The sequence below is a fragment of the Labrus mixtus genome, chromosome 21, assembly GCF_963584025.1.
Source record: "Labrus mixtus chromosome 21, fLabMix1.1, whole genome shotgun sequence".
Taxonomy (NCBI): Eukaryota; Metazoa; Chordata; class Actinopteri; order Labriformes; family Labridae; genus Labrus; species Labrus mixtus.
In genome coordinates, this window is record NC_083632.1 from 21,021,723 (window position 1) to 21,165,901 (window position 144,179).

A 144,179-nucleotide genomic window follows, 5' to 3' on the forward strand; every position below is an offset into this window, starting at 1 on the left:
CATTAACTGGTTAGACAAAGACAGCAAAAACAAATTAAAAGTCATTATGTCAAAGTTTAACCTTAAGCAAGTAATTAAGGGGCCTACAAGAATCATGAGCACCACTAGAACTCTGACTGATATGGTATTTACCAACAAAACTGATCGGATAACAAAAACTTATAATTTAATAACTGGTCTGTCTGACCATAACATGACTCTCACAGTCAGGAAATTGACAAAAAGGCGTCTTCAATATTTTGGTAACAGTAATCCTGACCTGGTAAAGGCGGTCATTCCTAAATCCAAAACTGCACAATTTGAAAATGACCTTAGGAATATTAGTTGGGATCAAATATCATAAATGGATAATCTGGATGCATGCTGTGACTCCATGACTACAGCTCTAATGACACTATATTCAAAATACTCCAAAAAAATAAAATGTAAAGAAAAGAAGGCATCTCCACCATGGTTAAATAATGACATGCGTAAACTCATGAAAAAACGAGATCTTGCTTTAAAAACATCACTATCTTCTAAACTTACCACCGACCATCTTCTTTACAAGAGTCTAAGGAACAAAGTAGTCCTGGAGTTACGCAAAGCAAAATCTTCATATTACACACAACTTATAGGAAATGCCAAAGGCAATAGCAAATCCCTTTGGAAGCACTTAAACAACTTAACCAATAAATCACATGGCCAAAAAGGAATCAAAGAACTAAAAACTAATGGAAAAGTCATCACTGACAAGTCCACAATGGCCCATGAATTTAATAAGTATTTTATTAAATCAGTTGAGGAATTAACACAAAATTTTGACTGTTCAACAATCACAAACAACACAGAGTCTATAACATCATCTGATTCCTTTTGTATTAAAGAGATAACTGAAATAAAATGTGCAGAAGTAATCAAGAAACTATCAAATTCTAAGGCTAATGACATTTATAATTTGGATGCTCAATTCATTAAAAAATATAGCTCTATACTGATTACACCTCTGACTCATCTTATTAATTTATCAATTAGAACTTGTAAATTTCCGAATAACTGGAAAAAGGCCATCATTAGACCAATCTTTAAAACAGGTGACTGCGATTTGGTGAGCAACTACCGCCCTATCTCTATTCTCCCTGTAATGTCTAAGGTACTTGAAAAGGTTGTGGCGGCACAGGTTTTTGACCATCTGGAGACAAATCAACTCTTACATCCTCAACAATTTGGTTTCAGACCAAAATATTCAACAGAAACTGCAAATTGTTTTTTCATTGAGAATGTAAAGCATTCACTTGATGGTGCTTATGTTGTTGGAGCTGTGTTTCTTGACTTAAAGAAGGCATTTGACACTGTCAACCATGACATTCTCCTGTCTAAGTTATCATCTTTCAATTTCTCGAAAAAATCAATTGACTGGTTTGAGTCTTACCTTCAGAATAGAGAGCAGTGTGTGAAAGTTGACCAAGAAAAATCCTCTCCTTTAATCAATAAAATGGGTATTCCCCAAGGGTCAATTCTTGGCCCTTTGCTTTTCAGTCTGTTTGACTGACTTTAAATGATTTGCCTAAATCCTGTCCAGTAGCCGGCTTCCAGCTTTATGCAGATGATGCAGTTATATATGCTCCTTCTAAGTCACCAAGCAAGGCGGCTGAGATCCTAACTGAGTACCTTTGCAATGTCCATCAGTGGCTGGAATGCAACCATCTTGTTTTGAATCAGAGTAAAACAGTTTCAATGTGTTTCTCCATTAGGAAAAAGTGCTCCCCTGGAAGTTTTAACGTTAAGATACAGAAAAGAGAAATAGAGGAAGTTAGTGAGTTTAAGTTCTTAGGAATCATTTTAGATCCACAACTCAAGTTTGACAAACACGTAAATAAAATCACAAAAACAATCAAGAACAACCTGAACTGCTTTAAATTAATAATACACTACATACCAACTCAAGCAGCACAGGTGTTCATGCATTCAATGATTTTCTCTCATTTGTCATACTGTATGACAGTTTGGTCACAAGCTTCACCCTCTACAATCAGAAACCTCTCATCACTATACAACCAGGCCCTGAAAATAATGGACAAAAAACCTGTCCGGTGGCATCACTGTCACATACTGAAAAAACACAATCTACTCAGTTTTGAGAGCTTCATGCACTTATGTTTCCTCAAACTTGTTTTTAAATGTATCAACAATCTGGCCCCTGAACCTCTCTCCAGATATGTTTGAAAACAGGACGGAAACAGGGTAACGAGAAGCACTGTGAATGGAGACTGTAGCGTACAACATCGTAGATCTACGTTTGGTCAATCAGCCTTCTCCATCAAAGGCTACAAACTCTGGAACACCTTACCACCTGAAATAAAATTAATGTCCGACTTAAAATCTTTTACAAAACAGGTGAAATGCTGGCTCAAAGCAAGCCAGAGCTGTACCCACTTTTAATTAATATCTTCAAACTTTATTTTAAACTGGTTTATAGCATTTGTATTGTTGTACATGTATTTTAATGTATCCTCATATCGTGTTATGGGGTTTTATGTAACTGAATGTTGTACATTTTAATCTGTTGTTTACACAAAGACCCAACTGGGGACACGAGTTGGAAATTAGCAATAGCTATATACTCTTTATGCAGCACATCAGTTTCATGCTTTGTATTGAAATTATGTTAAATTGCATTGTCCCTATTAAATAAATAAATTCAAATTCAAAGGAAATCATTTAATACTGAAACATAAACAATCAAATTAATATAATTTAAAAAATTATATTAATAATAGTAATGCAAAATAATCAGTCCATCTACTCCACAATCATCTTGAAATGTCTCTTCTGCTAAATCCAGATAAAAACATCAAAACATGTTCAAATGCATCAGAATGTAAATGACAGCTACTCTGTTAAAAGATTTTAAGGGGGAGGACTCCCAGACCCCCCTTAGATTGTTCCACACTTATTTTCATGCTTCTGACGCCCATGGGCTGTAGGAATTTACTTTTGGCTAAATGATGCTAGCACAACAACATTCTCCAAAATGACAATGCTAACATGCTTATGTTGAAGGTCAAGTTTGCACTTGTGATTTTTGGGTTAATTGGATTCAGTCCCATTTTTTAAACTATGTTTAAAATGTTGAACATCTTTATTAATTATTTTTAGCATGCTAACTACTATTAAGCACATATAGCTAGCTAAATCTGAGGGAGGGGATAAATGCTTGCCCCACATGTTCTTATCTCCTTTTATATCTTTTACATTACTAAAAAAAAAAAAAAAATCAATGTACCAGAAAAATATTAAAAATGTCTCTTGGTGGCTTTGGGAATATACTCATACATGAAAGAAATCCATCTTCATAATGACGGCATTTAATTGACAGTCATTAGCATTTCATCATCAACTCAGCCGTACCTTCCACATTACAACACACTCCCTTTTTGTCAGTCTATTGTTAAGTATACTTCCCACAAAGAAGCAGCTGGATCACAGCCAGAAGTAACCGTAGCCTAGTGTATTAGTTGGCAAGGCAGTGGTTGTGACAGATAGTTTTTATTTCCTAGTGGAAACAAGGGAGAATCGTCTCTTATGCAACCACAAAAGAAATAAATCATACTCACTGACACATGTGATGTGATGTTGAGCTAAAGATAACTGGCTTTCTTTAAAGGAACAAGGATAAGCTATAATTCTTGTGATATAATAGTGCAGGTTTTGGCTGCTTTACCTGCTGTCTCATCACTGTGGATTTAACCTTTTAAAGCTCGCAACTGACACACTTTCCTTTAGTGACTCTTCTCACAAATGTAAGTAGGCATAAGCTGTAGTTACATCGTTTGAACATTTCTGAATATGGATCACCACAGAGATATTATAAATAATTGTATTTAAATGGTCAGTCTTCTCGCCCATGGTCCTGTTTGGTTTTACAGGTTATAGAGAGGCACCAGCTTTAAATAAAGACTTTATTTATGGGTTTAAAACTCCTCGTGGTTTAGGTCTAACATCAAATGTATGTAACTATTTACATGATACTCAGTCATTTCTGCATCTTAACGTCTGATCAAGCATTCAAAGGTTAAGTCATGTTAAGTGATGTAAAGGTAGTCGAACAAGTCTGGTCTGGGAGTCTTGGCTGATGTGCTGTAAACAACAACATCATGACTCCACCTCTGCTGCCACTTATCAAAGCACTGTTACTGGAAACTCCACATTCCCGGGGAGACAGATTATAATTTAACCCACACATAGGCTACCTGTCTTTTTCATGTGGCCCCAAATGAAGCCCCAGGCATTACGCATGTCTTTTTCACACAAGAAGTTGCACGTCAGGTGTAGCTACATTTCAAATGTAAGCGAACCTGAAGTGCAGGTAGGTACAGTATGTTTTTTCAGTTGTTTTTTAAAATGTATTTCAATTCAATCAGGAGAGACAAGTAAACAAATAAAAGATAAAAATGTATTTGACATATGTGATATTGAATGATTGTCAGAGAATCTTTTTGTGCTTGAACTATATGTGACACACAGAAATGTGTGATCACATTATGTGATTTATTTTTGTGTATTGTGTATATTTCAATATGTAAATGTATAATTGGGAGCATTAGTTCTGTTACTTTGTGTAAAATCTAATTTAGAGTGTGGTTCCAATTTGTGCAACAAGGAGGCGTAACCTCCAGGTGAGACAGCTCAGTGTGCTCGGTAGCCCTCGTCTTCAGACTGGCAGAAGCGAGGAAAGGAAACACACTACGTTGCTTTGTCTCATTATTTCCCTGTTATTTACCGGTGAGTATATGTCACAAATCACATACATATGGTCTATATATTCTTCTATGACATGTAGAAGCTAACACCATCCTTAAGTGTGTGTCAGGATGTGTTTTAAATGTGTTTTGAAGGTTTTAAGGTACTTTAGCTATGATGCTCATGAGCACTAGCTTAGCTCATCGCCACGTTCATATATGGGCGCCACTGTATGTCGGTCATGGCTTGTCCCTAGCTCCCATGTTGTTTTGCTAGTTTTGTAAAGCTCCTGCATATCTCTTAAAGTAACTGTGAGTTCATGAAGACTGCGTTTTCATATTTTGTACTTATTGTCTTGTAAAATGTGTAACGCTAACTCCGCTAGCTTCGCAGTTTCTCTATGGGATTTCCCACGTTATTTGTTAGCATAATGCTAAGCTATTGCATTAATAAGAAGCTCTTAAGTAGCAGAACCAAATTATTTTATATTTGTTTAAAGAATAATAACACACAGAAACGTTTATTTTGTAGTTTTGAGAACTTTTGCATGTAATATAAGATGAAGTATAAGTCTATGTATATGTATATTTCTGTGCATATTTTGTTGAATTGTGGATGAAATGTTCTTTCTGAAGAAAGAAATTAAAACCAAAATACAGTTTAAGTAAAACTGAAATACATAAACATATGTATAAAAATAAAGACTGGCAGAAGCGAGGAAAGGAAACACACTACGTTGCTTTGTCTCATTATTTCCCTGTTATTTACAGGACAAATCTAATCTGGCAGATATGGAGGACCATACGGGGCCTGTTACAGATTCTTGGTGGCCCGTACGGGGATTGGCTCTTCATGTTTATCAGGAGCTGATCCCAAAAATCAACGATACCTGCAAAGAGAGCTGTTGGTGTGATGCCTGCTGTTGGCGTGATCCATTGGAGCTGTGACCCACTGAGAGCAGACGAGTAGCTGAGAGGGACCAACGGTGAATGACTGGGGAAGACATTGCAGACAGCGAAAGGAAGAGCCTGGTGTGGAACATCAGGAAGATCCTGTTTTCGTTGTCACCTGATAATCTTTTCCAGGTCGCTGTTAACGTTGGCCCAGTTGCAGACAAAGACCTGTCAGAGCTTTCAAGTGGAGACGCCGAGGGATGTTTTGAGTACATCCACGCCTTCATGTACAGTAAGGACCTTGTAGAAGCCGAGGACATGGGTATGGGTGAATTATTGGCCTTGAAAGATGTTGTTGATGATGTTGTCCTGTCTCAAAGTGGTGTTACCATAAATGTTGAGCAAAGTGAAAACACAAAGACAGCCCACACTTACTACTGCTCCACCTGTTGAAGTAGTTAATCCAGCCACAGTTAATGTACCACTTGCTGATGCAGCCAGTGTAGCCACTGCTGCCCTAGCTAACCCACAGCTATTCACAAAAACAACTGATGATGCTGCATTGAGTCATGTTAATGTTTTACCAGATAATGTCCAGAGAATGATTTCTGATTACGAAGATTTGGGTAAAACACTTTGTGGTCTTGTACACATTCCTACTTCACAAGACACCACACAACCTACTCCAACACAACATAGCATGCAACCAGACACTACCAAACACCCTACACCAGAACAAGTAATGTCTCTGAAGAATCTCCCCTACATTCATCGGCATGAATTTAAGGTTCATGGGGGCCAAATTGGGGATCACTCATCTGACATTAGTTATAACAGTGTGTGTAGACAGATTGAGGAGGGAGTTAAGGACAGTTTTACTGACTCTGAGATAGTGAGAGCTGTGCTGAGGATTATCAAACCCGGAAATTTCAAAGACATGCTAGTAAATAAGGAAGACATGACTGTAGCTGAGCTGAAGGGGTTCCTCCAATCACATTTGGGTGAGAGAAATAGCACAGAACTATTTCAAGAGCTTATGTGTGCGAAACAAAATTAAAATTAAAACCCAGCAACAGTTCCTCTATCGTGTTATTGGCCTGAAACAACAAATCCTTTTCGGTTCAAAACATTCAGGTAACGGAATCCAGTACAGTCCAGACACAGTACAAGATGTATTTTTACATACAATCAGGGGATAGGACACAAACACAATGACATTCGCAGAGAGATGAAATCCCTACTTTCAGACCACACAGTTGCGGATGAGAGAATTCTTAAGCACGTCATGAGAATAACTAGCGATGAGAGTGAACGACAACGTCGGCTAGGGTCAACACAACGCACAAAACATACTGCTGCACATAGCGTACAAGTTGAAGTAGAAAATGTGAAGCAGCCAAATACAAACAAAGAGACTGTTGAACTTAAAACTAAAACAGACACAGTACAACAGCTTACAGAGAATATAGATGTACTCACGAAGTTAGTTGACTCACTAGCAGAGACAGTACAGAAAGGACAAGCTTGTCGCTGTTCATCTGACAAACCTCATGTAACCAGAAGAGAGAAACCCTACGGATGTCCAAGGTACGCAAAAGAAGGCTTACAGGATTGTAAGCACTGTTTTGCATGCGGTGAACAAGGTCACAGAGCTTTAGGTTGCCTAAAACACCCAAAGCATCAGGGAAACGCGAACTGGTTGCTGCAGGGGGACAAGCAATAACCGAAGCCCTTTCCAAGTCTCATCAAGAAGATGCTGCAGCTGTGTTAGACATCCACCTTAAAGACGAAAACAATACAGTCTCTGAAACACCTGATGGCAACAAACGTCGCAAATGCAAGAAAACTTGCTGAACCACTTCATGATGTTTCACCATCCCACCAGGGGCTTGTCGCTAAACTAATTGGCAAGAAAGCTTGTGTGCATTTCTCAATGGCCTGGCTGTAAATGTTCTTGTGGACTCTGGGGCTCAAGTCAACCTAATAGGCAGGCCTTGGAAAGACAAATCTACCTGATCTTGACATTCGCCCATTGTCTGAACTTGCTGAGCTCCTGGAGGACGAAGAAATGTTGAACGTGTATGCAGTGAATGGAAACTCATCTCATCTGCCAGGAAATGAAGACCCAAGCTTTTCAATTAGCGTTCCCTTTCTCGTAAGTTCTCTACCTCTTGAGGTGCCACTGATAGGGTTTAATATGGTAGAAGTGGTGATTCAGGGAAAACCAGATCGACTAATTTCCACTTTAACCCGGCTGCTAAGCGGAGCCATGTCCATCTCCAATGAAACAGCTCAAAACATTGTTCACTTTGTACAGACCAAAAAGACTGTTACTACTCAGGGACGTTTGAGAATTGGTCAGAAAGGCAAAGTCATTCCTGCAGGTAGCGTTACCTGGGTAAAGTGCAAGGTACCACCTCAGCTAAACCCATCTGAGTCTTTGGTGTTGTTTGAGCCTGAGGAAGGTAGTGTACAGCTACAGCAGCTTGATGTTGGGGAAGGCTTATGGGAAATTCAAACAGGCAGGACCCCCTACGTAGCTGTTCCCCTAGGTAACCACACAAAACATGACATTGTCTTGCCTCGAAAATCCCCCATAGGTAGCATTCAGCCAATCAAAAAGATTGTTCAGACCGACTTACTTACTGACAAAGACATCAAAGTTCAGAGTGTCACACTAGCCTAGTGTATTAGTTGGCAAGGCAGTAGTTGTGACAGATAGTTTTTATTTCCCAGTGGAAACAAGGGAGAATCGTCTGTTGTGCAACCGCAAAAGAAATGAATCGTACTCATTGACACGTGATGTAATGGTGACCTAAAGATAACTGGCTTTCTTTAAAGGAACACGGATAAGCTATAATTCTTGTGATATAATAGTGCAGGTTTTGGCTGCTTTACCTGCTGTCTCATCACTGTGGATTTAACCTTTTAAACCTCGTAACTGACACACTTTCCTTTAGTGACTCTTCTCACAAATGTAAGTAGGCATAAGCTGTAGTTACATCGTTTGAACATTTCAGAACATGGACCACCACAGAAATATTAAAAATAATTCACTAGCAAGGACCACGCCACAACAGAATTAGTTTGAACATTTAATGTGGATTGTAAGATATATTGACAGATGTATGTATATGAGAGGGGTGTAGGTGCGAGATGGCCGTCTTCTTTCAGGCTGGTCTGGGAGGTTGATCGGGCGAGCGAGAGACTCAGAGTGGGGGTTCTGTCTCAGGTGTGAATCCACCCGAACTTATTACGGCCCCAGACTGTACCTGAAATGAGAGAGACGAGGGGACGGCGTGTGCCGAGTTGGATGGGAAGAAATAAGGAAGGAGGGAAGGGATGAGGAAGGACGGTGAATGGATGAGAAGGAGGGAAGGGAGGGTGGGTAGAAGGATCTGAGACAAACGGGTTGTGGTGAGGGGACCAGGTGTTAAGTAGGCTGTCAGGTAATTGGAGGTGTGGTTTTTGGCGTGGTCCTGCTCCCGAACCTAAGTTAATACATTAACTCCATTTGTATTTAAATGGTCAGTCTTCTCGTCCATGGTCCTGTTTGATTTTACAGGTTATAGAGAGGCACCTGTTTTAAATAAAGACGTTTAGGTCTATAACATCAATGTAACTATTTACATGATACTCAGTCATTTCTGCATTTTAACCGTCTGATCAAGCATTCAAAGGTTAAGTCATGTTAAGTGATGTAAAGGTAGTCGAACAAGTCTGGTCTGGGAGTCTTGGCTGATGTGCTGTAAACAACAACATCATGACTCCACCTCTGCTGCCACTTATCAAAGCACTGTTACTGGAAACTCCACATTCCCGGGGAGACAGATTATAATTTAACCCACACATAGGCTACCTGTCTTTTTCATGTGGCCCCAAATGAAGCCCCAGGCATTACGCATGTCTTTTTCACACAAGAAGTCGCACGTCAGGTGTAGCTACTTTTCAAATGTAAGCGAACCTGAAGTGCAGGTAGGTACAGTATGTTTTTTCAGTTGTTTTTTTAAATGTATTTAAATTCAATCAGGAGAGACAAGTAAACAAATAAACATTTATTTGACATGTGATACTGAATGATTGTCAGAGAATATTTTGCACTTGAACTATACAGGGAGACAGAGTGATAAAAGATGTTTGCCCTGAGCGGCAGCAAGCTCTTTCCCCCCCATGGAGTCCAGACACTAGGGTTGGAGGCGTTAGCTGACGATGTCGTCTGGCCGTATGCGATTAGGAAGCTGACTGAAATGTAAAGACTTGGGTTGATGAGAAGATGGTTGATGATGGTCGTCTGAGGCTGAAGGGATGAAGAGGCTAACCAAACTGTGAAGACTGGGGTTGATGGGACGATGTCTGATACCATGATCAGAGGCTGATGGGGTGAAAAATGTGATGAAACTGCGAATGCTTTGTGGTTATGGGGAGGTGGAGGGTCGCTCGTATACCAATATGTATTCCTTTAATTTATAAGGGTGGCTGCAGCTCAGTTGGTAGAGTCGGTCGTCTCTAAACAGGAAGATTGGGGATTTGATCCCCATCTCCTGCTGCAACATGTCGATGTGTCCTTGGGCAAGACACTTAACCCCGAATTGCTCCCACTGCTTTGTCAGCAGTGTATGAATGTGTATGAATGGGATTAGTTACCTACCTGTCTCACTACACAGCAGCCTCTACCATCAGTGTGTGAATGAGTAGCTGTGACATGCTGTGTAAAGGTGCTTTGAGTAGTCAGAAGACTAGAAAAGCGTTATACGAGCTCAAGTCCATTTACCAATATAGCTAAAGCTGCTTCGCTACTGCCTCTGGGGTGGGCGGTCCTAAGGGTAGCCTACTCACTCTGAGACCTCTCCATTAGTGCATAGCCACAGGATCCTGTTTGTGCAGGTGTGTGTATTTCAGCCTGTGTGTGTACTGTCGCATGTTCAACAACAGAGTGTACAATTGAATGTCCCCTCCCGGGATTAATAAAGTACATCTTCTTCTTTTTATAAACTTTAATATTTAATTTATTGAATATGTTCAAACCTAGCACGTGTTTGCTTCTTGTGCATGCGCCGCATTCACAGTTATCTTTCTCGTTGTATCTGTCACAGTTAAGACTGTATGACATGTTTAAAGACACCAAGTCACACTGCCTCATGTTGCTTCCTATTGGAAGTGTTCAGCAGCATCAAGACTTTTCTTTTGAGCACACTCAGTCTTTATGAAGATTTTATTTTATTTTTGACAAATTATAAATGCTCAGATGTGTGAGTAAAAACCTCCATAATTGATGGGAGATGTATGAAAACAAGGAAGCATTATGTGGTCTATTCACAACACAAGAAAGACAAGTGTTTGGTGTTTTGATATGATTTTTTAAAATCCACAGTTCATCCTTTACAGTCACACCATCAAACAAATCCAGGCTCAAACAAACATACTTCTCGTCACTTATAATAGAACTCTTGACAGAATTGAGATTGATGGCACCGTCACATGGGGGAAGGGAACATGATGAGGGAGTGTTTTAATAGGCAATTTAACAAAAATATTTCATTTCATTAAGATAGATTTTTTTTTTTTATTATCATATACTATGAGGATAGAATAAAATTTTGTCTCTGAAAACGGAAGGTCGGACATACGGAGAGTGCTATGTTGAAAGTGTTGCATAGTCGAGGAGACATAAACATAGGGGTGCTGGGGAGCTTAATTTAAAACGACACACGAAGGAGTAAAAAGCTTGTTGTGTAACGCAGAGGGTAAAAATACTCTTTTTTTTACGTGATTGTTTTGGCTCTTGTAACCCCCCCTCCCGCTCCCCACCCACACACACACACACACACACACACACACACACACACACACAAAAACCTTTAAAAAGTAGCTTGACCTGCCATCTCGATGCTTGTGTACTAGCACTAGTATTGTATAGTCCATCTTTGTGCAAATGTAACTCAATAGAACATCCACGGCAATCACAAGTGATATAATCTCCCGAGCATGTTTTATGAACACAAGGGAACAGCTCTTTTTGTGTCGCTCGAGTCGCAGCCTTTATAACTGCCCCTTTGCTGTGATCATTCTGGTTAAAGTAAAATATCCTCATGGCATGAAACGGAGGAACCAGCTAAGCTTTAGAAAAATACTGTCGCTGTAGCTTATGGGCTGATTAAAGCTCCATGCAGTCAAACTTGTCGCCGTCTTTTCTTCCACACAGACTCCTTCTTTAGTGTTTCATGAGAGCAGACTCCTCACAGGAATCCTTGTCAAACAGCAGCCTCTCTTGTTCATTTTGCTCACTGCACATCAGCTGAATAATAAAAGCTGGAAAATTGGAGGGAAAAAAAAAAACTCGGCTCATAAAATGTCTCAAAAATGCTGTGCAAAGCATATTGTTTTTCAAACCAGATATTAAAACATAGAGAAATGGGGTACACTAAGAGAGCCACACCCAGTCTCTGCTGCAGGTTCTAGCTTTACACGCTGCATCCACGGAGCAGGAGCTGAACTCCATTTCTTTCTTCTCTTCGCTCATCCTTTCCATACATTCATTAGTAGTCCTGTATCCCGTCCACAAGTCAACCAGCTGTCCATCCACTTATTGGGAGCATGTAGGAGTTTGTACGTCTCCAATAGCAAAAAAAAAAAAAAAAAAAGTCTCATCCCCTAGTCGTTCTCCTTTTTTCCTCCTCAGTAGCATCTGCAGACCTTGGCTTCACATAAAGTCTCTGTCCATCATTTTCAAAAAAAGATCCACGATGCTGGCTGATGTCACCGGAACTCATAGATGGCTGCACTGTGCTCAGGGACGTGGGTGAGGTTTAGAGACTGGTACCTGCAGAGAATAAACAAAGTGTTGTTTTTTTTTAAACAATAGGTGGATGTACTAGCAGTGTAATTAGTCAGAAATGAAGAAAAACAAGAGTATAGAGTGCAACCTCTTGATTCAATCATCATATAAACTCTCAAGATATAGGGAAATATTAACAGGAATAGGCATGCACAAGATGTGTAATCTGCTTATGACATTATTGCCCTGTGAAAAGAATGCATTTCTTAAACATGAACTTTTCACAAAGAAGCCAAACTTTTTTCCACTTTGTGACATTCTTCAGATAGACATGAGGGGTGTTTCAGGTTGTTGTTTTTTGTGTTTGTAGACACAGTGCTTCAAAGTTTTATGTTGAACTATTTTTATTTTTTTTTTGTGCATTTTTCTTAAACACTTTGCTCTATCTTTGCACGAGGCAGGTTCCTCCATAGTCACACTAGATACAAACTCAGAGTCTGCTAAGTATGGCTTCACCATGGTGTAGTCGCGGCTAAGACTGCCGCCTCCCAGCCTGGGTTGGGAGTTCTGAAGAATAAACAATTGGGGTTGGAGCGCTCTCTGCTGGACAAACTATGGAATAACACTTTCTATCCACAACATCAGGAGCATTGTTTTTGGTCCTGTTGGAAAAGATTCTAAACAATGAATGGGGTGTTTAAGAATTGGGGTCATCAGAGGCGCCGGTCACCTAGTGGTTAGGGTGCGGGCCCTGTGTTCGAATCCCACCTGTGGCTCTTTCCCCACCTCTCTCTTTCTCTATCCAATTTCCGCCTCTATCCACTGTCCTGTCTCTACAGAAAAGGTTAAAAAAACCCAAAAGCAAATAAATTGTTGTCGTCACATGGTTTACATGAATACTCTCAGCACTTTCTGCAGCACATAAAACAAGTAACCACAGCTTTGCAGGTGGTGGTCCACATGGGAATCAGTTGACTGTATAATGTATAATAATGTTAAATACTTGTATACTTCTGCATAGTCATAAAATGCACGAATCAGAGCATAATCGACAGAAGAAAAGATGAATTTTACTTTCAAATCAAGAAGTCAGAACACCAGTTTACACATCAGTAAGTGGGGACTTTTTTCTCTTGTAAATGTGTTAGTGTAAAAGTCTCACAAAGTCCATATCTTTCAGGCTCTGAATCAAACAGCTTTCAGATAAATGACACTGGGATCCGTTTAAATGTATGCTGAGTAAGCACAGTGAGCTGTTAGATACAGAACTGCAGGTGTACATCTCTCAACTTCACAGCAAAGTAACAAACAGTGTCTGCGTCCTGCTGTTGTGTGGAAAGATTCTAAGAAAAAAAAAGGAAAAGCCCAGCATCCAATCAAATCTCTGTCACACACACAGCATGATAAAGGCAGACATGTTTATTTAAACTGCTGGAGCTCATTCGGCTGCAGAATTACTGTAATACTTAATTTACATGTGCTGTCGCAGAATTCCACAAGTATCTAACAAATCAACCAGGACTGAAATCTAAAGGATTAAACTTAACTTAATTAAACCCAAACTGGGATCCTTAAGCCTTTAATTTATTGAAAAAACCTCTTACAGAAAAGAGGAGATACACGGGGCTTTGACAGAACTACAGTGATTAATGCTTTGGACCACTGCAACAAACTGCTCTTGGCGACATCATTTTCCTGTAATTCTACTAGAGAGTTCACATTCAGTCATGTTACTATGAATCATGTTTGGGAGATATTTAAAAGTCTGAATCTGTAATAAAGCAATGTGAAGACAACGCCAGGCATCCGTCTGTTGTTTGGAAATGAACCCATCTGATGAGCCTGACTAACATTTGTTCAACTCAACCTCAAAATGTAAACGTTTTCTACAACGAAAAATGGAACTTGGGGGCGCAGATGGCCTGGCGTTTAGATCAAGCCCCATGTACGGAGGCTATAGTCCTCAAAGCGGGCGGCCCAGGTTCGAGTCCGGCCTGTGGCTCCTTACCCACTCTCTCTCTCTTGTTTCCTACCCTGTCCAATAAAGGCAAAAAAGCTAAAAGGATTTTGATATCTGAACATCGGTCACTACTTGATGGAAAAAGAAATGGAGGGCAAACCTCATGGTCATGTTCTGCTTTCTCTTCATGTGTTGTTATACAAGCTACTTAGAAGGAAATAACATCAAGAGTTAAAGTAAACATGGCTCCTGTCTTCACAGTAATGCTAAAAGCCTGCATCATTTTGAGTATGACAAAAGTGCATCAATCATTTTAAACGTCCCTAAAAAGCATAAAGTTATCGTGTTTATTTACGGTAATCTGAGAGGGAAAAATTAAAACTTCCAACAAGTATTTAGTCAGAGCAGAAAAGAAATCAATGGTATGAAATCAAAAGTAATTTGTATCAATAATTTAACCATTATGTGCCAAGGGATTTAAAATACATGCCTTTTTTTCTTGAGAAAGCTAAGGATGTTGGCAAATCTCTTCCGAAAATTATTTATTCATCTTTTATTGAGTCCATTTTGACTTTTGTGATGATCTGCTTGTTTGGTGACCTCAGCATCATTAACAAAAACAGGCTGGGAAATATTGTTAAACTTCGCCGAAAGATAGTTGGAGTTGACTTGAATGATCTCGGCCATGTTTTTCAAGTAAGAGCCACTCGAAAGGCAAAGGCCATCTTGGAAGACCCTCAGCACCCCCCTGCATGCAGAGTTTAGACTTCTGCCGACAGGGCGGAGGTTCACTTATGTGAGGAGGTCGAAATCAAACAGATACCTGAGGTCATTTGTTCCATCAGCTGTTGGGTTTTTAAATAAGCTGTTTACACTTTTACTATGCACTGTTGTTCTTTTGTCCCTTATCTCACTCACATCCATCATGGTGATATCCATGGTAGTTTTATATGTATGTATTTATGTCATTGTGCTGTTTTTTATGGATGTATTGACTGTATGGGCCTCTGTTGCAAACCAAATTGCCCCTCAGGGACAATAAAGATTTTCCAAATCCAAATGAAATATAAACACTTGAGATGGAGTACAGGCAGGCCTATGTATGCTTATAACCAGACACTCAGAAGGCAAAGGCCATGCTGAAAGACCCTCTCCACCCTCTTTATGCAGAGTTTAGAAAAATCATACACATCAGCTCATCATCTGAGCATCTCTAATGAATACATTGCCGCTCCCACCCTCTGGAACTCACTCCCAAATAACATCCTAGACTCCTCCACACTCACCTCCTTCAAGAAATCCCTCAAAACTCACCTCTTCATCACTGCCTACAACCACTACCCCCCCCCCATTACTTCTTTGTTGTACTGTCCTCATCGTTTTTTGTTTTGTTTTATGTTTTTGTCAAAGTGTCTTTGAGTTTTCAGAAAAGCACTATATAAAACCAATGTATTATTATTATTATTATTATTATTATTAATAATAAGAATTAAAAGCACCTTCAGCTGAAGATTTGGTATGCAATAGATGTTTTCCTCCTAGATTCAGTCTAGATAAGTCTGCTGGTTCTTAAACTGACTTAACTTGAGCTTCCAGTAACTTAGTTTGGTGCTACGTTACCATTCAGAGCTCCTGTGGTAGTAGTAGCCCTCGATGGTTGCTGTGGATTTCTGGAAGCAGATGTAGTAGAATCCAGCAAAGGAAGCTCCGCTGATGTCTTTGATTGTGTGGTCAGGGACCAGAAACTGCTCCTGAGAGGAACAGAGAGTGTGAGACACAGCATACCCTGAAGTTATGACAAAAACAAAAAATGCTAAAGCTCAATTTGAGGGAAGCACCTTACCTTCCACCTCATGAATATATAGTCAGAGTTCTTCAGATGCTCGTAGTCAAAATCATCCGAGTTGAATGACTTGGCATACTGGTAGAAGGCCTGGAACTTGCCCTTGACATTAAAAGTAAAAGGATTATGTCAAAGTAAAGCAGCCTGCAGCGGGAGCCCTCTGAGTGAGAGCACGACTTAACAAGCTTTCAACCTACCCAGTGTTTACGATCAACATCCTCATCTGCGTCCCACTTTCGGGTGAGAAATGGCCGCTTTCTGCTGATGATCTCTCCAGCAAAGAACGTGGTGAGTGTTGGGTATTCCTATGATAGTGAACGCATTAGAGAAACAGTGACATTTTTCTGTGCCCTTTTGCATTCTGTCCGTCATTAATAAAAGGTATGGCCTGTCTGGTCAGAGCTTACATTCCCGACAATCTAGAAGGAAAAAGTGACTTCTGAGGTGCAAAATTATTCATATTAAATCGCTGTTGTCTTACTGTGTTATAACGCTGCAAGTTATGATATACAGTAGAAATAAAACAAAAAAATCTATCTGTTTTACCAAGTACATTTTGGTTACACTTTGACAGCTACTCCAATGTGTTCAGCAGCAAATCTTACTAACTGTTACTCAGCCATACTGTCAAATATGTGCTACATTTACCACTACAAGACTCTGATTCAGAAAAAGTTTCTGGCATGAATGCAGACAGAAAATGCACCTTAATACCCTGAAATACTAAACATTCATAACGCCTGGAGCTAGATTATTTAACAGTCTTCACACAGACACAAACACACTGATAAGAAGCCTGGCCTATCTTCAATTATGTTTGTTAGTGTACCAAAGAAATCACTTCCCTCACCTCAGTCAGTCCCTTTATCTTCAGGTAGCCACACAGGTAGGAGTCCTCCATGGTGACATGCTAAAATAAGGATAAGGATAAGGATAATACTTTATTGATCCCCAGAGGGGAAATTCGGGCGTTGCAGCAGCACAGACAAGAAAGCTCAAAATACACATTAAACAGAATAGATAAGATAAATAAAAATAAAAATAGGGGGTATATACAAGTACAAAATGAATGATGAAGTTAACTATGCAGGGAATTGAGACAGTATTTACAGAGAATGACAAGATAAAGTGACAAGTGATGATTAAAGTGACTTGGTATGATAAATAGCAGCAAGTAATGTAAACAGCAGAGAAGAGAGGCAGTGTTGTACCACAGTAATGCAGAATGCAGTTATATAATATAATATAATATAATATAGTGCAATATGAACAATATAGTGTAATATAATGAAATGGTATATAATATAGACTAATATAATAAAAATATAGAACATATTGAAAAGAAAAGACAAATTTGTCATGCTACAAGTATTATAGTAGCTTCTTCTAAAAGTGAAGTGACTGTGAATCATAATGCTGCAAGAATAATCCAATTTTTTATAGTATTTTATACCCTGTTATTCAAAACTGCGATAAACTTGCTGGTTTACATAGGCCTTAATAAATAGTTTAAGCTCTTTATACATATTTATATATAGTATAAGCATTTTTGCCAACAACAAATACAATGTCGCTTCATTTTGAAATTGGTTACTAATAAACAGTCGAAAACACCGCTACATCCACAGCTAGTAGCAAGGCAAGTCACTAAACCACAGGCCAGCGCTCATTGATTGTCCAGCTGTCAATCATCGCACCGCCTGTATGACAGCTCACCAAATGCCCCTGACAGCTGGCCTTAACAATTACATTTTAGTGTTACAGTCCCACCTGCAAAACAACCTCCACGTCGTATGAGTTCCCTTTGCTCTTCTGGTGGCCCCTGAACTTGGAGCCGCTGTACAGAAGCGACGTGACAACTCCCGGCTGTTGGGTGTTTATCGGCGGCGGTGGGATAAGCGAGGCCGAGGATGAAAAGGCCGCGGCGGGGGTGTCGCTGAGGTATCCAGCGGGGACAGGCATGGCTCCCGCTACGCTGGAAAGCACCGTCCACGGGCGATGGCCGTCCGAGCGACGGACTCTGTCAGCGTTTACGGAGAGGTTGAGCGACACCGAAGACGTCCACCAACATTCAAATCCCCCCCGATTCTTCCACAGTTTAGTTTACCGGGGCGGGCAGCAGCAAGCTCCCAGAAAAGTAAGTGGACTTCGACGCGGCACTGTAGCCAGCAGAATCCGTCTTTCTCATTGGCCAGCTGAATTCACCTCGCTAACATCCTCGTCGTTCATTGGTCCAACCTGCGGAAGGCTTTGCAGGAATGTTTGGGTGTAGTTTTTTCCTGTTGTGTAATAGTGAGAAGAGGTACTTGTAAAAACTACATTTCCCATTTGCTTAAAGAATTAGCGACGCTGTCAAACGTAGAAGGTCACACGCGTGCTTTTGAACACAGAAAATGCTATGTGAAGCTGAGGGAGACATGTATGGCAGTAAATAGAGCAAAAGCTAACTTAAGAAACAAGCAAGTACACTAGAAAGGAGAGCTGTTAAGAAAACCTTAACTCGTAAAAAATGCTTCTTTAATTTAACTAACGCACAGTGGTCACACACAGGTCGCCTAGCAGGAAAGACAACTAGCTTATCAGTTAGCTTTCTTCCAAACATTACATTTTCACCTCACAGCCGCTATGTTTAGGAACCTTTTTAGACTTCAGACTCAGGTTGGAAGTTGCCTGTCGCTCAGTAAAATATGCCCAAGAAGTCAGCACGTTTTAAAATACTCCACAGCCACGACAGGTAAGATACATGGATGTAACATCTGCCCTAACAGTTCATTCGTGTTGCTAATTATCCTCGTTGAGCGAGTGACGACTCATGCAATTGTTTCTGCTGTTTCCAGAAAGAAAAAGATTCTATCAAGATGTCAGTATATCCCAAGGTGAAGGTAAGATGTCACAAATATGACAGAGCTGTGATTGAGGACAATAATGCAATTGGAGGAAGAGAGTAGGCTACTCTCCTTGTGCTCACTTAGTAATAAGAGCTCACTTAACTTTGTTATTATAGAGATAATGACTGGAATAATTATTCCTTTCTATATGTGTGTCATTCTTCTTCTTAATGAATGTTCTAAAATGTCATGCAGGTGGTTTATTTGAGATAAACCTAGACCGAAGGAAACTGAAAACTCCTGGAGGGAAGCTGTTCACAGTGCCAAATGAAGCCTTGGCTATCGCCGTAGCAACTGAGTGGGATGCTCAAAGGGACACACTCAAGTTCTACACCATGCACTTGGTACGGCTTTTGAATGGGATTTGGAGTGTGAAAGTTTTCTTTTCTATATTAACTCTAACCCTATTTCTCTAAAGTTCAAATGATACACCAACAAAAAAAAAAGTAGAAATAGAAATTGTGATATCACTCTTCCTGCAGACAACACTGTGCAACACCGCTCTAGACAATCCCACCCAACGTGACAAAACCCAAATGATCAATGCTGCCCTGAAGTTCCTGGAAACTGACACTGTCTGGTAAACTATTTATTTATTATAAAAATGTATTAAAGCATACCTTATTGTATTACATATATAGTATATCACCCGAGTTAATTTCTTGCTCTGCCCACTGTAAAAGGGATCACAATGTTAATTTAAACATTTTTTCATGACTATGTTTACAATTACAGCAAAAGAGGTAGTTCAATAGATTGACAATGAGAATATTAATGTCCATAATGTGATGCAACTGACTGATAATAAGTAACTTTATACTGGCTGCATTTAGACAAAGTTGTTGACTGTAAATGTTGTTGGTTATGTACAGAGATATTGTGATGATTTTTATTTTGTATTACTAGTAGCTCATTTGTAGATGTGGTTTTACATGTCAATGGTGTTTTATGGTTTGTGTAGTTACAGAGTAGATGAGCCCCATGGATTGGTTGAGCTACAGAAGAATGAGTGGGACCCTGTGCTTCACTGGATTGAAAACAGGTAACAGCTGTGTTAGGTTTTGGAAAAAGTCCAGAAAGTCATTAAAGCCCCCAAAATGCCTTAAGAGCCTTTGTTATTTAGTCTACTGTTATTTAAAAATGTTAACTTCAACTTTTTTCCACAATGTAATTGCAGATATAATGTCACCATTGGCTCATCATCCAGTATATTGGGTCCTGAAATCCCAGAGGCAACCAAAGACACATTCCGGCAACACCTGAACTCGTACAACTTCTGGTCCCTGACAGGTTGGTTATCTCTGAACCGATCCTACAGCAGCACTTCAGACATTGTGCACTTCTTCTTTGATACTGAAATCCATTTAGAAATAATAAACATGCACCGACAGTGCTGAATCTTACCATGCTTAAATATTGATCTGGAATACAGTATTGCAATAAGGTGTAAACGTATTAGAACAGAATTTAACAGTGAAACGTTTTGTTTTTTTTGTCCTCTGCAGGGCTTGAGTATGTGATCACTCAGTTGAAGTCTGTTGTGCTGTCAATGGGGATTATTGACAGACATCTGAGTGTGGAACAGGCTGTGCTGCTCTCCAGGCTGGAGGAGGAGTACCAGGTAGGAGACTAGCAATGGTGTTCCCAACAGCTCTTTTGTTATAATTAAGCATATTTTTAATATTTCTGGCGTCTATCTTGTGACAATCAAAGGAAGAGCTAGTATATCCTATCAATAACTTTTAAGAAATATTGGCAGTACTTTCTCTTTCTGTTTTCACAAGGAATTCTGCAATTATACAATTTTTGCTCAAAGTGAGAATTTTTCTGTCTCTGTTTCATAGGTTGTCATTAGTTGTAACAGCTGAGAAACACAACGGTTAACTTGCTGGTCTTCCTGCAGACAGCCATATTTACATGTTTTTCTTTCCTCCTACACAGATTCAGCACTGGGGAAACGTGGAGTGGGCCCACGACTACGACATGTATGAACTGAGGGCGCGAGCTGCTGCTGGAACTCTTTTTGTTCATCTCTCATCTGAGAGCACCACTGTCAAACGCAAACTTATGCAGGACTGAGAAAAAAACAAGCTCGAACGTTCATCTTTTTGAGAGAACCAAGAAAATCTGCCCTCAAACTTCCCAAACCTCTCAGTTCGTCCATGTTTCTGCATCCCCGCTGACAAACATAACACAGTCATAGTTCAGTTAGCAGTGGCAGCTGCTGCTTCTGTGATCTGTTATACAGTGACGTTATCTCACTACATAAAAACACATTAGCACGCTGGTTGTGTTGTTGTAGTGTTTATATGTGTTGGCTGCCAAGTATGATGCCCTTCACCGAGTTTCCAGTCAGTTCTCAGTCAGCCGTGACATTTTGGACTCTGCACATGGTTTGAAGAGAATGGTGACTAATGTTGTCTGTGTGGTTGAGGAATGTAAATTCAATGCCAGCTTTCTCTGTATGCTACATTTGAACTCCCAAATGCAAACACGATCCTCTTACAGTGCACTATCCGTACTAACTATGCTGTGTAGTGTTTGGTAACAGTAAACTGCATGCAAAAACATGAACCTGCTATACATGCCACTGACTATATACAGTCATTTAGATGGTCCTTCTATATGATGTATGCACATTTATATTTATATTATGGTAATAAGGGGGAGATTGAGTGCTGTACTCAGAAAGACTATTCATTTGTATGATAAACATTGAGCTATGTTTCTATAAAATATTGACTAAGTCTAAAAGTGACTTTAATCCTCTTCTGTTTGTCATTTTTTTGTACAAAGCTGAAGGTTTTGTTTTTAACAGTTGAATGATTAAAAGTTATTACAATAATTTCGTTATCTGTATCGACTTTGTGTATTTTCCAACTTTAAAAAAATATGTCAGCAAAGATTATTATGATTTACTCACAATCCGCATCATTTCATATCACCATGGGTGTCACAGTCATAAAAAGCCATTTGAACTTTTATTGATGCGACCTTTGATGCGTTTTATTTACAACCGCCCGACTCTCTTGATGAGCGTCCCAGCTGTCCAATCAGGCTTCAGGTCAGACTCTCCAGGCCAGTGACGTCGATCTGTGGGCGGGTCTTAGAGAACGTTTCCTCATGTATCATCATCATCCCATGGACTGACTTGTTTGTTGTCGAGCAAGATGGAGTTCCTTTTGGGAAACCCTTTCAGTACCCCAGTGGGGCATTGCATTGGTGAGTAACCATATGTTTCTGATGCTACACTGCGTGAAGACAGATGTATAATTGTCCAGGAAATGTATTTAGTTTGTGCGATATCCGTTCACGGGCTCGCTACTGTTAGCATGCTAATGTTACAGCTGGAACCCGTTAGCCGCCTAGCTAACCTGTAGTAATGTTTATATCTGCTGCCAGTGTGACAAACATATCCCTAACTAATTAAAGGTGTGTTTTTGTCATAGGTCAGCGCTTAACTCATTAATGAATTCAATTATATAAACCTTAAATGACGACTAAAAGCTTAGTCAGCTAACAGTCAGTAAGCCACCTTTCATCGTCATTTAATGAGTTGATCTTCTGTTAGTTACTGGGGCGCCTTCATGGGTCATTTCCCCCTAACACATCATATATGTTATCCAGAGAGAGCAACGGATGGCTCCCTGCAAAGTGAAGACTGGACCCTGAACATGGAAATATGTGACATCATCAATGAAACAGAGGATGGGTGAGTAACTGGAGAAAATCAATACACACACTTATTGATCTTTGCTCTTATGTGCACCTGTCTTCCTTGTGCCGGTGCTGATTTGCTGTTTACATAATGAGATACACCATCAAAGCTAGTCCGTTTCCTGTTGCATCTGTGTCAGACTAAAAGAAGTAGCCTGGCTCTGGCTGTGCAAAGTGGATTTATGCAAGGCCTCGTTGCTTATCTCATCCCTCCATTAACCTTGTACTGTATGTTTAAGCTGGTGTGTGTGAAGTCCAGGTCTTGTTTGATTAGCAGGTTGTAAACTGGCTTAGGTGGGTCTAGACCTGTGCTCTGTGCTTTATAACAGTAGTATAAAAGTCTGACTCTACTTTTCTCTTCTACAAGCGGTGGCATACACCCACTGCTGTGTAGCTGCTTTGACCTGTTGTAGCTGGCAGAGACTTAAGAAGTGAATTATTACCACCTTATGTCAAAACAATCACATATGGGGGGATTGTCAAAGAATCATTGACATACACCTGCACCTTGTATTAAGCTTCCCAGTCTTTGTACTTGACTGAATCATCGCCTTCCCTCAGCTTTAAAGTCTCTCTTGATAATTGTGTTTTTCCCTAGGAAAACCAGTCTCTTTAAAAGCTGCAGGCACTGAACTATCCATAATGTGTGCTTCTGCTTGTGTGTTTATTTGTCCGTGTGCAGGCCAAAGGATGCCATTAGAGCAGTGAAGAAGAGGCTGAATGGAAACAGGAACTATAAAGAAGTGATGTTGGCTTTAACGGTGAGTTCAGTGTGGACAGACGAAGGTCATCACCACTGTGTTTACAGTATATACAGCAAGAACTCCCTGTATGACGGAAATAACATTTTTCCCTCAAGCAGTGTAAAAGTATGTTGGGCAAATAACTTGGGGCCCATATTATTGACATTCACACAAAATTTGCATCCAAAATATTATTTCCAAAGTTTCTTTTCTGCACCCATCAGGTTCTGGAGACGTGTGTGAAGAACTGCGGCCATCGTTTTCATGCCTTGGTCACTAGCAGGGACTTTGTGGATGGCGTACTTGTAAAAATCATCTCACCTAAAAACAACCCGCCTACAATCGTTCAAGATAAAGTCCTCGCCCTGATACAGGTAAAATAACAGATAAATAACCTAATGTCATAGATAAAACGTGTGTCTCTAACTGAGTTGGTGAGAGTTTGAATGGGGTTTAGGCGTGTATTACAGTATGTGTGGTTGTGCAGCAGGCCTCCTGTCCATCACAGGCAAAGCCTCAGGTAAAGTACAGTGTCTCCGGGGCTGCAGCTCTAGTTACCTGTCATAGCTCAGGTAACCCTGCTGGGCTCTTATTTCCTCCAGGGAAACCATGTGACCACAGCTAACAGCATGAACCCAGGAGGAGAGGAGTGTAGGGGAGGGGAGGGGGGGTACTGTACAACAACCGTCAAATTGTTCCTTGTTTGTCTGGACATTAGAAAGGCAAGGTTTTTTTTAAAGAGGAGGGTGAGATTGGAAAACTGTGGGAAAATGAATTGACGAGCACTCCCTTCATACAACAGAAAGAGTATTGTTGACATGCCTTTTTTGCACAATGTGTAATACAGTGTTGGCCAACATGACTGCGGTTGTGTTATGCTGCTCCCTTACAACCTTTCTCCTCCCTTAGGTGCCGATGTGTGTACTCTGCAGTTGTTAGAAAAAGTGCTTGTTTACACAGTAAATAGTGCTAGCCAAAATCTTTCCAGTTGGAGTTGACTTTTATTGCTTTTATGTAGTTTTTCATCCAAAGCTGGAAACAAAAGTATGCAATTTAAACGTGAGCTCATCTAAGCTTGTGGATGAAGTGACTCAGTGTAACACTTTGGGGATAAAGACCTCCTTCAAAGTCCTTGTGCTATTTTTCTTTAAAGTGTGTCATGTGTTTAAGCTCTTGTAATGGCCCAATTTAGCTTCATCCGGTCCAATCATGAGAGAGAGAAGCAAACAGCTTTGTGTGGTTTTCTGACTGAACTTATTCAAGCCAGACAAACAGAAATGATCAGAGAACAGGCCTCTTTTAGTAGTCTGACATCCCCCGGCTTTGTTTGCCGTGTTTGTCTCTCCCTTTAACCATTGCATTTCTTTTTGTCTCTTCCTTCTCCAGGCATGGGCTGATGCATTCAGGAGCAGTCCGGACCTCACAGGCGTTGTCCAAATCTACGAGGAGCTGAAGAGGAAAGGCATCGAGTTCCCCATGTCAGACCTGGAGACCCTGTCACCTATACACACACCTCAAGGGGTAGGAAGCAACTCATTAAGCAGCTTAAATGTGGACAAAGGTTTCTGTGTAAAGACCAAACTTATTGTGAGATAATTTCTCATAACTCCTCTTATTTCTCTGTTGTATCTAGGTGGCAACTGCTCCAGAGGGCGACACCACCCTTCATAAGTACAGCACCGCTACACAGCCTGCACCACAAGTTGTCCCACCAGCCTACACAGCCCCTCAGGTCCCCAACATCCTGGCATCTGGAGCCATAAATCCTACACCTGAACAGGTAGAATGTTCTTATCACAAGCACACTAAATCCAAACAGTCGTTTCAGAATATGTAAGCGTGCTGTAGCAGCCTGCCCGTCCCTCACAGCAGGACAGACTCCTACATTTTTGTGATTTTTATTTGGCTCCACACAGGTCACAATGATGGGTCACAACGCAAAACAAATAAAAACAATGTACTACTGCTTAGTTTAACTGTTTCAAGTAAATAGTTGCCAATCCCATTCTTATTTTGTCACATGATCCCTTGAAAGCCCTGACAAATGATTTAAAGCACCTATGTATCCACTACAGTTATCATTTCTTACCAGCTGGATTTTACTAAACATGAATTATTATGTCGACATTTTTGCCATAATTGAACAACCCTATGTGTAATTTGTATTTTTTTGTTTTGTTTTTGGCCTTTTTGCCTTTATAGTTGTGTTATGTTAATAACTCCTCACTGGAGCTTAAAGTTCTTTTCCAAAAGTGTGCTCAAAACTTTAGAAAGTCTGTGAATGTTTTTTTTTTCATACCTTGAGCTAACTAGCGCTTACGCTTTGTATGTTACTTTTACATAGAAGTTTCAACTGTTAATTCATAACCTTGAGCTCACCTCTCAACCTTTTTATTTGTTACTTAAGATAACTGTTTGAAGTGTGTATCTGTTTCATCATAGTGTATTTTTCTTCTCAATTTATTTGTTACTTTTAGTGAAATATCTCATCTTTGTTTTCATACTTGTTGCTAACTACGTCAGCTGTAACTATTTCACCCTATGTGCTCACTTGTGTAATTACACATGCGTTGTTATGTTTCCTTTTATAACTGACTGAGGTTAACAGGTAGCTTAAGTGTTTTTGTAATGAGTGTTAGCCTCATTCAGCTTTGAAACATTTTCTTGCGGTTTATATTTTAAGAATTAAGAAACTATGTACACAAAAAGTTTTTTGTTCACTCTGACATCCAGATCTGCCGGCTGCGCAGCGAGCTGGACATTGTTCGCGGAAACACAAAGGTGATGTCAGAGATGTTGACTGAGATGGTGCCAGGACAGGAAGATGCTTCAGACTATGAACTACTACAGGCAAGAAGTGTGTGTGTGTGTGTGTGTGTGTGTGTGTGTGTGTGTGTGTGTGTGTGTGTGTGTGTGTGTGTGTGTGTGTGTGTGTGTGTGTGTGTGTGTGTGTGTGTGTGTGTGTGTGTGTGTGTGTGTGTGTGTGTGTGTGTGTGTGTGTGTGTGTGTGTGTGTGTGTGTGTGTGTGTGTGTGTGTGTGTGTGTGTGTGTGTGTGTGTGTGTGTGTGTGTGTGTGTGTGTGTGTGTGTGTGTGTGTGTGTGTGTGTGTGTGTGTGTGTGTGTGTGTGTGTGTGTGTGTGTGTGTGTGTGTGTGTGTGTGTGTGTGTGTGTGTGTGTGTGTGTGCACTAATGCTCATAATATATGGACTCAGAATATAGAGAGGAAGACTACGACTTACTGGTTAAGACTGGGTTCATGTTTTTAAAATAAGGCCCTAACAGTGTTTTGAGTCTTAAGAAAATGCTTACACACGTGTTCACCTGCATGCTTGTTCACAGTTTGAGTTGTGATGCACGGATTGCAGTCATATGACTATGGACTGGGCAAGCTGCGTCATAAGATTTGTATTTTTGAGTTCATTAGACACCTTCAGCGATCACACCGCAGCAGCGATGATAGGTGTGTCTACCCGAGAGTGGCCCGGTGCGCATTTATGCACAATGCACAGTGCTGAAACTGAAAAATCTGATGACCTGCAACAGAATCCCTAAGAATCAGATGTAACACCTTTTCTACACATCCAAAAGCTCCCACTCAGACAGTCGTGGTTCATACAGTGAAATAGTTTGGAGTGACACAGCCATCCTCCTTACAATCCAGAGCTTCATCAGAGCTGTTTTCAACCTTTTTATTGTAGATGCTTAAAGTTGATCAGTCCTCTCTGATGGATTCCCTCTGTCCTGTCGCATTACAACAGTTTACAACAGTTTTTGGTCCGGCTGCTCTAATGTCTCTTATTTGCTGCAGTGACATCACTGCACACATTGGAACCTCTACAGCTGCTTTAAACAGCTTCTCTGAACATTTAAAGTAAAGAGTTGAAGAATATATCAATAAACACAACACAATAAAACATCACCTGAAAGCTTGCACGGTTCAAGATAATTTATAATAATTTAACGATACATTTGGATCTGTGTTTGAACAGTTTCACAGCCTGTAAGACAAACATGAAGACTCACAGATAACTGAGAGTGAAAGCTCAAATTAGAAGCATCAAATAAATATATTACTGTGCTAAAGTGAAAATCTCAAGCCCATCTTGGAACTCGCCTCATAATCTAACCTTGAGGACTCGGGTGATGGAGACTCGACTCTGATTATTTATTTTTACTCTGACTCAACTCTGACATGAGCACTAGGGACTCATGACCCAACTGGAGGTTTGATGACTCGACTGCAACGCTGGCTGAATATTGTGTGGATGAACAAATCTAAAAGTCAAATATTTTAACTTAAGAATGAAGCAGCAGGAGAAAACAGTTATCTCAGACCAATATGCATCTGTGTGTTCTTACGTTTATACACTTTGTGCTCGTGCATGTTCTAGGAGCTGAACAGGACCTGCAGAGCCATGCAGCAGAGGATAATGGAGCTCATCTCTTGTGTTTCCAACGAGGCAGTGACTGAGGAGCTGCTGCACGTCAACGATGACCTTAATAACATCTTCCTACGCTACGAAAGGTTAGAATAAACGGAGAAAAAAACACATACAAACAACACCTTGGTCTGTTTGCACACGTTTGGTTAAGTCAAGTTAAGAAGTCCTTCTCATTTCTTTCATGGTCTTTTTTTTTGCCTCAGGTATGAGAGGTTCAGGTCCGGGAGGTCTGCAGCTCAGAGTGTGAACAATGGGGTGAGTCAGTCAGTCTCTCAGGTGGGGAAACATTGCATCACCTGTTTGTTTTTTAGTGACTGATGTTTCTGTGTCAGTAGTGTGGACTGCATGTTGCATTACAAGTCATATCAGGCATTAATGCTGTTATCCATCAATTACCCAGGCAGTTCCCATAACTGAGTCATAAAGAGCGAGTCATGCAGTGTCACTGGATCAGAGCAGCAGGCCAGACTAGCATGAGTTAGCAGGTTTTTAAGTTAGTCTCCACGGAGTTTAGAAAATGAAATGCCTGTAAGTATGAACGCATGTGAAATTTTTAATGGTATTAAGTAAATTACCTAATTTGAAATGACAATTCTGTTCAAGGCATTTTCCACCATGTGTTAGCATCAAGCTAATGCATTCATTTATGTGCATTCAGTCCATCCTGGGGAAGTCTGACCCCCCCACCCCAGTACAGTCAGAGCAGGCCTGGTGTGTTTACCACTAGTGTCCAGTATGGGCAAATATCGCCTGTGACGATGCAGTAATCAATGCTAAGCAGAGTCTCTGAATTTTGGCAAGTACTGGAAGAAAGCCACTTTTTATTTGGAGAAGAACTTCTTGTTCTCTGTGCCAGGGCGAAGTACAACCAACAGTCTGGTCTATGGAGTGCGGTTCTCCTAAAGGGTGATTTCTGAACTATCAGCCAAAAACTTTTGTCAACAGTGTTGAAAGCCTTGTTTCAATTAGCATCACCTAAAATACTTTTTTTTCCCTTTCATTTCTTGTTTCCTGTTTTACTTTGTTTTACAGCCTTTCAGCCTTACTGTTTCCTGATTTTCAAGCTTTGTCAAAGCCTCCATGAAATAAGCAAGTCATTCCTTTACTTTCTAAACAGGTCCATGTGCTGTACATACCATGCCTGGGGCGGCTAGCAGTAGAGACCATTCTTGCTTCATCTCTTTATACAATAAGGGGAAAATGTACTTCTGTGTAATGTATCCTTGTAATCCTTTTGCTAATGGTCTAAATCTAAAGGAACACATAAAAACATTAAATAAACCCCGAACTGGGCTGCGGAGCTTTTAGTGTCTTCCTGCTCAGGGGCTGTTTGTGCAAATTCCAAGCAGGAAGTTTGACTACATTTGGGTAGTCATACAAGCCCTGACAGCCACACACAGTTAGAGTGAATTTATAACTGTTTCAGAGAGTTGGTGGTAACTGCGCTGCAGTGTTTAATGGTAATTCTGCCTACCCATATCCCTGCGACATGATTGGCTGTTTGTTGTATTTTTATTCTTGTCTTTAATGTCGGGTGTGAACTAGCTTTTTAGGTGCATAAGCGCCCCCCATTCCCAGTGTCTGGGTGGTGTAATTACAGGTTCAAATCTATCAAACTTTTATTGAACATTTTTATATTTATATTGAGAAAAAATACATTGCGATAATTATTGTTATGGTTTTAATGCCCAGGCCTAGCAGTAGCCCCTCCCCCAGGTGGGTGACACTCCCACAGCTAGGTGTTTGCTCTGCCCTCTGAGTCTGCCTTCTCACCGTAAACAATAGGGCACGGAGGGAGAAAAAGCCAGAGACACCCAAGCCCTTCCAGAGAGGGGGCGTGGTCAAACAGCTCATTTGCATTTAAAGCTGTAGACACAGAAACAGCCTGTTCTGAGCAGGGTTGAAATAGAGGGGTTTATAGACATGATCGAATACATGATCAGAGTGGATTTAGATCAAGAAACTTCACACACATGTTTTGGGTAGCTTTGAGACTTATTTAAACTGGTTGAAGAGGAGGAAAATATGTGACCTTTTAACAGTGATGTCCCACTCTAAATCTTTCCTGCAATCACAACAATTTAAACTTTTTGTGACTGTAAATACAGTGTGTATAAAATATTTTATTGTACCATTCATTTAAGGCAGTAATATTTCCCAGAAATATTATCTCTCATGGAGAATGTTTCAGACGTTTCGCTGTATTAGAAACATAGAAGTATTTTATTTTGTAAACCTACATGTGCAGAAGAAAGTTGTCTTGTAAAGTTGCTTTACAAATACTGAAAGTAGGGTTCCATCATCCATGCAGTATCCTGTGCAATCTCAACAGGACCTTGAGATTGCAACATTTTCTCAGTTAAACACAACAATCGAAATACCCACAGCAAGTTTATCCTATGAACACACGCATTAAAACTCCTTTGGAACATACAAAACTCCTCATTGGGTTTCCAGTTGTATTTAGACACGTTGTATCATTCACAGTTGTCATGTCATTACATTGTGTCCCTGCACAGGCATGTTACTGGTATTCACTGTCTCTTCCTTTCTGTTCTTTTCTGTTCTTCTGTTTTTCTGTGGCTAGCTGAGACAGGCAAGTATGAAAATATTGTCGACCTCCCTGAACGATCAGAGCTGCTCACCCCACAGTGACTGTAAAAAAACATGGCTGAATAATATGGGCCCTGCCTCCTCCACTAGTATCTATCACCCCCATATGGCATGTTTTGACTTAGTTTTTTATGATATGATGAACCTGGAGATAGACTACAGTGACACAAGCTAATGCTTAAAACAGTAACGGCTTAAACCTCCAGGACCAAATATTCAATCTCCCCTCTCCCTCCCTGCTGTATTTCGACCTTCTTAAGGGGACTGTTTTGACCTTCAAGATAACTCACTTTTCTAACAATGAAAACAACAGTAGATTAAGAATTAATTAGGATTTGCACAATTCATCCTTCCCCCTTAAGAAACCGTTTTTCCAGAAGGTACTCAATTTCCTCAGTTTGACATTTTCATGCTCTCCTGAAGCTAACCACCACCTTTTTTTGTCTACTTTTTCTCATAATGCATCATGCCTTTTATTTTTAACCACCATTTTTGTTCTGAAATATATATTTTTTAAGACAGTCAAATGACTATATTCTGTTTCCTACCTCTCCTTAGCCTCCCACCAAAGGATTTGTTTTGCTGCTCATGATCCAGAATCCCCGAGTCCTTCTCTTAGAATACAAAATAAAAGGAGTGTTACTGTGTGTTTTCTTTTGCCTTAGGTTCTGAGTGAGGCTACAGAAGATAACCTCATAGACCTCGGCCCTGGCTCCCCTGCGGTGGTCAGCAACATGCCCAGCGCTGCAGCCCCGACCAGCTTGCCCCCCGCCATCACAGCCCCGGCAGGGAGGCCCTCCTCCCCGGCCACCCTGGCCTCTCGCCTGGCCGGTCTTGGTACGTTGTACACACTCAGACATTTGCTTACTGTAGGGCTCATTCTGACATCACATAATGTACTACGTTAACATACATGACTGCTGTATAGGAACTTTTTTTAAATCCTTTTTGCAAAGAGCTCACAAACATTTCTTAAAACAGTTTCTACATTTGTAAATTCAACGTATTTATTACTGTGTTTTTGTTATGTAAGAGATAATATACTGTCAAATCTGGTGAATAAGATGCTCTATTTCTACCTATTTTTTCATCTAAAAAGTTGGCTGCATCCTATTTACCAACATACAGCTAAAATGGTGACACGCACCATCATAACCACAAGAGCAGCCACCACCATCACCCATTGCAAGCAACCTGATTTATTTACCATGGGACCATTTATTGCTTATTGCCGGCTGTCCTTGGATGAATTGCGACAATATAGTGATAATTGTGTGACTGCTTTGTGACTGATAATGGTGTTTTTGTCCCCCTCCAGACGTGGGTGCAGACAGTGTGAGCAGCACCTTGAGCACTCTGTCCAGCTGTAAGCCTCCTCCTGCTCAGGATGACTTTGATGTGTTTGCTCAAACCAGGACTGGAACTCTGCCTGAGCCGAACAAGACGTAAGGAAGGACACGTCAGAAATGTCTTCTTGAAACTACATTTCATCATTTTCTATGACGTCAAAGTATATCGAATGATTCAGTGTTTCATGCAGAGGTGATAGAAGTTGAATCTCATAGGATGTCATGGTCATTTTGAGGCCTATAATGAATCATTTTGTGACCAACAGCACATAGAAATGGTATAAAAAAATATAGAAATGTCACACAGACTTATTCAACTGTGTTGTTTTGATTAGGGTTCAGCCCTGAAGGGGTAGAACCCTTGTTGTGTTTGTGTGAATGTATCGTTATTATTATTATTATTTGTCTTGTGCTGCGGCTCAAATGATAATTAGTGTGTTGGCTTTAAACAGTCTATCCCTTCCTCTTGTTTCAGATCTACAGCCGAAGACAGCAAAGTCCCAGACAGCCTTCCTCCCACTCTGGAAGTCGTACAGCCGACTGCAGGAGCGGTGAGTCTCTGTGGCGTTTGTGTGTCTGCTGTGGACTTTTAATTTTCAGTGTCTTCGTAAGAAAACATCTGGAGGGTGTTGATTGTATGCACCATGATTAAACAGACAGCTTGGCTTAGTCCTGGGCGATAAAACAATAATTATCGCGATATAACTTTTCTTGGCATTTTCCAGCACCGCACTGATTTTATGATGGTGAAATGTTCCTCTGTTTAGGTATAGCTTGTCATGTTCTGACAATAAGGAATAATGAAACCACAATTAACCATCTGGTTTCTTCAACTTTCACTCAGGAGCAAAAATCTGCCTTTAAATTATGAAAGAAATAATGATTAAACATTTATCATGCTAATTATCGATGATAATGTGAAATTTGTTATCGCCATAATATTTTTAGTCATATCGCCCAGCCCTACCGTTGCTCTTGCTTGTGCTGCTTGATGATGATAATCGCTTAATTAAAATTGAAAAAAACACATTTTTAGCTTAACTTTGAGAATATTTTTTCTTACTCACCTTCAGTCTTAACCCCATATGGTTTAAATACTCTGGCTACAATTCCTGCTGGCTGGTTATAAATCTGTGTGACCCCTTGGCTGTTGTGTTTCACGCTTTACTAAAAGTGAGAACTAGTGTGTGGTGTGCACATCCAGGCAAAATGCAAATAAGGTGCAGGGTTAAACATTGACTAACTGCAGATTAAAAGAGAAAGATCAGCACACTGTTTTTTACCATTTTATTTTTTTACAGGGCAACATTTCAATCTGCAAAATCTTCCTGAGGAAAATATGCTTACTCCCTTGCGTATCTCATTGTGGAATATTTAGATACTTCTATAAACCTCTGCCAGCTCAAACATTTGTTTGAAATCTATTTTTGTGCTACATTGTAAAATGCAAAGAGGTTTTTCTTCTTCCTGAAGTATATGTCGACCCTCTGCTATGTTTGTTGTCCCTTTCTTGACTTGATCAACAGGTGATAGTGATTCTTGACACACACTAGAAAAGACTGTTTGTCTCCTGCCACATTTGTCTGAGGGACATTTTGTAGATCGAAATGTTGCCCCGATCAAATACATAGCCATTGGGAGCTGAACAGTGTGCAGACCTTTCTCTCGTTTTCATGCTTTACTAACAATTACTTACACAGATTTTGTCTTGTCCAATAAAGTATGTGTGTGTGTGGCTTTGTGTTTACCCTGTTTTGACACTTTACACTACTGAATTGTGGGGTCATAGGGTTGATCATGTGCTGCTGCATGCGCTCAGTCATCTCCTGCTGTGACTGCCATCATCATCATGTCCGTCCACACATATTGAATTCTTTTTGTTGACCACACAAAATACTTCCTGAGTTTGTATTTGAGTTCCTTTAAATCATATATTTTTTTGTTGTGTTTCGGGCGGGTTTTTTTTTGTTTGTTTTGTTTCTGTTGTGGCATTGCTGCCCCCTCCACCTGGTCTTGATGCTGCCCACCCCCCCCACTGTAGGGTGTCCGAGGCCAGACCTCTGTTATGGATGACATAGAGCAGTGGCTGTGTACTGATGTGGTGAGCCCATCATGATTTTTATTTCTGCCTGGAGTTCTGTCTCACCTTTTCTCTTTTCCTTTTTTCATCCTGTTTCAATCTTTCATAATTTGAAAGTGTTTTTACATTAACACATTTCTCACACATTTCCTCACTGTTTGATCAGTCATGGATTCATATCCTACTTCACCTAAACCTTCCTAACAACAAAGTGACAAAGTGGTCAAATCAGTATGGAGTTTTGCTTGCAAAGAGTAATGATATAAAACAAACTTTGAAGAGGTCTGAGGCTCTCAGAGGGGGAGTGAAGGTCCAATATGTCAGATATTTAATTCATTAAATCATACAATGACCTTACTATATGATCCGACATTAAGGAAACATGCTGTGTTGATGTACTGGCTTCTCTGTCAACAATGCAGCAGCCACTATGTCCTCCTTCAACATTTAGATTCCCGTATGGAATGGTTTGAGTTTTGGTTGCTAAAGCACTGCAAAACTTCATGCTCATTTTTCAACAAGTCCAGGATGCGTTGTTGAGTGGTGTTCCAGCTGTTTGGTTGGGAAACAACTGGTGGATTTTCATTCCTTATCACATTCATGAGCAGAATGTATTCTGGTTTTGGTGGTAATATCGGGTGAGTGGCTCAGTGTTGTGTGTTGAAGTTTTGAGTGTGCGTGTGAAATATCTCCACGGTGATGTTGATTGGTGTTTGGCACATGAGAAAGATAATGAATGTCCTGTTTTGCGAGGATTAATTGAAGCAGAATAAACTCTGAGGTGTGACATTTTTTTAAATTTTCTTTAACAGAAAGGAGATGAAGGTGAAGAAGGCGTGACAAGTGAAGGTAGGCAAACTTTAATCTCCTCTTAAATAAAGAGTTGTTCCCATACTGATTGGGTCTATAACATGGTATCTGTATGGTGAGTATACCAGTCTATACACGGATCAGATACTTTTAATAATTGTGCTCTAAGAAATAAACATTTTTCAACAGAATTCAGTTTGTGTTCACCACAGAGCAAGTTTAACCGTACTGCCACATTGGATTTATCATGGCTGGCTGCAAAAACAACAACAACAAATAACTGATGCACTAAAACTTCATTTTGCTGTCATAAAGTATGATGTCAACAAAGTAAACGTCTGGAATAGGCTCAAATTGACTTTATTTGCACATACTGAAACTAAAAAAGTTAAATGAATCTGATTGTAAAAACATATTTACTGTATTGTCCAAAGCTACAGATATTAAAGCTGTTTGTGTTGTCAAAAATCTAAGGCCCACTTTAAGCCTAGTTATAGTTATACTATATAAAACCCTCTGAGGTCGCCGTTGTCATAGCAACCAGCTAAACAGATGTGCTCTTTAGAGCATCCTGTACTTTCATGTTTCATACTTTGTTTGTAAAAGAATGAAATAAACAATAAAATACATTTTTAGAGTCAGTGTGTTCTAAAACCAACACAAATAATACACACATGATTACACAACAACAAGTATCAGAAGGTACTGTAATGAATTATGTATTTCTGTCATCTGTGTATTATTGAATCGATATCAAATTGAATTTTGAGGTCCTTGACAACACACAGCCCTCAGATAGGCTTTGGTTTAGATGGATTATTATCATTAATGTGAATCAGGGCCAGATGAACATGTAATCTAAAAAGACACAAGAGTACCAGAAAGAGAAAAAGGCAATAATGCAGAAAGGATATAGTGCAAAACAAATCTGTAAAATTAAGGAAATAAAGTTTTTAGGTTCAAATTTTCCCCCACATCCTCACTTCTGATTGGTTACCTGTGCGCGGTGACGGTAGTTAAATGTAACCCGATAAAACTAACTATTCACTGGCATTGCAGATGCAAATGCACCTGAGGGTGCAGCTGTTGTTACACGTACACATTAACTCTAGGTTATATATTTGTGACCATTTTGATATTCATCCTGCTCTGTGCTCTGTTTGTTTTCCTGCCCGTTTGTCCTTCGCAAGTCAAATTCATGAACCGTATTCAAAGTTTGCAAAATGTGATCATGTAGTAATATTTATTTAAAGGAAGAATGTGCGACTTTTTGATCCAGTAGATGTCGCCCTCGAGCATCAGCATGAAACCAAAACAAACTGCTGTTTGGAGACAACGCCGCTATTCTAAAGCCTCCGCTCTCCTCCAGCGGCACACCTCCAACCCCCCTCCTATAAAGCCATGTAAACATGATGTAAACACGGCCCGACAACAGCACAGCCAGCGTGACTCGCGCTACTCACTTATTGTAGACAGTCATGACTCAGAGAGACATTTAGATAGAATGATTTATGTGTAACATGTCGCACATTCTTCCTTTACTACTGGAATCTTCTGTTAACAAAGATGTGAACAGAAGATTATAGTTACTTGGTTTTGTCTGGTAAAGAAAAGTTAAGCTCTAGAAATCAGCATTCAGAAGAATAAATCTCTACATTTTGATTAAAAGCTACTTACTGTTTCACATCTCAAATTTACATTCTCTTCCTTCCTTTAAAAAAAAATATATTTCCAGAGTTCGATAAGTTCCTAGAGGAGAGAGCCAAAGCAGCAGAGATGGCCCCGAGCCTACCGTCGCCCCCCAGTGGCGAACCAGGAGCGGGGCAGGGGACCCCAAGCCGCAAAAAGCCAGAGCGGCCAGAGGACTCTTTGCTGGCCATGTAGACCCTCCATCCTCTCAAGCTGCATCACCCACGAGGAGAGACTGACCTGACACTGAAAACACACCCATCTCACAACACTGATCAGTTACACTACAAAGATTTGTACACGCTCTCCTAACCAAAAAAAAAAAAAAAAAGGGAATCATTTGTGTTTGGGTTAATGTATCATCAGAAAGGGAAGAAAACACACAGAAAAGCTTATTTTGATACGCCAGCAGAAGAAGAATCTCCCACACATGGTGACGTGTGTCATAGACTTTGAGGTGGCCCTGCTGTCACCTTCCTCTTTAGGTGTGAGGAATCTCCCTCTGCCTGTTTGGACTGCAGAGCTTCTTGTTGCAGCTAATCCATAAAAAAAAAAAAAAAAGTTTTATAAAAGAAGTGACCCGCTGTCCTCGTTAACCGTAGAGAATCACTTTCTTACCTAAGCCCTTAAAGCATGCATCAACACCACGCAACTCTCCCAATCATTTACGTTCTCATGATTAAAGACAGAAATATTATGTTGTTAATGTAGGCCGGATGCGGACCTAAGACGATATTGTTTTTGGTGTTTGTATCAAGTCCCTTCGCAAGTCAGTCAGTCAGTCTTGAGTTGAACTGTAAATCTGTAAATGACAAATGTGGAGTTTATTAGTCGTGTGTATATTTAAGCTACATAATGTATGAAAGAGATGTTGATTTAATGCAGAGTAAAACAAAAAAGAAAAGGGGGAGGGGGGGGGTTTATCATCCAGCTGCTCTGACGAAAGGGGATGTACCTGAGTGGGCTCACGAGAAAAGGGAACGTCATTAACTAAAAAATGAACCGAACGAGAAGAAGAGAATGTAGTTTTTTTTGCGATTGGCATCATTGCGCATTGCAAACCAACAAATGTGTTGTCGATTTCTCTCTGATTGAACGTGCTGATTTGTTCAGTGCGAAGAGATTACGTTGCTGAGATTTTCTTAGCCTGAAGCTGCTGTCTGACTCATTTTTGAAGGTAGTTTGTGTGTAACTCCATCTGCAGAGAAATACTCTAGTTACTCTTGTTTCAAGCTGAACGTTTTATCTCTTTCTTTTTCTTTTTTTTGCATAGGTTGCGCTGTATTATTTGTGTTCTGCGTTCACAGGACCAAATCTGTGCTCTCACCTGGATGTTTGGAGGACATCTCTTGATAATCCGGTTTCTTACGTGCAGCGATGTAATTAAAATCACACTACAGAAGCTGTTTGCACGTTTAGTGCCGTGCATTTCTCCCGTTTTATTTCGTCTCTGCTGACCTTTCAACGTGACATTTTGTTTGCAGAAATGAGCTGGCTGCAGACACGGCAGCAGCACTACAAATGAGCGCTCCCTTGACAACATTTAATGCAACATGTTCTACAACAAACAACAAGCTGGAAAAAAAACAAGCACGCACTTTGACGTCAGCGTTACCTTTGGACGTGTGAAGTAGATCACTTAACACTAATGTAATTAATGAGGGAAATATTGAAGCAGAAGTGTAGAAATTATTTATTTGGAGCTATTTTTCTCTTCAGATCAGTATTTTTAATCATTTTATTGTAATAAGGAAAACATGAAATGTGCTGTTCTAAGGGACAGACGCTGTTTGTTTTGAGTGTTTCTGGATTTTCTTTCGATGTGTACATTGCTGCTGGCTAATGTATCCTCTTTGTCATGGTTCTGTTTGTTAGATATTCTTGTTGTGTCCACGCAGAGTTTATAAAGCTGATTCTTGCTGTAAGAGACTCCCATTTATCTCATGAAGGATACTGGTTATTAGTCTTTATTGCTCTTACTTTAATGGACTGTAAGCACATGAAAAAACAGACGTCATTAACTTCCTTTCAACACTTTTGACAAGCATTAACATTGCACATTTTAAAAAGGGAAGCCTCCTTCTGTTCCCTCGTTTCAGTGTCCAACACGTGTGTGTGTGTGTGTGTGTGTGTGTGTGTGTCAGCTGTTCTGTAGCTTTATATCGGCTCATTGAGAAAAAAAGCAACACGCCTCTAAATGTGTTTTCTAAAGAATACATGTTGTCACTCTCCTGTTTGATCATCCTGGTTTATATCAGTGACGTGAAACTGAATCTGAGCGTTCCTGAAACTCCCATCAGTTGTCTTTTTTTTTTGCAGGAGAACGATGTGTTTCCTCGTGCGTCTCTGAATGATATGAAAAGATGCTGAGAATGGAGGCTGTGCTGTGCGACTGCTACTTTTCCTGAGTTGCCTCATCTCTCTTTTTTTTTTCTGTGTTTTTTGACTTCTGCATGAACTCTAATAAAACACTAGCAGTGTGTCCGCAAGCTTGTTCTGTTGTCATTTTTTTTTGTTGAATAAAATATCTCTCCAGTCTTCTCCTCGGTGTGCCATCCCTCTCCCTCTTCAGATGGTTAGAATGACCGGTAGTAAACCCTTTCCATTTACCTTACACCCATCCACCCCCCCTCCTCCTGTCTCTCTCTAGAGGCCGGTGGGCCCCTCACCAGGGGCTTCCCCATTGGTTGTCAGGAATCGCCTCATCCTAGACGTGGCCCCTCTAGCCTGGGCTCAGTCACTGGAGCGTTTTTTCCCGGTCAAACAGAAAAGAGGGGTGTGCCTGTCAGACAGAGGACTGGACTACAGTAGTGAAGAGGGATCCTCTCTGACTCAACATGTGCTGTTTCTTTTATCACATGAATCTTTATGAACTCATATCACTCGAATAGAGCTGCTGGATCTCTCTCTCTCTCTTGAAGGTAAATGGATCCTTTTATGTTCTCTCTGAAGGAGAATTTCACCCCAAAAAAAACCAAAGGTAATAATTTAAAAAATGTCTTTCATTTTCTGCCATGTATTTTAAATTTCCTAAAGAAAAAAAAAATTAAATCATGTGGACATTTAGTAAAACAAACCATGTGCCTCTTGTTGGTGTAATGCTGACTGTGTAATGATAATCATGAGCCAATGTTTCTAAATTTAGCACCCCATAACTGTGCTTGTTCTCCAGTAGTGATAAAAAAAAAAAGAGATGTTGATTCTATTTCCCGTGCTTCTCATTTTCCTGAACGTAGTAATGTGTGTTGCAGAGTCAGTGTGTGGATCTGCTGGATTCTCAAGAACTTCTTCACTGAAGAGAAGAACAAGGAGCCACTTTTCCCCCCAAGACAACACATGCTCCCTGTTAGCACACCCTGCTGGTTGGACTACAGAGCCTGACCACACACACACACACACACACACACACACACACACACACACACCCTACTTGTGTCAGAGGTCAGATCGGTTAGAAGAAGACCATGTAGATGAAATAATCCACTGAGTGGTATAGTGGAATAGACAGCTGTTGCACCTGTTTAGCAGCGTAGACGGAGAGATGATCTGCCCTCCTGGATGTGTTCAATACGAGGGGGAATGTAGGCCAGAGCTGTGGTGCATTGTAGTTGCATTGCATGTCACGCTCACAGTGCAATGGATCTGCTCTGCAACACAGAACTTGGTCATAGAACAACTCCGACCTCACAGATTCTTACTGTACACCTTCTTCTGCATCTCATTCACTCAACGTTACCCCTGTTTTCCTACTTCTTCCCTGTATTTATTCATGGAATAGTTTGTACTAAAATTGATGTCACAATTATTTGGGGTGTGCGGGGCATGTAATACATTTTTAATATTTACTAGTTATCTACAATGGGAATTTGGGGAATTGAGATGGGATTTACAATGTAAAGATTTGATAAATATAGGTCATTTGACCCAGTTTAAACTGGATCTTTGATTTTAAATTGGTAAGATACGGGGCGCCGGTAGCTTAGTGGTTAGTGTGTGCGTCCTATGTACAGCGGCTATAGTCCTCCAAGCGAACGGCCCGGGCTTGAATCCGACTCGTTGCTCCTTCCCCGCATGTCATTCTCCACTCTCTCTCCCTCTCTCTCTCTCTCTGATGTCTGACTCTATCCACTCTCCTGTCTCCAAAATAAAGGCATACAAAGCCCAAAAATAAACCTTTACAAAAAAAGTTGACCAGCTATAAATGTCATATACTTCTAGAAGTATCAATATCTATTTAGATCTTATTTTATCTCCTGTCAGTGACTTGTTTTCAGTATTTAACAATGTTCTGTTATTAATCAGCCCAGATGTGATACATTACTGTACTTCAATGAGCTCACCTTCTCTACGTTATATTGAGTTCAGTTACATTCATTTGACAGCTCCGGTTACCTGCTGATTTGAATCAATTAAAAACAGAACTTTAACTTGAATAAAGATAAACGAGAACACATCCTGTTATTTTATATTCATGTGCAGGTGAGTCTTTGTAAACTCAAGTCTATACACTACAGGCATCCACTTCAACAAGCTGCAACATTTACACAAATGAACAAGTATTATTATCAGATCATTTAAATCATTTTACTTTGAAAGGACCAGTCTGCATTAAGTAACACTCAGTAACACATTTCACTTCTTATCAGCATTTACGTCTATCAAATATGTCGAATGCAGGACTCAGAGTATTTTCTCTGTTGTACTACCATTTTTTCCTCAGTGAAGTTGAATTAACATTCACATTTTTGTTTTAAACCATTAAATTGGGACTTAGGGGGTGGTACATTTAACAAGAAATCACTTAAGTCTGTTTTATCAAAGGACTTAAAATTAACTATTTGTTTTTCTCCTGTTGTTTGAAGCTGGTTTTTAGCTGCAGCTGATGTCAGACTGGGGGTCAAAGACACAAACTGTTACCTTCTAGTGTAAGAAATACTTTGCTATAAGTCAAATCAGAATTGACACATTCAAACACATGTCTGGCAGACTTGTGACTTACATTTTCATTTGAATGTCAGGTCCTTTTTATTAAATTGCCTAGTTTCCATTTTTCTATCTGGGCAAAAAAAAAAGAAAAGCCTCCAGTCAGCTGCTTGAATTGTGTTCCTGGCAGGGACAGTCCAAGTGTAAACACGTCTCCTGACTGCCATTGATTGACATGCTGTGCTGATTTTCTCATTACTGACACACACACACTTGAAGCCATTTAAAAATAAAAAAAGCATATTCCAGCGTTAAAGTGGTGTGCCTGCTGTATGGGCTTTCAAATGTCAAAGGGTAGAGACGTGTGAATGTCAAAGTCCTCGGGGTGTTACATGCTCTTCATTAGTAGGATATCAATGTTGGACAACAGTTAAAGGATAACTTAAAGCTCCTGTGAGGAGACGAAACATTCACAACAATTCCTCTTTATGACCCACAAAGGCAAACAAGACCATCAGCAACACGATTGATCATTTAGATATATTTATTTTGAATTATTAAAAAGCTGCTTGGGTCGTCAAATGAGGTGTGCTGAAGTATACGCTGCCGAAAAAGCTTTTGTTCACATTTTTCTCCTGCTAAGATTCCCAGTTAGGGACACACTAGACTGTTAAAAGACAAGAAAGGACAAGAACAGCAAAGAGCTAAGAGGTACTGCTTTGTCCACAGGGGGCGCCAAAATCAATGCAAACTAGAAATTCCTCACAGGAGATTTAAGAGGAGGGAAATAACTCGGACTGTCGATGTTCACGCCTTTCACGCAAAAGGCCTTAACATGTTCATAATCTTTTAAAGCAAACTCAAATCAATTGACTTAATGTTCATTTTTCTTTAAAAATAAAACATTTAGATGATAACAAACCTTGAAGTGAAAGGGAGACCTCAGTCATGTCACCAAACAGCAGAAAGCAACAGTGCGGGTCATTATGGACAGAAGTGATGATGTAATATCAAACTGTGTTCGTGCATTAAGCCTGATATTCCAATATAGCTCAGTGGATTATCAGTGAACAATAGGAACAGATGTATTTTAAAACTGAAGTCAAATAAGCTGTGCACTGCAGACTCTGGTCTCTTTTTACTGTCAAAAAACAGACAATAGATCTGTAGTCATTTACACAAAGATCCCAGGTATGAAACACCTGTCTCTGGCGGGTCTAGAGAGGTGGCTATTTACCCTGTCAGAGTAAGAATTTGTTTTAAAACCAACTATTAGCTTTTTTTGTGCAAAGACTGCTTAGAGTTTTCTTTACATATCAATGTAACATATTTTCTTTTATTTATTCTTTCAATGCTAAATAAAAACGTTGCTATCTATTTAATAAGACAGGTTAATAGGAAAGTAATGCACTCTGTCTAACTAGCAATGAACTAACTGGCAATGTGTGGGGACCAAAACATTACAAGTTAGTGTGCAGGAGTTTGCATGCAAGTACTTTTAATTGTAACTTTGAACATAAATGTTCTTTTTGTGTCATTAAATATTTGAGCTAATGTTGCTTTTGCTATTATCTTGTGTTATAGTAGATATTATTGGTGAAGTTGGAAAGTGTGAATGATAGATTCACACTTAAGGCCACCCCTGCATAAGTCAGTGCCCCTGTGCATTATCATGAACTCACAGGTCACATCTCCTGATCGAGTCATTCACAGCATGTTCTGTTGCACTAGGCAGCATTTTACTGTCTTTCATTTTCAGGGAGTCATGGTCGGCTAAATATACGCGCTTATGTGCTCAAGTTGGGCTGTGTGGAAAGCCAGCCTCAAGTGCACACTCGATGAACTGCAGTTTTTTTAACTTCCGCTTTGGCTTCATTGTTCAACACCAGACAACATGCGCCTGTGTGGTCCTCTGTAGCACCCATAATGTTTTGTAATAGGTGCCTCCATATGCAGCTTAGCTTGAGGTAATTTTGCCTGGGCGGCACAGATCCAGGGGGAGGCCTGGGCCCCACTTAGATTCTGATGTACCACGCCAAAATCTTGAATCAACAATTTGGGCTGTGTTGCAGGAGGCCGCTTGTGGCTTTCTTGTCGTTTCAATGTTGAACATTTAGACAATTGTAAAATTAAAAAAGGTAATCATGAGTTGTGATAACTCACAATTAAAACAATAAAAAAAAGAAAAATGCCAGCCCCAGATATAAGAGAATACCATCATCTTAATAATCCACCTCACAGTCTAAACAAGCAGTGGAGACTAAATGACCTATTTGTGTTTATGATTTACTTCATATTAATGTTGCAGATCAATGCTTCCCAATGTTCCTCTACCTGCATTCCTGCTTCTGCTGTGTTCTGCCCCTGAGCTGCACATTTAATGTAATCTCAAAAATACATTTCCACACTCGCAGAAATATGAGCGTGTGTGTGTGTGTGATTATAAACAACTGTTAGACGGATTAAGCAGGAGTGAAATCAAGGGAAGCACTTAGAAGTGATTTAATAGAGGCCATTCATCGGGACACTGTGCCACCAGCTACAGTCTCACAACACAATCTGCGCGTTGACTTTTCGGGCCTGACTGCTGCCTTTGCTTTCTGTTTATCTGCCTCCAAAAGAACCCCAGTCGCCTCCGAGCACTTTATGCTAAGTTAATTTACCCAAATATATCCACGGCATCATGGCGGCGGCGGCGGCAGCCCCCCTCGCTATTCAACATCAACAACTTTGTTAATGGAAACTTGCTGATCCATAAACGTTGACGCCGTTAGCTGGGGGGCAGTTCACATATGAATGTTAAAAACCCACACAATCAATGAGGGGCATTTGCAAAGGAGGCATAAGGTGTGTTTAATTATATCTGCGTCACAGGGTTTTAATGTGAGTGTGTGTGTGTTTGTTTTTTGGGGGGAGGGGGTTGCTGTTCAGGCTCAGGCAGGGGCCTCTTGTATTTAAATAGGGTCACATCTCGGCCTCACCTTGCAAGTGTTGTGCTATATTAAATGCCACTCATGTTAAGTGTGTTGAAAGCCTCCCCCTTGATGTAGTCAAGACATAATATAAAGGTTAAATTGAAAAATGTCCCTTCAACGCTACAGCTACGCGCCATGATTGATCTCCCTCGCACGGGCAGGAAAATGTTGGGCAGAGCTCGGCCTTTTTTTGTAAGAGTGTGAATACAAAATGTTGTAATAAGGGAGTGACGGGATTAGAATTTAAGTGTCAGTCAATCAGGATTTCCAAAAGGTCAATAAAGAAATTAGCTTAAATGCAGGCAGGAGGACGTCGGTTTTGAAATGATGGAGATCAGTCAAAACAAGCCTTTTGTTTTTTTTCTCACAGCAGATTTGCTAAAGTAGTAGAAGAGGTGTTACTGCACACATTAACGGTAGCTCTGGTCCATCCAGGTGTCCCATTTTTCAATTTTCAACTATGCAAAGCTGGGGGGGGGGGGGAGGAGAGGGGGAGAGGGGGGGGGGGGGGGGGGGGGGTTGCTAAAATCAAATGTGAGTGGTTGAATGTCCTCAAAATAAGATTAAAATATAAATCAATATTCAAAGCTATAAAAATCATTTAAGAAATTAGAAAGAAAACTCAAAATGTTGTGAGTTATGCGCTGTGCCAAGGTGATATTTTTCCTGGCCCCCCCCCCCCCCCCCCCATACTGAGTTGTGATTGGTTCAAAAGGCCAATAGGTCAATCACAGGCCTTTCACCCAGGAGAGCCACATTCAAGTCCTGCAGGAAACCAACAGCAAGGTTTAAGCTAAATTTAACCAAACCACACCAAGTCGTTTTGCTGCTCAAACCTAGAAAAGTATTCGGTAGGGAAATGTAGTTTAGATGGTTGAAGGGTCTAAACACCACTGAGAAGAAGGTCCTTGATTAGTTTAATAAAAAAATGTATAAGTGAACGCTTACGTCCGCAGGGGACACAAACACATCCTCATGGAGTTTTGCAGCAAAGAGCCCTGAAGACAAACTTTGAGGCCACCAAATGCTAACCAATCACAGCACAATGAGGGCGGAGTTAAATTAACACACAGCTTAGCGTAAGGTTTGACCGACGGAGTCCCTGACCTGTATCAGTGCTGTCCTAAATGTGCAATCCGCTCCTTCATCACGTTTGAGCGCTACATTTTGGGAGCATTGAGAACATGAACAGCACACTCAATTTGTGTTGCTGACAGTTTGAGTATTTAAAATGTCACTTTTCAGATACAGCAGAAATAACAGTTAGAGTAAAGGAGATGTGAGAATGTTGCATGAAAAAAAATCCTACACCCTTTTTTAAATCTAATGTCACATTGCACGTATTGTTTGATTTCATTTTGTAAAACATCAGATGCAAAGTCTGGATTTGCTTTATTTACTTTACAGTCTAACTGGTTTAATAATAAGAACATTTATGTACGATACTGTAGTGAAGGATTCAGTTTTATTTAGTAGCTGACAATGAGACAGTTCACCTGCAGAGCCCCATGAAACTTAAACAGCTGAATGGAATTCAGACGTCAAGGATTTCATTATTTACACCTATGATACTCTTACTGTGACACGTCCAGAAGCCCTGTTCAAGGTGTGGCTTTAGGTCAGTGGTAGAGGTCTCTTAAGCTGTCAGCAGCATGTGAATGTGTATGAATGGGATTAGTTCAGCAGCCATCAGTGTGTCAGTGTGGTGTGTGGTTGGTGAATGAAGACTTGGAGCTCAGCGTCTGTTGCTGACTTTTTAGAAAATAAAAGAAGTGGTATAATGCAGGTGCCTTTTTAAAACCCACATTTTAAACACTTCTGCATGCTGAGAATGTAGGTTTTTTTTTATTCTATTATATTAAAAATTATGAAAACGTTCGGATGAGAAAATAAAACATGTTCCACTTGAACGAGGTAGATATATTTTTTTTTTGCTTTTTCTCTAATGATTTTGTTCCCAATTTTCATAAAGTTTAAAGATTGTCAAAAAGGAGGATAAAAACAGGCATTTGATGATTTTTTCTAATGAGAAGCGATTGGACCATTAATCGAGGAGAAACTGAAGAAATAAGAGTCCTGCATGCTGCAATAACCTGATTAATTAACAGGCAACATCATTCTGAATGAATTCTTCTTTTATGAAGAAAATCATCCCCAAACTTCTGATCAGAAGATAATCTTAAATAATCCGAGTCATGGACTTTGTTTAGACTTTTAAAGAACTTTAAAACACATCATCCTTTGACATTTTATATACAATACATGAAGATAATACTTTAAAGGTAGTGATGTCTATGTCAGCAATGGACACTGAACAACAGTCAAAAGACATTATGAACTCTTTTTACTGTATTGTTCTGTGTTTTTCACATTTGATCTTTTGAATCTTAAACAGTTTCTTTTTTAAAGATGTCTTCCACGTCTCACATACTGTACCTGTACACTTTATTCTTCATCAAGTCTTTTCTGTCTCGAAACGTCCTCACAGTTCATCCCAGGTTTGGACAGAGACGGTCATGAAGGAAAAAGTTTGTGTCCTCCTTTCCCCTCACAGAGTCCAGAAGTGCAGGTTCAGGTGTTGAGGCTCTAGGATGTGTACCGGCGGCCCTGTGGTTGCCATGTGAACCGGGACATGGGAGGATCTGAACCCCGTCAGCGGCGGATCAGGAGTCGACAGGATGTAGTCAATGCTGAACTTGATCTCTGACTCCGGTTTCCCCGGCTGGGCAGGGTTCAGGTTGAGCTGGTCCTGCTGCTGCTGCCCCGGCCTCGGCCTGTCAGGGGTCAAAGGGCAGAGGGAGGAGTCGGGTTCGGGGGCCCGAGCCACTGGCGCGTGCCGATTGGCTCGGCTTTCCAAAGGGTGGAAATGTGTTTCTCCCGAATCTCGGAATCCGATTTTCATGTTCCTCCTACGCCTGCGACGACGGAAGTTTCCGTTTTCAAAGAGGTCGAGCATCGATTCACAGCCGCTGGCGAAAGTCCAGAAGTTTCCTTTTCCCTTCTCGTTGCCCTCTGTCCGAGGAACCTGGGGAAAAACATGGGATCCAAAAATAACAAAAATTAGACAAGTGAAAATAATCTGAAGAAAATGAAGAATAATAGCGAAAGGGGATACAAATAACCTAAAAAGAATACTTCAAATAATGACATAACTCAAAGTGAAGAAAGTACACTAAGGTGTGTGTTGTTGCACCTTGATGAAGCAGCTGTTGAGCGACAGGTTGTGTCGGATGGAGTTCTGCCAGGCTCTCTGATTGGAGCGATAATAAGGAAACCTCTTCATGATGAACTCGTAGATTCCTGACAGAGTGACCCGCTGATCGGGGCTCTGCTGGATCGCCATGGCTATCAGAGCTATGTAGCTACACACACACACACACACACACACACACAGAAAAACAGAAACACACTTAAATCAGTGAATACAAATGGAAAAAAAAACATTTAACGTATTATATAACCTGTCACATGATAAGGGGGATTCACACTTATATATACATTATAAATATGTTGTATTTTACCTTGCGCTCACTTAAAGTGTGTTTCTAATAAAAATGTAACTATAAATCTCTTAAATCTATTCATTATTCCTGGAAACATTCCTTACAAGAAACTGGACTTAAAGTTATACATTTTTTGTAATAAAATTCCCCCAAATTCCCATAATGCATCGTAACCATAGCAACTGTCAGAATCAATAATGCGGTAAATATTGTATTGAGTATGTATAAGATGAATATACAGTAAATAAAGATATATAGGCGACCAATCAGAGTACAGTTTGATGTGCTGCAAACATCCAGGAGACATGTTCTTAACAAAGTGCTTATTATTATTGTTATTATTATTATTATCATTATTATTATTATTATTATCATTATTATTATTATCATTATTATTATTATTATTATTATTATTATTATTATTATTATTATCATTATCATTATCATTATCATTATTATCATTATCATTATTATCATTATTATTATTATTATTATTATTATTATCATCATTAATAAGTGCTGTAGAGACTGATGACTAGTCTAAATGGACTGCTTCATGTTCGGGAGGGTCTGCTGCACAAAAAGTATACTACAACACCATTCACAGATACAGCTCTGAACTCCCACAACACAAAGAGAATCGAGGAGAGTTGTGTTGTTTTTGTTTTAAATTCTTCTAGAATAGGGACACATGAACAAAAAATCAGGCTGAAAATGAACACAAAGTTCAGACTGTCTTCTCAGTGGAGAAATCAAGAACGCCGTGATTAACTCGATCAGGATGGGATGGAAGGTTTTGAATTATTTTTGTTTTGTTTTATAATAAATGGATGCATGGAATAAAGCTGTTGCAGTGAAAATTTAAATACTGAGGTAAAAAAAACAAAAAACACTTCAATTAATGGAAAGGGTTAGGGTTAGGGTTAAAAATAACAGTAAAGTGTTATGTTTTCAGCAATCACAACCCGCTCAGACTATATCATCTAAAGTCACTTAATTTAACTTTGACTGGACACTATTGTATGCCGTCGTAAAAAGTAGAATTTGATTTTATAACAATCAGAAATATATTTAATAAAAATGATACAGTTTTTTTACGACAATAATCTATTTGACAGAAAACATTTCAGAGCTCACCACTTGTAGAAATAAAGCCTCATTACTACTTTGAACCGCACTACATATGTAACTACATCTCTTCTTTGGTTAATTTTTAAAAGCTATGAAAAATATTTCGCCCATAAAGTTCTGAGAAAGTGTCCAAAATTGTGAGGATCAAAAAGTTAATTTGACATAAAAAAATGTCGACACTGAAGAACAAATATCAGCCAAGTAATGTTTTTTTATATTATTCAACATCTCTTTTTAGAACCTAAAAATGTGTATGACATTACAGATCATTTGATGTGAAACAGTGAATTATAATAACACTGAGGGAAAAAGAAATGTGAATACCTGTAAGCGGGTCTGCACATCTTCTTCTCCTCGTCCGTGCTGGATGAAGGGTATCCGTCTCCATCGTAGTTGAAACAGTTGAAGGGGTAGTTGGAGTTATTGAACATGTCTACACCTGGAGGAGTCGTGGAGGTGTGGGGTTCACAGCAGCACCCTAACACCCTGTCCTGCTGCTCTGTTCTCCCATCATCCTCTGCTCTGCTCAGCCAGCTGACACTCAAGGCTCTACTGGAGACGGCTGCCTTAGACCCCCCCCTCACACACACACACACACTCTGCTCCTCCTTCTCCTGCTCGTCCCAGCTGCTATCCAGGATCGGCTGTTGGTCCCAAGGACTTTAAACTCTTGTTGGGTGTCCGCTTAAGTGTTTTATCCCGTCCTGAAAACAATTAGATTCACAAATGTGGATTTTAATTCAATCCCCCCACTTGGTACAAATCAATTTTACAACCAACACTGCACATGTTTAAGATATCAAGACGAGGCCCTATTGGAAAAATCCTCAAGATTTGTGTCTTTTTCATTTGAATTTGACCATTTTAGTACAAACAAAGCTGTACTACAAAGTATTACAAACATTAAAACAATAAACTTACCTAAAGACCTCTTGCACTGAATAATAACCTTTACCAAGGAGGAAAAAATAATAAAGTGATAAATATTTGCTGGTTTGTTGAACTTGTAGCAGTGCAAATTTTCCTGCAGGATTTGGCTAATAATAATAATAATAATAATAATGATAATAATAATAATAATAATAATAATAATAATAATAATAATAATAATAAGGCTAATATTTGGAATTAAAATGTCATTCTTGAGTAAAAGGATGTATTCCCATAGAAGTGATGTGTTACAGTAAAAGTCCAACAAACAAGAAATGCGTTTAAAAGTGCACTTCAGTTCTCCAAAATTGCCCTGGGCTGTGCAGCCTATACTGAACAGGATATATATATATATATATATTAATATAACCCTGGGTTGTCAGGTGTCTTGGCGTTTGTTGAGAATATTCAGAGACTTTCTTTCAATAGTTCAGGTCAGAGCCCGACCCTAATTGTAAGGAAACCCTTTTAAAGCCGTTTGAGTCTCTAAATGTAATATGGGAGGTAGAACTTTCAGTAATCAGACCCCACTCCTTTGGGATCATTTGGCAGACAGACACCCTCTCTACTTTTTAAGTGAACTCAAAACTTTCTTTTTGATAAAGCTTAAACTTAGGGCTCGCTCAGCCACGAGTTATGCTGCTATAGGCTTACACTGTGGAGGGACCTGGATGACTTAGGTCTCGTCTCTTCCTCTCTCTGTATCTGTATGCATTTAAATCATATTACTGCATGTCACTGACTATAACTCTTCATGTACCATGAAAGTTGCTCACGATTTATCTTCCTTGGAGTTTCTGAGCTCCCTTGGACCTTTTGTCTGCTCTGTTTAAAGTGTCCTCAGATAACATTTGTAATGAATTGGCGCTACAGAAATAAAGTTTATTGATTGGTTGATTAATTGATTCAGTATTGCATTTCTAACAACTTATCCCTCTTTGAGCAGTTTGTGGGAAAATGAAAAAGTTGTGGAAAAATGTAGATGACACAGCGTCATAGCTTTACTGATAACCTGAAAGACTTTTGAGAAAACGATTGCATGCGCTGTCAGCTATTTTTCTGCCTTCCACTTCTCTCATCTCATATTGTCTATTTTTATGTTAAAGGATATGATGTCATGTTTTCTGATCACAGGGGGGGAAAAAACATTTTTTTAAATTGTCCAAAAAAAATTCTAAATAAGATACTTTAGTGAAATGATTTCCCCACTACCCCTAGTTGTTGTATATTATATGAGACCTGCGGATGGACTTGAAGGTGTTCCTTTTTAATTTGCACTTCATTGAGCCGGTCCAGTCCAGGCAGACTCACAGTAGCACCCTGAGCGAGTGTGCTGGACAAAGGCCTCTGCTGACCCGCCTCCAGCAGGATTCTGGGTGGTCTGCTAAACTTGTAGTCCGCCTTCATGTTTTATTTAGCTTCTTTTTATAGCCTAATCTCTGTAACTGTACTCAAAACAGCCAGCCCCAAACCAACAAACAACATCCTTTGCATCTTTGTTTTCTTTTTCTTTCCAGTGTGTGTGTGTGTGTGTGTGTGTGTGTGTGTGTGTGTGTGTGTGTGTGTGTGTGTGTGTGTGTTGTGTCCACTCTGGCAGACGTTTAGTCAACTACGGGAAGTTTTGGAGATGCTATCAATAATGCTCTATAATGGCCATAAATTGTTTCCGTGTCTATGAAACAGGGGGATGTGTATTTTGAAGGATCTTAACGGGGCAATTGGAGGTCTCCTGTGGGGCGACAGAGGCCAGAAAACAGCCTGGGGTCTGCGGGGCCTCTGTGTGTGGCCCTGCTGCTGCAGGAGAGGCTCATGGGAGTTTTAATGGTTAATGTAGAGACATAAAAGCAAGGTTTTTTATCTTTACTTTTTATAATGGAGCTGCTCAAAGGTCAACATTAATCTCAATGTAAGGTGCTGACAAAGACTTCTTAGATCATTTATAAAAAGTTAAAGGCTCCAGATACTGTACACTTTTTTAAAGATTTTGGTTGAAATTGTCTTAATGTCCTGACAGACATTAACAATTCATGTGCTCTGAAAAAGGAACGAAGGAAATCTGTCATCTGTAGCAGTTTGTAAGCCTGTAAAAACCTCGACCAATGTCTGTCACGAGGTACCAATCTGATGAACCAATCACATGCCTCCCTGTGTCCCTGTTCACTCTCTACTCCTCTCGTGCACTAGCCCACACTCAAAGTGCTCCATTGGCCGCTGTGAGTAGTAAAATAGTCATGTTGTTTCTACACAATGCAAGAGATGAGCTGGAGTCCGCTACGAAAGCAACAGCGCTCTTGCGTGTAAGTGAGGGGGCGTGGCTTTTGAGGGAGCACAGAGGGGAGGGGGGTGGGTGCAGACGGAGCACTGAGGGAATGCTTTCTATTTCATGCTAGTTTTTTCGAAAATGACCAACCCTGCCTTTTAAAGTGATCTCTGATGTGATCTCAACTGAGTCTTTTTGTGTCTCTATTAACACACAAAGTTAATTTTCTAGAACATTCCTGTTTAAAAAAAACTCCCTTTTGCACTATTTAAGACGAGAGAAAAATATGAAGTCAGGCTGTGCAATATGTTGCATTGAAGGCAGCGAGCAGTGTTGAACTGCTAGTCTAACAACCATGATTTTAAATATGTAAAATAAATCCTAAATTTTACATACAGGTAAAAATAAAAAAAATCCCCTGAGTGTGGGTTTAACTGTGCAGGGCCAAAGCTTAGTTTATAGTATTGAGGTCATATAACAACTTACTACAGAACTACATTATAAAACATTTACATTCATTGCAAATAAGTTAAAAAAAAGGATGTTGTGTATTTGTTGAATTGCTGATTTTCTTTTATGAAATATTTTACTTCAGGGCCTCTTGCTGCAACTAACATTATCAGGATGATCATTATCATGACCTGATGACTTTAACTGTTGTAATTATTACTTTCTGTCCTGTTTCCTGCTAATGTCACTCATACTTTTACTATCTTTATTGGCACTATAGCCACATGTCTGTTTCATCTGTCGTTACAGTTTGCTCTGTCGTTATTTGTCTCTATCCAGCTCTCTCTTTCTGTCTCTCTCCGTCTATCCCTCTTTCCCAGCCCATCACAGTCACAGCAGACATCTGTCTAACATGAGTCTGCTTCTGCTCCAGGTTTTCTGCCTAGTAAAAAAGCAGTTCTGCCTGGCTACTGTTGTAGTGTTTTGCTCATGGTGGATTCATGTTTGGTCTCTATAAATCATATAACAGAGAGTAGCTCTAGACCTGCTCATTTTTGCACAGTGTCTTGAGATAAACTTTGTTATAAATTGGCCCTGATTAAATATTATGGTATGAGCTAGGGCTGTGCTCAATAAAAATCAATATGGCAATATATCGTCATGTGCTCCTTGTATGGATGCAGATGTTACAGATTCAATACGGTTGCAAAGCTGTCATGACCGTTTTGAAATACATTTGATCTATGCTGCAGTTCATAATAACACCATAGCCACAGCTCTGGGATTAAAATATGTTCATGTATTTCTAGGATCTCTGAGGAGCTGAATTTAAGTGTTTGAAGTTGTAGGATCCTTAATATGCATCTGCTGTTATTCTCAACACTAGAGAACAGCTGTTGTAGTGAATTCTGTGTAGGACATAGTCATGATCCAAAATCAATGTATATCACAATATGTATCGTATGGTGGCCTCTGTATCGTGATACACATTGTATCGTGGGGTTGTGGGAAATACCACCCAGTAATATGAATGAGCTGAATTATACAAACATGGCCCTGAATAAAGAAAGTCATTTTAACACAGTTCTGTACTTTAATATGCTTAACGAGCCTTTTACATAAGAGTTGTTTTTAACATTGTATTTGTTTTCACAAGACTTTTCTGTTACTACAACTGTCATATATTTCACTATATAATATCAAGTCACTGCAATCAGCTGAAACATAAGCTGACAATGGGTACTTTTCTGTCTTTTTTCTAATAGTTTGAATACATTGTGACGTATTAATCGCGTTCAATTAAGAACCTTTCTGTTACAGCAAAAAATCCAACATTTATTTTTGGTAAAGGATCACAACACGTCCATCACTACTGAGGAATAGGTTGTTCGGTTAATCTATGTGTTGTTGGTACAACAATGCAACAAACACGCAGCCACCACGGTGTCAGCTGTCAGGATTTGTATGGACCTCCTTCAGAGCAGCGGGGCAGATTGATTGAGAGACATTTCATTTTCATTTCATTTATTTATTTAAAGGACAGTGCACATTAATCAACATTTCTGTAAATGTGCCAGTGTTAGCCAGCAGGCTAATTTTCAACTGTAGTCCTTTGGCAAGATGTTAAGCGAGGCACAGGGTGGCTAAAAAAATAAAAAACATGTTAAAGAATACACACAGCAACAGATAACAACAGTATAACACGATGCCACTATACTGGCTCCATTAAAACATATAACCATACAACTTTTCTGAGCAGCTGAGAGGAGAGGAGGAGGAGGAGGAGGAGAAGAGAAGGAGTGGAGGAGGTCAGTGAGGCAGGTTGGTCTGAGCTGAGATCAGATAAGCACCTCCCATGACCAGGCTTCCTCTGTCTGCGGCTGCTGCAGCGATTACAGCCGACAGCCTGCCTGGTCACTCTCCGTCTCTCTGATGGTTGTCTCACAGTCCGCTTCCTCCAGTCAGAGCTCCATCTGTGTGCCTGTGTGTGTGTGTGTGTGTGTGTGTGTGTGTGAGTCTGTGTGTGCATGCATTTATGTAAACCAACCAAGAAGTGTTTCCGGGGGCTGTTCTGTGAGGAAAGGTTATCAAAACACTCCAGTGCAGTGGGAACTGTAAACATGCTCCTGCACAGAGCCGAGGCTGAGGGCCGTTTTTCCTCTGCATGGTGCTGTGCAGCCGCCCTCACTGCATCCATTCACTGCTGCTGCAGATAGGAAGCTCCACAGCTGGCCTGTGTGCACCTGGGTGTTCAATCACCCAGTGTGTACCAACACTTACTGTTCCCACTCATTGGGACGTTTTTTTTTTCTTAATCTTGTTTGGCTTCCCCAGATATCTTTTGCATTTTGGTCCAGCTTGCTGATGTCCAATTTCTAGTACAAAGAGACACACACACCTTCAGTACAACAACGAAACCTGATGGACAGCTTTAGATAAGTAATGACTTTAACTTCAGTCAGCAAAAAAAGGGATGTTTGTTTAACATTTTCTGACTGAGATGAATTTACCCAATTAAAAATGAACAATCTTTAGACAGAGACTGTAGTATCGGATCTTGATTTAAGGAAAAGTTTTCTTTTCAAGAGTGTTGTTGAGATCTAAAGGTTATGATGGACATACATAGCAGTTGTAACTAAGCAGCGACATCTGGTGTTGAATAATGAAGCAAACGCTGAAGTACAAAATCCTGCAGATTGTCAAGTGTCGGCTTGAGGTTGGGCGCAGAAGCACAGGAAGTCACATACACAACCATTCTAAAAAGGTTGTTATTAAAGCCTAAAGTAACATGTTGACAGCCTGCTTCAAAAAATGAAATAGTATGATTAGCTGGTGTCTCGATTTGCATAGACTGTACAGGGGGGAGGATTCTTTTGACAACTCATCAGTTTTGATTTTATGAAGGATGGGCGATATTCACAATGGGGCGTGTAGCTGACCTGATTGACAGGTGGGCGCGATGTAACGGTTTTTCAAGAGGCTTAAAACCCACCTCAGCTCCAGCTCTCAGCCTCTTGTTAGGTTGACTCAAAGTCAGGTTGAGACAGTTTTTTCCAGCGTGGAGACCGCCGCCGATGAGACTCCAGAGCCCCCTTCAGTAACAGATGGCTGACCTCACTCAGGCTTCAAACATTAATATTTACAGTCTATGATTGTTAGCCATGTTTTCTGTTGCTATGCTAAGCCCGGCCGTATCCTCTCTGCCTCAGGTTGGACTGAATTTGCACAAGCCATGTAGGTTTTTAAAAAATTGTCAATTCAAAAGCTGTCATACAATATTTACCACCTCTTTAAAGGGGCACATTGCATACAATCAAAGTGATTTGATTTGACTGTGGAATACTTTTCTGTTTTGGAAAAGCTTGTGTCCTCTTGGTTTATCTTTTACTTTGATCATTTGTGTGTTGTCGTCACTGTGTCTCTTCCTTTTGTTGTCTTCTGAATCGTATCTCTTTGGTGAGTCTCTTTGGAAACATTACTTGCAGCTGTTTTTTCCCCCTGCTCAGTTTGCCCCCTTGTGGACACAGGAGGAAGTGCACCACTGGAGTTTAAAATTGGTGAGTTTCTTCAGAAAACGTGATGTCACTGATTAGAACTCAAGTTAAAACTGTGCACAAACAAATAAAAAAGAAACTCTCAAGGATAAGGAACATTTATGAGCAGTTACTGAATGGGGGCTTCTTTTCAGGGAGGTTGTTTTGCATCTTTTTTGCTCTTTAATTTGTATGAATTGTGTCACATTTTGTTCACAGCACATATTTCATGTGTCTGTCTTGGGAGAATGACCCCTCCTTTGCCATTCCTCCAAAGGTTTCTTAAAAAATGTTATCACAAGGAGGATTTAGGAGGACATTTTTTCCTGACTCAAGTATTTAGTTGTTTTTTTTGTATATTTAATAATGAGGCCAGTTGTGACTGTGTGTTATACTAATAAAAAGTAACTGACCTCTTAAGTAATATTATATAAAACATGCACATTAAACACAGACAAACTCACAAACTTTTACTGAAGAACAAAACAAAGACTCACTTTCAAATTCTGCTCATTTTTGTTTTATTGCACTTTTACCATGATGCAAATAAGTGAAACCATGAGTTGAATAATAAAAAGAAGCATTTTCACTTTAAGAACACACCCTCTAAACGTTCTCCGTGGACACACACGCACACACACACACCTCCAGACACACACACACACACACACACACACACACACACACACACTCACACACTGCAATGACCTGACAGGACAATGGAAACTCAGACTGTGTAATAAAACACTTATGGAACAGATGGCGTCAGCACACACACATACACATATATGTAGACCTCCGTATCTTATCTAGAGCTCGTACCCTGGAGGATTTGAACCCTTTCTGCTATGAAACCAGACATTCAAGTATTTCTATCATTGCACAGGCACTAGATTTTCCTACTGAATATATTAACTTTCAGCCAGACGCCAACAGTTCAGCTTTCAGCTGTTGGTTTTCAATGAAATTTACATCCTGAAAAATAATCTTGCCACAACAGCAACATCTGGACATCAAATATATTACAAAGAAACAAAAATATAAAACTATTCGTGTCACATTTGGCTTTTTGTACCTTAAATCTGACCTCAAATCTGTTTGCATTGTTCAAGTTCAAATCAAGATGAAATGTTGTAAACACAGGTGGAGACTCAGTGAAGTGCTTGTTGTAGTTATAAACCAAATTTAAAGTGATTTGGATGCCTACTGGGAGTTCTGGCAGCTGCTTTTGCACATGCTCAGTTTGCCCTCCTGTGGACAAATGAGGAAGTGCACGCTAGTGTTGTAAATTGTGTTTTTAACAGAAAACTTTGATTTTACTGATTAGAATTCAATTCAAACAAATAAATATGAATTTCAATAAATACTCTTTAAAGTACAAGTAACATTTATGGGCGAAAAAAAATTAAAGGACAAATCCAGGAGTAAACCTGCACTCCAGTCAATATCTCCATCTTTAAAACCAACGCTCGTCAGCTCTGCGGAAATAAAACAATAAAAAAGACACTTCTTTTTTTTCATTAAATCAATAAAACATCGTTTTGATCATTAAGACAACAGGGACTTCCACCTCTTCCTCCAAAACACTTGCAATACCAACAATACGTAGAAACACATAATTCAGTTTGTGAAGAAGGCCGAGGAGGAGAAGAAGAGGAGGGAGGGGAGGGGGGACGAAGTTCTTTACAAGTCCCTCAGAATTCACTGAATTCAAAAGAGAGGGTCCTGAACGAGTCAAAGAGAAGGCGTCTCTTGTAAGACTTTCATGGTTTGGTGGTGCTGTGTGAGACGACGGGTGTTTCTAACCTACACTACAGTCAGGGGCTGGATATTTTAAGGAGTCTGGGTGACGTGTAGGGCGGGCGGGGGGGGGGGGGGGGTGTCTCATTCGTAACCTGCCCCCAGATCCAAAGAGTCCAATCCAGCAGGCATCCACTCCCACACAGCTTTTATATTCCCCTCAGACGGGCGCCTTTCCTGTAAGATCAGCGAGAAAATCTAAGAGTCCTCTGAGAGAGATTGACTACAGATGCAGCTCATCTGTCTAACAGGATGCCAGGTCAGTTTAAAGAGAAAGACTGAAGCTGCTCAGTCCAGTCTCTGGTCTCTAGAATTGAGTCTCATCAAGCTGCCAGCTTCCCCAGACAGCTACCTATGTCGTGGGCTGCTGTGGGTGTGGTCTGTCCCGTGGGGTCCCTGTAGGTTGTCCTCCACGACGTAACTGTAGCCCTCTTTATCGATGCAGTCAGACAGCACATTCAGGACCTGGTGACAGAGAAACAGCACCAAAACAAATGTGAAGGTTTGAAATGTTTGGCCTGAAGTATGTGTGCTCACATGTGTGTTTGATTAGCATTTAAATATCCAATCCATGTCTCTGGAAATATTTACTTTGACTATTTCTTAGACTCTTAGATCATTCAGACGTTACATTCCTGTGTCAACTTTTTAATAAAAAAACAAAACAAGGAACAACAAAGAAAATGTGCTTCACTAAAATGTCACAAAATCTACAAGCAGCCGGTTTCATCACAGCACAATAAGTTGATTTGAACTCAAGTACCACTTTAGGTCAGACAGATAGCCAATCAAAGCTCAATATAATGGGGTGGCCATTAGATTTCATAATGCCACACCAGCCCAGACCCTGGATGCTTTTAAAACTCCAAAGGGTCCTTTTAAAAAGACTAGATGTTCTTAGGAACTGATCTACATTTATGTGAAAAACAATAATTATCTTTCTTGTTTCGAGTTAAATTGGAATATTGATGCCACTGTCATATTTGTGGAAATAAGTAAGCCAGCAGCCAGTTAGCTTAGCCAACAGTTAGCTTAGCAAACTGGCTGACTTAAAACAGTGAGGGGAGAGCTCCAGGACCCAGAGGCATTCTTCATACCTGGCGTAGTCGACGGTCCATAGCATCCAGGTGTGGCTGGATGAGGATGGGACTGAGGCGGTCCCTCACCAGGGACTCTGCCACGAGCGTGGACAGCTTGTATTCTTCCTTAGCCAGCAGCTGCAGACGCAAGTGGGTCGACTTCCTTACCCTGCAGAAACATGGAGCCGCAGTGGGGGGGGGGGGGGGGGGGGGTCAGTTCTACCCATATGCTGACGATGTGAATAGCCAACTCATCACTTATGTTTCTGTTATTTCTCACCAGGATAGAAAAGGATAAATAACGTAGCACTTCTTTAGAAGCTACATGATAACAGCAGCACGCGGGTCTTACCTGCAGCACTGAGTCAGCGGCACCAGAATGGACTTCTCATCATGGGAGTGCTTTCCAAAGCTGAGAACAACATAGAAGCATAGATGATTTTAAAGATGGTCACTTGTGTTTTAAATATGCTGCTGTGCATTTGTTGTGTGCAACTGTGTTTAATGAGCCTGTTGTCCTGAATCTAAGGAAACATGCTGTGTTGAAGTGCTGGCTTCTCTGACAACAAAGCAGAGAGAGGAGTGTGTCCTCCTTGTATGTCTCTGTACGGGTCCAGTATGGTCAGTATTTGTTTTGACCAGAGAAGGTAGGCGGTTTTAAGGCACCCACACACGGCCCTCGGTTTGCCAGATATGGTGTTTCAGCGATGACAGCGGGCAAGTGAACTGGTTCAGATAAAACTGATTCGACTGATTCTAATAAGCCCCATGACCAAAAAACTCGCTCAAACTAAGTTAATATTGGAGATGCTTTTGAAAAATGGAGAGAAGTTAGAACGCAGAAAGGTTTTAAGACCGATGCAGAGCTGGCTAAACACTGAAGCTTCAGAGTCTGCGACATGGCAACCTACAAGCACATCGACTCTAGAGAGGAGGGCAGGGGGAGACAGTTTACTCCAATGTTTTGAATTTGGACTGCAGTACCCATTTTAAACACTAGGTGTCAGAGTTACATATTGTTCCTTTAAATTATGTTTTATTTTAATATGATTCAATCATTTTATAAACAGTTCTCTATATTAATTTCAATGGTTTCTTCTTCATTATTCGTATATGTATGGATGTGTTACTATACTGGTGATCCCACAAGTTGAATTAATAAAAATAAAAAATTACTCATTTGTTCCCTACATTTTCTAACCATTTCGAGTACAATGCAGTGACTTACCCTCTGCCATTGTCCAGATGGATGATAAAAGTCTCATTTCCAAACTTTTCAAAAGTCTCATAATGATGCCGATCCATGTTTCCTGTGTTGGAGCAACAGTGAACAATTCAGTAAAAGAAACAAGTTGCAAAACAAAAGATTACACAGAACGAAGTTATTTTGTCATGAACTTGTTGTCCACCCACCCATGAGGAAGTCAAAGATGGTCATGTCCATGATGTCCAGTAGTCGTGTGCCGCTGTCATAAGGCGGTGTCTGTTTGACTTCCTCGCAGTAGTCGGGGTCTACCTCCCACCTGAAGAGCAAATAAAACTTGATTATTATTTAGAATGTATTCAGATGCATGACCAGGGTATGTGTGCAATAAATAAATAATAACTAATACGATCTGTTTCTCCTTTCATAATGTTAGGATGAGATTACATTGTGAACCTAAGATCTCCTGCTCAGCTCTCATGAGGGTTTTTTTTTCCTGGTGTGTGTGTTTCCACCCCTGCTTACAGACAGTGTGTGGAATAAATACCCTCTAATATCTGGTCCTACAGTGAATCCATATGTGTCTGCTTCATCTCGTCATGCAGCACTGTCTGAGTGCGGGATCGATCTCTTACTCTGCCTTCTTGCGTTTGTGGTAGGAGCGTCTCCACGGGTTCCTCCAGGTCTTGCGTTTGGCGAGGGCCAGGTCTGGGAGGAAGGCGGCCAGGGAACCTTCGATCTGGTCCGGTTTCCCGCACAGAGCGTGCTCCGTTGAGCAGTAGTAGGAGCACTCTCCGTAGAAACACACGTTGTTGGCTGAGAATCGGAAAAAAAAAATAAACACAAAAGTTTTGGGTCTTTATTTTGTTCAACCTTTGTCTGAAGCGGCTGAAAAGTGGCTGTTGGGTAAATCCTATTTTACTTCCCAGCGCTACAGAGTTTGAACATACATTTTGAAATGCAAACCACATATATTCAAAACCCAATTTCCACAGAGATTAAACCTACCTGGACACATTCAGTGACTTGCATTAATTGCTGAGAGTGTCAGTAATTTGAATCCTATAAAATGTAAAGGTTGCATCGCTAATTAACTGTCATTCTTCAGCCCGATAATACTAATCCCATGCAAATGAATCTCCCAGTAATTCAGGGCACAGAAGTAGCTTTGCATTACATTACAAAGTAGGAAAATGTTTAAGTTTGCACTGCTAAAAATGATGGAAAAACTACAATTAGTATTCTTCTGAAATATTGACCCCAACGCAGAGTGGGTTTGGGATACACACGACTGGAAGTGAAATTTGTGCAGCTATTAAAAATTCTGTGGATGTAGCAAAATCAATCTCATGGTTTGTTGGTAAAAGTCTTTTTTTTCTCCTTCAAGACGTGTCTCTGAAAAGCAATATCTCTGCTCTTTTTTTTTCAGTTTGTACCTGGTGAAATGAAAAAAGTCCTCCAGAGCTTTTTGTCCCGTGTGACATCTCGGATCTCTTTGGTCATGTTGACGAGTCGGCCGGCCACGGGAGGAACGCGACGGAAGTCCAGGATCCTACAGGACAGAGACACAGACAGAGGGATGTAAAGAGTCTGTGGGGAGGTAAATGGGACAAGTGCATGCGCTTAAAAAAAACCCACAATAAAGTTTTGTAGTTTGGTCCTGCTCATTAAACCAACACTGTAAGTGGCCAACGTACATTAATGCAATTTCTTTAATTAACACAAAAAATAGGACTTCATTTAGTTAATCAGAACACACAGACATAATGCACATAGAAGTGTCCGTTGAGAATAGAATTAAATCTTGTTTTCCACTCAGGGAGAAAAGGGTCTTCACCCCAGATGGGACTCGAACCCACAATCCCTGGCTTAGGAGGCCAGTGCCTTATCCATTAGGCCACTGGGGCAGACACAGGTGCTGCATTACCTATGTCATTTTAACTGACAACCAGCAGAGGGCACTGTGACATCATGAACAGTGTAACAGTTAACCTCCCTGAGTTTTTTTTTTTATGCTCTCTTTTCTTATTAAACACATTTTTTAACTTCCACACAGCTTTCTGATTCAAAATGATTCTGACTATAAACATCAACAATGTTATTCCTGTGAAAGCATCTTGATTTTGTGTGTTTGCATCATTTGGCACAAAACGAGCATTAGTGTCTATGTGAATGTGTTCTATGGAGAGAGAAAGCTTTTAATAAAGCTGTCTATGTTTAAAGATGGGGGAGTCTCTCTGCCTATGTGCGTGCCACATGCTGATTTTATGCATGTGTACTCCCTGTGCTCAATACCACCTAGCTACAAACTCAGCACGGGCTCTTTAAAAATTGATATCCCTGACAGCACCTAATGGCTGAAGCCTGAGGGCAGAGACGCCTGGAACGAGAGAGAGAGAGAGGGAGAGAGAGAGAGAGAGAGAGAGAGAGAGAGAGAGAGGAAGAGAGAGAGAGAGGGAGTGGGAGAGAGAGAGAGAGGAAGAGAGAGAGAGAGAGAGGAAGAGTGAGAGAGAGTGAGAGAGAGAGAGAGAGAGAGAGAGAGGAAGAGTGAGAGAGAGAGAGAGAGAGAGACATGTAGAAAAAAAAAAGAAAAAAGAGAGCTGAGAGTGTGTCAGTGATGCCATCAAGCAACACGGCGTCGGGTGGAGGGAGTGGGGCAGTCGTACAAATTCATGCCTCTCCCCTATGACACATGATGAAGAAAGAAGCTGTTGGCCTGCTGTGCCTGGGAATGATGCCATGCTGAAGGGAGCAGCTAGGACTATTCAGCGGCATTTTCGGGGGGGGGGGCTAAGGGGGCATGGGCCCTGGAATCTGACTTGCAACCCCAAGTGCAGCCCTTTTAAGTTCAATTGGGTATCTGTTCAGTCAGAGGCGGGACTTAAGTTCAGAACAAGTCATTGAGCAGATAATGTTGGTACCTTTTATCGCGACTTCTGGACTTACAACTTATAAGGGAGTGCTTTCATATTATGCCGCTGCAGGATTTATATTTAAAAACCCAAGCAACATAAATGAAACAACTGTATCATATCATAGTGTTAGTAGTTAAAATACATACAATTAGAGGGGAGAGAAATATGTAATGTTCCGACGTTGCTGACACTATTCTTACCAGGTAACATTCACTGTATAAAAAGATGGACAACATGACTGCTCCCCAAAAAGGAAACCAAAACATTTTGAGCTCCCCTTTTGACTGGCTTTAGCAGAGCGGAGACTCTGGCAAACCAAAATGTCAACAGTGCACGGTGCACCTGTGGCTTCACTTTTGTACAACGGGAGGAGATGAAGATGCATTGTCCATTTGTATATACAGTCACAGGTGATCGCTTTAGTTGGGGCTAAGTTAAAAAAAAAAATGGATACGCCCCTTGGAAATGAGTTCACTCCGTTCATAACTCATCCCTCTCCCTTTGATAAAGCTTGTTCCCGTGGTGGCCATTTTTATCGTGTTTTATATTCAGGCTTAGACTGAGAGGCCTGCGGGGAGCAGTGCATGAACAACAGAATGAATAAAAATGTCATATACTCCTAGCAGAAAAATATAAAGACGCTGAGGGGGTGTCATGAAAGTTATAGGGTTTAATAATCGAAGGTCATATTGGCCCTTTTATGTCTTCATATCTGCTCTCTTTTACCCACCTCGTGCAGCAATGCAAAGAGTACATCCCATTTAAATCCAATCACATAATTAATGATGCTTAAAGCAGAGTAGCCTATATAAGAACAGACAGTGACTCTGTGTGTATGTGTGTGTCTGAATGCTTCTTTTAAAGGAGCCTGTGTGTGTGTCCATGTGTGTGTGTGTGTGTGTGTGTGTGTGTGTGTGTGTGTGTGTGTGTGTGTGTGTGTGTGTGTGTGTCTGTGGACCCCCTGGGAGGCAGTGCAGCCTAAGCCTCTGCAGCCCCACCACCAGCAGCAGCAGTAACACTACATAGTGTAGCCGGGCTCTAATTTAGAACAGACAAAATAAGGGGAAAAAATAAAGCGCTGCTTTTGGCAAACCCTTCCTGGCTTATATTTAGAATGGGCACAGGGCCTTTCATGCCTTTGGTTTCCTCCTCTTACCCTTAACCCACACATATGCTTGGAGTGTGTGTTTTCAATTGTGTGTGTGTATAGAGGACCAGATGTGTAGCAGACTGGTAAGGAAAGCTGCTGCTAATGCAATTGCTGCTGAACTGTGTCATTGTGCCTGAAGGGAAAGCAGATTCAACATCTCCACCCTCCTCTGTGGCCCCTTTGTGTGTGTGTGCGTGTGACCTCAGTATCATCACCAGCTTTCACACAACAACACAATCCCTAACATACAGCCACAGTGACGTCAGCCGAACATTAATAGCAACGCCGCCGCTGATACTCATTGCTCTCTCTTGCCCATCAAGGTTTCCTGTTTTCATTTAAGTGTCTCCAGCAGGCCGACTGGCTGTAAAGTGTTAACCTTGTAAAGGCAGTGAAGTCATAGAGCGTGGTGGTTAGCTAAGCAAGGAGGCTGCAGTCATTGTTCAGTCAGATGCTAGCTGCGGGAGGGCGGCATTCATTCTCTATGACTCATGGCCTCTTTGAGTGCGCAGCCTCCACCGTACGGGGCCGACTCACACCACTCACTTTGAAAAAGGATGAAAGTCTGAGGGAAGAAAATAAGTGCAGATGATACCTGGAGTACATGCACAGAAGCAAAATTAATATTCCTGCACCTTTCAAACATTTCTATTTACACTTGACTGTGATACTGAAGTGCCCAGTTTTGGCTCAGGTCTGGTGTTTGGCAGGTTTTAGTTCCCCTGAGTGGTTAATGAGCTGACACAACGAGAAGAGACTCAGTAATCAAGGAGAGAAAAACTTTCACAACACTAACCCTCAAGGTAAGAAAAACTTACTTGGCATGAAGGAGCAGATTGAAGAACATTGTCTTTAATCTTAATTAAACTAAAAAAAAAAGTGTGGCATCAGGGGTTGTTTCTGGACCAAAACATACTGCTGTGGTTGAGTTTTGCTCTAAGCTTTAAATAAAAAAAAGAATGTGCAGAACAGAAAAACAATTTCTTAGGATATTTACTGGATTTTTTTTCTTTCAATTTATCCCCCCTCTTTAAAAAAAACTGTCCATCATAAGTCTGATGTTAAATCTGTGGAAAACACTACCAACAGTAGCAATGTATAGCAGAGTATCATCTGCAAAATGTCGGTAGAAAGTATGGAAAACACCCATCTGTGATGCAGAGAGCCTCCGAGGCTACCTCAAGTTTCATAATGTCCCTGTAGAGCAATCAAAGTCTGACCAAAATAGCCTGAACCACACCCACACATGTGGACTTACCTGTCGAGATGAAAGGCAGCGATCTCAGCGTTGTGTCGTTCAAAGTCAGAGAAATAGAAGAAGTCGGGCGGGGTCTCCTGTTCCCGGGTCTGCCTGCAGAGACACAAAGAAATAAGGCTTAGAGGTCAGAGGTCAGATACAATTGTCATGCAATGCCACGGTTTGACAGTCAGCAATATCCTAACCTGACCATGCATCATATGAAGACTTAGAGCAAGACCCAAGAAGATAAATTAACTGATTATCTCCAGTTTTTAACCACTGTATGGAACCGTCTTCTAACCTGGAGAGACAGTCATGTAGTTATGTAATGTATGTAATTTTCTGTGTTATACTGAATGTTACATTTCCTGTACTCTATGTTTATTTAGATCAGCCTGCCCTGATAGTGTTCGTGAACGGCCCCTGTCAAATAAACTATTAAACTAAACTGAACTGAAAGAATTTTCTTTTTTCCAATTAACACTGTTACTTTAGTTCGAACTGATCTGACATGATGAAGAATATTTGGGACCTATCAAGAAAAGCATTGCAGATATAAGGTTATTAAGATGAAATGCTAACATGAGATCAGTTTTATATCAGAAGTATAGTCTTCCAGTTCTGCCTAAAATGGTGCATTAGGTCTGATGGTCTGCCGCTCCGTGATGATATGTGTAACAATAGCAACAGTGTAGTAAGAGAGAGTGTAATGTTGGCTAAAAAATCAGCAGTCAGTTCTTTCCCCCATGAATCTAACCTATATTTTGAATCCCAGAGGGGTTCCCCAGTCCTGTTGTCTACAGAGGGATGTATCAGAACATCTCCAGTTGTAAAATGTGGATATGGCACATAGACAATGATTGTGGATCCAAATCAATCCAAATGAAATTCAGATGTCTTCAAAACAACTTCACATTTCTCATTCCAGACGAGGCCTCTTCAGTTATGAAACACTTACAACCGTGTGCCAAATACTGCAAAACAAACTTTTGCGAGCAACAACCAAAGCCCAATAAAACCCATGTCCTTGGCTCACAAAAAGAGCCCTCATCACAGTCACTGCGGCTGTTTAGTGGGCCGACGAGAAGCGGGGGACAATCGAAGGTCAGATACTTCCTCCTGAAGCGCCCACTCCCGTACCTATTTCTGTCCGCCTCTGATCCTTTTCCCCCCAAAAAACTGCTTTGCAAACACATTCTGCCTTTAAGCTCTTACTGGAGGGAAAAGAGGCTCTTAAAGGCTTAAAATCACAGAGCTGATGGAACACGGGCCAGGACGGGGCAGGACAGAGAGGACGATCGGGGGTAAAAGGGTGAAAGTGAAAGGGAGTAGAGGGTGAAAAGGGGTGTGGGAAAAAATGTAAATGTGTTTTGAATATACGAGGACAGCTGAGCAGACCATCTCCAAAATACACCCTCTCCTGCATTTTTGAATGATTTTTTTCTTGAAAGAAAACGCTGCATTCCCTTTCCCTTTTTTTATTGACAACAGTAAATACTTTCCAAGAAGGCAGCTGAGTGTAATGATTTGGACTGCAGCCCCTGCCATTTCTGCCTCAGCTCGTTGAGGGAGGATAAGAAGAATGGAAACTATCTTGGCAACTTCTCGTTTCGCTCCTTTTCTCTCTCTTTATTCCCTGCGGATGCTTCTCTCTCTCTCTCTCTCTCTCTCTCTCTGTTTATTCCGCTCAAAATCCTCTATCTCGCCTCCTCTGCTTCTCCCTGCTATCCGCCACGCACTGTTTTCTTTTTTTGTCTCTTCTCGTCCATGGCTTAATACTTTTTATCTGTCTGCCGCCCTCGTTTCCCTGTGTGTCTCTCTCTCTCTCTTTCTCTCTCTCTCTCTCTCTCTCTTCGTTCGTCAGCTGGCTGGCTGATTGTAGCTCCACAGCTGCGTGGCTGACATATGCACCAGTCATTAACCAACCCAACACGAAGCCCAGAAACACACTCATCCAATAGAAATTCCTCAATTTTCTCCTCTGTTTATCGCCCTTCTTCTTCTGATTCTCTCTCTTCTTCCTCCATCACTCGTCTCTCTTGAGCACTTGACTGACAGCTACATGCAAATAAGTTGCCAAGTTGGACCTAAGTAAACAGAAAATCATAATATTTGTGCTTATCAAAAGGGGAGCTAGCGTTCATAGCGCCTTTTTATATATTTCTGAACCTCAGTTTCCTCCCTCTCGTCTCCTCGAGCTCATTCTTCCCAGAGTTAAGGCCAGAGCGCTGTCTGTTGATTGTATCGCTCTCTCTCTCCTCCTCGATAGCCTCGCTTCAGGGACGCAGCTCTCGCTCTACATCAAGGAAAAATGAGACTGACTTTGAAAGCAGAGAGCTGTCTATTTACGCCTGTGACGCTCAGCTATCAGGACAATATCACTCAGTCCAGCATATGAGGTGACTACAGCTGTTTTACAGACGAGGACAGTTGTGCGAAGGCAGGGCCGGGATTTATTGTCCGCCAGATGAAGTTAGACTTTGGGCGGCATATCTGTGGGGATTTTTGGAGACTGTTATAAATAAAGACTTGGAAAAGTTGAAACTGGAGTTGAATGATATCATTTGTTGGACTAGCATGAAAGACTAAAACAATGTTTTTAAGAAGCTCTCTGCACTGAGTAATGTTAAAAAGTCAACTGTTCTGTCACTATAATCTGGATTTTTTTATGGAATTGACAAAATGTAAAGAGTGAAAACTTATTCAGCTTTTTTGACAACAGGCAGTCTTGTATTAATTTCTTAAATTTGAAGCCAGCAACTGCTAAGATTAGCTTAGCATAAAGAAAGGACACAGGGGAAAGAGCTACCCTGGTTCTCTCCAAAGGTAATAAGCACACTTAAGTCACTAATAAATCTGTTAAACTTTCATCTATCTGTACAAAAACACTTTATTTCTGAATGAGATTGTGTCCAAGTCTTCATTAACTGCAACACTGATGCAGTTGTCACTTTGTCAGTTGAAGTGTCGCCTTAAATGAACTGAATACATCTTTAATGACACTCCAGAAAGAAGAAGAATTCCCTAAAAACGCATTATAAATACATGTATGTTTTGGTGAACATGAAACCACATGTACATAACATTCACATGATTTCAGTTTTTTTGTAACTGATTCATAACTGTTGAGGTTTTCAGGAATCACATTGAGGTTTTTTCTTTGAAAGTTTTAAATTATGGGATCTTCTGCAGAGTTACTTCGAAGTTGCCAGGCAACAATTAGAGCAACTGAACTAGGAAGTCACGTTAAGAGATGGCATCTTATTTAGTGACCTTTAGAGAGGATGGTAGGTGGATTTTGTGATTTTATGACAGAGAAAGGCCAGCTGTGGCTCAGTGGTAGAGTCAGTCATCGCTCAACCGGAAGGTTCGATCCCCAGCTCCTGCAGCAACATGTCTAATGTGGCGCGATTTAACCCCAAGTTACTCCCGCTGCTTCGTCGACTGTGTATAATTTTGCATGAATGGGATTAGCTAATACTGATACAAAGTCAAGTCCCTTTACGGTTTAATCCCCCTTTTTGTACACTTTATGCTAAGCTAACTACTAGTTATGTCTTCATATCTAACTGACAGGTATGCTCCAAATCGTACTCTTGCCAAGAGAAAGAGGCCAATAAATCAGAGTATATCCCTAATAAATCTAACTGTGGATGATAGCTTACAGTCTGACTCTTATCCTAAATAAAACTCAGTTTGGGGTCACTGGGTTTTTATCAACAACAGTACGACAGTATCAAATAAGTAAGGTACATTCTTAAGTAAACCAAGATCATGTTCTGAAAACTGAAAGTAAAGTAATCTGTTACATCCACAATTTAAAACCCTGACTTTACATTTCAAGAAGCACAGATAAAATTGCGATATTGGAGAGTTGACTTGCCAGTATTTGTGACCTTGCTGAGCGTACAGGGGTTGGGGAGATATTTTTTTGGACCATGAGTATGAGCAAACACTCTCCTGAAATGATTAATGATCATTCAGCTTGAAAGAAATCCACATGCATACTTCACACAGTCCTGCTACATTTCTGTCTCTATAGGGGAAGCTGCCACAATAAGCTGCTTTATTCACACTTCTATACATACACTCCAATATATATGAGGGAACACAGCTCAGTGTAGGTGTGCGCGTTTTGCGTCGCTGCTTTTCTAAGTAGTAAGTAAATGGTAAGATGAGAGAGCATCATGTGAATACAAGCACGTGTTTTGATTCGAGAGCGATTTCTCAGCCTGGCTTGAGATATGTGGCTGCACTGATGCTCTCCTCTCGCTGAATGCCAGCCAGGAAGCAGGAAGGCTGTATAATTACCATGATCCACAACCAATTCAAAATGTCAATAAAGTTATTTAGAGCATGGCATGAAGCCCCCCCTGCTGACAGCGAAAGAGGGTGACTGAAAAGAGAGGAAAAGTAAAGAAAGGAGGGGTGGTAAAGTGTGAAAAGACACTGAAGTTAAATAGGGGAAATAATGAGGCAAAGTGTAGAGGACAAACTAGAGTACATGTGTCTCAGTGTTCTTTGAAGTAATAAATATGCAGCTGTTACAGGTTATGTAACATTATGTTTGAATCCTCGTAGAGCAGCACCTGTGTTCAGGCAAATCAGAGCGTGTTGTGATCAAGTGAACCATTAGGGGCAGGGAGGAAGCGGTGTCGTCGGCGTAAGGGCGGAGAAAACATACATAAATTCATGACCACATCGTAAAGTCTATAAATGTTTGAGCGCACAGTGTGTACTAGGCTCTGAGAAAACAAGAGAGGAGGGCAGTGGTGTTCAGGAGCTTCTGGGCTGCGGGGTTGAACTGAACCTTTCAAATATTTACAAATTCAAGGCAGATTTATGCTGAATGAAAAAGCAGAAATCCTTCAATAAGCTGCTGGAAGAGGCATATTTTCTTTCTCTCCTCAGAAAGACAAGAGTAGAACTGCCAAGAAACGGAATATTTTTTGAAGTAGGTTTTGGCACCACTTTAGTCGCCGACACAAGATCATTAATATGGTAGCAGGTGAGACTTACTGATCTGAGCATGCTCAGTGTGACCTTTGCCTCACTGTAAACACATAGTTTACACCGGGTGGTCAGACACTTCCTTGGCTCCGTTCCCTGACCCCGAGGGGCCCAAGCAGCCAGCGCGGCAGTGGAGGTCTATCAGTAAACATACAGCAGTGTGAGAAGGTGAACAGAGGCGAAGCTGCATCTGGAAAAATTCTACCTGAGCACACAGGACGTAGCTGACCTCTGCGACACCATCAGGAGAGATGGAGAAAGAGATGGAGTAAGGAAGACACATTTCCTTCAGCCATGTTATTGACATCAAGCTGCAGAAGAAACTCACAAAATGTAACAAACAGTTCTGGTGATTGCCTTCAGCCATCAGGTCAAAGTCATGTCATACTCCTACACAGCTAGGCTAAACACAAGCTCACATGTCCCCTTGGTACAAAACTGTAGCAGGATAACAAACCACATCGGCTGACATGTAGTGTGGCTCAACTTTGTGTAGTTAGTTGATACAGAGTGGCAAGTTTTATTGATTTTTCATCCAACCGAATCCACAAAAGATTTCAGATATAAAAAAAAGGACAATGTTGAAGCTAAAAGCAGAAATATGTAAGTCTTGTGTGTAAGTCAGGTTAAAAAAAAAACACAAGTCCTACATTTCCCATAATGCAATAACTATTCTTTTTAATCTTTTACAATACTTCTCCTGCAACGTTAAGTTCCCCTTTTTGCAACGCAGGTTTTCTGATAAAGATTTGTAGTTTGATTTGTAGTTTTCAAGCCCACACAGAGGTTACCCCGATGATGTCATTACCGATTTCAGTAAGCTACTATAGAGCCACTGATGAAATCACAAACACTTATTCACAGGTTTGGTAGTATTCCTGACATTTAAAATATATTGCTTGTGTAAATTGACGGAGCTCTTAGTTAACCACCTGCTTACAGTAATTGCAGCCTCCGACATGTGATGGGAGCAGAGCAGCTTGTTCTCCTTGTTAGCTGCCCCATGCTGCATTATACATATTTAACATACTCCTAGAAATTAACAAAATGTTCCAGGAGATGTGCACCTCTGGTCTTCTGCTCCATGTTCAACCTTTTTTAGGACATCGCTGGTGCATCTCAAGTGCTACGAGTTATTCATGATGAAGTTTGTTGTTACAGCTCGGAATTATGCATGATGCATTTCAATGTGACTGTATCCCACGCAGCTAAATCCGCGGTGGACTTTCAAGGAATAACCCGTTAACTTTCCAACAATCCTTGCCTGAGTGTTCATCCCCAGTGGTCTGTTTTATCTGAAACTATGGCTGAATTATGGGAAAGAAACCTCATTGACTTCATGATAAGAGTTTAAGATCTCGTCCAAGCAATACCCGAAGCTTGCTCTGTTTTTTTTTTGTTTGTATTTTTACTAGTTTCAAAGTCAGTCTGCTGATCCATCACCTTAAGCTGCTGTACAGTAGCTACAGTTGTTGTACAGTTGCAGGCCTCGGCGTCGAGGAGAAGCGGCGCAGAGGAGTAAAAAAAGATCTGTTGTTAAATATAAAAGGACAAGGGCATCTTCCAGCCCCAGCGGGTTCCCACCAAAGGGCTGACTCCACACACTTGTCACACATCATCCGTCAAACCCCCGGGCATTGCAAAGGGCGGGCACATACACAAATTACAGTACTGTACAGGCACACACACACACACACACACATACAGACACACACACACATACAGATCGGAGCTTTGAAACCTCAAGAGGGGGATGTTGAGCTGCATGGAGGCAGTTGAGCTTTATATGCATGAGGAGGTAAGATAACGAATCCCTTCTAAGGGTCAACAAAATCATAAAAAAAAAACACCATCACCACTACGACGAGATGAGGGGAGGCGGTGCATTGTTTTATCTCAAGCATAACGCATGTGAAGGCTGACCTTTAGAGCATTGGCATTTGATAAATTGAGAAAAAAAGCCTCTCACCAGCAAATGAGACGTACAGGCGTACCTGTGTGCTGCTGCTGTTTACCGGTGGTGCTGCTGTAACCTCCCGCTGTAATCTTATATGTGCTACAAGGAGCGCGCGCACAAATGGGAGGCTATGACAGGTTAGTTTATATGAGTAAGAGCTCCGTAGGTGGTACAAGGGATGACATTTAGTGTTTTACAGCATGAGGAGGGCACAGAGAAATACAGAAAGAAGGAGAGAGGGAAAACTGAGAGGACTGAAAGAAATATATACAGGAGTGAGCAAGGGGAAAGTTAAGAAGGCATGAAAGCAGGACAGAAAAGTAAAGGACATAGAGAAGAAAAAACAGAAGGAGCAACATTTAGAAAAAAGAAAGGAAGCAGACGAGAGAAGAGAGGAAGGGTAGATGATAAAAAGTGAGGAAAGTAAAACAGGAATGAGCTATAAAAAAATAAATAAGACAGCTGTGGTCTGTCTTGTTGTAAAATTTCACTCAAGGTTTATTTTTTGTACAGAGACTACCCAAGCCCCCAAAAAAATTTCACTCTGCAATCCAGGTGTGTGTGTGTGTGTGTGTGTGTGTGTGTGTGTGTGTGTGTGTGTGTGTGTGTGTGTTGCTGCTTCTATGTGTGATAGCTGTCATAGCTCCCCAGTGCACTGCAGTGCTTTTCTTCCCCCGGGTCCGCCTCCTCCTTTACTCCCTTACCCCCTTCAGATCCTGGACCTGACACACAGAGACAGCTGTTTGCTTCCAGCAAAGCTCTCTCTCTCGCCCTCTCTCTCTCTATCTTTGACACATTGACACACCCACACATGTAGGTAGGTGAGCACACATACATTTGGAAGAGGATATAGACACAGGGAGAGGAAGACATAGGATATATAGGCTATACACTGAGGAGGAGAGTCACACATAACACACACCTACACAGACACACACACATGCATTAAGGTGATAAAAGAATAAGAGGAAACTGACAATGATAACACACACACACACAATCATTGCAAAAAGACACTGTTATTCAGCCCACTCTTAAATCATAAATTATCTTTTCTCCATTGAAAACAGCTATGTATTCATGCTTAATGCTCCATCCTCCTGAGACCAATTCATACACATAAGCATGCTTCAAATACATCACAATACATATGAATAAAGCTAATGTCAATACCATGAATTATGCAACAGAGATGATTTGAAAAGAAAATACATCCTGTACGCAGTTTAGCCTCTGAGTCCTCGGGGCTAGCAGCACCATGTAAATTAAGTCATCCTGAATAAGTAGCCAAAGCTTTCACAACAACACCAAAAATTCAATCTGGTGCCACTTCAAAAGAGCTGTGTGCTTCAGCGAAGAACTGTCCTAAATTAAAATCTCAGATCAAAACACCACTGTTAGCAGGTTTAGCACATGGCAAGCAAGAGCGCTAGCAGCGAGGAGGAAGAGGAGGTGGATGCTGGAGGAAGAAGATTAACTTACTACTTTTATTGACCTTATTCACTGGGCGGCCATTTTTCCCCTGATATCACGCTCGAGAGTAAAACTCAGAGAATTTTATCATTCCATAACTTTTGGATTGATCTAGCAAACAATGTACAAGATACAATACTGTATACCAGAAAGGATAACGTGCAATATTTCAAGGTTAAAAAACATAGGCTATCTTTAAGCTACCGTCAGACAACAGCCAGAGTAAGCTTTCAACTAATCAAGATTAACATTAGATAGGAATTTAATAACACACTTATGGTATTAACCCACCCACTACTATCAGACAACAGACAACTACGTTATAGGATTCAACAACTTTATCTTCAACTTTAAAATGAGCTCTGAATGTCATTGTTTTCTATCCTATCATTAGCCAAGTTGTAGATAGCCAGGAAGTTGCTAAGTACTAACATTACCACTTTGAAGCTTCAATAGATGTGGAGTAAATTCCAAGCTAACATTTTATTTTAAACATGTTAAACATGTTCAAACATCTTTGATATTTAGAATTTAAAATCTTGACGATTACGTCATGAAAGGGTCCAACAGAAGTTGTGTGTGACTAGAATAAAATCACGAGAGACAAGGGAGGACTGTAGTCATGGCGACCAGCGGCAGGACACAACCCGGCGTTTTTTTTTAAACTTTTCTGTACAGATCATCAGTGCAGCACTTTTCTGAAACTTGTATCCATATATCTACAATTGTATCAACTTTTCTATATCCTACAACAACTTCCACTTCCTTTTCTTTCACCGACCGCTGTCCGTTGGAGTTTTCAAATGAAACTTTATTAACGATTGTCAACGCTCCGTCCCGATTTCACTCGTACAGTGTGAGCTCTCCGGCCGTGCCCGACAATCGGGTCGTACAGTGTGAGCATGTCAATCTCAAGGTCTGGTCGGGCGTCGTAAACGATCCAGTCGTACAGTGTGAGCTGACATGCCACCTTGACTTTTATACAATCGGGGGAAAAATCGCACAGTGTGAGCCAGGCTTTATAGCTAGAAAGTAGCGGAATGCTAACTTTAGCTGTAGTTAGCAATGTCGTTTACAATGAAACATGTTCTGATGTCCCTCCAAACTGCAGATTATTATCTTTTTAGTTGCTGATTATTGAAGGAGGTGTAAAAATGATGAACATTTGTCAGCTTCCTTGTATATTAACCAATAACACATGTGGTATGACATTATAACAGCTTTTGAACTTCCCAGCTTTATCATAGCTTCAGAGGAACATGGCCATCAAATGAATGCAGTGACTTGTGAGGCTTCTTAGATGACAGAAGGAGACAAGGGACACAAGAGTGATACATGTGCACAATGATTCATGGTATTTTCTTTAAACCTTTAAAGCCTAGCATAAATAGAAGCATGTAATCACACACAATAATATCATAGAAGCTACAAAGCTCCACGCAGCCTCCTCTTCGTCTCCCGCTGCCTGAGCTGCTGTCATGTCATCCTGTAAATATCCTGGGCAGATAAACAGGCCATAAAGATGAAGCCATCATCTGAACATAATCTGAGACAGATATACAGCCGCCTCTGTCAGCAGGATGCCTCCTCCTGACAGTACACATCCTCATACAGCAGCAGCTCTCATCTCTGGACCTCTATCTTCCTCACTGTCTATGTTGGTCTCTCTTTAGAAGAAAAAATAACACCATCAGCTCCACTGCCTCTGACTGTCAGCTTCTCTCTATATCTGGATCTTCCGCTCAGAGAAAATAGAACCATCCCAGGTCTTTCCTTTTTTTCGGGGGATGTTTTTCGATGGGGCGCACAGGCATACTGTCAAGCACAGGAGCTCTGTGTGAAAAGAGAGAAAGAGCAAGACACTTCCAGGAGTCCTCCTTCCAGGGCTGAATATTGCTAAGAAATATCCAATCGCATTTTTGGTTCGTTTCAAATGCATCAAAGCCAGCAGGAAATCAGGAAGGGCTCCAAGTTAATTAAATTGCCTTGGATTATAAATTGAGCATGTGAATGCAATTAAGTATTGCAAAAGGCTTGATGTCATTTCTTTCACCTTCAAGGTGGAGTGGAAAGGAGGGACAAAATGAGATAGAGATGGATGGATGGATGGATGGGCCCTTGCAGTTCTGCGACAGCGCCTTAACCGTCATTACACCCTTTCTACTTACACATTGCATCCATAACAGTGTATTGGTGTACCAGTGTGTAAGTCCACATTGCATTATGGCATTGTCAAAGCACGAGAGGCACGGCATGTGAGCAAAACAGGCGTGGCTTTAAAAGACTCATGACATGCACACACATCGCCAACGTCTTCCCACCAGTTACGCCTCTTTTTCAATCCCCAATGGCCAATCAGGGGAATTACTATTTAGCTTCCATCTGCAGTATCTGCAGGATGGCTGGATGGATACAAGGATGGAGGGATTGCAATGATGGATTGATGGATGGATGGATGGATGGATGGATGGATACAAGGATGGAGGGATTGCAATGATGGATTGATGGATGGATGGATGGACGGATGGATACAAGGATGGAGGGATTGCAATGATGGATTGATGGATGGATGGATGGACGGATGGATACAAGGATGGAGGGATTGCAATGATGGATTGATAGATGGATGGATGGATGGATGGAGGATACAAGGATGGAGGGATTGCAATGATGGATTGATGGATGGATGGATAGAATTGATGGATGGATGGATGGATGGATGCATAGATAGATAGATGGATGAATGGATTGATGAAGGATGGACTGATGGATAGATGGATGGATGGATAGACGGATGGATGGATGGATTGATGCAAGGATGGATTGATGATAGATGGATGGATGGATGGATGGATGGATGGATTGATGGATAGATGGATGGATGATGGATTGATGCAAGGATAGATAGATGGATGGATGCATGGATGGATGGATGGATGGATGGATGGATGAATGGATGGATGCATAGATAGATAGATGGATGAATGGATTGATGGATAGATGGATGGATGGATAGACGGATGGATGGATGGATTGATGCAAGGATGGATTGATGGATAGATGGATGGATGGATGGATGGATGGATGGATAGATGGATGGATGATGGATTGATGCAAGGATAGATAGATGGATGGATGCATGGATGGATGGATGGATGGATTGATTGATGGATGGATGGATAGATGGATGGATGGATGGATGGATGGATGGATAGATGGATGGATGATAGATAGATAGATAGATAGATAATACTTTCTTCCTAACAGTTCAAACGTTTCATTTTTTCCCACTGGAAGAAGAAATCCAATTTTCCATGCACCAAACCAAGAAATGAAACATGAAGGCACGATAGAACGTGCTGAAGATTTAAACTAAATCTCTTAACAGAAATGTAAACATGCGTCATTGAATTCTGATATAGGAGGCCAAGTGAACAGTTTTCTAATCTCCATTTCTAAAGCAGAGGTGGATTACACATGCATGTGTCTCAGTGAGTGGGAAGGGGAGATGATGAATTTCCCCGTATGGCATAAAAGATGATCCCTAATCTGCTCCATTCATTCAGTTTTCAAATAAACAGCATCAATGAAGCGGTGCCACCATCAGTCAGTTCACACAGATCCGCTCAGGAGTGTTACATGCAGGGTGCATATTGGCCAAATAATCACATTATGCTATACAAAAGCATGGACTCTTAACATTCAGGAGAATGTGCCTCTGTAATATGTCAATTGTCACACATTGGAACAACTTCCAGGACCTAAAGTGTGTCAAGGGCTTTTGGTTTGCAGTTTGAATAATTCAGATGTGATTCTGATTTTGTAGATCAAGGCCCTTTTTGTGCTGTCAAACTGCTTGCTAAAAAAAGATGATTGGATTTACTTTTGAGGAAACAGTTACAGCTTTGGCAACTTTCTTAGATATAACACTTAAAAGCCTATGAGAATTCCATATATTAAATATTTGGTGCCTTTCGACAGAGCACTGTTTAGTAGTCCAGTTTTAGACGAAGCCTTGAGGCAGATAATTATTGCTATGCTAGCAGCTCTGAGAGACTCTGTAGCATATTAAGCTAAACGTAAACACTTTCAGAATTATGCTGCTAAAATCTTTATAAGAGTTGGTATGTTGAATGTATTTGTGTGTTAGCTTGATAAGTTTTTGATGTTGTTGCTAACAATATCAACCAATAAGATGCTACTTTCTAAATTTATAAATTAAAGCTCATTCAAAACAACTACAGAAGACAAACTTTTAGTCCAGTTAAAAATTGAGTATGCCTACAGTAAGTCAGTAGACCTCTGATCAAACTTTGCTTTCCTGTAACGCAGGAACAGTGTCAGTGGTTGAGTTGAAAAAGCAGCTTCACTAGCCTGTTATAAAGCCCACTCTCTGGATGTAACCACTCTTTGAGAACAGTTATTTATTCACCATTCAAGCTTCCCAAATAGCAATTTGTGGATCTCGCTGATGTGCCTTTTTAGCTTCAACTCAAGCACTAAGATTATCAAAGTATTATTAACCAAGAGTCTGGACTACGTGTCATACTTTTTAGTGGAGAATAACAAAAAGAGTCAACAACAACATCATAACATTCACAATCACTGGTTAGGCCAGACAGTGAATGCGTCATCACATTCAATTATCCATATCTGTAATTGCTGCACATTTGACTTTATTGGAAGTGCTTCGAGTGGCAGTTTGTAAAAATAGCCTCCATTCAAAATTAGAATCTCCTCTGGATGATTAGGGGACAGGCTGGGCTAAGACTGATTGCTGTGGCCTTTTCCAGAGCTATTCTGGCCCTGCTGAGTGTGTGCCTTCCACTCATCATTGATCTATCGACCCATCGTACGGTAAAACCTCGCCCAGACCAAAAGGTGAATCTCGTTTCTTAACAAGCACACACAATCAACAACGGCAACGACATGCATATCGGCACACCTGAGACACACGCACGCACGCAGAGACACAGACTAACAAGCATGTTGATTTTTGATGACAAGATTGATGCAGCCTCTTTGGAAATTTCCACGCGTCAACAATAGCCAGCCGTTCTCAAGAGTGTGTGCATGATTTTGTGTGTGAGTGTGCTTGTGTGTGTGTTTGAGTTAGTGGATGTGTGTGTGGTCGTGCACCAGTTACCGGGCCCTGTAGGCTCTGTGACACCATTGCAATCACAGCAGAGTAATTGGAACTGAGCACACCCATGTTACTGTGCAGCACAAGAGGTAGGGTGAGGAGAGCGATTGCCATTGTTTTTGTAATGAGATGCAGGTTGACACTAAAGGTTAAAGGTTACATATAGAGGACAATCATCTCATTCATGAAAAAAAAACAAAAACAATAGCCAGCCTCTGTCAGGATTAGAAAACCAAAAACTGCCATCAAGAGTTTGCCTTCTGTACCCTGTTCATGAAGACAAAAAAAAAACATTTCTATCTCCATGTACTTAAAAATGTGACTCCCTAATACATGTTTATGTATGAAGTATGTATGAAGCCCTGAAAGGCAAGTGAGAAAGAAAAAAAAAATGCTAATCCATTAACAAAGTCAGATTTAAACTGTATTCTCTCCCATGTTTAAAACTAATGAACAAGGGGTACGAAAAACAAAAAAACCAGCATAACACTGTATTTAAAACAAAAATAAAACACTTTTTTGGGTTATTTATCTAATTTACTTTTTTAATTCTTCATTTTTATCTGTGAAAAACTGAAAAAAGAGAGAGAGAAACAAAACAAAAGCTTTACATAGATCTAACATAGTCGCTTCTTCACAGCGGTCACAGCATTCATGGATGTCCCTTTCTCACAGCATGTCTGCATTTGACTTTCTCGTTTTCTCTATAGACCCTTTGTGGCATGATTTGAGCCTAAAGTCTGCCCCCCCCCCCCCCCCCTTCAATAATTAGGGGGGTGTGGCGAGTTTTTGTTAACGATTATTTGTTTGAATAATCCTCAAGTGTGGGGTGTCAATACAATTATTTTACTGCTCCCAATCAAGTCTGAGCCTCCTTAATTTCCATCAATTACCCAATCACAATGGTTGATTGGTAAAATATATAATTCATAAGCTGTGCCTTTAGGGTCTTCTAATGAGCCAGGAGTTTACCCATATTCTTCTCATGCTTTCCCCCCCCCCCCCCTTGCATACCATAACGTACACCGGGACAGCCAGCTGACGATGTCGATCGTCCTCCATTTGTTTTCTTATGTTTGATCACGTGAGTTTCTGTGAGATCTCGTGTCTGTGGAATCGACGATTTGAAAGTGTTACTACAGACAGCAGGTGTGTTCTCGCAAGTCTGGGCAAATTCTAGTGTGTGTTTTCAAAATCAGTTAAAAACTGTCTTTAGGTCTGTGGTCTCCCACTTTCTAAAATCATTTAAGATATGAAGATCTAGTGTGTTGCCAGCCTTTAGACATCAGGTCTTCATTTAACATTTTTTTGGTCACATTATTTGATGACATTGCACTTTTATTTACAAACTTCTGGTCGGATGTGCTGTTTGCTAAGTCCATTAGGCCCTCTATGTACATGTTCAAATCTTCACAGGATAATAATCCTTGTTCAGATAGTTACTGTGTACACAAAGTCCATTTATGGCAGTTTGGTTAGATATTGGTTAGAGGATCATGAATCAGAACAGTAGTTTGAAAGCCAGGTAATTGTATGAAGAGTTTAACAAAATGAATCCATTTGTGAGCTGATCAACAGGAGATGTATTTGAAAATAATTTCTCAAACACAAAAAGTAAAACATTTGATGGTTACAGCTCCCTTAATACTGGAATGTTTTTCTTACATTATAATAAATGATATGTCATTGGATACTTTTATTATTAAGACAAAACAAGACTTTCAGTACGATATCCATGGGCTCTATGATTTAGTTAAGAACATGTTCTCCTAATTGAGTTTTTAAATTGAAAATGTTATACAATTTGAATTTTCTCCACGATATTTAGCTTGTATTTATTTAATATCATTGAATAACAGACGCAGGTGAGCACAGGAGAGACTCAGTGACATGCAGTGAAGAGACTGAGATGAGGCCCCTTGCTTATTTTACCCTCCTGAACAACAATTACTGCTAATTATCAGCTGCTCTGCCACCTCAGCTTCTGTCCTTAGCACCCAAATCACGTAGCACACATCCATCCGCTCACTTCTCAGGCCATTCTTCTCTGCTCCTATCTCTCCCTCTCCCCTCTGCACACGCAGCCTTCATCTGCCTGTAACCAAAAAAACAGCACAGGAGGAAGCCGGGGTGTCGCCAGGCCTGATGGGACATTGGTGTGCTGGCGGTATTTTCATTATTCTTGCCCGCCCTCCTACTCAGTTTCTCTTCTCCCTCCCCTGAATCCCTCTCATCCGCCCTTTTGCTCTCACAGCGTGCAATGGATTTATTGGAAGGTATTACGAAGAGGGCCCGGTGTTACCGTGCTTACATCCTGACGGACACAATGCAGGGTGGAGAGGAGAGGAGGAGGAAGAGGAGGAGAGGGAAGAGGAGGTGATAAATACTTGGAGAGAAGGAGAGTCAGATATGGAGGGAAGTAACACAAGAGGTAACGCAGCAGGAACACTTATGGGAGGAGACCGGAGAAGAGGAGCCGAGCTTGCTTTTTAAAAAAAAAAAATTTTTATAACCTGAGCCTGCAATGAGACACACAATTATGTTTTAATGATGCTATGATGTGGCTTCATTTTGTATTAACATGTTGCTGGCCTGTATTTCCCCTCAGACGTTTCAACCCATCAAATCCTCACTTCAACTCAAAATCCCCTCCCCCTCCCCCGTTGCTTAATGGGCTTAATTTCTCATAAGTGCATCATGGGAGTGCGGGTTAAAGCCCCCTGACTGTACCATGGACTGTTCAAATAATGGACGCAGCCATCAGGGCATTGAAAAGCCAATGCAAACACGCACAAAAAAAACCCTGCAGTACCTCGAATTGCCACTTGAGGCTGGCTGCAATTACAAAGGAATCCCCATTAAAGCCCATGTTGAATGTACGTTTTACACCAGAAATATGTTTAAGGCATATTTAGGGGCATTTTGAATGTCAGGCTTGTGCTTTGTAGCTGTTTGGCTAGGCTTTACTTTAACTAAGTCCTGTTAATGAGTTTATACTGTCGGCTTTGCTCGTATTGTTTTCGTTGTAATATGTTAGATCAGGGGTGCCCAACCAGTCGATCGCAGACTGATTCTCAGTCGATCGCGAGGACGGATGGACATCACTCATTAGTTTGTTGACTGTTGTTTTTAAAGCCACAATTTGAAGTTTTGCCTGCAGCCTTTTTTTTTGTTTATTGGAGCCAGAATAGATCATACCTGGTTAAGAGTGTGGAGCTGGAGAGCAGCCAGGGGTCGGCAAATGTCAAGTTGTCCTATGTGTGCCCATGGCTAATTCATTAGCTCTCAAATTAGCGAGCTATTTGATGAGTTTTGCTGCCTGATGGAGATAGACCTGCTTTAGGAAACAGCATTAAAGTGGCCAAATTAAGGAACTGAAGTCTTTTTGCACTTCTGTATTGGCTGAATCATTTTCTACCCTGAAGGTTTCTGCTTGGACTGTACTGAAAAAAATTACAAACATACATGACACACACGTTGTTGAGCTGGCGTTACTATATCCCGGCGGAACATTAGTGATGACAAGGTCAGACCATCTCCATGCCCAGCTTATGACTCCAGTCTGACATAATGGCACAAACACACATTGCACACGGACACTGGAAATATTAATCTCCTTTTTTTTTTGAGTGAGCGGCCCAGTGACACGCACACAAACACACACACGCACACACACACACAAACATGAAGGCACACACATCTTCCCTGAGGGTGCAGGGACACGGATATACTAGAAGATTTGCATATATACGTCTCTGGGTTTTGCTTGGTTACTGTATGTGTATGAAAGTGACACACTTAACATGCTATACATCGTGCCATTTGTGGCAGCAGAAACGGAGCATGAAAGCTAAAAGACACAGAGCCTTTCCTAAGCTCATCAAGAGCCTCTCAGAGTTGATAGGCTGCAGCTTACTGTAGCAGCATCAGAAGCTGCTAGAGGCTACACACTGCTGAGAAGAACAAAGCTGTAGCTCTCTGAAACATCACACAGGCCAGCGCCGTCCAAACCCCCAGAAGAACCTCTTCATCGCTTTGCTCATTGTGCGGCGGACTTATCAGGCCGTTTCCTGAATGGGACGTGCTAATAGAATTATGAGGAGGGAATGAAAGGAGAGAAGAATGGTGGCCATGTTTCTGTTGAGAGCGGGTTCATTACCACAAGAGGCGACGCTCAAGCCGACATATGTTGTAGCTATTGTACGGCCTGCAGTCAATAAGGCCTTAGCTGACATGAAATGAACTCACAGGAGCATGAGCACCCCCAAGGGGGCACATCCACATCTGTGATTGGTAGAGAGGAGGAGGAAGATGTATGTGTGTGCTGAAGTCAGTGGTGTTTCCAGCAAGGTTTTTTGATTCAGTATGAGCGAGTGGAAATGAACACACATGCACAGGCCACCAGGTGTCTTAAAACGCACACACACATTTTTTATGCTTGTAGGCACAATGTGTGTGTTTCCACAGGAGAAAAGGCGCAAGGCCAGAGCAGTCCAGACTATCTGGAAACAGCTGGCGGTGTTGGATCAATTTCCATGCAGTGCAGAACCTCACACAGGGGGGGGGGTCAATCACTTCCAGCAGCGTGACACAATGTGGTTTAATAATTTTCTAATGCACCAGGGTCCCATGTCACATTATTAACTCTGTTATAAAGTGCTTAAGGTCATCTTCAACACATAACAGGAGAGCATGGATGGCTTTATGAACGAGTTTTCCTTCAAACGTTTCATCATAAAAATGCCAAATTCCACACGTGTTCATGAAGAAAAGTTGTGTTATTATGACTTATTGTTATATTTGCGATGTTGTATAGCTGCCACCTTTGATTTTAAATCTCAAAGGGACTTCCTGGTAAGATAAAGGTAACAAAAAAAATTATTTGGTGGCATCCTATACTTATCTGTCCATGTTTTACAAAACGTTTAACCTGCTTCAGGCCGCACACAACATTGTTAGCAACCACATCACATCTATACAGAGTGATGAGTTTACAGTTGTTTTGTCTTTGGACTACTGCACTATAGTATCACATCGGTTCTCTGATTCATCCCATTTGTAAACTCGGGTATCAGAATCTATACCTGGGAGTGATATATTGTATTAGAAAGTCTCAATTCACAAAGCTCATCACAAAATGACATCATGACATGAAATTTAGGCTAAAAGCTCAAAAGGAACATTTCTCTTCACAGCAGGTTGGGACATCTCTGCTGAGTCCATCTTCCAGTGTTTAGGGACGTCTTAGTATTTCTCTTCCTATTGAGCGCTCGGGACCAGGCATCAATGATTTGGGCAATTAAGGCAAATCACAGCATCTCAATTAGAGAGGGACGATATGTTCTTCTCTATTTCAGCCAGGATTTGGGGGCATTAAAAGACGGGGAAATATTATCCACACAAAATTAAATTGAGTGCAATTTCAAAATTGGCCTTTTTTTAATATAACATTTGAATTTAAACTCAGACATCTGGAAATGGAATCCTTTAAAACGTCAGTCTTGTGAAATGTAGTTAACAGCATATGTAGCTGTGTGTGTGTGTGTGTGTGTGTGTGTGTGTGTGTGTGTGTGTGTGTGTGTGTGTGTGTGTGTGTGTGTGTGTGTGTGTGTGTGTGTGTGTGTAGGCTACCATGCTGTGCTTATATTACTCAGGCTGACACTTAAATGGCTCCACTGGGCTCAGACTCCCATTGTGAACTGGATGGATAACAACATGTCTGCACTTTGAGCACATGATCAGGTTTTATATGACACAGCGATGCCTCTGGGGACATGCATACAGCAAATTGGAAATGTAGTTATCCAAACATTTAAAGGAGCCAGAGCCTCTCTGGAGGTAGAGATAATGTCATTGGCTGATATTTACGTCAGAGGTACCGAGCCAAAGAACACGACTTGTTGAGCTGATTAATTACAGGAAAAAGAGAGAGAGAGAACTTTCACAAGTAAATGAAATGTGGGAGTGGTGATTTTATCTTATGACAGTTTCCTTTTGTTTTGGTCCATAAAACATCAAAACCTAGGAACACATTGTGATGTCTGTTCTGGTCCCTGACAGTCCAGCCGATAGACTTAAACATAAAATGATTTGCTTCAGTTTATGAGAAAGAAAAGTATTTTTTGTGATGAATCTTGACCATCAAATCCTTTTTTTAAAATGTTTATTTCAAATGTTACCTAATTGTACTTTCATGACTTTGGAGGCTAAACTATCTTTCACAATATTGTTAAGCAAAACATGAAATCCTTCAGTTTGTTTCCAATGTAAGTAAAGAATAAAAGAAACAGAAAAGAAGAAGCAATATTTCGTTACCAATAGATTTACTTTTTCCCCCTTGAAATTATAGCCTAATTATTGAATTGCTTATGTAAACGTTCTGATGAATTTTGATTGAATTAAATCATCAAACCACCTCTGTGTTCATACGTTTGTATGGTAAGCTGACATAAACAGGATAAGGGCGCACTCAGCTTAGTTTACAAGACAGGTGGACTCAAAAAAATAAAATAAAAATAAAGAAGGGATGCATGAGCGAGTCTGCATCCACACGACACAGAGAACATGACTGCATTTACTAACCTTGTGGCTCATTTCTGATCATTTTGTTCAGATACACCATTAACACTCCGGGATTTATCGTGCGTGAGCAACTGTACCGTGTCAAAGCACACATCCTCCCTCCGTGCCAAGGGCCAAGGAAGTGTACCGTGCAAGTAGGTAATGGAGCACTCACACTGGGTAAAAGAACTGGAGTTTGGACGCTGTATGGATTACGGCCCTAAGAGTCATCGGCTTACATAGCTACTTTCAGGTTACCTGAACTAAATAAGCTTGGCTTGGAAAAACAGTTTATGAATACTTCATTGTACTATCATGGGATAAATGTAAAAAAAAACAACATGTTTAAAATGGATTTAAACCAAATCCAAAAGAACCAACTAAATATTTGACATCAGAAAGGAACAGATGCTTCCACTTTCTACCATGTGTCTGATCTTTTTTTGCATTACTCATAGAAAACAAATATGCACCGGAAACACTTTGCACACACACTCAAAAAACAAACCATAACCAGACTTAACACATGTTAATGTTTGTCCCTTGCACCTGTATTTAATCCGGTTTTGTAATATTACAACACGGCATGTCTTGGCCCAGGTTGTGTGACTATAGATCCCACACCCATAGTGTCAACAACATGTATAGCTCCATAATGTCTAACATATATACTCAAACAGGAGATAGAAGCATCATCCTGCAGCAAACAACACCACAGCCAACCTTCTGACTTTAGAAGACAGAGATAAGACAGAAGATCCTCTAACCTCCCTAGATATGAGTCATTATGAGGATATGAGGGAGAGAAGGAGAAAGTATGGCCTAGAGGTACAGTCTGCAATGATTTCCTTTCAGGGGGCTCCAAATGGCCCCCGGCTACATGTAGATGCCTTCAGATTGCCTCAGATTGGGGCTGAAGTCTTCACTCTCCTCTTCTTGTCTTTCATGTTGGACACATTAGTGACAGGAGAGTAATCAAAGCTGCCATTAATGCCCGGGCCATTTCCTCTGGCCTTGTCATGCAGGGCTCGCGGGGGGAACGACTGCACTTCCACTGGACTGAGTACAGTGTGTGTCTGTGTGGTGTGTGTACGGGGGTCGGGGAGGAGGGGGTGGGGGGGTTAAGATGGCTAAAACCATCCAGCTAATGGATTCTCCTCATTTCCTGTGGCTTTTGACTTGAAAGAAAGAAAAAAACCACAAAGATGCCAGTGATGGTTAAGAGTAGTGATTTGTTTAAGAGTCGGACACATGAGAGACAATCTTTTAACCCCGGAACTCAAAGTCACCGACGAAAACAGGAAAACCAATAAAACACTGAGAATTTACCTGACATGAAATGTTAGGTTTTTTTTTTTTTGGGGGGGGGGGGGGGGGGGGTATTTGTCTTTTCTGTTACAAAGAATCAAGAAAAACAAAATGTTAAAAAAAGTCAGTCAATACGTTTGTTTTAGCATTTTGCTAGCTGCTGCGTAAGTTTAAAATATCAATTCCACTCTCATGTCTGTGTGAATCAATTCTTAATTGTTGAATGAGTAATCGTTACATTTCTACTCTCAAATTCTGAATATTTATAACACGAGCCACATTACATGTGTTTTTTTAACAAAGACTTTTACCCCCAATTTCCACATACTCAGCGCCACGGTTTTGCTACGTCTGACGGCGTGTTCCCCGCCCCACCGGATCCATTTCTGGAACGTGAGCGCAGCCATGAAAAGCTGTACACTTATCACTACAAGATCATGCGAAAATAAAGAGAAAAACGTTCAAACAACATGTTGCTTTGTTGTTCATTCGGTGCCTGTTTTGAAGTTATGTTGATTAAGTGACGGAAAATACAAACATATTTGGTTTTATTTTGAAATTGACCAGACGCTCTTGTGCGTTTCCTTATCTGACTTCCTGTCCGGGTTGTTCTCTTCTGTCTGGAGGCGTGCTTGCAGCGAAAATAGACTCACAGCGTATTGGAAATGGAGCAGAGCGTAGTGGCGCTGCTGGCACGCTCGGGAGATGGATCGCGGCGCTCGCTGTGTGAAACACAAATCATTGACTAGAGTGGCAGAAAATGGCGGCTTAGTGCGCGCATGGACTATGTGGGAAATTGGGGGTTACACTGAGTCGTCTCAATCCAAACACTATGGAAAATGTTTGATGTTGTAATCTCTGGGAAATACAGCATTACATTCAGGAAGGTGTTCTTGTGTTTTTTGCAGAGGTGGATCTGAGTGTCTGAGGGGAAAAAGGCGAAATTACCTTTGTTGGTAATGCTGGCGACAATTAACACCAGAGTCGTATCAAATGTTCACAGAGCCTCCAATATGCATGACAAACTCACCTGCCACTGACAACAAGCTCTCTTTACACGACAGAAGTCCCACACCAGGCTAAACGGCCTAAATCTTGTTGAATGACCACAGAAAAAAAGAGTAGAAGGTGAGCCTTTCCTTTTTGTTGTCGCTGAAATATTGTAACTTCTCATCGTTATTTTAGATAAACTAGAAACTTTCAGGGTACATCATGTAAAGGGGGCCAGAAAATGACCCAGAAAATGCATTCATCAAGGAGCTCTCGAATGCAAATGTGTGCCTTTTTAACAAACACTTTATTAACTGGGTTAAAGGGAGTATAGTGTGACAGGTATGTCTAACCTATATATAAGTCTCATTAGGACGAGATGAAAGGATTTTTTCCCCCCTCTGTAGCACCTCGCTCTCATTCAGAGCGTCTGACAATGAGGACAGAGTGGAAGCTGAATTAGACGTGAGCAGATAAACCATTCATACATCCGTTAAGCAACGTCCCATTAAAATCCAGTTGAAGTGGCCCGTTGTGTCAGGCAGCGCTTCATCCTTTTCTGCCTCCCACGTCGTCTCACTGTGAGTCACACCGCACACTTCAGACTGCACCCAGGGTTTTTTTTTTTACACTTAATCTTGTGGCTTTTTGTGCACAATTTCACTGTGTCTCAACCTTTGAGTTTCACTTTAATCAACCCTGGCTTCAAATTACCCACGATCCATCACATGCCAGTCTCTCGCAGTCATTGGCTCAAAACATGAGCTGCAAACTATGTAAGTAATTAGCAACGTGAACCCCCCAAATTCTTTCATGTCTGGATTGAAATTTACTGCACAGACAATTAGTCTAATTATACAGTTTGCCGCCTGGATAACAAGGCGCCGGCATGCCACTGTTACAGGATCCGACTTGTTGCCCCTTCTCTGTGTCTCAACATTTACCTCGCATATTATTGCAAAAAGCAGAAACGCCGACATTGTGTTAAAAAAATGTGCACTGATGTGAGGTTTGGCCAACGCGGCTGTGGTAGGCGAGAAGCATGTCTTGATTTATGACAAATCTCAAATCTGCGCGGATCTCAGCTCACACCTCGTAGCTGAATTCATACACACATGACGAGAGGGGAGGGGAGCTGGCGTTCTTGTGTTGTCCCTGGAGAGAGCCAATGAAGGGAGTGAGAGAGAGAGAGTGGGTACTGGGTAAGCAAAGAGAGACTGAAAGAAAAAAGAAAAACTGGGTGGTGAAAAAATAACATGAATCAAGGGATTTGGGAACATTTTGGTAAGAAGACACAGATGAGAAAAGACAGGCATCAAGGTCTGGTGAGCGGTGATTGACTGCAGCCTGGGCCTGTGGTGTCCTGAAATCCCAGCCGCTGTGTTCGGTAAATTAGTGGGTGGGGTACACAGTGGCTGTTGATAAGCAGATAGAAAACAGGGCTCCAGCGCCTATAAATACTCTATAAATACACATAGGGAAACCTCGGAGCCATGGGACCAGCTTGGAAAGGGCACAGAGGGAGAGGAGGATCCCAACTGGATGGTAAATATTGAGGAAGAAAACAAAAAAAATGGAGTATTTAGAGGTAGAGGTAGAAATGTGAATGGAGAACCACCAGGAGGAAAAAATACACGGAGTACAAACTTTATCACATCTCACAAACACCATGACTCACTTCTTCTGTTACATAAGAGCAGTAAACGAAGAGAAAAGACACATCTTACTCCTTCGACCTCAGACGAACCAGCCTCTTTTTTTTATTGCACCACCATTATATCCTCACAAACACACAAGAGGGAAGCGGCATGGATGGACGCTGCCGGAAAGAATAATACAAAACTGGCCTTGTTAAGCGTTTATAAGCAATGTCTGCGAGGCTTTATGAGCAAGGAAAAAAACATGTTTTGCGAGAGGAGGAGCAATAAAGGACTGATTCAGATTTTCCAGGGATTTAAGGGGCTGCGAGAGTAAGCAGCAGAAAGGGGGGAAAAAAACTCTCAGGAGAAAATGGAAAGGGACAGCGTGAAAGAGGGCCTGTTTCTCCCAGCTGAATAAACTCGTATCATATCAGGAGGGAAGATGAGAGGAAGAAGCATCGCCTCCCCTCTCTCGCTTTTCTACTCTCCCCCAAGACCAGAGACTGAGAGGTGTGGCTGGAGGGAAAATAATGGAGTGATGGTGAGAAGGAGAGACGGGGAGAGGAAGACAGGGAATGGCCTTAGGATGGTTACAAAAGAAGCAAAAATTTGAAAAAAGTGAGAAATAAAAACAAGGATGAGGAAAAAAAGGGAAGATGAAAAATGCTTTTAAATGAGCAGAGTAATCCTAGCAGATATCTGATCATGCTTACAGCTTCAACATTAGATATCAGAGAACAACAGTTCCACTTTGTTCAAGACTGGTTTAAAAACATACTTAGAAAAGATAACAGTAAATTGTTTGCACAATTCACATTTGTAATTGATGTGAACTCCATAATCCTCATCCGTATAAAAAGTAAATATGAGGACTTCAGGAGAACGTCACTGAACAAGTGAGCCAGTTTGTAAAACCCGATGGAGGGCTGTGTTTGAGGCTATGATTTTATATTTGTCTACTGACAGATGGTTCAGTCCAAACACAGCAGTGACATGCAGTTTTGTGTATCTCCCATGTTCACAAGGAAGCTGTGTTATTTAAGAAGAAGAAGGCTAAAGATGTGAAACTGTTAATCGCAGAGACTCTGAACATCACATTGGATTTCTCTTTCACATCCCTCTACCTTGGAAAAATTCCTGAAGGTCTTGGTAAAAAGGACATATACCTTTTAAAGATTCTTATGGTGGCAAGTAAAAAAGCGATTACTAAAGGTTGGCTTCAGAGGAACCCTCCTACCATGAGACTCTTGAGGAACATTGTGAATTCCATCAGCTTTCTGGAAAAAATGACTTTTGTCCTGCGACTTCAAAAGGAGAAGGGAGAAGAATATTGGAGAAAATGGGATTCATACAAAGATAAAGACTCCTAAATATATCTTGTTTCATTAGAATGTACCATCCATTATGTACTGTACCTGTGCCTTTTACATTATTGTATTTGATCTTATTCATACTGTCTTGCCCTAGTCCTCACTTGTTCTGTGTTTCTTGTAAAACAAAAATGAAAAATAAAGTATAAAAAAAAAAGAAGAAGAAGGCTAAAAAAGCATAGACTGTAGACTGTAAAGGCCAGCAGGGGGAGGCTCTATTTGTTGCAAAAAGACATCTGATTGCATGAATCCTGATGCTACTTCTCACTTGAATTATCATCTTAACAAACATAAATAAACATAAAAAATAAATAAGATCATGTATGAGTATTCATGTAAAGACTTAAACTAACTAACTGTGTCTTGTTTGGTCTTTTTTTTTTTTTTTTACTTTAGTTTTGTTTTGTTGAAAATGTTTGAAACTCAGTTTGTTCTGCTTTGTTATGTTGCAACTGAATCTCATTGGTTAACGGGTTGTTTAACAGTAAAGATGATGTCAAAAGGTATAACAAGCTCGAGCTTCCATCTACACAGTTTCGATCAGTTTAATCCCCCAATGTGCCGTCAACCTTCAAATAAAAGCCTGTTCCAATTGAAGGCCCAGTCCTTTTTACTAGTCTGCTTTGACAAATAATAGCAGGTCTCAATTAGAGGCCCCCATGTGTTCAGTGTTTAACTAGTTTGCAGATCAAAAATAAGGAGATAAGGGATGCAGATGGCCTAGCGGTTAGGTAGCGCCCCATGTACGGACACCATAGTCCTCAGAGCGAGCGGCCCGGGTTTAAGTCTGGCCTGTGGCTCCTTTTACTGCATTTCATTCCTCACTCTCTCGACCTGTTTTCCTGCTCTATCCACTGTCCTATACAATAAAGACAACAAGCCTAAAATAAATCTAAAAAAAACAAAAACAAGGAGATAAAGCAGCAAGACACAACAAAAAAAGCTGAGAAAAGAAAGACAGAATAATGCTAACATGTGTATCAGTGTGAGGCAGAAGGTTAAAGGTCAGCTGGAGTTTCATATGTTTGTGTGTGCATCTACAGAATCTCCTGTGTGATGATCTGAAGAAAGACTAAAGAAATGTAAACCTCGCTGAGTGTCAGGAGGGACGACTCTGCTGCTTGTTCTGGTTTTACAGATGGAAATAAAATGTTGAAAATTAAGAAAACAAATGTTTTTTTCCAACTCTCATGCAAAATGGTAACGCTATAATATATGCTTTAAACAACTGAAGACTGTCTGATATGTTTACACAGCTCTAAAGGCCAGTGCAACACTTGTTAGTGATGATATTAACAAGGGTCTTTCCGTCTCTCTCCCCCCACAGTGTGTAGTCTTACAAAGCAAGAACAAATTGGAGGTTTGTAATTGGATTAGTTCATAAATATCCTATTCATTTTTACAGTTCAGTATTCTTTATGGAGTAAATTTTCTATTTTATAGTCTTTCCTATCGTGTCTCTGCACAAGTTGTGTTAATAAAAATAATGATTACAGTACAGACCTTAGTCGTATTGACACTTCAGATATTGTCAAAGTAATTTCAACTGCAAATAAAAGCCTGAGGTATTTTATTCATAATTTGAATACAACATCTATGTTTGTTTTGTTGGGGATCAATTGGAAAAGCTGATCGAAATGGACTACAACTACCATATTTTGGAAGTTACAACATGATGATAATGGCTGGCTCACGTTCTCACCAATACAACGTGGTCATTCTGCAAATTTTGGTCCAACAAGGAAGAAGCACGGTTTGCATTAGGGTGCGGCTACTTTTGATTGAAAGGTGACAACCAGGTTGGTCTGTTAATCAGGAAAGAGGCACTACAATGCCTGTTGTTTAAATGTGGTAACTTCTGATGCAAGAGAAACAAGAAGGAGAAGACTGAAATGCAGAACTTGGGGTTTCAAAAGAGAGTTTTCACAAACGGGCGCCGCTTCAGTGGCTCTATCAAGGCTTTTAAATACAGTTGATGAGGAGAAGAAGAACTCCCAAAACCACAACGATTTTCACATCTTTGCAGAAAGCCCCAATAAAAATCAGATCAGTGGCATTCTGTTTAGTGTTTCTTCTGCATTCTCAGAGAAATGCTTGGAGAAAAGAGGGCTAAAAAAAAATGCAGCATGCCAACTTGGCCATCGAGACATCAACCATCTCTGAGTTCCTCTAGTGCTGTCACGCTTTTTATAACAAGAGAACCAAGCATTTAAAACTCAAGTGTTAACATGCCAGTTTCTCCTCTGCCTTGAGAGAAATACTGGCAGAAAATGCAGCAACAGTTGCTACCATGGCAGATTGAATTTAAGAAAAAAGAAAAAACATTGGCAGAAACAAATGGGACCTGCAAACTTTCTTATTTAATATGCAGCATTTCTCTTCAGTCTGTTGCACTTAACTGCAGGCAGCTCTTCCATTACTGCACTGTGGACCCAATATTGGTTGAAAGCTTAAAAAAAAAAAACTGCTTTTAATGTTCCCTTATACACGGTGACAGATGTGAAAGCCCCTCTTCAGACTGACTAATACATTATGAGTTGTAGTCTTATATTTAGGAGAGGGGAGTGTTCTGGAAAGTGCATGGTCCATGTTTAAGTGGTCCGCCTGCTTGAGTTGTTCATGAGCGGTGAATTAGGGGAGGACGTGTGTAAATAAAGGTGAATGCACTGCCCTGTTCCAGCTGCTGGGCTTTGATTTGAACCGGATCATTACTTTGAATGATGAGTCAGCCACACCCCCTTAAGGAGTTAGCTTGTGTTTAGAGCAGGACGGAGACTCCAAAGCTCATATTTGAATAAGCGCTGGGCAAACACCATAAATGCCCCCTCACACACCCCTCCCACTCTGACGCTGCATAAGAGTTAACTGAACACAGCCAGCATCACAGTTGGAAAACACGCACTCTCTCTCTCTCTCTCTCTCTCTCTCTCTCTCTCTCTCTCTCTCTCTCTCTCTCTAGCAGCACACTAATCCGTGCCATTTTGCCAAGCTGCTTTCTCCTCGCTGCGCCTAACAATGCTGAAGTCACTTTTCCTTCCTCGCTCGCTCCCTTTTTTTTTTTTTTTTTTTTTTTTTTTTGAGGAACAACAACAAATCATAATCCTTTGTTGAGCCCGAGCATATGGTCTTTTCTTTATCCTTTCTTTATCCACACCCCACTGACATTAATAATCTGTAGGACTGGGGAGACGGTATGAAGCCAAAACACATTTAACAACATTCAAATAATCCTGCTGTCATTTCTGTACTTCTTTTGGATTTAACTTGTATTGCAAAAGAAAAGGTTTTTTTAATTTATTTTTTTTATGGAACTTAACGAGGAAATTATTACACTCTTGCTACACATGTATTTTTGTTTTGAGCTAATCAGTGTTTTCTATCACTGTAATGTTAAAATTAGTGATGACAATCCAAAAGGAAATTATCACCCTGCTGTGAAGTTTTAGCATCTGTCAGTGAAGCTGGTCTGAAAACACCACAGTATACTACGTGTTAGCTACATTGAGAGCACAAAGCAGCAGAAAACTAGCTAACAAAAAAATGGAAACAGATGTTTTTAGAAGTTAGCTGAAACAAAACACAGCTTAATATTAAATATTAAACTCAAAATGATCAGGTAAAGTCTGACACATAACTCCATATGAATGCTAACAAAGCTACGCAGATGCCTGATGTCTAGAAAGGCCGAATGCTTGCTAACATGTCCACCCTATCAACTTAAAAGATGAAAACTGGATTGTTTTGAACAGCCCCCAAGTGGCAAAAAGGTATTATTACAGGCTTAATGTGGTTGCAATAAGCTTCTGCTGTTAATGCTGGTGGCTGCTTGGCTAAAGTCTTGTCACATTTTGAAAAATGCTAGTAGGTTAGCATGATAGCAGTTTTCAAAGTCTGATTGATTTAGGATTGGAAATAAAGGTGTGAAATGTATATCTTAATGCTGATTTTGACAAATTTTGTCTTCATTTTTATGGTGGTCTGAAAACACAATAAAAAATGCTAACGCTAACCTTTGTTTGTTAGATGTTTGAAAAAGCTACTCGTTGTTAAAACATTAGCTGCATCAGTTGTAAGTTTGCTAACATGTCACTCTTTGCACCTCCTCCAGTGGCAAAATAAAAGAATCAGAGCTGCTTCATTTCAGCTGCTATCATAGAGAAAACGACGCATTCATTCTGCTCGTCAGTACTCGATTAATTTTCTAACTAATGAGAAGATAATGCTATAATTATTGCTATTTCTCTCACATAACAAAGCTGTTGCTGCTTGAGCCTATGTATAATCTTTTATTTGAGAGTTTTGTTACAGCAAAGAGCACCTTTGCCTTTCCCGTGCACATAAAACACCCATAAAATATAATGAAACTGGAATTTAACACAGTTAAAATTAAAGAGTGCCAATATAAGAAAAAGAGGGGAACTCTGTCTGAGAACATTATCATGCCACTTAAGCAGCACATTCCGAGTGAAACAAATTACATGCTGTCATCACTTTTAAATTATGCCCATTTCTAGGAGAGCTGTTTGAGTGCACAGGGCTGCCTTTTTCTACAGTACAATACATGCAACCTTTTACCATCCTCTTTCATGTGAGGCAACTATTCATGTTGAGACTTGAGACCGTAATGGATTGCTTTTTAATCTCCCCATCTGAGGTTGGTTGCATCACTTTGTTTTGACGATCCTGCCTCCTTCTTTTTCCCTTTGTGGCGGACGTTAGCTCTGCAGCTAGTTGGGGGTTTATATGCAGATATTGAATTGTAAGACTACTTTAATCAAGCTCATACACTATATATGCAGCAGTTTGGAGCAGATGTTGTTTAATCCACATCCATAACGTAGCCAGGGCGCTGACAGCTGTGTTTTTTTTTTGGGGGGTTTTTTTCTCATAAGGTATTGTTAGCTTCCACGGCTAAACAGGGGCAGTCCAGTTTCCACTTGTTGGAGGAAGGATTCATCTGGACACGGGATGTAACATTCATCCATGTTTACTTTTTTTTTTTTTTTTTATTGTGATAAGGTGAACAAGTACAAAACAAAAATGTGCACATAGACATGACAATTACAGCTGTGCTTCATGTAACCTCTTTCCCACCATAACCTTAGACGTCCACTTTACTGTTTGCTAATTACGTATCACAACATGCCCTCGTAATGCCACGCTCCTGAACGCCCCCCCTCAGAGCGCCAGAGAGAAAGCCTAATTAGACAAAGTGTCCATCTGCTGAAAGTGAGAGGTGAAGGGTCAGCCGAAGAAATGAGATAAATACGGTAAGAAAAAAAAAACCTTGAGGAGCTACACAATTAAACCTGACAATCAGGAATGTTGAAAAGTGACGGCTGAACATGGTATTTTACCTCCTGCTTTATTACGGTCTAATGATCCCCCTAAGGTGTTTTCCCTGACACTAACTACAGCTTATAAAAAGGGATCAGTTTCTGCCGCCGGGGACAGCGAGGAAAAGACGGGAAGCTTTAATGGGCGAGTGAGGGTGAGGACAGAAAGCAAAGAGGAAGATCACAGGAGAAATCCTCGAGCTCTGCAGACCAGACTGAAGCTCCAACACACCACAAAACACACACACACACACACACACACACACACACACACACACACACACACACACACACACACACACACACACATTGAATACTACTGTAAACGTAAGAGCTGTCTCGCCCTGTGGCAGGATAACAGACACTGTGTGCTTTATATGAACCACAGATCACGCTGTTTTCTCCAGGCCATCGAAGCTCTCTGATCAAAAACAAAAAGTTAAAGCATGGAGCGTTTGCTTCATTTCTTTTAAAGGTAGAACATTTCTCTTTCACTGCAAAATCAAAGCACATTCTTCTTCTATGATTTATGAGACCTGCGGCACTTTCGCGCCAAACACACTTTGGCGTAGTTCCGTCAAACTGTGTGAACATTTTTCAGCGTTTGGTCCAGAACATTCAGGCTCAAGTAACCTTAACCAACAACAGGCTGACATGCCGTTTCTAAGAAGTGAAAAAAAAAGTATCACCAAAACAACCACAGACACAAAAGGTTTTAAATGGAATCCAAAGATGATGTTTTATGCCTTCACATGCTCTGACAGCGTATAAGCAGCACGAAAAAGTAAATTAGTCCATGACTTTTGGCTGAATTAAAAGGAATTCCAGTTAGATTTATTTAGTCTCACTCTGCGGCCAACATTTTGGAGGATGACAGGTTTCCAGACCTCAGTCCAGAAAATGAGTGTTTTCTGTTTAGAAGCTCTGGTTTGCTTGTAACCACGCAGCATGAGACTAAACAAACCAAATCCAAAAATGTGGAAAAACAAGGATTGGCCCTGCAGAAAAAAAACATCATATACTGTCAAAAACAACTGTGACATCTTGTGCATTCTTGTTGAAAGTCACTTTTTTTTATCCTCATGAATATTACCTTTGCACAAGAAGCGTTTGTATTTCAACTTCAATCAAAAAAATTTAGTTTCAAATCGAGGTAACATGACACCCTTCTTTTGCTCTCTTTTTGTTTTATTGACAATGTGAATTATATGACAAGGCTCGTTTCCCTGTCTGAAGCAGGCCGCTCATCTGCTCCGTCAAAAAAAACAGCAGTGCAGCTGGACCACTAAAATCAATGTCTGCTGTGATTGTCCCATCAGCTGCTGAGGTGTTCTGTGTCCACAGAGAGAGAGAGAGAGAGAGAGAGAGAGAGAGAGAGAGAGAGAGAGAGAGAGAGAGAGAGAGAGAGAGAGTAAAGTCTGTCTTGGAGTGACAGCTCCTTCAAAGCAAAGAGAGACAAGATGACAGATGGTATCCAAGCGCACACTCTTCACAAAAAACACAGAGCTGGAGCAGGTTTTCTCTGATATCTTTTTGGGCGAGTAATTAAGCTTCTTTTTGTTGTTTTCTGAGAAACAATGACTGAGTTTATCAGTGATGAACTGTGATTGTAACGGGCCGGGAACAAGTTGCCTCTGAGACTGCAGAGAAGCGGTGTTTAAAATGCAAAAGTGTAAAAAAATCTCTGGCACGCACAAACACACAATCGTGCACTCACACAGATGGCAGAGGAATTTAGCCGAGGCTTTGATATGCAGATTGGATGCTGGGCTTGTCATTTCTGCTGGCTGCAACACTGTGTTATCGCTCCTTCAGCACAACATTAGAGCCGATAACATTTACCTGAAGGGGGTGGCAGCTGACTGATAATATCATCAAGACAAATTCTGCCCCCTGGAAGGCCCGAGCGAGGCCTGCATGGAATTTGCCATAACAGTATCAATGTTGAGGGAACACACACACACTTACAGACACACAGATCAACGCAGAAAGACAAGAGAAGTATGACCGCTTACTGTCTTCTAGGAAACTTGTGTAAAAATTTATATGACAGATTGGAAGTCTGTGTGTGTCCAAATTCTTCAAAAGGAGAAGGTAAAACTGTTACACACACACGCTCCTACACACACACATCTCACCGCAGCGACAGCATTGCAGGATGAAAAAGTTGTGCAACAGCTGGATGCTGATGTTGAGTTTTCAAAAAAAAAAAGAGAGCGTGTAAAAAAAAAGGGTAGAAGAAGAAAAAGCAGTGTGTGGTATAGCATCTGACAGACGTGTCAAACTTAACGATTATGCTAATCAACTCACACTGATTAAAACTGGCACAGTGTTTTAGAATACATTACCGAGGAAAACATCTCCGGCTTAATAATATCTACGTTCCCCATAAATCACGACGGCTGATTACTGTAGATGGCAGAGTGCCAACAGTACATTAACAGATTATTACAATGTGCTACATGCCACTCCCCACAGACCATAGATTAGTTGTCATAAGCTTCTGGGTTTTTTTTTAGCATGTTTTTCTGCAGCATTTTGGGCCATAGGTCTGCACTGCTTTCTGGTGCATTACCATGGCAACTTCAGCCCCTTTTTTAAGAGGTTTTTATTGCAGCCGGCCAGTTAACCCTTTATTTTTAATTACAGGGTTTTTCACAGCTTCATGTGCTTGGTAAATAAGGTCCTCCACCACTTTAACACAGCAAGCCAGAGCGGGGTTATATTTGTCCTGCAGAAATGATGTCCCTCACACATACAGTACAGGAAAGTGGTTCATTTTGCAGACTTTAAGAGGAAGTGATAGGGGTCTACAAAGCCTTTAAGTGCAGCACCATGCTTAATCATTGTGTACAGAAAGACCTCTAATTCATCACCTTTATGTGTTAAAACTGTGCACAATGCCGCCTGGTCTGGTGTTGACCATCTACTTGAAAACAGAGAAAGATGATTTATAAGAAGCTGGCCTCTGAATGACACATTTTGCATTGAAGTCCTTACAGGCTACAATATGGATCAATTCAGTTGTGCTACTTATTTTTAACAAGAGGAGGAATAATTCTAAGCAGTTTTACTTTTCAGCACATTTTGAACAATGCATATCAGATCAGGTATCTCTAACCAGACCTTGTCTTGCAAATTATGTATATATATATTTTTTTTTACATCTTTGTCACATCGAAGCTATTTTTAGCATCTGTCTAATAAGCGCATTTTTTCTCTTGCAACTTCATCAAGTAAGAGTACAGCTGAAGAAGTGTGGTGTCCAGGCTATAGAAAAGTAAAGCAGGGGTTCCCAAACTGTGCAATGCCAATGACCCCCCCATATAGCCTCAGCCTCTGACAGGGGTCCGTACCTTCTGCACATCTTTCAACATTCCCCTTCACATTACATATCATATATCACAAATAAAGCATACAACTTCTCGTAATTTTCAACAATGTGTAATCTTGTTATTCATTCATTTCATGTAATGTCTTTATTGTAAACAGACTTTTATAACTCCTGTGTTCAAACTGACCAACAAATTAGAACACAAAAAGGAACACACAGATTTCAATATGCCGTGATTAGAACATCTCTAAAAGATATATTACGATGGTATTGTCCCAAATAATGTTATTGGTGGATTATTTCTGTTTTTATCCATTTTCTTCTTTTCTGTGTTTGCTAAGAACAACAACACAGAACTCTACATGATCATGATGCACCAGTGGCCTGCAGTGTGTCACAGTCTCTGCAGGGGACACAGTAAGGGGGTCAGATTACTAAGCCTGAGGGCTCCTATTTGATCATCACTCTGCTGCACTGACAAATATGTGCAGCTATTTCATCGACAGTATTCAAGTAGAGACTGGTGCATGTGTTTGTGTTTTTTTGTTTGGGATTATTTTTGGTAAGAATTTCTTTAAACTGAGCACTTCAAATCACTATTTTCCCACCAACAATTTTCCCATGAACGTCTTAATATCCGCCTTGGCACAGTGCATAAAAACACCCTGGAAACAATTATAAAACAGGAGGGAACAATCAAAACATTAAGCGGAGAGCAGAGCGCAGAGCCTGAAGTGCTGCTAAATCGCACATCTCTACGGTGGCCGTTATTTGAGATTAATTATTCAACTGAACCGGTTTTACAACAGAAAAGAAGAGAACTGTAATATTTCCCGAGGCCGACCTGTGCGTTTACAGGCAATTATAATATTCTTCTATTTTTATTTTTTATGATCCCCAAGTGTTATGTTTAAGACATGGAGCGTGTGCACGGCATATTGTGTTTACAGTCCATACAGACTCATTTTCATAAATAAGATAGTTGAATGTGTTGGATGCGAGATGTGTGTGACTGCAGAGATAAAACGATTTTCTAAATGATATGTTTATGTGTGTGTGTGTGTATGGAGATAACTGTGAAGATTTAAGTATAGAAACTGCTCATATATAACCATAAGCAGGCGTGTAATTGATGCAAACACATTCAACATTGAGCTCTTTAATGTGATACCTACTGTATATAATTGTGTGCAGTAAAGGGTTTAATAACTGTATCTACTGCTTAATTCCAATAACTATAGTGTTTAAATACCTCTGTTGTGTGACTATGTAGCTGCTGCAGTATAGCCAGCACTTAAAGGGTTAATGTCTACCCCCCCCCCCTCTCGAGCGTTGCCACTGTGCTGCTGTGAAATTTCCTCTATTTCCTACCCGAGCTGCACTCATCATCTGCGCTCTGAATGACTTGTCCTGAGGCAGTTCATCCCTTTATTTCCTGACTCAAAGTCAAAGCAGAGGCACGGAGGACCTTGTGAATACGACATCACACAGTAAACAAGCGCCCATGCACACTCTCTGACAAACAATCAGCCAAACCGACACAAACTGTAAAGAAAATATGAGTAGGCACAGGGACGTCAGGTTGTTTGACATTCTTTTGTCGGGAACATATAGGAACAATCCATCTGTCTTTGATCAGTCTCGCCCTGTTCAGTCTGTGCCTTATTTGGGGACAAATCTGGGCAGCTTTAAGCAAGAATATAAAGGGGTTTCGTTGAGACATGCCCACCCCATGTTCCCACAAAGCTGCTTCAATCTTACTCTTTCACCTCCCAGAACATATGCAGCTTGATGACACAACATCAACTCAGCCATGCAGCCAATTTCGCACCTAATATTTCACAGTTCACACAGACGTTTTCCTCCAGGCCCTTGTCAATATGTTATCGACACAAACGAGGTGACATTATGTGACTCCTGTCTCTTGTCTCCTAGACGTGTCAATCAAAAATGACTCACAAACCCAACTAAGCACTGATATGGATCGCTCTGTGGTCGAGAAGCAGCGGAAAGAGCAGATATCTCTTCTAGGAATACTTGGATTGATTAGTGTGTGACTGAGCCAACAGTCAGCTGATGGACAAGCGATACAAATGAAGTGGCAGCAGGAGGGAACGGAAGACCATCATCATATCACTAATCATCCCTTCCACCTTCTCTCTTCGATCATCTGCGCTCATGATCTCTGTGCTTTGTGTGCTTTGAAACTGTAAAAATTCATATCGTTAATCCGAGCTGCCAGCATAAAGTGCAAATGACAAAAAAAAGTGAAGAAAGAAGAGAGAAAGAAGAAGAAGAAAATCAAAAGATTTTTTTTACGCAGGATTCACCACACTAAAGCTTCAAAGCACTGTAAGGTATGAGACTACAGCTGGAACTCAAACACGCCGTGCAGCGAAGGTTTATTTCTGTACAAAGTGATGCATGTAACAAAGGTCCCCGGTGGTCCTTTCATGCATACGTTTCTATTGTGCTTAAGGGTACATAGCCATTTCTGACAGCAAAAGGCACAGTATTAGTATCGTTTTAACTTGAGGGTAAGCTTCTGAAGGTACAAAATGTTTGGTTGCCGGAGCAGTTCTCCCACAGGAACTGTACCTTTTCAAAGAACACGAGACATTTATTCTCCCACAGCACTACAGAGTAATACTGCCATCGGCTAACAGTCCAGTCTCATGCTGTTGTCAGTTTCATAATGGCTGCTGGCAAGGACAGTCCAAATTGGTATAGCTGTTTGGAAAGGTCTAGTTAGCTTTCACACGCATTGAGAACAATTTACACTATTGTCAATGTGTAACAATAACAATTTTCTTGTAATCAAAGAAAAAGAGAAAGTGAGGTAGTCAGAGCAAGACAACAAAATAAGATCATGTACAGGATATAATAGAAAAATAATATTTTATGATTGCTCTTTTGGTGTCCCTCAAAGTTCCATTCTAGGTCCTTTTTTTTTGTTATCCATAATAATGAGGGGCATTTCAAGAGGTTAATATTGTACTCTAAACATGTGACACATTCATTAATCTACATGAAAGTTCTTAAAATAAATCTGTATCTTTAATGTGAGTAAACACAAATAGTAGACTGGTATATTATATTTGGTTGGATGTATCAAAAACTTTCAAGAAATAATATCAATCTTGCTTGTCTTAAAAATTATAATAATTCTGGTGTTAATAATATAAATATTAGCTCCCTTTTGAATTTGTTATGTTAGCACTGTGAGCATTGAAACCAGGTTTCTTACACTAGGCAATCTTCACCCCTAAAGTCCATTTCGTTTGACTAGTGTGAGTGCTCCGATCACTTCCTTGACCCTGGCACGGTATACTTCATGCACGAGAACAAGCACTGGGACACAACGGACAGCCTTCCATTATCGAGAAATCCCGGAGTGTTCAAGCTGTATCTGACTAAAATGACTCAAAATAAGCCACAAAGTCAGTAAAGTAGCTGTCATGTTCTCTGTGTAGTTCCCTGATTTGTGGACGTGGGCTCGATTGCGGGCCCCCCCCCCCCCCCCCCCTTTTTTTTTTTTGTTTCCCCCACCTGTCCACCTGACTTGTAAACAAAGCATGCTTCATAATTACGTGCTCAGGACCACTAGCATTGTTTTTTTTTTGTTTTTCCTGTTCCTACAAAGGATATCTGTGTATTATATTATTAAGATATTATAGATTAAATGTTGATACCCCATCTATTCGTTCTGTATGTTTGAGAATAATGTGAATAATATGTGGGGTTTTTTGCACACAAATTATTATTTTAAGTCCCAACCTGACACTGAAAAGTGTTTGTTTATGGTGAATAAAGCAGAAATGCTTTAGTCCCACAATCCAGAGATAGTCCAGTTGTGTCATGCAGGGGAATAACATAATGCAGAGGATGATAATCGAGCTTAGTCATCAAACTCACAAGCTTTATTCAGGTTACAATGCAGTAGTTGTGACACAAAGCACAATGATGTTGTTTTCATTTGTCTTCTTATGCAACACAGGGCTGGACTTCTTTAAAAGTGCAATCCCTTAAAGCCTGTAGTCTTAACAGTCATTACAAAGCAATGTCAGTGTCAGACCAGTTAAGAGCATGTTTATTCCATGTCTGGAAAACTGGACCGCAGACAGCCATTTAGTGGCCTGATTCATCTGTTACATCATAGTGGACAGGTACTTTTGTGAAGTCTTAATTCAGTCGAAGGTGATGAAATCTCGGTATTTGAAACCACACAGGACCAAATGTTGAGCTGCAACAATAAATCAAAATGTCTCCTTGAAAAAAAATGAGTTGCAGAACATTCTGACATTCAATGAATCCTTTTTTTTTAAAGAAGAAATGTCAGACATTTTTCTTTGGTTTCGAGCTTCTTAATTGTAAGGAGTTACTGCTTTTTGTCATTTTGCACAGAAAAGTATTTTGGATTTTAAACTATTGGTTTGGCAAGAATTGTAATATTGGTTTCAGTTCAGAAATACAGACACAAATACAGACACTGACCACAGTAGCTTCATCAGAAAAAAAGAAGAAAGAAAAGAAAAAGAGAAGAAAGAATAACTAAGGATTGATACAACACGCCTGTTAATGGATTTCTTCATCTGTGTCATTCATTAAAGCACGTTCGAGATAGAAAAGGAGGAGTTGCAGAGACTGGTGGAGAATATTAAGAATGAGGAAAAAGACCAGATAAAGTGAGAGTGCAGGGCTCCACAGATATGGATGGTTGGAGGGTCGATCGTCACCACATGCATTCTTGCCTCTCTGCCTGCCTTCGCTGCATGATTGCCTGGCAATACATTTGCATCAGAGTCGAGAGGAGCCGAGCAGAGAAGCACAGCCAGAGAAGTCTTTGATCTCTCAGCCCCTGTCTCTTTGATGCACCATGTGGAAACACACCAGCAGATTTGGAAACGAGTAGATGATGTTGGGTGTTAAGTGGGTGTGCATGTGTGTGTGTGTGTGTGCGTATGTGGGGATCTCTGCGAGGGGAAATCATGTACATAGCAGGAATGACAGTGCAAATCTGTCAAGACCTTGATTGCAGACCAAATGAGCACAACACACACATGCCAGCGTGAGTTGCCCTATTTTGTTAAAGTCAAGCGCAGTCAAGCAGGAGTTGGGAAAAAAAGCCCCCCCTTCATTCTTCAGGATTATCAAACATAAAGGCAGATCTGACAACCACAACTGTCAAGCAACAGATTTACATCCAACCCCATCACCCCCGTGCTTTTCTCAGAAAATGTCATTTCACATTTCCGTATGGGTTCAAATTCGAGGCACTGAGATTATCTGTGGATGTTGACTCTGTGTGTGTGTATCGACAACACTCTCTGCCCCCATCCCATCGCCCGTCTCCCTTCCCCACCCCACTCTTTCTCCTCTAGTCCTTGCCCCCTCACCTCTCCTCCTTCCTCTCTCATCCCTTCATCTTCTTCTTCTTCTTCTTCTTCTCCTCCCTCCTCGTTCTCGTCCCTCCTCTTCCCCCGGCCTGTCAGGATGATTTCAGGCTTGTTGCGTCTGGCCTGACTTAGTGTGGCACGATTGAAGCAGTAATTACAACAGTCTCTGAATAGCTTTTCCTCCCACGGAAAACCTCGCTATACCTATCATCCCCAGGCTTAACCCCACTCTCCACGCTGACATGTAGGGGGCCAGACAACAGCCTGTGTAGAAACCATTAACCCACAATTAAATTACAATCACCGTAACAAAGGACGGGTGACATTTAAATCCACCAATCGAGGAGGGATTAGGAGCAAAGAGCACTTCTCTTGGGGTGTGTTATCGTCTAAATATGACAGTGTGGATAAAGGAAATGTGAATTAATCAAATATTACACAGTCCCTACCAGTGTGGCAGTTTTGGGGTAGACTTAAATCCTCTACAAGTTAAGCCAGGGAGTATTACAGGGAGTGCAGAGCTTTTGCGACTCTTCACCTTAATGACATTAACGATATGCTGAACTTGGATTGATGTTCTCGTATCACAACTGGAAGAGGATTGAAAGGAAAGATGAGGCGAAGAACAAAGGCGGTTGGATCACAAAGCTGCCACCAATTATATCTGGCACCATTAGAGAGAGAGCCAGCTCAGGGGAAATAATGACAAATTATGTACTACCTGGGTTAGCAAGAGAGATACCCGAGAGGCTGCTGCATGTAGCTAGAGTTAGCCATTAAAACAAATATGTAGCATTAATTCAACTTTAAAACTACGCTGGTAAATTCACTATTACAATACTTACTGCGCAAAAACTGGTCATGATCCTTTTTGGCTCCATTTTCAATTTATTTCAGATACTAACTAAGAAGACCTCAATAGGTCCAAATCATTAGTTATACAGTATATTCAACAAGACGACTACATTCTACAGCTATGCTTACAGCTTGGTGAGGCTGCATGTTCACGTGCGTTATATATATATCGCTAGTAGGCACCAGAATTAGCCAGTTAACTAATTATTCATATTTTTAATGTCAACCCACATTAAGGTGTAACACTGCCAACTGCAACTAGTCAATTCCCTTCTTTTTTCTTTTTTTTCATTTTCTTTATGTGTTACTTGAATTGGTTTACGTTGGTTACATGGGGACATAGACAAAAGAAGAGTAAAAGTGAAAAATCTGGTACTGCAAGGAGCAAAAATAAAAGCGAAAAAAATATGCACAAAGAAACAAAAGTAAAAAATAAATATGGACCATAATGAATGAAATAACAATAGTTTCACAGAACACAAATGGCCTTAATAATGTGATTAAAAGAAAAAGAATCCTGCAAAGCTTGAAAAAAAAATGGGTGATATAATATTCCTACATCAACACATCTCAATAAGGTTGAACATCATAAACTTGGGAAATTAATGTCAGCTCAGGTATTTGCTTCATCCTATTGCACAGCAAAAGAGGGGTTGCTACCCTTATTCAAAGGCATGTCCCATTCAAAGTTGAAAAAAATGTAGTAGATAAAGAAGGGCGTTATGTATTAGTGATAGGGAACATAGAAAATGACATAACCAGTCACACTTTTGAATGTTTACAACCCACCAGGACATGATCCAGAATTGATAGTCAACCTTCTGTGGATACTTGTTCTGGAGGCCAAGGGAATAACTATCATGGGAGGTGATTTTAATATGGTTATGAAATCAAACGATACCCAAAGCAAAGGGAAACATAAATCATTCACTCTGCCCAGGTGTTAACCAGCACAGTGGATGGATGGCATCTTATAAGAGCAGCTCAATTAATCGGCTTTTTCATGTGTTCTGTGTTCACTTTGTGATTTGCTCTGTAATCCTGGTGCTTTTGTATTATATCCAGTGTTACGTCTGCCAGTGTTCTGTTTACTGCCTTGTGTCCCAACACACCTGTGTCTCATTTTGTAATTAGTCTGACCTGTATATATACCCCTGTGTTTCCAGCAGCCCTCAGCCAGATTGTCATTGTCGCCTTAGTGTGTGGATGCTTTCCAGTCTTGCTCTCTTTGTGTTGCTGTGTTGTTGGTTTGGCTTACTGCACGCCCTCGCTGACTGCCTCTCTGTGTTTCACATATGTACATTTAAGTAAAAAAACATTTTCTGATAACTAGTATTTGTGTCCTTTACTTTCCTCACATCTGAGTTTGGTTTCGATTTTTGGAACAAAACTGGCACATAAACAATCGACCAAAGCAATGTGGTGCCACATTCAGCAAGGACATTAACTTGGACTGTGCGCTGGTGTTGCTAGTCTTACTATTTGTTAACTTTTATTCAAAAAGCAATTAAAAAGGCTGTTGTCTAAGTGTTTTCTGATAATTAAATTTTCAGTTTAACTGATTCTTTGACACAGAAGTGATTTGAGCTAAATGCTAACATCATCATGCTAACATTATCCGAATGACAATGCTAGCACACTTAGTTTAACAAGTAGAGAAAGAAATTAGCTTTTCTACATGAAAAGTATATAAAGTGAACATGAATGTGTGTGTTAATGAAATTGTAAAAATGTATTTTAACAGTCTTGGATAAGTCATCAGGCTGCATGGACATAAGTAGAAATGTCTTGGCAATCCATCCAATATAAATACTCTGGAACAAAGTGTCGTCTTTGCTGTCATCAGCTAGTATGATGATAAACTACCACAGCAAAACTGTAAAGACGGACAATTAACATTAAATAATAATACAGATTTGTACCTGTTCACAAAAAAAAGAAGTAAAAGGTTTCCAAAGGTCATTGGTCCCAAATTTGTTAAGGACTCCATTGGGTTATGAGCACCTAAAAGCTACAGCAAGCAAGCACACAAATCACAAAACGGTGACATTTAGCACCATGGCTAGTGTGACATTTTCAAAAACAACAGAAATTGATCAGAGGAATCGGTCATAAAACGACACAGTCAGAGTTGCCTGAGGGCTGAGGACGGCCAACACGGCCTCTGAAAGACATGCAGTGTCATCTGCACAGCCCTGCGAGGTGAAATGCCTACTCAACGCCTGCCTCTGACACAGCAGAATGATGTTGGCCTTCAATCAAATATCAAGGTTGCTCTGAAATGAAAGCAATTTGATATCGCAAGAGCAGAGAATGAGGAAATGAGATTGATGTTGTGAGGAGAATGAATAGGTGTTGAGATGAGTTGTGAAGGAAGTCAGTCGAGGTAGGAAGCTGCATAGTCAAGCTTTAACTCTATACTAAAGAGATAGCTTTTGTGTACAGAGAGAGGACTCCTGCCTGGCAGAGGAGCAGTGGAGGTGACAGTTCAACCACAGGAACTCTGAACTATTTTTTAGAACATACAAAACACATAAAAAAGCCTTTTTGCTGAAAAGCAGGACAACTTACTTCATGGGTTTAAAGAGAGCCTGGCCGTAGTTCTGAAAGGTCATGATGAGTTTGAGCTGAGTGCCTCCAGACTTCATTGCTGTAGAAGTAAAAGAGAAAACACAGCTATTAGCAAATAATTAACTAGATGCAACCAGACCATAAATATTTTACTGTTACACCAATGAAATGAGCTTCAGTAATGGACATACAGTCTGTTGTGCCTTGACACAAATCGACCCTGCAGAGTTAAGTTTTAACATAAACAATGGGCTAATTTGATTAGCTACATTAGCTAGTGGGGTTAGCTTGTTAGCTGTTTACTAACCTAACTAAAGATTTACATTGAGCTTGGCTGCTGCCAGTACAACATCAATTTCAATATCTATATAAAATAAGTCAGTGCACTATGTTTTTAACCAGGGTTAAAATGTATCATTCTGTTAGCAATTTAGCTAGTTGTTGTGGTTTTTTTCACCTCCAGAGGGGCTTTGCGTAATTGAACAAAAAACACAAAATACAGAAATGAGTTCAAACTGACCAAAACTACTACCCCACTAGTTTGTCCAACCAGCAGCCTAAAAATGGACCATAATCTAATGATTAGCATGATTTTTAGTGTAGCAATTACTTAAAAAATCCATCTTAAGCAAGTCAGAGAACTTACTGCCTTTTCTAATAAAAATCTAGTTCATGTTTTCAGGAGTAATTCAATCTTCAGGCTACTCAAAAAAACATTTTCTTAAAAAAAACCCATTTGATTTAATGTGTGAAATGGTTAGTTTGGTTTTGGTTTTTAACACAAAAACTACTCGGTGAGCTTTAGAATAAGACTATTTTTGTTATGTTAGGTAGGTCACGTGATGTCACAGGAGCGACTCACATGAATTCACTTTTCCAAAGTGACATGACAACCGTACAATATTTTCCTTACAGCTTTTTATAACATTTGTTTTTTCTTTATGGGGCATGAACCTCAGTATGGGTAAAAGTCCATCCACCTCCTCCATCTGTTGACTTTCTTGCTCTTTATACTACGTCAACATCCCGGGGGTGTCTCCTACAGCCACGATGGTTTTACATTGAAGTCACTTGAAAAGACTTGAATGGGTAGAGTCTGTGCGAGTCACTGAGGGTTGTTGATAAAAGTATGTGATGAGTTTGGAAAGAGATGGGCTGGTTGGTAGAGGGGACTGAAGTCTGAGTGAAAAATGTGGCTGTTTGCGTTGGGAGTTTTCTGAAAGTGTGAAAACCCTATTAGAAACATTTTAGTAATAGTTTACATTTCAGTACTCTCGTAGAGTATCATTCAAGGATTAGTCCAACTATATATTATAAAAAAATATATATATGTATATATATATTTTGTTCATTTACTTTAAACTTTATTACAGCCTTACACTGATTTAATTATACATTTTAGACGAGACAATAGCTCACCTGAACTATCATCTGGAGAGCACTATTGTGTATGTGATCCAGCATGTGTGCATGTAGATCCGCTTTTGTTTGTCTGTCCGTGCGTGCGATTGGCACACATGCATGTGTTTGAAAGAGCGAGAGACAGAGACAGAGAGAGAGAGAGAGAGAGAGAGAGAGAGAGAGAGAGCCTGTGCTTTGAGGACTGATGTCACAGTGTTTGTTTGATGGAAAGGCAGAGTGAGGGGGTGAAGGACAGCCAGTGCTCGCCGATGCTCGGTTGCTGCGCTGTTTATTCTCTCAGTGTATTCTCTAGAGGGTCCATCTCTTCTCTTCCCTCTCTTCTCTCCTCTCTCCCTCTCTCTCTGTCTCTTTGTGTTTCTATTCATCCTGCTATCCTTTATGTTTTCTCCCTTTCTGAACATGATAATGCAGTCTAAAGGCTCTCGTGGGACTGGTGCTCGGTGCTTGGGCGAGGACCCTTACGGAGCTAAAACACGACCAAATTCACAAAAAAATAAATGAACAAGGCAGCTATCGAGCCTGATGTTCCTTCAACTGATCGATTGGAAGTAGTGTTTCGGTGGCCTCATGCCAAAGTGCCCTTCCAATCAATGTTCTCGTTTATTCTTACAAACAGGAATCACAAGGACAAGGGAAACTTTAATGAGAAAAAAAAATACACGTTAAAAAAATCTATTTCTGTGCGCCTTTACCTGCTGCTGTGTGAAGTAGGAGGCGTTATAAACAAAAGGGAAATCTACCTTTTATTGTGAGGAACTCATGCATGCAGGGCAGCTGTATGCAGGGAACGTTAAAATGACATTTCAATTGAGAGTAAGCAACCCGTATTTTTGTGGAGACTATACGCTGCTAAAGTGTTCACCCTCCTTGTTTTCCACTGTAGACCTCGGCTTTCAAAGTCTTCATTATCATCTATATTCAATTCTATCAGATCTGCTGCTTTCGCACGCGATGACTTCATCAATGAAGGCTGCTCAAAAGAAGAAGTGTGTTGTGCATCCAAGCACTCCTATGCTTAAGTTTAGATAATAACCAACTGCTATTGGCCTCTATTGGTATTCTGCCTCAGGCCGGTGTAAAGGCTCTGTAATTACTAAGCCACCATGTATTTAGCTGGCTAGAGACCCTGAGAACGGCTTCCTCTATCCAACCAGCCTGACACAGAAAGCAAGAGGGAGAAAACTGGGCAACATCTGGAGGAGAAAACAAGAAAAGAAAGTAAGAAACTCTTCCTCTAGTGTCCAGACAGAGATTCTAGTTTTCTAAGAAGCCAATCCCACTCCTAGATAAAGATTTAATCTTTGCTTGAGGCCTGTTACAGTTCTGCTATTGGCACATGAACCTGGAATCTGCAATCACTTCTTACACCGAGCGCAAGATGGGCGACCTTGAGTCGACAAGCACTCTTGGAATGTGGGAGCCGTACCGAGCCAAAAAGAAAGACAATCCCCCCCCCCCCCCCCCCCCCCCCCCCAAAAAAAGAAAAAAGAAGTAGAAACAGATTCCATATAACTGGCCTAGCATGGATTAACGCCTCTGACAGGTATCTGCTTGCACTTGCAGGGAAAGCTCTGCAGCAAAAAAAAAGGAAAAGCGCTTGATAGGAATCAAACCGAGATGTGTGGCTGTGTGATTTGCATAGAGACCAGGTGTTCTCTCCAGCTTGATGTATTCTACTTGTAGGGATACATGAGTGAAGATTGTGGTGTTTTATGACAGCGGGCCTTTCAGATTCAGCGGTGTTGTGCGATAGCCTGCAGCCGATTGCCATCTCCGTGAATCCTTGTGTGTGTGTTTTTAATGTCATCTGTGCCCGTGGCAGCAAGAAGCACGGTTATCCATCACTTAGCTGTACCTCTTCTTGCTGTTAACCGGTAGACCCAGTTACATTAGAGGCACACATTCCCCTTTGGCTTACTGTAAAGACTGACATACTGTGTGTTCTAGATGGGCTGTTTTCTCCCTCCTTTGACTATACTTCATATTTGACACATTTTGGTAAACTTGTTATAATTTCAGTGGTTCCCAAAGTGGGGGTTGGAACCCCCTGGGGCGTCTTGACACATAACCTAATAAGTTCAATGATTTAAATTGTATATTTTACCTATTACTGTGAAAATACATACAACAAAGTACTTGAAATTAAAGTACAACTATAGTCGTTAAGTAAGATTTTTGCTGAAATTACAGTTCTATGTAAGAAAAAAAATCCTTTAAATGTAGGTTTGCACATAACTGCAACAATGTATGTTGTTCCCTAAGAATACAAATACACACACACACATCCCCTGAGTGTCTGTTTATCCTATTGTGTATGTCAGCTCAGTCTTACAGTTCATACATGGAGATGACTTGCGTTCTGCTTCTGGCCTTTCCTATTTTACAATAAATTACTACAAAAGGGACAGTGGGGGGCCCCAGTCTCTAGCACTCAGTCATTATGGAGGTCCCGAGCTGAAATCTTTGGGAACCCCTGATTTAGGCTTTATTTTGTGCCGTTTCATTCGGGACGTTTAATATGTTATCCAATTGGATAAGATTGTTTTTCATCAGAATTATTAAACTTACTTTAAACATAGCAGGAAGGGTCTGATTGGCCTCCTTTTCAGCACCTCATGACAAAGCTAACTATACAGCTCACACAACACTTTATAGTGCATTGCACCTTTAAGAAAAAGCTAAAGACCCAGCTCTTTCATGAATACTAACTTAATGATGATGGTCTCCATATTATTGATGATGATGATGACGGTAGTGACGATGGTTTTTGTTTGATAACGACGACTTATAAGACGGTTTCTATACTGATTAGAGCTCTCAAGAACTGCCCTCAATGTTGTGCTTTGCCTCTGGTCACTTCCTGTCAGCACCTGTGTGTCCAATCAGACTCAAAGCTGATCGTTTGCTCTTACTGACATTGTTCCCTTTTTTCTAGATCATTACTTGTGTTGTACTTACTCTCTGATGTACGTCGCTTTGGATAAAAGCGTCTGCTAAGTGAATTGTAGAATTGTAGAATTGTGAATATTTCATATATTACTGATAGTTACATTCTATTTTTTAATTTTCATGACAAAAATAATACTGCAGTTTACTTTGTTTCCCAGTTTATTTTATTTCCAAGTTGATTAAGCACTCAAAATCCAAGTACATGTCAAGCAACTTGTAATAACCCTGATTCTGATTCTCATGATATCATAATGAGTATGTGACATTGTTATTATTATACTGTTGTGTGGATGGTGGGTTTTAGGGACCATGTCCATCTGTTTTGTTGTAATTTATGTAAAAACCTTATCAAAAAATAAAAACAGCTGACTTTGTTTTTCACAGGAGTCTCTTTAAACTGAACTTTGATCTCTGCATTTGTACACAGAGACTCCACACCACTGGATAGCTGAAATGCCCCAGGTTGAACCCATGAACACCAGCAGTACTTGTGTCCTAAAGGTGTCTTCGGACTCGGAAAATCTGTAGCTGCTCTTTATATATCCAATAATATGGTGTTGATACTAGAAAGTGACTGTTACACAGCAAAATGAGCATACATTTGACCATCCTGAAACCATAAACAACCTTTTTCTGCCCAATCTTCTTGGTGCTGTCTGTGTAAGGTGTAATTCAGACAGTCCACATGTGCATTAAAGCCCTCTTTCTGGCTGCTGTTGCCATGGAGTCACCCCCCCCCCCCCCCCCCCCCTCCCTCTTTGTATCTGTATGACTCACCCACACTGGTGATCCTTTGGGTGACCAGGTCCTTGAGGAGAGCTTCGATGACCGGGTTGTGTCTAGAGTACAGCTCGTATCGATTAATCCCAATGTGGAAGCGGAGCCAGTTCGGGTAGGAATCAGCGGCCAGCTCACCTGTGGGGCTGAACTCATCTACAGTGCCTTCAGCGTTCCTGGAGGAAGAGGAAGAGGGAAATGCAAATAAAGAGACAAAGGTTTATTTGTCAATGTGACTGCACAGAACTCAACCTTACTACATTTTACAAATGTTGTTGCATAAAAGTAAATGTTTGAGATGATTTTATAAGTACAACACTATACCATGCTTGATCCTCTGCAGCTTTGGGGTCAAATCTGATGTCCGTGTTGACGTTAAATAGCGTGTCATCGTCTGTCAGAGCAGGGACTGATCTTTTATACAAGGGGTGATCATAGAGAGCAGACAACCTTGAACCTTTAACCGGCACGTTCTTGGCCATAGCCGCCTCCTGGATGAACTGTCTCTTCCTGTCATCGCGCTGCTGCTGCTGCTGCTGCCCGGGATGCTCAATCCTCCTGTAAGCCTGCTGCTGCTGTTTTTTGTCCCCTGTGACCGGGCTCCTCTCAAGGCTGTGGGAAGAAACATTAGAGCTGGGCTCGTTGCTGAAGTCCTGGAGGATCCGCAGGGTATGCTTGTTAGGCCAGCCCGGCTGCTGCTGCTGCTGCTGCTGCTGCTGCTTCCCCCAGTTCTGAGGCTCCTCGCTCGGCGTGTGCGAGCAGGAGCAACCGCTGTTGCCGTGCCTCTCCAGCTTTGGTAACAAGTCTATCATGATGTGCATGGAGCACGCCACGAGAAACACCATGAGGATCAGAAAGCGGAATTTGCGCAGGAGAATCATCTTCATGGTTTCCCTTTTGAGCAGATGTGAGTATTTACTGCAAATGATGAGCACGCAGATGAACAGGCTGACTACATCGCTGATGATGTTAACTAGACTGGACGCCAATCTAATGAAATATACATTGAACACGTAGAAGCCATCTCCACTTGCCGTCTTAAGTAAAGGATTCAGTGTTCAGCCTTTGTTTTTCAACATCAGAGTTCACCAGATTTCAGAAGCGCAAAATCATCCGCAAGCGTGCAGGTAGAGCAGGTCGCATGGGCTCAGACCAGCGGTGAATATGCGCAAGCCACATCCTCTTCCAGGAAATATCTCAGCAGAAAAGCACAGAATGATTAAAGGCAAGTGTTCCCAAAAGCAGCTTTTGACACACGCTCCGAAAACGATCCCTTTACACGCCCGTATCTAAAAGGTTCGGGGTCGCGTTTCTGTCTCGATCCTGTGCAGGAGAAGAGAGCAGCCGTGGATGAGCTGGGACTTCATGTACGGGGAAGTGCAGCTCTTCTTCCCATGTAGTGTTGTGAGGGGGAAAGTCCAAGAAAAAGTGTTTGGATCCCGTCTATAACTCAGCGATCCGCGGCGCGCAAATTTATCTCACATCCAGTCCGGAGTGATCACCAGACCCGAGGCGAGCCAAAGGAAGGAATACACAAAACAAAACAGGTAACAGGGGTTCAGAAAAATCCTCCCGCGGGGGCCAGGCCACCTCTTAGTATAAGAGAATGCACCTCTTGTAACATGTGTGAATGTGGGTGGGTGTGTTAAATATGATGATGAAGCCAGGGCAAGATCCAGCCTTTTGCGCAGCGTCACTGTGCGCAGATTGGCTGAGGGGAGAGAGAGAGAGAGAGAGAGAGAGAGAGAGAGAGAGAGAGAGAGCGAGAGAGAGCGAGAGCAAGTGAAGCCCATATAAATGCACGTCTGTATTCCTCTCGGAGTAATTCCTCCCTGCACATCCCGGCTGTGCAACAAGAGGGCGTCTTTTCACATTTTTCAGCAGCTGTAGCTTTTTTTTTTTTTTTTTTTTCTCGGGTTTCTGAAATTCATCTGCTGGAATCCCTCTGAAATGTCTCCTCTGAGACGACAGTCAATCCGTCGATGATACATTAGACAGGCCTATTAGAGCGCTCATCAGTCTGAGGATCCACTTCCATCCTGCACTGCTGCCACTCAGCCGCAATCACATCTTCAATAAAGTTGAAAGGCTGCATGAAATGAAAACCATAAAGCACCTTTCAGCAGCAGACAGAAAAAAAAATGTCTCTTGAAGTGAAGAAATACACTGACTCCACTCTTTCTTTCCTGCTTTGACCTCCAACTAGAATTTCAGATATTTCAGTATGATTTCCTCCAAATAGGCTACAGGTTTAAAACCCCAGTTTTGATAACAAAATACGGTAACACTTTATAATAACCATCATCTATAAAGGGTAAATAAGGGTAAATAGATAGTTAATTAACCATTAGTTAATAGTTATTTACTGTTAACAAACAATTAAATGATAGTTAATAATGTTAGCTAATGATTTGTAATTCTATAATTTATGTTATGTTAACAGTTTATATTGATGCACACATTATAACATTTCATACACTTTATAAAGTGTTTGTTAATGATGACCAAATGATTTATAAACCTTTAAGAGATGTTTTATAAAACATCTGTAAACATTACAGAGACACATGGACCAGATATTTGTTCATGGTTTGTAAATATTTTATAAAGTGTCTATTAGCATTATTTGGATGTATTATAATCCCTTATTGATAGCTTGTAAAGCATCTATAAATATTATTTAGATACATAATAATTGGTTTATAAATACTATAAATATTCTTACATATCAGTTGTGTGAATACAAAATACATGTATATATTTGTATGTAAGGAGCTGAATATACTCAGCCTGTATTGTTACCTGTTTTCTGCCATTGTTGTTTGGCCTAGCTTGATTTAAACTTGGCTAAAACGCCTTTGCTAGCTAACGATAGATAGATTGCTAGTCCAATATATCCATCAAAGAACATTTAAAAAAACACAGTTTTCTCACATAACATTTGTTTTGTGTTCATTACAGTTTAAAAGATATAGCCTATAAATTTTATTAAAAAAAAAAAAATAGCCTATATTCGTTAAAACAGCTCTCACATTTTGCTAGCTTGACTAATACTGCACTGTAGGCTTTGATAGCACAGCTTCTTTTCTTTCTTTTTTTTGCTTACTTGAGATGTTAAATTACCTGAAAACAGTTGTTCTTATCCATTTTAAAGCTATGTCAAATCCACATTTAATGTAATTACATAGGTTTCTTATTGGGAAAGAAGATAATAAAACAGAGAGTAGCCTAGCTTTATAATTAGCAGATTTGAATCATCAATTACTCTTACAGATAGGCCTACCGGATACAATTTTGGGCCATATTTGTGTTGGTATCAGAACCACTTTACTTCCCTTACCTGTAAACTCCAAGAAGCCAAGACTCCAAGTCTCCAGCATCCACTCTGTGCACTAATGTTTCTTCTTTATGGCTAATTGGCACAGCATTATGGCTGCATGCATGCTTCCCAGTGGCTGTGAAATAGGCAGCAGAGAGAGACAGGGTTGATAAACTACTTCCGTTTCATAGTATGGCGTATATGCATGAGTAAGTGATCATGCTGTCTGTGATTACCTCCACAGATTAGTTTATAATTAAAAAGAGCCCAGAGAGAAAGGGAGGGGGGTTGTTGGCTGTTGCACTAACACAGAATGGAGTCATAAGAGAGAGGAGTGGAGATAGCTTAACATTGGCTCTATGGGGGATTTCCCCAGTGGAACAAAACATTAGTTGTCAGTGTTAATGAAGCTGATACACAGGAAACATGAAACAGCAGAACAGGGATTTTTGCTCATCTTAAATCCTTAATCAGGCCTCTTTAATTACTATTTTTAAAGGTCCACCTTTAAACACAATATGGCATTTAATGTGTCTTCTTATTAAATTCTTTAAATAATAAATAAGGTGATAATGTCCTTATAATGAAACACCATAAACTTAAAATTTCAGAAGTTCAGGGGTGTCGGATAGCGTAGCACTTATGCTGGGCGCACCATGTACAAAGCAATAGTCCTTGTGGCAGCGGACTTGGGTTTGGGTACAACCTCAGCCCTTTGCTGCATGTCATCCCCCACTCTCTCCTCCCAACATTTCCTGTTGCTCTTCAGCTGTCCTATCTAATAAATGCAAAAATATAATAAAAAAAATAATAATAATAATAATTTGCAAAAATAAATGGACTTGAGCTTGTATGTTGCTTTTCTAGTCTTCTTACTACTCAAAGGGCTTCAAAGGTCACAACTCCTATTCACACCCATTCACACACTAATGGTAAATGCTGCTATGCAAAGTGACCATCAGAAGTGACTAATCACATTCATACGCGTCCAATGAGGCAGCAGGAGCCACTGGGTTAAGTGTCTCGCCCGCAGGGACACATCGGACATGTGGCTGCAGGAGCTCCGGATCGAAACCCTCAACCTTCCGGATGAGAGACTACTAACTCTACAAACTGAGCCACAGCCGCTCAATTCTCTCGTCTTTTTTCCCCCATATCTTTAAATTTTGATGAGTGCTTTAAGGGATTGATTTCATTTTTTGCAAGGCCTCAATCAGCCCAAGGGTCACCAACTGAACAGGTCTGCTCTAAACTCAGTATGTGGGAGTGTGTGTGTCTGTTTTCGGAAACAGAGAGAATCAGGTGTCAAGCGCCTAACAATGGATTCAACAAACCACTCCATTGTGTATTGTGTTGGAGACAGAGGACAGATTGTTGTATTTCTCCTGGAGGGAGTATTCCCCTGCTTCCCTAAACGACTGTGTAATGGAGGGTTTACACACATAAGATACACTTACCGCTGACATTTTGGTGGCCCTTTACCAGTGACTAATTCCCAACAAAGCAAAAAGGTCTGTCAGATCGCCTGGTCTGGTGTTTGATGTCAGTGATATGGCGAGTGTGGAAGACAAAGCGATGCCTGTTGCCTGTCCAAATGTGTATAGCCTGTAGCCTGCTAGCCTAAGGTGAAACAGGCAGAGATGAATGTGTATTGATGTCAGTCAGACATGGATCACAGCAGTCGATGGGTCAGTGCTTCCTCACAAGGCCTGTCTTGTGCAATTGTTGCTGAGTTTCTCATGAGGAATCAACCGGCCTGCTCGATTCCATCCCCCCTCAGGCTGATGCGTCAACACATTTTTTATTTCACATTTTATCTGCTGTCAAATGACATTAGCGCTGCAGGTCCGGTAATAGAAGTTGACTGTTGTGAGATGACAATTTGCAACTCCCAAATTAATAATCTCACTCTATTACCGGGACAGAAATGCAACCCATCATGACACAGCAGAGTATGTGTAAACAAAAAATCCACACATTGAACGATCCAACTGTTTAACCCTTTTCTTGCACCGTTTTTATTTTCTATAACAGAGATTCTTCTTATTGCAATCTGTGACATAACACGCTGATTGAGAAACACCATCTGCCGATAGCAGCTCTGACGACAGTGTTAAAAGCACATAGACATTGCACAGACAAGATCAGAAAGGAGGAGGAAGTGGAGGTGGAGGTGGGCATCCTAACAGATAGCTGACTACAGCACAGGTCGTAAATAAACAAGATTTATGTCCTCTACACTTCACAGTGTCTCTCAGTGAGATAGCACGGGCGGATAGCAAGATAGCACTATCTGTGTTCCTATCTGCACCATCACAGTGAAGGAGGCTGAGGTCTACTACTGTACAAAGTCTGCCCAGGCAAGACGAGGTGACTCAAGTCCACGTGAGAAATTATATTTTCATTTTGTAAGTTCCTGTTTAATACATCACAGCAGAGCTCTTTTTAGCCTGGGTTTATTTTTAGCGTTAGTGGTGACCAATTGCCTAGTAGATTTACTGATACTGGTGTGGTTGCATTCCAGAGATGTGGGATTAGTCATTTTAAGAAACAGGAAGTTGTAACAACAGCTCTTTGTATTCTTTTGTTAGTCCCTTCCTGTATTTTGTCTAATTTGAACTTCTCTTGCGGACATTTTTATCATGGTAAAAAAACAAAAAAAACACACACACTACTCTGAGGAGTCATCTCTAAAAGAGGTTGTGTCCAGACGTTTTTGACTCGGGAGGTCCACCTTGTGCATTAACATGTTTAAAAAGGGTGTGAAGAATTTGTGCACATACATATCCCAATGAGATCAATTTACCATTTGTATTTTATTGTATCTTCAATTTCATACCTTAAGTGTTTTTGTTTTTTGATACTGAACACTGTTTATTAAAACAGCCACAATTTGGGAGAAGAGATGGAAACAATCAAAAAGCTAATAAACCCTGCGTGTTATACATGAGTTTCATACTTTCTTGATTTAAAGGCTTTATATGCGATTTTTCACATTTAAATATAATAGAAATCAAGTATATCCTCTGAAAATAACTCTGTGAGTCATGACTGTCTACAATGAGTGTAACACCCGAGTCCCACTGTCTGTGATGTTTTCAGAGTTTTCAGAGTCCTATCTTCACTTTTTTTACATCGCCCGGACAGCCGGCTGACTCCTCCCCTCGTGTATAAAAGTTGTTTAATTGAGGGACTAGAGAAAAGAAGAATAACATACTGTACTCACTGCTTAACTGTGTTTCTAGATCACGCTCATTTCAGGTAAATTTACATGCAGTGTGAAGATACGAGCATAATAAAGATCACTAGCATTAGCATGCTAACACAACAATGCAGCGCGAGTTGTTTTGGTTTCATGCTGGTGCTCAAGGGCGACAACTGCTGGATCAAAAAATCACATATAAAGCCTTTAAATTGCATCGTCCCTTTCATATAAAATAAATTCTATTCCATTTTTAGTCTGTCTCAACTAATCATATGTACTTTTACTACTAACATTAAGGTATTAGTGAGTTATTTTAAATCTGTACAGTTTTTGTTTAGAAATGAGGCGACGCCTGCGAGCTATTTCAGGAAGACTGATTTCACACTTTGACATGCGTCATTAGCCACCATCACCTGACAACACCTCCTTCAAATTAGAGGTCTATTTAAGCTGCAGGATTTCCGGTCTCTCCCTTTTGCTCCTTCATTGCCAGCTCTGACCTGCACCAGTACTGCACTCTTGCTCAGACCCACCATCACCCCAGCATCCACCATGTAGGCTCCCACTGGGGGTTTAAGAAATCATCCCATCACTCCTCAAATGTATGCATGTAAAACTAAACTACGAGGAGTGATGAGGTCAGAGCCTCGATGCCAAACGCAAACTATGTTCTGCTGCAATATATATATCCTAAACTAATACAAATGTAAGTTGTCTTACCTACTGATTTATAAATTGTACAACAGAGTGGCAACTTATAAGATGGCTATCCCTTATATGAGGTTCAAAACAGAAGATTTAACACCTTTAAATGGAAAATGGACTGGCTGAGAAAAGTGCCCAACTGTCCATCAGTACTACACCTCCTTTCACACAGATTCATACACTGGGAGCAATTTAGGGTTCATTGTCTTGACCAAGTAGACTTGGAGATTTGACACAGGAGCTGGAGATCAAACGCCCGACCTTCCAGTTGAGAGACAACAGACTCTTCCACTGAGCCACAGCTGCCCAACAAGTCAGTACCTACAGCCAAGGCGTGTTTTTAGCTTTTAGGTTAAGCTAGTCAGTTTGATATGGCTCCACTCACCTGGCCTTCAGACTGCTTAAACTGCAAACGATGAAGTCTGGGGATTTCGGATCTCCAGGTGAGGATCTCCATTTTACATCAGATCCTAGAGGGAAAAATAGGCTACATATGGATTAGTTGGTGACTCTAGCCCTGCGCTAACTACAACTGACCGCACCGGGGACATGGGTGTTACTGTTCCCTGCTACAGCTTCGCACAGACTTGGACGGATGGCCCCTGGCACTATTTGGGAGCGAGGCCTAAGGTTTTTCCTCAGCTCCACCTTACCACCAACGGGGCTTCAGTTGGAAGTTTAAAAAAGTCTCCCCTTGATGAACATTGGCCTGCGTCGGTTCCAGCCACCGCCACCTATAGTCACCTTCCGCTAGCCAACAGATTCAGCATACTGAACGAGTTCACGTTTCCCCGGCTGGGGGCGCACATTCACCCTCCGTCACCTGTGCCTTACTCCGGACCACCTTCTACCCCAAGACAGAGGACATCAAGGAGAGAAACTCGCCCAGTGCGCGCTTGGTCCCCGTCTAATTTCACTCCCAGACCAGCGAGCAGCCGAGACCAAGACGCTCCATGAACGTTGTCAGTTCTGTTGTGGTGGTAGGAATCTATCGGCTTCCCTCAGCTGACCCTTGCTCCTTGGCTAAGCTTGGAGATCTTCTTTCTCACTATGCTCTCAAATAAATTATCTTCCTACTTGACTTTAACCTTGACTGGTTATCTGATGCATCCGAGGACCTTAAGAAGTTATGCTGTGATATGAATATTTCACAACATCATGTGGAAAATCTGACTTTCAAACTTTGGCAGAAAGTTGAGTTTCTGTATAGAAACAGATCCAACTTCCCTCTTAGTTGTAGGAAAAGTATTGTTGAAGCAGTCTTTATGTCAGTCTTATCTATAGACATGCCTCTTCTTCCACTCTTAAAACACTAGACTCAGTTTATCACTCTGCTCTTAGATTCATACCCACAGACCCCTACAGTGTAACACTCTTTGTATTCTATATAACAAAGTTGGTTGTTCTTCTCTGGCACACAGACATGATAAACACACATATCTCTTTATGTATAAATCCCTTATTTGACGTACACAATCTCTGCTGAACTGGCCCATCAGACCCTACCAATGTCCTTGGTGTATTCTCTGAACTTGGAAAATCTGCATTTAGCTGTTTCTTTCCAAAAATGTGGAATACAATCTCAAGACGGACACTCTTGTTTCTCTTGGGCATATAAAGACAAAAACCTCAATGCTTTTGGAGGCTTCAATAAAGAAATGAAATACAAGAAAATAAATGAAAATTAGCTACATTGAAATGCCACAAAAGTTTACAGCAATCTTTTGTGATAATGTAATACTTTCAGCTTTAATAATTTCCTGTTTTTGAATGGGCACAAAGTCAATCATAGTTGTGAATTATGAGGTTGCAGCTTTGGTGACCGACCAGATTTCTTGAGTGGGGCCATGTCCCCCCTGGCCCCCTCCTGGATATACCATGCCCACTTGAGACTCGTTACAGTCGACTAGTTAGAGACTAGAGACTATTTTATTATGAATTTTGGAGCTGTAGTGCTATCCTGGCAGCTCTGGGTAAAATATAAAATGCTTTAGAGATGTACATTGAGTTCAAATGAAATGTGAAAGTCACCCTGAAGCTGCCTGAAAATATAATGCTGACAGTTGTTTATTATTGTAAGAAAAGTAAGTGAGGGCGTACTGATGCATGGACTGCTCTGCTTCACACCCCTCCACTGTTTCTGCTGCTCATACATCCTTCTGCCTCGCCAGCGCTCCATATGTATTGTCTGAGTAAATTCATTTGTCTGCATTTGCCCTTGGCGTGACCAGGGCTGAGTGGGGAACAAGACTAATTTCCATCCCTGAGCAGCGCCGGACTCACTGCATCTGATACGACACATTTGAATGGATATTACAGATAACAATGCCCTCTGTTGGCCCCAATAAGCCTCACGCCGCTCTCCATCCTCCTCCATCCTCCTCCATCCTCCATTCTCCTCCTCGCTGAGCCCCTCCTCATCTGTGGGTTCCGACCCCAGATGTGCAAACACAACATTTAATCTGTCATGACCATAATTTCCTTTAAAAAAAAAAAAAAAACCTTTTCAAAAATAAAACATCCCTGGTGACATTTTGAAAGACTTGTTTTCTTTTCTTTTCAAGCATTGCTCTTCTTTTTACCATTTGTACTATTTCGTCATCTGTTATCTTTTGAAATGAACGAAGTGCCTTTTGTTTATGGATGTCAGCACAAAGCAAACTTGACATTCTGCTTGATTACATATCGGGGACATGTGTTCTCTTTGTGATCATTACTTAGTTCTCCGTTACAGAAGAATGGAAGTTGTTGATATAATTAATTGGCATCTCATTTAGAAGAAATATAAAATTCATGGAGAATTCATTGTTCATTGAGATGATGCCCTAAGGGCTTAAAACAAACACTTGGCAGCTCTTAACAGATCAGCAGCTCTATAACAGCATTAGAGTATCTACAAAAATGAGTGTATTCCCTCACGAGTAATCACAACAAATCAGTAAATTAAAGTGGGCTGCGTTGTTATCAAAGAGAGCTTCATGCAGCCCTTTCTTTGCCAACAAGAAGTAAATCGTGCTCTAAATAAAAAATATATTCATATATTTGAATGAGTTAAATGTAAATGAAGCAACACTTCCTAAAATGAACTAAGGTTAAATAGTTAAATATGTAGCCTATTTTTTTAGCTTGTTAGCATGCTAACATTTCCTTATTAGCACAAAATGGAAATTGCAGATGAGGCTAATGGTAATGGTTACTAGTCCAGTACATATTTGGTCTATTTTGGACAAACTAAGAATATCAAACCAGATGACAGTCTTTCATTAATCTTTCAGGGATCATGCAATCTGTCCAACTGATTGAGCTAAATTTCAAGGAAATCCAGCCAACAGCTGTTGAGATATTCCAATGAAAACCACAAATGGTAACACTCCCAAATAAAAGTGATAAGGGTTTATCCCTTAGGGACCATGGTTACCGTGCCACGGACAATGGAAGTCAAAGAGTCTATCCAATAGTCGAAACATTTCACAAAATGTGCAAATCAGAACTTGGTGGTGCAAAAGGAAATATCGGGGGATAATCAACGTTGCAGGGTTCTATAATTCACTTAGCAGACGCTTTTATCCAAAGCGACGTACATCAGAGACGTAGGTAGGTTCAAATGATAGGATCGAAACCATATTTCATCCCGTTAAAGAAATACCAAACTTTGGACCAAATTCTTTTTTATTTCATGTTATTTAATGGAAATTTAAAAACAAGTATGTTTCTTGGGCTTCCATTGGAGCAAACCGTTAGTCAAATAAGTAACCAAGGATATCTGGATGAATACTTCTTTACCTATTAGCAACTTGAAACATGAGAATCAAGTTGGTGTCTGTGACTGAATGATAATCACTCATATCCTAATTCCTTGTCAAATGATAGCTGTTGGGTTCCAGGATGGCATTAGGGCCAGTGTGGTTTGTCTCTACATAGACTAATGAAATACTTCTTAATACCAGAAATGGAAACCACAACACATCCAACATCTTGTCCCTTGCCTAAAGTTCCTGCATACATAGGGATATCTGTTTTACAAGATACATATAAGGAAACAGTTCAGAAAAGTTTGATTTGCAGTTCTGAAGCTGGTCGAACCTTGATGTAGGCAGTTATAAAAATTGCAGTCATAAAACAGGACACATTAATCTATCCCCTGAAGAAATGTAAAAAGAACTGAAATGAATGAAGGAACTGTCACAGAAGGGTGTCCTGTGTGTTATTGCTGCCTGCAGAATACCAAATATCTAAAGGCAGGAAAAAAGATGGAAAGTCTGCATGTTCCCCCTGAAATCGGGGCTCTTAAGTGGTGATACAGGCTCCCTAGGGTCATCTCTTAAAACATCTTAAAAGCCCAGACAGTCTGTGGCTATAATAAGATGTTATTGAGAAGAGTTCTCCTGACTCTGTCTGCCTCCCTCTGCTATCAGACCTCGTTGCTGACTCTCCTTGCTGCTCCACCTCAGGGTTATTTTTAAGTCCTGTTTGGGAGGCACACGGTGAGCACTATACTTACCCAGGTATAGGTTTAGTTTGGCCTGTGTGTGTTGGTTCAAACTCTGAGCGGTGTGTTCAGCGTCCTGCAGAGAGGGGGAGATAGACGAGCTCTGTGTAAATTAGTGTTTGGGGTTTGTGCAGGAGAGCGTTGGCCGGTGGGTGGATACCTGGGTCACTAGGTGCAGTGATCAGTGTGTTTTGGCACAGCGGTATCCAACCAGAGGCCCTGGCTGTGTTTGTCCTGCTGGCTGCCCCATAATCCTATAATTAGAGCTTGGGCGGACCACTTTAATGAAGGCTGGCTTGGACGGATGAGTGTTTCTGTTTGGATCATTTCGGTACGAGCGTGTGTTTATTTTAGAGTACGGCTCTGCTGACCGCCAGGCCTCCTCAGCAAGGCGCTCACTGCTCAGGTCCAGATTTAGCAACGACCCCTCAGCTCCCTCACCATTCCTCGACAGATAACAGTCATATGTGGGCCTTTTGCTTGTTTGTTAACTTCTCCGATAGCCTTAGATGCCTCCTAAGTCAACTTGCTAACCTTTAGAAAAATTGCAGCACCTTGAACACAGCAAAGCATTTCACCAAAATTGGTTGATTTAACATGTAGAAAAAGTTTGAACACATTTGTTGTGTATTAAGTTCCTGCTGCTGCTTGTTTAACTATTTTAATTCACGCCCTTCGTTACTGTAACACAATGTGAAGTCACACACTTGGACACCAATATTACACTGTTGGGGGATCAATGTACAAAGATGTCATGACAGCGCACCGCAATCTAAAAAGGGCTAAAAATGCCGGTCAGAGTAGACTCAAAGAAATTATTGGAATTGCAGTGACTTTGTCAAAACTTCATTATTTTGGTATTTAATTTATGTATGGATGTAACTTACTGATTAACTCAGCAGAGTATTTGTTCTACACCTAACCTGCTTGTTTTTTTCACCTTTATTCTTATTTTAAATATACATTGCTTGGCATTGTTTCCAGGTTCATATACACTATGTGGGACCACCATGTGAAGCAGAACAGAGAGGTGAGTATTTCTGTGGAATCAGGTTGAGGTTTTTCCAACATAGAAAGTGTACTGATTAACATAAAAGGCGGAGTAAGTCGCATTGTTCGTTGCAGCCTATAAAAAACAACATTCAAACTGGGCCCCTCACACCCACTGCAGGCCGTAGTGTGTACGTTTACTGCTTGTTGAACCTACACTGCAAGTTACCGGCTAATGCTAGCACAAGCTAACCACTGATTGGCATCTGCCTGTGCAACAGAAAGCAGGCCAACTCTGCGTCCACTGGTAGAAGCTAACCTAAGGCTCACCCTTGTTTTAGAACAAGCTTCATCTGCTGCTTTGTTTTATTTTTATCTTGCTGCTACGTCCGCATGCGTCATATTGGCCGGTATTAGGGTTAGGGTAAGTTAGGCTAGGCTTCATTGTATCCACTCCACCTGTGCACTGTTATTGGCTGGAGGAAACACAGCCACGCCCCGCCCAGAAACGTCCATAGTCAACCAAATCAAACCAATACTTCAAAGTACAGGCAGAGGTCAGGTTCTCTGCAGACACAGTCACCACCACACATGTATGGAGGCCCATTAGTGATGATTGAGAGGCATTACTTTTGTATAAGTCTATATTTTATTTTTTATGAAAAGGTTACTCTCTTTAATGGTATAAGCGGCTCATCACAGAGCTTCAGAGGGATTAACAAAGCCTGTTAACTCTTTTCCCCTGGTTCCTCTTTCTTTCTAAGCTAGGGTAACTATTTAGTAGATGTAGTGTTCATGAATAACAAGGTTCATCTCATTTCACTCTAAGAAAGTAAGAAGGAGAATATTAAAGGGGGCAGTATCTCAGTCCAAATTGGGTTGGGAACTGGAGGGTTGACGGTTCAAATCCTAGTACAGACCAAAGTGTTGGAATCGGTCTAGTTGTTGGAGAGGTTCCAGGTCACTTCCACAGCAATGCTGACGTGTCTGGCAGATAAAGCACCACACCCCCATCTGCTCAGGGGGACCCCTGTGTGCACCCCCATCACTTTGACATCTCTTCATTAATGCATGTTTATAAGTGTTTGTGCATGTGTGTATTTCGGGCCTTTGTGTGTGTGAACGGCACGTCTTAATAAAAGAGTATATCAACTTGAATTTCTCCTCTAAGATAAATGAAGCATTCAGTATAAAAAAATGAAACATATATAAATATATCTCTTATACCTGCTTGCCTGTGATTTCCCCTTGAGCAAGAAATTAGCTAGCTTTCTCCTGTCAGTGGCTGCATGTTTAATACACAGAAACAAAAGTATTATTTTAATACAACTTCAGGCAAATAGACGAGCTCATTTTCCCAAAATGAGCAGCTGTTATCCCGAAAGAACAGAGCTGTCAGAAACTTAAGTGTTGCTGTAAGCAGTTTTTTTTTTAAAGAAAGCACTGGAAGAACAACACTTTTGACAATCATTAATCATTAAAGCATTTTTTTATATATATATATATATTTAGAAAAAATCTCACATCCACTGAATCAAACTTTTTAAAACATAATGAGTTGCAGCTTTTCTCAGTTTGACATCATTGTAAACTAAATACCTTCATATCTTGAAATGAAAAAATGTCAACTTAGGTTTGATCAAAATGTATTTAAACCTCCTGAAAAAAGGTTAGGGACCACATTTAAAGGTGCATTCATGTTTGAAACAAACTCTGGTGCACTTTGTCAGATAGTTCTGTTGGTTTGAGATGGTGCATGCTCTTGTGCGGACTAAAGAACCAAACTCTGGTCCGCTTAAAAACAGGGGTCTCGGTTCTCTTCTGAGTGCACCAGAGTTCAGTTTGTCGTTGGTGAGAATGTGTCCTGGACCAAAGAAGGTGAACCAAACTGCAGTGCATTGTGGGTTTAAATTGGCCGTATGTAAACGATGTCCACTAGTTTTGCTTAATGTGGCTAACGTTAGGATTGCTAACAACACAAGCCTTTAGTCCTACTTGCAGGTTAATGTGTCTAATGTGTTAATATCTATGCTAAGTGTGGTTATATGCCACTTTAACCTGACACAGCCTAAATATAACTTTACTTTATATACTTTACGCTTTTCTTCCACTGTGCTGTTGTTTACTTTCAGGTCATAGTGCAGCATGAGGCCGGAAGGCAGTAACAACTGACAACATCTGACAGTTGCAAACTTCTCCCCTGAATCAGCCCCCTGTGTCCAACAACTTCATATGTGAAAGAAACTAAAATCATTTTCTATTTCAGTACTTTGAGTTTCTATTTGATTCAATATCAGTGTTAAAAAATGAACAGATTTTTACCTGAGCAGAAAATTGCACAATTTTAAACTAAATCCAGAATTTTGGCAAATAATCATTAAAATGCACTTCATCCTTAGCTTGGTATAGCTTATACTATTTTGTTCCATCCCTCCTTAACTGCTTTAGAATTCATTATAATGTGTGTGCCTTTTTGTTCTGAATGTTTTTATTCATAAAAACATTTAACTTTTTTCCGCAAATAGTTGAATAAAACACTGAAACAACAACCGAGTAAATAAATATTCTTATCTTCTGACATACTCCTTTTGCTAAATAAATATTTTCTCCTACGCTTTTACATGACCCCATTCCCAGATACAATCTCACAAAATCAGCATTTATATTGCTGCATTGTACGGGTTTTTGTGCAATCCACTTTTACAAGAAGAGGCTGTGCGGCAAGAGCAAAGCCTAACATCGGGAGCTTTAAAGGATATTAACATCCTGATGCCTTGAACCCATTAAAATCAGACTTTTAATCCAGCTGTCTGCCCCAGCACAGACTTGTTTAAGTTGCTAAATGCAGTGGGAGTGCGCGGAGGTAAAAAGACTGTGCAGTCAATCTGAACAGTTATGACAGCAGAGCTAAAATAGAGCTAAATGGAGATGGATCCTGAAGTTGTTAAGTGATAATGAGAGAGAAAAAGGAGATATCTCAGAGATTTGACTCAGGGCCAGCATCATTAGGAGGATGATAGATGAAACTATTCCATCTGTGATTTTTACTAATATAGTGGACAACACACACACACACACACACACACACTTTTTTATCTACACCCTCACTTACTTTCCTATATCAGTGCTTCTCTGCACACCTAGACGCTCCCACACATACCACCCAACTGCTGACTTTGCATCTCACGCCTTCCTGCTCTAAGTTTTTCTCCACCTCTTTGTCTTTTTTTCTTCTTCTCTTTTTAAACCACACGCTACTGCAGACTCCTCTCTCTTCTCCTCTTTTTTTTCCTGCTCTCATTATGTTTCTTCTCCTTCTAAGTCTATCTCATCCCTGCTGCTGTGGCACGTTGACAAAGTCTTGTCGGAAACACACTAACACAAGGTTTCAGGAGAGCCAGTTTTAGGTGTTGACTCACACGACGAGTATGAGTGTGTGGGAGGATAACCAGTCACAGTGACACAGCCAAAGAGGCACTTGTCTGTTGTTGTTTTTAGACTCACACAAAACATCTTGAAACCACAAAGCTCTCACAAAGCCACAACATAACTGCAGCCAGGGCAGGGGGATTTCAGAGAATAAAATGTACTTTTGAATATATTTTTTAAGCAAGTTATTGCACTGCTATGTCCTAAAGTTATGAACATTACAGCACATTATATCTCCTTTAAGGATCTGTTTTATTTTTCATTCCAACAAACAGCTTCTATTTGATCAAGGAGGAACAAAGAAGCATCTATTGAAGGGTCACTGCCAAAATGTTAATCTAAGTATTTGCTGGGTCTTAATGAAAGCTTTGGGTTAAATTGCTTTGTTGCAGGAAACAGAAGGAGATGAGTAATGGGAGGATAATCCTCTTGTGGGTCGATATTTAGAAACAAATCTGACTCCAGACCAATAATCAGTTACTAAATTGCCAGTATTCTCCGTCAGACAGCTTGTGAAACAGCAACAGGAAAGTCCTCCACCACCACCTTCCTGACATTGTAATTGTCATCAGGCTTGTGTGTACCTTTATGAAACCAATGTCAGATTGATCTGACATTTACACGACTTCACCCTGTGATTGACCTGCTGTGAAGAGGTGAGAAAGTGAGCTTTTTTGCATTACATTAACGCTCACTGTACTTTTAATACTGCACCTTTTGTACATTTTGTGTTTTTATATTTCTCATACTCTATTATGTATATTTGTAATTACTTCTTATATTTTATTTTATTTAAGTTCTTGCTATTTTGCTTTATTTCCTTTGTTAACTGTTTTTTGCACCTAAAACATCAAGACAAATTCCTTGTATGTGTAAATGTATCTGGCAATAAAAAACGATTCTGATTCAGATTTTTTGACATTTTCTCTTCTTTCATCGTTGACTTAAAGTGACTCAAATTTAAATTAAAAAAAAAAAGTAGGCTACTACATTTAGCCTACATTTAATTCTACTGAGGAGGATAAGGGCCTTTAAAACATTTTTTGTGGAGGTTCTGACTTTTTATTTTTTTATTTTTTCGAAATTTGACTTTAATCTCAGAATTTAAAGTAATTCTTTCCAGGACAGAATTGAAATATATGCTATCACTCAGAAATGCTCACATGCTATGGGTTACAGTAGCATGCTAATATCTGCACAGCCATGCCACAGACAGGGCTAAAAAAACTTTGGGGAAAAATGGCATATAGGTTCATGGACTGTATTAAACGTACGAGATGAATGAAAGTAAGATGGAGAATGCATTAGCATCAACTTCAGATAAGTTTTCTTTGTTTTGTTTTGCTCCTTTTGCTTAAAGGCATTTTGTAATCCAATTTTGAAAAAAGGCACAATCTGGAATACATATGAGTTATTAAAATTGAGTGTGATAAATACACACAGAGCAGCAACAAAGCAAAAGGGCAGCGTAAATGGGAAAGACACAGGTTGCATTTCTGACATCAACAGAGTGTTTGATGCCCATCTATATTCAGACGATCAAAAGGTCAAAGCGTTGTTCTGACACTGTCTACACCTCTGTAGCTCGTACTCCCCCCGCCAGGATGTGAAAATGTTATTTTTATTAAGATGATAGCTGGATGGAGCCCAGTGTGGTGCGTAAAGTGTGTATCCTGAATGGAGTTTCCATGAGATTGTGAGAGGCTTGACCTTTCAGTGATAGCCTCAATGTGAGGTACTTTCCCCTCAGGGTAAAAAGAAAGGGTGCGTCGGCTGTTTTTCTCTCCTCAATGGGAGCATTATTGAAAGGTGAAGTGGGGGGGAAAGAATGGCGCCTGGTTCTCCTCCACTTTTTAAGATAAAGTCCAACTCTCATATCATTTCAAAAGCAAACAGTCTGTCTTTTACGGAAATAATCTCACAACGAAATGCGTAAGGGTGTTCTAAAAATTGACACCATTGAGGGTAAGGGACATGGTTCCAACGTACTTCAGTGCCGGGTGATATGAGCCATGATACACTCACGCCTTTATATCTGTGCTTTGTGCATCCATAATTTTTATAGGATTTGTGATTTAATACCGCAGCTTTCCGGATTTTGCTTTATGACATCTGTTGCAACATAGGGAGTGGAGGATATGATCAGCTGGAGCAAAATACGACAAGCCTTGAAGTATGATTGCCCAATAAAACATACACATCAGACTCTATTACTGAGCATGTAAGACCTTGGTTGCTGTGTTTTTGCCATTCAAAGGATGTATTGATTTAGCTTTACACAAAACAGTCCCTGCCTTATTTCCCTCAAGACCGCAGAGACTTAAGCCCCCTCTGCTCATGTTGTAGATATTGAACTGTTACCCTTCAAAGAACACACACAGGTACACTATTTTGGCTTCCTCCTCTTCACCCTGTAACTCAAAGGACATGTCATCTTTCAGGTGGATGTTAAAGGCTTTATATGCGATTTTTTTGATCCAGCAGATGTCGCCCTTGAGCACCAGCATGAAACCAAAACAACTCGCGCTGCATTGTTGTGTTAGCATGCTAATGCTAGCGATCTTTATTATGCTCGTATCTTCACACTGCATGTAAATTTACCTGAAATGAGCGTGATCTAGAAACACAGTTAAGAAGTGAGTACAGTATGTTATTCTTCTTTTCTCTAGTCCCTCAATTAAACTACTTTTATACGTGAGGGGAGGAGTCAGCCGGCCGTCCTGGAGATGTAAACAAAGTGAAGATAGGACTCTGAAAACTCTGAAAACATCACAGACAGCGGGACTCGGATGTTACACTCATTGTAGACAGTCATGACTCACAGAGTTATTTTCAGAGGATGTATTTGATTTATATTACATTTAAGTGTGAAAAATCACATTTTAAGCCTTTAATGAAACAATGTAATTTTTCAGGGTGATAACAGTTATTTTCACTATGAAATGTTCCATATGTTGGAGGGTGTTGAGTTTGCTTAACTTGAAAGAACCATGTAATCCTTCAACTGAATTTAAAACACAAGGTTTTTCACAAGCAAGCAGAAAACCCTGTAAGAACTCTGAAATAAATCTCTAGTGTTAACTGTGCTCATAAGAAGTGTGTGTTGTATTTGATTCAGTTCAGCTTGCAAGCCGCCCAAACCTGCACCAAATGCATTTCATTCCACTCCTCTCCTTCCTTGTCTTTTTAACAGCGGTTCAGTGTTTCCGTGCGTAAAGGCAGTCTCTGTTGTCATTGGTTGTGGTTTGCGTTGGCCAGGGCAGGTGGCTGGTCCTGATTTGATTAGCCTGATGACGAACAAGAAACACCACAGGGGGAAGAAAAAGGTTGAGGATTCATTTCCTGCTACCTGCCAGTGGTTTTCTCAATCGGGGAGGAAAAACCTCTGAAGTATGCGAGGTACAAAATAGATCCAGACGAAAGATTGACATAACGATGGGAGTATGAGAGCTTTGGAAACATTAAAGCTTGAAACTGTGAAAACACATACATGGAGATTTGTCCCCCACAAATATCTTTAAAACATTAATATGTCCTAGGTTTGAACAGTTCCTGTCCCAGGTATAATACATTGAATACACCGTGTTTGCAACACTGATTTGTCATATGTCCATTAATGTCATGGCCAAGGCTGTTGCTGTTTTAACAAATAGAAAAACACCACGAGTTGAAGTTCAATACATCCATCTTTGAGGCTCTTTCTTTGCTCTGGGTGGGATTACACAATCTATTACTATTAGGAATGACCAGGAGGTAAATCTGTGTCTTTTCAGGAAGGTAAGACTAAGGTAAATCGAAAACTTCAGACTTCATTTTTTTTGCCATATTCTTTATTTCTTCTGGATCTTATGTATTTACGGGTACTTACTTTAAATGCAGGGCAAAATAACTCCCCAAGCACGGGGGAGAGACTGGGAGAGGAAGACAGTGATAAAGAGAGAGATTATTCCAGAAGAATTATGGCCTTTAACCTGGTGTTTTTTTAATTATTTCCATATGGGATTGGATTTAAAATGTAATATAAAGACTTTAAAATGTAAAGACCCCAAATGACATAGTTCGAAGGCAATAATTGATTTGTGTTAACAGTGAATTTAAGAGGGCAAAAAGTATCAACATGATACCTGATCCTTGTTGCACTCATTTTCCTCTCAAAACAAACATTAAAGCCTCACGTTGCTGCTTTCCCCAGATGAGTCAATATATATCACTGATTTCCCTCCATCAGATCCCCTGTTGTCTGAGCTCCCACCTGCCTGCCTGGGCTTCATGCCGGAGCTTTCTTTGTTCCCGAGAGCAGCTTAATACCTGTAGCTGATCTTAACCTAGCAAAAGGCTTTCTCTCAGGCTCTCCCGCTGCACCTTATTCCCTTCCACCAACTCCTCCTCACAAGCGAGACGCGTATGGGAACACCCAAAGTCAGAGGTTTATTTACAGTATTGGGAAAGAGATGGCCTTCTGATGCATAGTTGGTGTAGGGCACATATGGACAGATTCAGTGTCTTTAGATGAATTCAAAGTAGTCAAAGAAGAAACCAAGTTTGGATCATTGCACGTCCATCCAAATATCAATGGTAGGCATCAGTTAGGCCAGTTGGTAGAGTAGGCACTGGTTGTTTCACTGTTTCACAATTCCTGAACCTGTGCAAGTCACACACCACTCTCTCGCCCCACATTTCTTCTCTCTCGTTATCTGTTAATCCAATAAAGGCCAAGTAAATGAATAATGAACAATATGTATCAATGGCAGCACATTACAACGACTGTAGATCTCCCCGTTCTCAATCTGGCTGGATATGGGCGAACAGCAATAAATAAAAAATGGGGACTTGTTGGAATTGTTCTCGACGGGGCTCATTTCTGCTGCTTGTTTGTTGAGCATAATGGAGTCGGGGTCCTGTTGTGTTCAATGTGGCAGACTTTCAAAGGGGCTGGAATTCAAAGGAAGTGCCTATACAGCGTCCAGTGCATCTCAAAGCAATGGACGCTGTTCCAAGGTAAATACGGTGGAAAGCCAGCTGATTTGTAACAGCACTCACCTAAATGGATACCACTCGCTTCGAATGAGAGCGGGCCTGTGTACAATGACGAATTCAATCCAAGCGTGGATGTACTCTGTGCCGAGTGATCACAATCAAGCCCAAAGACACTAATACCCTCAGTCTCAATCTGTCATTTAGCCCACTTTGAATCAAGAGGAGGAATGGAAAACAATTCAGGGCCTCTGAATAGCCTCGGTCAACCGGGGCTAAAAGAAAGTAAATTGGATTAGTAGTCTTCAATCATTCAATCCCACTATTGATTCCTGGCCAGAGGAAATATCTGGATGGTCGCTGCAGTATCCAAAGTGGGATTGATTGGGAAAATGGGATGGACACAGGCAGACTTAGTTGATGGATCCAATCACTTCTACGTTTCACAAACACTAATTAGCCTTTGAACTCTGTTCACCCCACAAAAACACACAAATGCACAAAGTACATTTAAAGTGAAGCTAAGTAACTTTGGAAACTAAAAAGTATATTAAGACAATTATAAATTAAAGGGGTAAAGACATTTAAAGGCATCTTCTGGAGCCAAGACGATAGACATCAGTTTTGTTTTGGAGTAATTTGGCCCACAGATCATTATGCAGACGCGAGTTTAAAGAGAAACAGTACAGACTGTGTTGTTGTGAGCATATAACCCCACATTGATACACACAGATTTGAAAAGTACTTATATTGACTGAATCTGATGGCTCCTATAATTTGAATGAGAGGAACCCACAAAATGCAGCACTGTCTGCTTTACCACTGCACACTGGACTGATTGGACTGATTGTATGTGATTGTGTGGTGAGAAGGGCCAATCAAGACCAATTCTGGGTGTGATGTGTTCACTGGGGTTACTAAGAATGAGATTTTCAAAAACTGCAATGATTTTAATTGTACTGTTCCAAAGAAAATCTGTCAAATTGTCTTCATCAAACATTTTTATCACATTAGAAGGTAAAAGAAAAAATCAACATATATCCAAAGACTATTTTATTAGTTTACTATTAAGCAAAAGTCTTTCAAAGCCTAAAACATGGTGGCAGCTTTTGTTAAAAGGACGCAACGCTTGTTTACACAAAACATGTTTTGAAGACACTGAGTATTGGATTTCTGATCATAGATTTATTGTAAAGAGCCTTTGTAAAGTCTCGGGTTGAAGCCTCGTTGGAGCAGTGCATCAGTCTTTAAAGTACGTTGGTAGCATGCAGCGTTTCAGAGATAAAAAAGGAGAATGTTCTGTTGTGTATTCAGGTCTATATGGGGATCAATATTCTGAATATCAAAGAAACTATTTTGGTGATGCACCTGATGACTACTGTGAGGAATTATGTTGAGTAGGGACATTTTTATAAAAGATTTGGTGATATGCCCAAATAGTAGGTGAGTAAAAGTTTAAGGGTATTGGTTGAATTTGCAAGCAGCAGCCTTGTTGTACAAATGAATGATTTTTACAGCAGCCAATAGTGCTGAAGCTGGGCATACTGTACTTGTAATTTAAGGCTGCTTCTGACCCGAATTTTGAATTGCACAACTGATTTTGTTTTGTTGTGCAGTGTCCAGGGGGGTGCTAGTGCTGATCATGGATCATTTTCTGGCAAGTTTGTAGTTTTGATTGTACAACTGCATTCACTTGCGTAGTAAAAGTAGAGCCATGATGATTCCCCAACGTCAGGCCTTTCTTTCCCAGAATTCACCTGCGCAAAAACTGGCAGGCAGTGTCGGAGCATCAAAGCATCAAGGTAACCGCAGGCTTGCTTGCTTGATCGTCTAAAGATATAGACGGGAGAAATATTCGCAGAAAATAGCTGTGGACAGCCAGCTCCCAGGTAATATTTGTTCTGATTTATCTTGCTTGTAAGCTTGTGATGCTGAGTGCGTTTTCAGGGGGGGAGAGTGGTTTTAACTGTGTTTGTATTTGAGTCATGAATATGAGACAAATGAAATACACATCGATCTGACTATAACTTCTGTCTGTGGGAGCTTTGCAAGGAATTTTTTTGACAATTGTCAATGATCTGTTCCAATGTAAGCACATAAATTGTGAGCTTTGGTCTTGCCTTGTAAATGGTTCCCTCGTACAGTGTGAGATGATGTTTCACCATGGCTTTTACACAGTCATACGGTGTACTCTCAGCCTGTGACACTGTGGGTAAATGTCAAAGAAAAGTCCAACGTTTGGCGGATTTTTTTACTGTCTTTATGTAAAGAAAAACTCAGAGGGATTCAGAGAAAGTAACAGGGAGAGTTGCAGGAAACTCAATAGGGTTAGCTTAGCAAGCATGGGATGTTAACATGCTAGCTAGCTCGTAGGGCCTGCAACCCAAAACTGGAGAATGCATTTCAATATGTTTCCAGGAGCTAATGAAAACTTGTAAATCCATTAGGAATACCTAACACATTATTTTGGTATTGTTGAGTTAGATATTGCCACATAGGGGGAAAAACAAAACTAATGAACAATATATTTGGTAAAGAAAAAAAAGTTACCATTAACAATGCAAGAGCTCTTCAGTGGGGTTAAAGATAATGGAAGACCCCAAATGGGTTTTACAGCTTATATTGGTGCAGAATCCTGTTAAGACCATCAGGCATCACACACAAAAATCCACATGAGCTTCAAAGGGACACTAAAGCCAGAAAACAACACACATGTTTAAGGTGGTGATACATCACCATGCCCAATACAGACATAATAACACTGCTCCACTTTGCTTTTTGGCTGGAGTAAAAGGCTCTTTAGCCTTCATGGTTGAGCAATCATTGAGTCACCGGTATTGATCAACAACTCCCATCGACCACCCTCAGCCTGTTTTGTTCTCTGGGGCAATAAAAGTCTTACCTTCTAAGTAGAGCTTTATTGTAACAGGAAAACATCGTACACAATAACAGCTCTGCCAGATTGCATTATGTGTTTGTTCATTTTCTCAAGTGTTTCTTGTCCAATAATGTGCACAGGGAAGGTGACAATGAATGATTCGACAAGTGGAGCAGCAATCAAGATTCTTTTGCGTCGAGTCCTCCTCAGCCAGCCTGTATGGCATCTTGTGACATTCTCCTTCATTTTAAATGCACAGCGCCCATTTATGACACGCCTCCTCTCCATCCTCACAATAATGAGAGCATGGTCCTGTGTTGAAAGGTAAGAAGACTTAAAACCATGTTTTATCCAACTGTCAACATGTTGACAGAGCTGCTGTAGGGATGCTGTGCATGAACACGCCTCTTGGAGGGTCTCTAAACACCATTTACATTTATATGACAGCCAAAGTATACTGTGGGCAAAGCATTGCGGGGCCTTAATGATTGGAATGAGGAGAAATGGGCAGCAAATACTGAAATAAAAAGAAATAATGAATACTACAGTCAAACAAAAATGCAAGACCTCTGGCAGTTGACTTCTTCTACATGTTTGTTATTACTTTGCAAACTCCACCCACTTTACATGACATCAGTTAGCCCATTGGGCAGTTTCAGCCATTGGATGACGGGAGCCACTCCCAGCAAGAAAATCCTTTGACCCGTTACCTGTCATAAAAACTGACCTATGTTTTGAAAACAGGCTAAGAACCCTCGTTGTTGCAGTCAAGATCCCCATTGAGTTTCACTTAGCCTAGAGGCTTGGAGGACTGGATAATTCAGAGTTTTAAATCGTTTATAGCAACGCAATAATGTCGATGTATTTGTTTTGGATATCTAACATACTTTAATTTGTTGCCTGTTCATGTTGCTTATTTGTCTGAGGACGTTTTTCTTTTAATTTATTTTATATTTGAACAGCAGCTTGTTTCTTAAAAATTGAAATCTTTTGAGCAATTAAAGTAAGTTTGCCCTGGTGCACAAATGTAAGATAGTGATGAGATTGATTTTGAGAATTTTTTAATTTGTAGATCTTTATATTTCTCAGGTTGAGATGATGTACATTATTTGATTCAAGGCTCACTTCATTTAAATTTATGTTTTGTACAATGCATAAAATTGCAAGAGTTAAACTGTTTGATGTGATGCACTTTGCCTTTAAGGTTGCTCATGGTCACAGACAAGTGAAGTGGTGTATCACTGCTGTCGTCGTCAGTCTGTGTATGTCATGTTCTGCTATGAGACGGACAGCAGAAGTTGTTCCTTACCCACACCCGAAGGTATAGGCTATATTTAATTAAGTCTATTGGCACAACCAGGGGCTAAACTTAAAATAAACATCACCCAAGAAATGCAGATACGCAAGTAATAAATAACAAGTATTATATAAATTGATTCTTTTGTGGCTTTGACTGATATTTCATCGATTTTCTCACGAGCATGTCAAGTAGAGATATTTCAAATAAATAATCTAAAGGCTGTAAAAATGTCAAAACTTTAGGCTTAAAATGTGGATTATTAAAATGTAGATGGAATAGACTCCACACTTTCATGAATGTTTTTTATGTTAACCCCCCCACACACACAAAAATAACATTTAAAACACTCACACAAAACCGTTGTAAACATTTCACTCATTTCAGCTTCACTTCAAAGTATTAATCACTTAATGTATCTCCTGAATTTCTGGAAAAATCTGTTTGCAAATCACAAGATGTTGTCATTAAAATGGAAGGTGGACGCAGTGCGGCTGTTGGCATCTGTTATTCCAAAGATAGACACATTGAGATCCTGATAACATGAAATATCACCATCGTTATTAGCCACCCTGAACGTCTGACAGGCGGTCGCCCGTCACAATATGGCCGTCATCTTATCTGGGCTGCGGCAGATTGAAATGTTAATGAGGCCTTTTGATCAACAGCAGCCCCGTCTGTCAAGCCAGCCTTTAAACTGATGGTTTGTTTGTCCAGAGGATGCAATAACAAGCCTTAAGTCCCGTGACCTCTTAGTTGAATTAAGAGATACAAATAGTTTTGTCTGTTGCTCATTGGCCAGCGCCTCCTTCTTCATCTCCTGCCGTGTCTGGGTATTGATTTAGAAAAAGACAGAAGAAGAAGGTCTTTGAAAGGGAAATTGATTTGTTCAAGAAAGAGTTTCAAAGCACCTGATCTGGCATCACCCGGTATTTGAGAGCGACGGTGAGCACAGAACAGAGAAGAACTTCCAACGCAGAAAAGGAGACTGTAAAATATTCATCTACAGTTGAAAAGGACCAAAAAACAGATCTTTGACGTTTCTCAAACTCCAAGGAAGAGAATAATTTCATTGTAGAGAACATAACTGGCAGAGATGAATGGCTTTAGTATGTCTCACCATGTGTCAATCGCTTTCACTTAAACCATCACTGAGAGCATCGGCTGCACAGTGGTAATGGGTAAATAATACATAAGTAAATAAGTATTTCTATACATTTTATACAACATTCAGCATTATTTATACTGTCTTACACTATAGTGTCAATCAAAGTATTTTAGTCAAATTCCCCCATTCCTTATTTGATTTTCAGTTGGTGTTGTATTTAAACTGTATGTGCAGCAATTCTAGCACATTTTTAAAGAATCAATGATTCCCAGATGAAAAGACACCTCCGCAAAACAATCTCTCATTTTCTTCTGTCTGATCAACATTGAGCTGACAGTAATGTTTGAGGTTCTGTGATGGAGGAACAGCACAATTTATACCCTCTGTAGTGTGATTAGAAAAAAAGGCATATTTTCCGTGAACTGAATAAAATTGTCGTAGCTGAGAAAAAAAAATTACAACTGAAATTGATTTTTTTCTTTTTAAAGGCCGTAAAAGATGGCTGACGTCACTCAGGCTTCGTCCATTAATATTTACAGTCTATGTACTTGACTCATAAGCCAAACAATTTCAGTATACTGTACATATTTATACCCGTATGTTACAACAGTGGTTCTCAACTGGTGGGTCGTGGAGCGGTTTTCAGTGGGTCACCAATGTGTGCCTGGAAAGAAAGTGTGTAAATAAAGTCTATAAAGCGCTTTTAAAACATGTTCATTTTGTTGCCTTTCTTTGTCCACTTAAATGTTTTATACTGGCTTAGGACCAAACTGCACCATTTTTAATTTAACAAATCTCATTGGTTAAAAAATATCAGTTGCAATTTCTCGGTGGTAGGAGTTGGTGGTGGCTCCTGAGGCTAGACCAGTTTAGAACCACTGTGATACAAGACGTCTTGTTGCAGCACCTTTTTAAGTACCTATTTTATTCATTGCTCTATTTAAAAGATTCATTAACAGCTGACTCCTCACTTCTCTTAGCTGACTGCCAGAAGCCTAAAGTGAGCAAAAACTGCTTAAGATCTAAATCTAATTGCTGCCAGTTCAGCCTAACTGTATATCATAAATATATATCATGTATATATATATCATAAAAGTGTGATATATTTTCCTGTTAAGTGAGCTTTTTTTTGGGACAGAGGGACAAAGCAGCTGTGGAGCTAACATTGTTAACAGTTGTTAGCATTTGTCAGCAATCGTTTAGTCCCAATCATAGATGCATGCGACAGGTGCTGACATTGACTTAATTTGAAGCAAAAACAAAAGGGGATTTGGCTGGTGGAGCCATCATATTGACACCGTGCCTCTTCCACTATAATATATATTCTTGTGTCAGTTTGAGGCATCCAATGTTATGAAAATGTGTGTGTCCCCACAACCACCACCTGACGCCAAGCCTCCACCATCGGACTGTGTCGTCCCCACAACCACCGCCGTCCTCATTCATGCACGGCCTGCACCGACCTCCACCTCAGCGGACAGGAAGTGTGGACAACAGTAATGCGAGGAACACAAAGGAGAAATCCTGCCTGTATATTATTCCATATGCTCTTTTTTGTAAAGCGTCTCGAGATAAAACTTTTTATGAATTGGCGCTTTAAAAATAATGATTGATTGAAATTTCAATGACTCATAAGTTAGTGTTGGTGTTGTTTTCTTTCGCCTTTCCTCAGGAGCTGCATTTGTCAACAGACGATGCCTCTGCTGTTTTTTTTTTTTTTTTACATCAAATAACTAATAAAAAACTTAAGTTGTCAAAAAAAATCACACTTTGGCATTAATCGGCTACGACGGAGGATTAGGGCCACGTTTAAAAAAAAAAAATTAATTAAATTTCGAGATTAAGGTCGTAAATTTATCGAGAATAAACTCATAAATTTACGAGATTAAATTCATAAATTTCCGAGTTTAATCTCATAAATTAACGAGTTCGAGACCAGCCTGCGCGAAAATGATGACAGTAGAACTCTTAAAGAATAAAAGAATAAAGTGGTTATTTTAGTCTATATCAGAAGAGCATCCTGTTCTCAAATGACAAACATGGAGCATCTTGTCCTAAAGGTTTCACTAATAAGGAAATAGGATACTTCCTTGTGTAGTCGGTAAAAACAGTTCAAGAGAAGTTTTCACTTCAACTTGCAAGACCTTGTTTGTCTGTAAAATGATGAACAGGACACAAACTGTCTCTGCACATGAGACACTTTAACAAGGCAGACCGATAACAGACACTAATAGTTGTGTTGGGGCTTTACTTATGCAGATATGAAACTACACATGCTTTTAGCACATCATCATCTTCACATTGTCTTTAAAATATCAGGACCCTGAAAAGATACTGCAAGAAACTGAAGGAAGAAGCACACTGACTTGGAGGAAGCTGTCTGCCGAGGAAAATACTTTAAGAGTTCTACTTTCATCATTTTGCGCAAGCTGGTCTCAAACTCATTAATTTACGAGATTATTCTCGTAAATTAATGAGTTTATTCTCGTAAATTAATGAGTTTAATCTCGAAATTAAAAAAAATAAAAAGTTAACATGGCCCTAATCCTCTGTCATAATGAGCACAATCAGGACTAAACAGACAATGTGTTCACAAAAAATATATATGACGTTTATTTTTTCATTGTTTACTTGGACCCATGTTCCATCTGTTTAAATGCAGAGGCGGGCTTTATGACCTATACTACAGCCAGTGAGGGAGCTCTAAATGTTCTGGCTTCTGGCTGGAGCTCTTGTGCTGTCTATTGTCTTTACAGTCTATTGTCTTTTTAGTACTCTGTATTCTACTGTGTACATTGGCACATTAGCTACACTGAGTTTTGACAGCCTGCGTGACTTGAGCCAGCTATAAAAAAAATCTGCTTGATTATATGACTAACACAAAGAACAGGCTAAAAGTTCCATCTCATTGTAATAAAGACTAGTGTAAGCAGATAGAAGCTAGGTAGTCTGACAATGGCACCTTTACACAATGTACCATGTGTTCCAATAGTGAGCAACAGGATCACCTTACCTCTGAAAGCCTGATCATTTCCTGTTAACACAAGATACAGTGTGTGGACAAACCCACAAAAGACACCCATTTAATATTGTCTGCACTTTAATGAATAACTAGAAGGTTCCTGAAAATTGATTTGACATAGAATCCCTTTCACTGCCACTTCCTGGTTCTCATATTATTATTATTATTAGGCAGGAACCTTGAGTGGTTTGTACAGCCGGGGTCCACATGTACAAAGTCGGCATACGCTACTTTCATGAATTTTGGAATCCTCAGAAATCTTTGGTTTGAAAACTTTTTTTCAAATATCACTCCATAATCTCAACGGCCTTACCTTCAATCTTAGACAGAAAAATAAATGTTTTTTTTCTGCCTGAAAAGGAGCGTTTGAAAGCTGCATGATTTTACTTTCTCTGTCAGTGACAGTGCTTTATCATTAATTAAAGGTGGGTGAGACATTCTTGCAGCCCTTGGCTTGTGAAACTCTGTCAAAAAAGCATGGGTATATGTGTCAGTGTCTGTGGCCTGGCTGCAAGACACTGCAGTTGAATTTCACAGAAAGAGTTGAATTTGGAAAGTATTCACATCCCTTGGCTATTCATAATTCATGTTCAAGCCTCATTCAAAAATAGTCTAAATTATCTCCCCATTAGAACTCTTGGCTCAATACTCAATAACAAACAGATGGAAGTTATGCACATTTCGCAAATGTATTAAAGATAAGAAAATGTAATATGTCTATTTGAACACAAGAACCCTGCCCGTAACCCAGTTCTATGTTGAAGCAACAATGAGAGGACGAGTCTTCTCTTGTCTTGTGGGACAAGCTCAGCGTCAGGATTTGGGGATTTTCAGCTCGTCTTCTCTGCAGATCCTCTAAAGCTCTGTCAGTTTTGATGGGATCCTTCAAAGAAAAACACTTTCAGGTCTCTCGAGAGACGTGATTGATGGGGGTTCAAGTGAGACTCGGGCTGGGCCACTTAGGGACAATCCAAGGGTCGTCCCTAAGCAACCCCAGCATTAGCCTTGGCTGTGTGGTTTGGTCTATTGGTGGTTATTGGTGGTGTAGCCGTTA

The 144,179-nt window shown here is 40.5% G+C and overlaps 5 protein-coding genes and 1 non-coding gene across 10 annotated transcripts; 2 read left to right on the plus strand and 4 right to left on the minus strand.

Annotated features, from left to right (window-relative positions):
- Window positions 1–10,809: 10,809 nt before the first annotated feature.
- LOC132955983 (glucose-induced degradation protein 4 homolog) lies at window positions 10,810–18,364 on the minus strand. Its single transcript, XM_061029103.1, has 6 exons — window positions 17,964–18,364; window positions 17,044–17,103; window positions 16,391–16,498; window positions 16,194–16,295; window positions 15,971–16,101; window positions 10,810–12,435 (listed from the first exon to the last, which is right to left on the minus strand). The coding sequence occupies exons 1-6, from the start codon at window positions 18,153–18,155 to the stop codon at window positions 12,372–12,374; spliced, it is 657 nt and encodes a 218-aa protein (XP_060885086.1). The 5' UTR covers window positions 18,156–18,364; the 3' UTR covers window positions 10,810–12,371.
- Window positions 18,365–18,530: 166 nt separating this feature from the next.
- atpaf2 (ATP synthase mitochondrial F1 complex assembly factor 2) lies at window positions 18,531–21,929 on the plus strand. The gene is made up of 8 exons (XM_061029102.1): window positions 18,531–18,927; window positions 19,031–19,075; window positions 19,277–19,425; window positions 19,564–19,661; window positions 20,043–20,123; window positions 20,259–20,371; window positions 20,587–20,702; window positions 21,023–21,929. Exons 1-8 carry the CDS (start codon window positions 18,819–18,821, stop codon window positions 21,158–21,160), a joined length of 849 nt encoding a protein of 282 aa, XP_060885085.1. The 5' UTR covers window positions 18,531–18,818; the 3' UTR covers window positions 21,161–21,929.
- A 268-nt stretch (window positions 21,930–22,197) lies between these two features.
- Window positions 22,198–39,011, plus strand: tom1l2 (target of myb1 like 2 membrane trafficking protein). Of its 5 annotated transcripts, none has more exons than XM_061028931.1 (15): window positions 22,198–22,303; window positions 22,709–22,793; window positions 23,481–23,559; window positions 23,766–23,915; window positions 24,928–25,085; window positions 25,183–25,321; window positions 26,275–26,391; window positions 27,933–28,066; window positions 28,187–28,259; window positions 31,262–31,433; window positions 31,915–32,041; window positions 32,421–32,496; window positions 33,987–34,046; window positions 34,838–34,874; window positions 36,571–39,011. In XM_061028931.1, exons 1-15 carry the CDS (start codon window positions 22,252–22,254, stop codon window positions 36,717–36,719), a joined length of 1,608 nt encoding a protein of 535 aa, XP_060884914.1. In that variant the 5' UTR covers window positions 22,198–22,251; the 3' UTR covers window positions 36,720–39,011. The 5 variants fall into 5 exon arrangements, with proteins under 5 accessions (XP_060884914.1, XP_060884917.1, XP_060884916.1 ...); XM_061028934.1 differs by having other exon boundaries at window positions 28,187–28,238; XM_061028933.1 differs by having other exon boundaries at window positions 24,928–25,062; window positions 25,175–25,321.
- Window positions 39,012–46,583: 7,572 nt separating this feature from the next.
- On the minus strand, window positions 46,584–49,576 carry foxl3 (forkhead box L3). The gene is made up of 3 exons (XM_061028302.1): window positions 49,381–49,576; window positions 47,616–47,784; window positions 46,584–47,447 (listed from the first exon to the last, which is right to left on the minus strand). The coding sequence occupies exons 1-3, from the start codon at window positions 49,485–49,487 to the stop codon at window positions 46,971–46,973; spliced, it is 753 nt and encodes a 250-aa protein (XP_060884285.1). The 5' UTR covers window positions 49,488–49,576; the 3' UTR covers window positions 46,584–46,970.
- Window positions 49,577–56,726: 7,150 nt separating this feature from the next.
- Window positions 56,727–115,357, minus strand: fam20cb (FAM20C golgi associated secretory pathway kinase b). Its single transcript, XM_061028021.1, has 11 exons — window positions 114,034–115,357; window positions 113,710–113,885; window positions 108,562–108,640; window positions 65,636–65,728; window positions 61,749–61,864; window positions 60,948–61,128; window positions 60,522–60,631; window positions 60,337–60,418; window positions 59,461–59,520; window positions 59,127–59,277; window positions 56,727–58,494 (listed from the first exon to the last, which is right to left on the minus strand). The coding sequence occupies exons 1-11, from the start codon at window positions 114,594–114,596 to the stop codon at window positions 58,378–58,380; spliced, it is 1,728 nt and encodes a 575-aa protein (XP_060884004.1). The 5' UTR covers window positions 114,597–115,357; the 3' UTR covers window positions 56,727–58,377.
- On the minus strand, window positions 62,147–62,219 carry trnar-ccu (transfer RNA arginine (anticodon CCU)). Its single transcript has one exon. It is a non-coding gene; the product is annotated as a tRNA-Arg (tRNA).
- Window positions 115,358–144,179: the final 28,822 nt, after the last annotated feature.

Excerpts from the sequence above, each read along its gene's own strand:
- LOC132955983 (XM_061029103.1), bottom strand. The coding sequence starts at position 18,155 with ATGCCTGTCCCCGCTGGATACCTCAGCGACACCCCCGCCGCGGCCTTT. Across the intron at positions 16,499-17,043 it reads AGATAAAGGGACTGACTGAG|GAATACCCAACACTCACCAC; the intron begins GTGAGGGAAGTG and ends TCACTATCATAG. Across the intron at positions 16,102-16,193 it reads ATATATTCATGAGGTGGAAG|GAGCAGTTTCTGGTCCCTGA; the intron begins GTAAGGTGCTTC and ends TGTTCCTCTCAG.
- atpaf2 (XM_061029102.1), top strand. The coding sequence starts at position 18,819 with ATGTTTAGGAACCTTTTTAGACTTCAGACTCAGGTTGGAAGTTGCCTG. Across the intron at positions 18,928-19,030 it reads ATACTCCACAGCCACGACAG|AAAGAAAAAGATTCTATCAA; the intron begins GTAAGATACATG and ends TGCTGTTTCCAG. Across the intron at positions 19,662-20,042 it reads CTGGAAACTGACACTGTCTG|TTACAGAGTAGATGAGCCCC; the intron begins GTAAACTATTTA and ends TGGTTTGTGTAG.
- tom1l2 (XM_061028931.1), top strand. The coding sequence starts at position 22,252 with ATGGAGTTCCTTTTGGGAAACCCTTTCAGTACCCCAGTGGGGCATTGC. Across the intron at positions 34,047-34,837 it reads AGTGGCTGTGTACTGATGTG|AAAGGAGATGAAGGTGAAGA; the intron begins GTGAGCCCATCA and ends TTTCTTTAACAG. Across the intron at positions 34,875-36,570 it reads AGAAGGCGTGACAAGTGAAG|AGTTCGATAAGTTCCTAGAG; the intron begins GTAGGCAAACTT and ends ATATATTTCCAG.
- foxl3 (XM_061028302.1), bottom strand. The coding sequence starts at position 49,487 with ATGTTCAATAACTCCAACTACCCCTTCAACTGTTTCAACTACGATGGA. Across the intron at positions 47,785-49,380 it reads ATGTGCAGACCCGCTTACAG|CTACATAGCTCTGATAGCCA; the intron begins GTATTCACATTT and ends GTGTGTGTGTAG. Across the intron at positions 47,448-47,615 it reads TCAACAGCTGCTTCATCAAG|GTTCCTCGGACAGAGGGCAA; the intron begins GTGCAACAACAC and ends GTTTTTCCCCAG.
- fam20cb (XM_061028021.1), bottom strand. The coding sequence starts at position 114,596 with ATGAAGATGATTCTCCTGCGCAAATTCCGCTTTCTGATCCTCATGGTG. Across the intron at positions 65,729-108,561 it reads GCTCTCTTTAAACCCATGAA|GCAGACCCGGGAACAGGAGA; the intron begins GTAAGTTGTCCT and ends GTGTCTCTGCAG. Across the intron at positions 60,632-60,947 it reads CACAAACGCAAGAAGGCAGA|GTGGGAGGTAGACCCCGACT; the intron begins GTAAGAGATCGA and ends TTTGCTCTTCAG.